This window comes from Hyperoodon ampullatus (genome assembly GCF_949752795.1).
Source record: "Hyperoodon ampullatus genome assembly, chromosome: 1".
NCBI lineage: Eukaryota > Metazoa > Chordata > Mammalia > Artiodactyla > Ziphiidae > Hyperoodon > Hyperoodon ampullatus.
The window spans coordinates 105,788,315-105,905,201 of NC_136914.1; the positions used below are offsets into that span (position 1 = coordinate 105,788,315).

At 36.4% G+C, this 116,887-nt stretch overlaps 1 protein-coding gene and 1 pseudogene across 3 annotated transcripts; both read right to left on the reverse strand.

Moving 5' to 3' along the window:
* Positions 1-10,681: 10,681 nt before the first annotated feature.
* On the reverse strand, positions 10,682-41,269 carry GNRHR (gonadotropin releasing hormone receptor; the record flags this gene model as incomplete). 2 transcript variants are annotated; one of them, XM_079702347.1, is made up of 3 exons in its annotated part: positions 10,682-10,926; positions 27,200-27,419; positions 40,748-41,269. In XM_079702347.1, 3 exons carry the CDS (start codon positions 41,267-41,269, stop codon positions 10,682-10,684), a joined length of 987 nt encoding a protein of 328 aa, XP_079558473.1. The 2 variants fall into 2 exon arrangements, with proteins under 2 accessions (XP_079558473.1, XP_079558474.1); XM_079702348.1 differs by having other exon boundaries at positions 10,899-10,926; positions 27,200-27,291.
* Positions 41,270-47,841: 6,572 nt separating this feature from the next.
* On the reverse strand, positions 47,842-97,262 carry LOC307057786 (transmembrane protease serine 11C-like; annotated as a pseudogene). Its single transcript has 10 exons — positions 97,220-97,262; positions 89,919-90,037; positions 79,004-79,071; positions 77,257-77,420; positions 60,511-60,579; positions 58,578-58,641; positions 56,823-56,965; positions 55,098-55,361; positions 53,918-54,060; positions 47,842-48,003 (listed from the first exon to the last, which is right to left on the reverse strand). The product of its transcript is annotated as a transmembrane protease serine 11C-like (transcript).
* Between the last annotated feature and the right edge of the window lie 19,625 nt (positions 97,263-116,887).

Sequence of the window (116,887 nt, forward strand, 5' to 3'; positions counted from 1 at the left end):
AGACTTCAGATACAGCTAAGAAAAACTAGGAAGCTGGGTAAATGGAGAACTGTTCCTATAATCAACTATCAGCAGGAATGAGAAATAGAAAATGGCTTTACAACCAACCAGCAGGAATCCAAGAAAGCCTGAACCTACACTCAGGTCCGCTAGCTTCTGAATCCTGTCCAACAGTTGCTCACTGATTTCCTTTTCAATGGTGTAGTGCCTAGAGGCACAGCTATTTGCAACATCTTCTTTGCCAGTGATGGCATTCTAGAGAGACCTTCATCACTTACAATTCGTTGTAGGTCTATAAACATTCTTGTGGGGACATACTAGACAACACTGTTCTCACTGAAGAAGGTATTGAAAGAGTCATCTCTCACAATCCTCTTATCACTGGGCTTTGGGTGGGACGCTGGATTTTATATTCCAGGAAATAGAGCTCCCAGCAGCTATTTCTATTCTGGACACTAACCTCACCAATGTGATTAAGGTTGTGTTAATGCAGGGTGGTAGAAACAGGAAGCAAAGATGAGGGAATAGATACTGAGTCCAGGTTATCATCTCCAATAAGGTAGGAAGAGAGATATCTAATTTAATAATTAGTAAAATGACAAGTTTAGAATAAACATACTCTAAAGATTCTTTATTGTCAATTAAGATAATATTAAGTAACAATGGCAGCAACAACAAATTACCTGCATGAATCCTCAGCCCTCTGCTGGTGAGATTTCATGTTTAGTTCCAAATGTTGAGCAATTCTGGATGAAAGGAATAGGCAAGAAATAGATTTGCCTACCACCAAGTTTCGTGGATAGATCTGGTGATTGCTTCAAAATGGGAGATGCTCCCATCACTTTTAATACTTCTACTGAACAGAAATGATGGTCATTGATGACATCTAATCACAGCTTCTCTTTAGTCATTCAAATTGAAAGACAGGTTGACAGACATCATACTCCTTCTTTCTTGGTAAGAGATCTCTCTTCTTTCTTGTTAAGAGAATATCAATTTTGTTCAGACATAAGGCTGCCATGAGCTTCATGGGAGGCTAGATTTCTCCCTAACCCTAGATATTGAGTTATGATTGGTCTAAAATAGTCAAAATCCCAATCTCCTTAAAGTTGACTGGTTTAGGCATTGACATGTTAGGCAGCTCAGGATAATAAGTGAGAGGTAGTCCTATGGATGGGTTTCTGAAGAAAATTCTCCTTGTTGATAAGAATAGACACATCATGGAAATATTCCCTTTTGTGTCTTTGGACTCACTCTGTGAGGATATGCCTCCTGCAGCCGTTTCAGGTTTTTCCTGGCCAAAATGGACAAGCCTGAGATCAAAAAACTGATATAGTGCATATGCCAAAATCCTAAATTTCCTGGAACTCTGAGTCAGCTAATCTCTGGAATGCTTGTTATGTGAAATAGTTTCTTTTTGTTTAAGCCATTTTTAATTGGGTTTCTCATTCTTCTAGCTTAAAGCATCCTAATTGATAAAGGTAGTATTTCTCACCATTACTGAATAGAAACATGAAGGCAGCAAACTTGTATTACATCTGCACTCTGAAATATCTCAAAGAATTTTACAGAGTTTTACATATTTCATTTTTCTTAGCATATACATGTAAATATATATACAAAATTATAAATATTTAAAATATATATTACACACACACACACATATATTTTCTTGAACCACAGTGTGGGTCTTGCTGTGTCACTCTTTAGGGACGATGATGATAAACTAAATCCATCCTTTTACTGAAGAAGGAAAAGAGTTAACATTGGCAATGTCCCACAGCCTCTCAGCCTGAAGTCAGAATTGATCATTCAGAGTTGCTCAAGAACACCAAGATAAGAAATTTGGATTTTGTTTTAAATGAGATGTGGAGTCATTAGAGAGTAATCAGAGGAGTGACGTTTTAATTATATTTATAACGAGCATTCTGGCTGCATTGTGGAGAATGGATTATAGCAGAGCAAGAGGAATTTGGTGAGAAGTTTGTGGCTCTAATCAGGTTGAGAGAGATGATGCTGGATTAGACTAGGTCAATGACAAGAGAAATAGAGAAATAGACAGATTTGGAAAATATTTTGAAGACTGAACTTATTGATGGATTAGATATAAGATACTATGGAGAGATAAATTAAGAATAAATCCTGGATTTTGGCTTGAACAAGTTAGGCATATTTTGGTGCCAGCATTGAGATGGAAAGAATAAATGAGAAAGTAATTTAGGGAAGAAACAAAGAGTTCATTATAACATAATAAGGATATATTGAGTTTAAAATGTTCATGTAGAGGAATCAAGTACAAATTTGGACCTATGAACTTGTAGCTTAGAGAAGTCTGAGCTAAATATATAAATTTAATAATATATAATATATAAATATGTGTGTGTACATGTGCATGTGTTTGTATGTGTGTATATATATACATATACATACAAACATATATATACACATATACATACAAACATATATATGTATATATACATACAAACATATATGTATATATACATATACATACAAACATGTATATGTATATATACATATACATACAGACACACATATATGCATATATACATATACATACAAACATATATATGTATATATACATATACATACAAACATATATATGTATATATACATATACATACAAACATATATATACACACATACACAAACACATGCACATGTACACACATATTTATATATTATATATTATTAAATTTATATATTTAGCTCAGACTTCTCTAATCTACAAGTTCATAGATCCAAATTTATACTTGATTCCTCTACATGCACATCTTAAACTCAATATATCTTAAACTCAATATATATATATATATATATATATATATAAACTCTCTCTCTATATATATATATATAAACTATATATATATATATACACACACACACACACACACACACAGAGGACTGGGTGATATCCCCAAGGGGGAGAGGGTAGACAGATAAACCAAGAATCCCTAGATCTGAGCCCATATAAATATTAGGTAGAATAGAAGGAGGAAAAAATGAAACTGAGAAAGAACTCCTAGTGAGATAGGAGAAAAACTGGGAGGGGATGGTTTCACAGAGCTAAGAGGAGTGTCTCAAGTGGGAAGCGAATTGGTATAGGAATTCATCACTGTCCAGTTCCACTCAAGTATTGATGCTGCGCTTTGTTCTCAATTTGTTAAGGAATTACCACCCCCTGTTTTCAGTGGAATTAAAAATATACTAGACTGATGAAAATTGGATTTCTACCCAGAATAGTTATTCAGATGGGGGCTCAGCCTTGCTTTAGGATGATTACTGTTTTCATGAATGGCTAAGGGATATTGTGCTGATATCTGAAAATGGAAGGCCATTCACCAGATAGTGATAAGAAAAACAACAATGGGGTTCCTCTCTGACAGCAATATTATTTACTCGAAGAGCGAGGGATGGCCTTCAGATATCAGTTAAGCTTCCATGTAGCTCCCTGGTGCTTGACAATTTCCCAATCCACCTCTGTCTTGTGACCTCTCCCAAATTAAGCTTTCTCTTTCAACTCCTGCCACTCCAGTATTCTCCAAGATATGGCCCAGTCCTCCTTCACCTGAGCTCCTTACAGAGAGAATGAACAATTGTTTGAATGTTGATAAAAATTACAGTAAGTCAAGAACAGAGAAATCACCATTAGTTTTCATAGTAGAGTGATCTTTGGTGACCAGTTTCACTGGAGTAGTAAGGACAGACTACAAGATGATGGGTGTTGAGGATTAAAAGGGAAGTAAGGAAGAGGAGTTATCAGACAACTCTTGAGAAGTTTTCTGGGAGGGAGAGTAGAGAAATGGATTGTGGGAGGTGAAGCTGAAATTGAATATATGGCTGAGGAGGATTTTTTTTAAAGATGCAAGATAAAAAGCATTTTCATACAGCAGTGGGAATTATTTAGTAGAAAGGAGGAGATTGATGGTATAGGAGGACAAGGGGATATCTGAAGAAGTGATGTCCTTGAAAGGTGAGAGAGAATGGTATCCACAACACAAGGGGTGGAACTGGCTTTTAAGAGGAGCAGGGACAAGTCTTCCATTGTAATAGGAGAACACAGAGAACAGGATATAGTTTAGGAAGGTTTAATAGTGGAAAGTTGAGAGAGCGCTCCTCTGATAAATCTTTGTCAGCTTCTGCATTTCTATTTCTTTGGGATCTGTCTTCTATTGAATTTGACAGTGCTATTCTGATAGTGGTTGCATTTTGTCAAATAGCTTGTCATGGGATTGTTATCTGCAATGGACTTGGAGACCTTGTGAAGGTATTCCTGGGAACTACATCTATTGGGGCAAGCAAGTGTAGAGGAACCAGCTATCAGTGAATATGGTAAGTGCATCCTAGAAAGTAGAACACATTCAGCATGTTTAGTGATAGATAGTTACTAGTTCCGGAGATCAACTAGTAATAGAGAAAGCAGTGGATAAGAGTGCAGAAAGATACATCCTATCAGGTGGGTGGAGCATAGTAATTAAAAATCTGTAAAAGTAGGGAGCATTAGAGATTTTGGTACACAGACCAGTATATACTTTGCAGCAGAGATGCCTGAAATAAAATAGCATATACTCCTTAGTTAAAGTTGGTTTAGGAGCAGACTTCAGTCCCATTCTAATGGAGAGGAGGCATTAGAATGGTAGGAATAAGGCAGTACCCCATTCTAGCAAGTCTAGCTTTCTGAAGAGATCACTGGGATAGTGAATTTGGCAAGAAAATAAGATTTGAATCCTTTTACCAGAACTAGTGTATAAGTTTGGAAAGTGGGAAGTGGTCTTAGAAATAATGCAGAGACTTAGTTCCTATCAGAAGGATTCATGTTTTCTGGGGCCTGAAGTTTTTACAAACATCACAAAATCTAAAAAAAAAAAAAAAAAAAAAGTAATAATTTTAAGCATTAACTGCTTAACATAACTCTAAAGTACTTTTTCCCGTAAATTATTTTGGCTGCATACTCCCTAATTATGTCTTAGTATAACAATGTTTTATAATGTAATGTTTTATATAGTGATAGTTTAAAATTTTTTCTTTCAATTTCAAAATTCTTTGTAAGTAATGACATCCTAACATTTAATCGCATACATTGAGATGAATGAAACAGATGTACTCACTGACTTTAGTACTGCTACAGTTTTGTACCCTACAAACACAGGAATTCTGATAAATTTTACATTTCCAGTCAAAAAGAAAAAAATAATGTAGGCATTTATAATTGTATATGCTGAATTGTTGAGTATATTTCTGAAAGGAGAGAATTTCTATTTTAACTAGGATTTGATGAGGACCCAATCTTTTTCTTACAATTTTACATGCTAAGTATATTAGTTTTCTATTGTTGTATAATGAATTACCACAAGCATAGTGATTTGAAACGACACACATTTATCTCACAGTTTCTGAGGGTGTGGAGCCCAGGCATGAGACTGCGTCTTCTGTTTCGGGTGTCAGCAGGCTGTAATCAAGATATTGGCCAGGCTGTGCTCTTCTCTGTAGGCTTGACTAAGGACAAATCCACTTGCAGGCTATCAGGTTGTTGGCAGAGTTCGTTTCCTTGCATCTGTATGACTGAGGGTCCCAGCTTCTCATTGGCTGTCCACCAGAGGCTACCCTCAGGTTCTAGAGGCTGCCCACAATTCTGTGCCACGTACTCTCTGCAAAAGTAGTTCACAGCGTGGCTGTTTGCTTCTTCAAGGGCAGCAGGAGAATTTCGGGCTCAGTCAGCTAAGATAATCATATATAATGTAACAAGAGTCATGGGAGGAACATCCTATCACCTTTACCTTATAGCTTAATCAAAGAAATGATATCCCATTACCTTTTCCATAGGTAAAGCATGGTTGGAAGCAAGAGTAGTTTACACAGGGGTGTGATTTATTGGGAATCACTTTAGGGTGGACATGCTAAAGAGTGAAATAATTTCTGTAGACCAGTTTCTGTACGTTTTATACCCTACTTCTCCTCCACTACTCAAATAGTTCTGGTGCCATACTCTAACCTCCATATCATGATATGACCTCTGGCCCTACACTTTCCTGTCTCTATGCCAGGTAAGTCAGTATGAGGGTAACAATATTTTATCTAGTACTATGCCTAGATGCTTACTGTGATGGTTAGCAGTGACTTAACTACACGTGAAAGTGACCAAGAACCACAAAATATCCCTCTAGATTCAATGTAAATATATACCTAATTCAAGTTCCCCTTGGCTGGATCCCAAAGCTATCCATGGCCATTCCAACACCACCTCATCTGAGGGGTGAGTGTGACAGAGGGGAAGTAAAAGTGAAAAGAGATAGTCTTAATTATTGCAATTATAATATCTTATTTTTATGAATTTTATAAAAACATGTACCCATGGGAAGACTTCTTTTCCAGGGCTTATGAGGGGGCTAAACGAGGAGCTTTGAAATTAAGTTTCATTAGCTTCATGGGAAATCCACTTCAGGTTGCCACATTTTTTTTTTTTTTTTAGTTTTAATCACATTTTTAAATTATTAATTTATTTGACAATTATTCTCTTGATCTGAAGTGATAGTTAGAATTTTTAAAACTTATGCAAATTTCTTATCCAATGGACTAGTTATAAAAAAGAAAGTCAATAATTGGGTGGAAGTTACCCTCTATGCATCAGATGAAGATTCCAACCACAGGAGTTTAAATATTTGGATTTAGATAGTGAAAAACAATAAAGTTTGTTCTTTTCCCTTAGGGCTACATTTATTGTGTAATTACAATGTACCAAGACTATATTTAGCCTTTATTCTTTGTGTTTAAATTGTGTGCTATTTAAATTTTGTGATATACATAGTCCTGATTTTATTTTGAGAAGGTAATTGGTGATTGTAGCAGGTACTTCTGTCTTCTGATCCCCAAAACATTCCCCACTTGCTCTCACAAAAAAAGAAAAAAAAGAGAGAGGAAAAAAAGAACTAAATATTTTTTAAAAGTTATCAGGTGACTAAACGTTCAGGGAAATTGAGTGCTGCTCTCCATAAGATAAAACATACCCTTAAGGTGTTTAGGGTAATCCCTTTCTCCTTTGCTAGTGATAGTATAGAGTTGGTCCTGTGCTCTAGTTCTAGCCAATCTAAGAGGAAGTGCTGAGGGTTCTGGGAAAGAGAGATGTATAGTGAGAAGCCACCCTTTCTTTGTGCCTTTGAGACTTCTAGTTGGTGACAAGTAGTTTCTGATCACTAAAGCCTAGAGGAAGCAGAGAAAATGACTCAAAGCTCTGAACTAACCAACTCTGCATGCTTTCTTCTGGACTTCCTGTAATGTGAAATGAAAACATGCCACATCTAGTCTGACATTTCTATTGCTTACAGCAGAAAGCACTCTAACAGAAACAGCACGAAAGTCATACAAACACACATATAATATTGTACCTTTTTCTCATTAGAAAAGCAATATATGTTCGTTCTGGAAATTTGGGATACAGGTATTCACAAGAAATTTAAAAAATCATCCAGAGATAACTATATCAACACTTTTTGCACATATTCTATTTTTCCTATGCATGCACTTTGTATATTATATAATTTTAAAAATTAGACTTATTGTTTTATACCTAATTTTTAAACTTAATAACCAAAAGAATTAAATTGAAGATTTAAATCAATTAATCTTAGAAATTAAATTGAATCTGATTCTATTTAGTCTCCTATGGACACAATTTATAGTAATTAGACAACAGGAATTGGTTCAACATTTGAAACTAGGCTAAAGGTAAAATAGATGAAATTCCAATGTATTTTAGCTGCTCATAAATATTATCTCTTTGTGACTACCAAGTAAGTTCTGAGATCAGAGCACTTAAAATTTTTTTCTAACTCATTTACACTGATTTATGCTGCTGGGAAGATTATGTTTGTAGTACTCCAACATTTTGGTTTGTTTGTTTTAAGCTATGATATCTCTGTTTTGTAGGCTGAAATTGAATTTGCACAATCTTTTAATTCATTGTTGTTTGTTCATGTCATGTATTACTAAATTGAATTTAGCAAGAGGAAATCCATTTTTTAACCAGTTTTATATGCCAAATAGAAGAGGAGATATCCAAGATAGAATCTTAATTATCTGATATATTGGATTAACTCTGCAGAACATATCCTTTTTTACAAGGAATCCTCATCTTTTATTATGACTGAAAATAGAGTAAATGACTGTAATACCAAATATGAAATACTCTATGTTGAGTGATGTATCTTTAACTTAAAAGCCACATTTACCTTTTGCACTATTAATTTTAGTATAAATCCATATCCACATTATAATTTTCAGACCACAGCATTTATATAATATACTTATTTCTGCCAAGTTTTTCATTACATGTTGAGCCTTAAGAGAGTTTTTAAGGTTGAAAATGGTGAGTGATCAAATTGAATCAATCCAGTACAGTTTCAATATTAACATTATTATGATTATATATATATATATTTATAAATATATCAGGTGAATACATTCTGATACATCTTTATTGTAATAAACTTCTTTATGAATATACAGAATCAGTTGGGAATTCCTAACCTTTTTTGTGACATTGGCTCCTTTGGCAGTCTGGTATGGCCAAAAACGCTTCTCAGGATAATGTTTTTAAATGCATAAAATACTACAAATAGGAATAAAAATAAAGCAGTTGCATTGTAATACAGTTTTGTGCATGGCCCACAGTTTAAAAACACCTGCATCAAGATTTTGAATAGCCCTTTAGTTAATGTATTAAAAAATGCCTGAGAGTGTATCTAAGTAGAACAGTTTCTTGAATGTGTAAAAGCCAAACTGACATATGTTCAATAAACACATATCTAACAAAGCCCTTAGATTGTATCTTGTATATTTTTGCCTTTAAATTCATATGTAAGAATTGTTATCAGTTTGGGAATAAGAATACGTATGATAAAGAGATGGTAGAGAAGAATGGTTTTGTTGTGACTTATCTATATTCCTGTGTCATCTAGTGGAACTTTAAATTCTTGGTATCAGTATACACACCTTTAAAGTTAACTTTGAGCATTTTAGCACATTACAAATTTGAGTCCAGCCCAATTCAACTGTAGAGTTGGGGGATTGATTGGCTAATTAAAGGTATGAGTTTAGTAAAATGAAGATATGAATGAAAGAGTAGAAGGAAGGAGTTCAATAGTGACAGAAATAGGACCAATGGAGACAGAATTGGAAAATAACCTAGAATGTGGAAAAATAACTACTACACACTACAACACTAAAAGACAAAGTATGAGAAGAGAAAAATAAGGAAAGGAAAGACCTACCATTAGTTTAATTACTAGTTTACTTACCACAGTTCCACAAGGCCTGGAATGTGTGGAAATGACATTTCATCTTTTGTGTGACACTACATACCTCATGTGAATATAATATTTTACCTATTTCTTTTAAAAAATAAGTTAAAGAGTGGTTGAATTTCTTTTAATTCCCTTATATGGTTTTCTTATTTAATGGATATTATAGAACCCTTTCATCTTATCCCCTTTTTCATGGAATGGGTGGAAACAGGCCTGAATTAAAAGAGGTATTGTGCTGACATATTTTGGAAACCATACCACTCAATGTGAACATCAGCAGGTATTAGTTATACATTTACAGAGAGTTTTTCTTTTCCCTTTTCTAATACCCTTCTGTCTCCTTTGACCTATATATAGTGAAACTGAGGCTTTCAGAGTTAATTTTACATATCAAATAACTTTTTGCTTGTGCATTTGCTTGATTTCTTATTTTTTTTTTTAGTGATTTGTGGATTATGGATTTAGAAAGATCAGAAGATAGAAAAAAATCCCTGATACTAAAAGAGAAGGTATGTTATTTATAAAACATAATCAGTATATATCTTTTCATGATTGTATTTTAAAACAGTGTTATTATTACTACACTTACTTACCACAAACTCCATAGATTACACAGCCCAAGAGGAATGTTCTAACCCCCTATCCAAATATGAGTCCCTCTGAAACTCCCTTTTATATGGAGGTACTTCACAACCTGTACCAAGTGAAGAATGGGATGAAAGAGAACTATTTATAAGTCTTGTCAGGTTGGAGCAGTGGATGGTGGGTTGGTTGCTGAATACTCCAAACATCAGAATGCTTTTGAAACCAAGGAAAAAATTTGATTCATTGCATTTTGTTTTTTTAAACCATAGAAGGGAAAACTGATCACATGGGCAGGGGAAATACTATCTCTCTGCTCTATGTATTTATTGTTTTTAGCATAAGATTTTAATTGCTGCTAAGCCCCTTTGGAGAAAAACTCTCCAAGGCATGCTGAGGTTAGGACTGTGTTTCTCAGCATTACTTTTTGGCATCTCTGCCTTAGGCCATGGCTATTTTAAATATTTATATATTATTATACAAGAAAAAAGTGATTTAAAAACCCATATAATGTGTTGTAGGAGCTCAGAAAGTGAAGAGATTAATATAGAAGCTAATGGTTAAGAGGAAATATTTAATTATTTTTCCTGAAAAAAATTTTCCTAGTATTTGAGTTTCTGACAATGTGATTTCCAAAGGGATAAGTATAATACCATAATCTGAAACCCAGCTTTGTTTGTATGTAAATGTGCTGGAATATGCTTTGTGTTTATCATTCCCAAAAGAGGAAATTCATTACCTTGTCCTACATAGTTTGTGTGACTTCCTATGTAATCTAACAATTACAGAGAGAAATATCCATATATAAGTGGATCAAAGCATGGATTTAAAAAAGCAAAGAGAAAGAAGAAGTGATTTACTGGATCTGACACCCTGTTTACCATTTCAGGATCAAACCAATACCAAATTCCAAGGACATAGTAGGGAGTCCAGCAGACAGTAAATGAAGTGGCAAATGCAACCGTCATCTTTAGGGTCCTCAGTCGAGCTTGTGGTATATTATTCTTGGATTGATTCAGTTGTAGTTCTTTTAGATAGAGAAAAGAGAAGGTGTTTAACAACCAGTTTTATTACAAAACCAAAACAGACAAAAAGGAAGAGAAAATCATAATTCAACCTGATGAATATAATGGAAGCAAATTTCTAATATTTTTAATAAGGACAATTTGTTTGAAAACCTTGTTTATATTTCAAGTTTTCTACTATGTTACATAATAAATAGAAAATATTAAAGATAGTAGTGCTCTTAAAACAAATTTTCCATCAAACTAAAATGGATTTGAAATAAGGGGCTACTCAAATTCTTAAAATATAAAATTAAGAGAGCAGACTGAGGTTGAGCTGAGTTGAATTCCCTACCTTTTGGTTGTCATGCCAACATAACCATGTTTACTTTATAAATTTATAAATTCCCCCTTTCCCGACTGGCCCCACAGGAGGTGCCATCGCCACTGTGGGAGGCAATGTAAGCTTGGCACATGGAAGAAACACATGCATTGGAACTAGTGTCAGAATCCTAGTTGGCATTAAGGACATTGAAGGATGAGGACAAGATGGTGGAGCTCACCTCTTCTTACAGAAACACCAAAATCACAACTAACTGCTGAACAAAGCATGCTGGGACCTACCCCAAAAGATAGCCTACATCCAAAGACAAAGAAGAAGACTCAATGAGATGGTAGGAGGGGCTCAGTCATGATAAAAACAAATCCCATACATTCTGGGTTGGCAGCCCAGAAATTGAAAAGTAATTATACCACAGAAGTTCTCCCGTAGGAGTGAACGTTTTGAGCCCCATGTATGGCTCCCCAGCCTGGGGGTCAGGCAATGGAAAGAGGAGCTCCCAGAGGGTCTGGCTTTGAAGGCCAGGGGTTTGATCACAGGAATTCCGCAGGCCGGGGGGAAACAGAAACTCCACTGTTGGAGGGTGCACACAGGGTCTTGTGCACACCAGGACTCAGGGAAAAAAACAGTGACCTCATAAGAGACTGAGCCAGAATTACCTGCTAGTAGGGGAGGGTCTCTTGTGGAGATGCATGGTTGCTGTGGCTCACTGTGGGAGCAAGGACACTGGCGGTGGTAGTTCTGGGGAGTACTCACTGGCATGAGCCCTCTTGGAGGCTGCCATTTTCTCACCAAGACCTGGCCCCACCCAACAGCCTGTAGGCTCCAGTGCTGGGATGCCTCAGGCCAAACAACCAGTAGGGCAGGGACACAGTTCTACCCATCAACAGACAGGCTGCTTAAAGTTTTCCTGAGCACACTGCTGCCTGCTAAGCGCACCCCGTGACACAGCCCTGCCCACCAGAAGGACAAGACCCAGCTCCACCCATCAGCAGACAGGTACCAGTCCCTTTCACCAGGAAGCCTGCACAAGCCTCTTAGACAGCTTCATCCACCAGGGGACAGACAGCAGAAGCAAGAAGAACTACAACCCTGCAGCCTGTGGAACAGAAACCACAATCACAGAAAGTTAGACAAAATGAGATGGCAGAGGAATATGTCCCAGATGAACGATCAAGATGGAACCTCAGAATAACAATTAAGTGAAGTGAAGATAGGCAGTCTACCTGAAAAAGAATTCAGAGTAATGGTAGTAAAGATGATCCAAGATCTTGGAAAAAGAATAGAGGCACAGATCAGGATGATACAAAAAATGTTTAACAAAGACCTAAAGAACTACAGAACAGTGAAACAGAGATGAACAATACAATAACTAAAAAGAAAGATACTCTAGAAGGAATCAATAGCAGAATAACTAAGGCAGAAGAATGGATTAGTGAGCTGGAAGACAGAATGGTGGAAATCATGGCTACAGATCAGAATAAAGAAAAAGGAATGAAAAGAAATGAGGACAGTCTAAGAGACCTCTGGGACAACATTAAATGCGCCAACATTCAAATTAGGAGAGGAGAGAGAGAGAGAGAAAGGACCTGAGAAAGATTTGAAGAGGTAATATCTGAAAACTTCCCTAACACGGGAAAGGAAACAGTCACCCAAGTCCAGGAAGCACAGAGTTGCAGGATAAGCCCAAGAAGGAATAAGCTGATACACATAGTAATCAAACTGACAAAAAATTAAAGACAAAGAGTAAATATTAAAAGGAACAAGGGAAAAGCAACAAATCACATACAAGGGAATCCACATAAGGTTATCAGCTGTTTTTTTCAGCAGAAACTCTGCAGGCCAGAGGAGAGTGGCATGATATATTTAAAGTGATGAAAGGAAAGAACCTACAACCAAGAATACTCTACCCAGCAAGGCTCTCATTCAGATTCAACAGAGAAATCAAAAGCTTCACAGACAAGCAAAAGCTAAGAGAATTCAGCACCACCAGACTGGATTTGCAACAACGCTAAAGGAACTTCTCTAGGCAGAAAAGAAAAGGCCACAAGTAGAATCAAGAAAATTATGAATGGAAAAGCTCACCAGTAAAGGCAAACATACAGTAAAGGTAGGAAATCATCTGCACACAAATATGATATCAAACCCAGCAATCGTGAGGAGAGCACAAATGCAGGATATTGGAAGTGCATTTGAAATTAAAAGATCAGCAACTTAAAACAATCTTGTTTATATATGAATGCTATAGCAAAAGCTCATGGAAACTGAAAATTGAAAATATGCAATAGATACACAAAAAAGAAAAAGGAATCCAAATACAACACTAAAGTTAGTCATCAAATCACAAGAGAAGTGAACAAAAGAGGAAGGGAAGAAAAGACCCACAAAAACAAATCCAAAACAATTAACAAAATGGCAATAAGAACATGCCTATTGAAAATTACCTTAAACATGAATGGATTAAATGCTCCAACAAAAAAGACAGAGTGGCTGAAGGGATACAAAAACAAGACCCATATATATGCTGTCTACAGGAGACCCACTTCACATCTAGGGACACATACAGACTGAAAGTGAGGGGATGGAAAAAGGTATTCCATGCAAATGGAAATCAAAAGAAAGCTGGAGTAGCAATACTCATATCAGACAAAATAGACTTTAAAATAAGGACTGTTACAAGAGACAAAGAAGAACACTACATAATGATCAAGGGATCAATCCAAAAAGAAAATATAACAATTGTAAATGTATATGCACCCAACGTAGGAGCACCTCAATATATAAGGCAAATACTAACAGCCATCAAAGGGGAAACTGACAGTAACACAATAATAATGGAGGACTATAACACCCCATTTTCATCAATAGACAGATCATCCAGACAGCAAATCAATATGGAAACACAGGCCTTAAGTGACACATTAGACCAGATACACTTAATTGATATTTATAGAGCATTCCATCCAGAAGCAGCAGAATACATATTCTTCTCAAGTGCACATGGATCATTCTCCAGAATTTATCACATGCTGGGCCACAAAGTGGCCTTGGTAAATTAAAGAAAATTGAAATCATATCAAGCATCTTTTCCGACCACAATGCTATGAGATTAGAAATCAACTACAAGAAAAAATAAAACTGTAAAAAATACAAGCACTTGGAGGTTAACCAACATGTTATTAAACAACCAATGGATCACTGCAGAAATCAAAGAGTAAATAAAAAAATTCCTAGAGACAAATGAAAATGAAAGCATGATGATCCAAAATCTATGGGATGCAGCAAAAGCAGTTCTAAGAGGGAAGTTTATAGCAATGCAATCTTACCTCAGGAAATAAGAAAAATCTCAAATAAACAACCTAACTTACACCTAAAACAACTAGGGAAAGAACAAACAAAACCCAAAATTAGTATAAGGAAACAAATCATAAAGATCAGAACAGAAATAAATGAAATAAAGATGAAGAAAACAGAAAAGATCAATGACACTAAAAACTGGTTCTTTGAAAAGATAAACAAAATACCTTTAGCTAGGGCTTCCCTGGTGGCACAGTGGTTGAGAGTCCGCCTGCCGATGCAGGGGCCATGAGTTCGTGACCCGGTCTGGGAAGATCCCACATGCCGTGGAGTGGCTGGGCCCGTGAGCCATGACCACTGAGCCTGCGTGTCCAGAGCCTGTGCTCTGCAACGGGAGAGGCCACAACAGTGAGAGGCCCGCCTATCGCAAAAAAAAAAAAAAAAAAAAAAAAAAAAACTTTAGCTAGACTCATCAGGAAAAAGAGGTAGAGGGCTCAAATCAATAAAATTAGAAATGGAAGAGGAGAAAGTTATTATACAATGGACACCACAGAAATACAAAGGATCTTAAGAGACTACTACAGGCAACTATATGCCAATAAAATAAACACCTAGAAGAAAAAGACAAATTCTTAGAAAGGTACAATCTCCCAAGACTGAACCAGGAAGAAATAGAAAATATGAACAGACCAATCACAAGTATTAAAATTGAAACTGTAATTTAAAAACTCCCAACAAACAAAAGTCTGGGACTGGATGGCTTCACAGGCGAATTCTATCAAACATTTAGAGAAGACTTAACACCTATCCTTCTGAAACTCTTCCAAAAAATTGCAGAGGTAGAAACACTCCCAAACTCATTCTATGAGGCCAGCATCACCCTGATACCAAAACCAGACAAAGATACCACACAAAAAAGGAAAATTACAGGCCAATATCACTGATGAGCATAGACGCAAAAATCCTCAGCAAAATACTAGCAAACAGAATCCAATAACACACTAAAAGGATCACACACGATGATCAAGTGCGATTTATCCCAGGGATGCAAGGATTTTTCAATACCTGCAAATCAATCTGTGTGATACATCATATCAACAAATTGAAGAATGAAATCCATATGATCATCTCAATAGATGCAGAAAAAGGTTTTGACAAAATTCAACACCCTTTTATGATAAAAACTCTCCAGAAAGTCAGATAGAGGGAACATACCTCAACATAATAAAGGCCATATATGACAAACCTACAACTAACATCATGCTTAATGGTGAAAAGCTGAAAACATTTCCTCTAAGATCAAGAAAAAACAAAGATGTCCACTCTCGCCACTGTTTTCAACATATTTTTGGAAGTCCTAGCCATGGCAATCAGAGAAGAAAAAGAAATAAAGGGAATCCACATTGGAAAAAAGGAAGTAGGGCTGTCACTGTTTGCAGATGACATGATATTATACATAGAAAAACCTAAAGATGCTAACAGAAAACTATGAGAGCTCATCAATTAATTGGGTAAAGTTGCAGGGTACAAAATTAATACACAGAGACCTTCAAGATGGTGGAGGAGTAAGACGTGGAGATCACAAATACATCAGAAATATATGTACATGTGGAACAGCTCCTACAGAACACCTACTGAATGCAGGCAGAAGACCTCAGACTTCCCAAAAGGCAAGAAACTCCACACGTACCTGGGTAGGGCAGAAGAGAAAAGAAAAAACAGAGACAAAAGAATAGGGACAGGACCTGAACCTCTGGGAGGGAGCTGTGAAGGAGGAAAAGTTTCCACACACTAGGAAGCCCCTTCACTGGCGGAGACAGGGGGTGAAGAGGGGGAGGATTCGGAGCCACAGAGGAGAGTGCAGCAACAGGGTGCAGAGGGCAAAGTGGAGAGATTCCCGCACAGAGGATCAGTGCTACCAGCACTCACCAGCCTGAGAGGCTTGTCTGCTCACCTGCCAGGGCGGGTTGGGCCTGGGAGCTGAGGCTCCGGCTTCCCGAGGTCAGATCCCAGGGAGAGGACTGGGGTTGGCTGCGTGAACACAGCCTGAAGGGGGCTAGTGCACCACAGCTAGCTGGGATGGAGTCTGGGGAAAAGTCTGGAGCTGCCTAAGAGGCAAGAGACAATTGATTCTGGGTGTGTGAGGAGACGGGATTCCGAGCACCGCCTAAACGAGCTCCAGAGACGGGCACAAGCCACGGCTATCGGCACAGATACCAGAGACGGGCATGAAACGCTAAGGCTGCTGCTGCAGCCACCAAGAAGCCTGTGTGCAAGCACAGGTCACTATGCACACCTCCCCTCCCAGGAGCCCGTGCAGCCCGCCAACTGCCAGGTTCCCATTATCCAGGGACAACTTCCCCAGGAGAACGCATGGCGCACCTCAGGCTGGTGCAACATCCCGCTGGCCTCTGCTGCTGCAGGCTCGCCCCGCATTCTGTACCCCTCCCTCCCCCCGGCCTGAGTGAGCCAGAGTCCCCTAATCGGCTGCTTCTCTAACCCCCTCCTGTCTGAGCAAAGAACAAATGCTCTCAGGCAACCTATGTGCAGAGGCAGGGCCAAATCCAAAGCTGAACCCCAGGAGCTGTGTGAACAAAGAAGAGAAAGGGAAATCTCTCCCAGCAGCCACAGGAGCAGCAAATTAAAACTCCGCAATCAACTTGATGTACCCTGTATCTCTGGAATACCTGAATAGAGAATGAATCATCCCAAAATTGAGACGGTGGACTTCGGGAGAAACTGTAGACTTGGGGTTTGCGTTCTGCATCTAATTTGTTTCTGGTCTTATGTTTATCTTAGTTTAGTATTTAAAGTTTATCATCATTGATAGATTTGTTTATTGATTTAGTTGCTCTCTTCCATTTTTAATATATATATATCTTCCTTTTTCTCTTTTTGTGGGTGTGTTTGTGTATGCTTCTTTATGATTTTGTCTGTATAGCTTTGCTTTTACCATTTGTCCTACAGTTCTGTCTGTCCATTATTATTATTATTTTTTTGGATAGTTTTTAGTGCTTGTAATCATTGGTGGATTTGTTTTTTGGTTTAGTTGCTCTCTTCTTTCTTTCTCTCTCTTTTTAAATTTTTAATGATTTTTTTAAATTTTAAAAATTTTATTTTATTTTATTTTATTTAGTTTTCCTCCCTCCTTCCTTCCTTCGTTCCTTCATTCCTTCCTTCCTTCCTTCCTTCCTTTTCTCCCATTTCTTCTGAGGTGTGTGGCTGACAGGGTCTTGGTGCTCTGGCCAGGTATCAGGCCTGTGCCTCTGAGGTGGGAGAGCTGAGTTCAGGACATGGGTTCTCCAGAGAATTCCTGGCTCCATGTAATATCAAATGGTGAAAGCTCTGCCAGAGACCTCTTCTCAATGCTAGGACCCAGCTCCACTCAACAACCAGCAGGCTACAGTGCTGGACACCCCATGTCAAACAACTAGCAAGAAAGGAACACAACCCCACCCATTAGCAGAGAGGCTGCCTAAAATCTTAATAAGGTCACAGACACCACAAAACACAGCACCGGACATGGTTCTGCCCACCAGAAAGACAAAATCCAGCCTCACCCACCAGAACACAGGCATGAGTCCCCTCCACCAGGAAGCCTACACAACCCACTGAACCAACCTTAGCCACTGGGGGGAGACACCAAAAGCAACAGGAACTACGAACCTGCAGCCTGTGAAAAGGAGACCCCAAACACAGTAACGTAAGCAAAATGAGAAGACAGAAATATGCAGCAGATGAAGTACAAAGGTAAAAACCCACCAGACCAAATAAACAAGGAGGAAATAGGCAGTCTACCTGAAAAAGATTTCAGAGTAATGATAGTACAGATTATCCAAAATCTTGGAAATAGAATGGAAAAGATACAAGAAATGTTTAACAAGGACCTAGAAGAACTAAAGAACAAACAAACAATGATGAAAAACACAATAGATGAAATTAAAAATTATCTAGAAGGAATCAATAGCAGAATAACTGAGGCAGAAGAATGGATAAGTGACCTGGAAGATAAAATAGTGGAAATAACTACTGCAGAGCAGAATAAAGAAAAAAGAATGAAAAGAATTGAGGACAGTCTCAGAGCCCTCTGGGACTACATTAAACGCACCAACATTTGAATTATAAGGGTCGCATTCGAAGAGGAGAAAGAGAAAAGGACTGAGAAAATATTGGAAGAGACTATAGTTGAAAACTTCCCTAATATGGGAAAGGAAATAGTCAATCAAGTCCAGGAAGCACAGAGAGTCTCATACAGGATAAATCCAAGGAGAAACACGCAAGACACATATTAATCAGACTATCAAAAATTAAATACAAAGAAAAAATATGAAAAGCAGCAAGGAAAAAAATAATAACATACAAGGGAATCCCCATAAGGTTAACAGCTGATTTTTCAGCAGAAACTCTGCAAGCCAGAAGGGAGTGGCAGAACATATTTAAAGTGATGAAAGGGAAAAACCTAAAACCAAGATTACTCTCCCTAGCAAGGATCTCATTCAGTTTCAAAGGAGAAATTAAAACTTTTATAGAGAAGCAAAATCTAAGAGAATACAGCTCCACCAAACCAGCTTTACCACAAATGCTAAAGGAACTTCTCTAGGCAGGAAACACAAGAGAAGGAAAAGACCTACAATAACAAACACAAAACAATTAAGAAAATGGCAATAGGAACATACATATCGATAACTACCTTACATGTAAACAGATGAAATGCTCCAACCAAAAGATAAAGGCTGCCTGAATGGATACAAAAACAAGACCCATATATATGCTGACTACAAGAGACCAACTTCAGACCTAGGGACACACACAGACTGAAAGTGAGGGGATGGAATAAGGTATTCCATGCAAATGGAATTCAAAAGAAAGCGGGAGTAGCAATTCTCATATCCACAAAATAGACTTGAAAATAAAGACTATTACAAGAGACAAAGAAAGATACTACATAATGATCAAGGGATCAATCCAAGAAGAAGATATAACAATTGTAAATATTTATGCACCCAACATAGGAGCACCTCAATACATAAGCCAAATGCTAACAGCCATAAAAGGGGAAATCAACAGTATCACAATCATAGTAGGGGACATTTACACCCCACTTTCATGAATGGACAGATCATCCAAAATGAAAATAAATAAGGAAGCACAAGCTTCAAATGATACATTAAACAAGATGGACTTAATAGATATTTATAGGACATTCCATCCAAAAACAACAGAATACACTTTCTTCTCAAGTGCTCATGGAACATTCTCCAGGATAGATCATATCTTGGGTCATAAAGCCTTGGTAACTTTAAGAAAACTGAAATTGTATCAAGTATCTTTTCCAAACACAACACTATGAGACTAGATATCAATTACAGGAAGAAATCTGTAAAAAATACAAACACATGGAGGCTAAATAATACATTACTAAATAACCAAGAGATCACTGAACAAATCGAAGAGGAAATCAAAAAATACCTACAGACAAATGACAATGAAAACATGATGATCCAATACCTCTGGGATGCAGCAAAAGCAGTTCTAAGAGGAACGTTTATAGAAATACAATCCTACCTCAAGAAACAGGAAACATCTCAAATAAACAACCTAACCTTACACCTAAAGCAATTAGAGAACAAAGAACAAAAAAACCCCAAAGTTAGCAGAAGGAAGGAAATCATAAAGATCAAGTCAGAAATAAATGAAAAAGAAATGAAGGAAACAGCAGCAAAAATCAGTAAAACTAAAAGCTGGTTCTTTGAGAAGATAAACAAAATTGATAAACCATTAGCCAGACTGATCAAGAAAAAAATGGAGAAGACTCAAATCAATAGAGTTAGAAATGAAAAAGGAGAAGTAACAACTGAAACTACAGAAATACAAAGGATCATGAGAGATTCCTACAAGCAACTATATGCCAATAAAATGGACAACCTGGAAGAAATGGACAAATGCGTAGAAAAGCAAAACCTTCCGAGACTGCTACAGGAAGAAATAGAAAATATAAACAGACCAATCACAAGCCTGGAAATTGAGACTGTGATTAAAAATCTACCAAACAAAAGTCCAGGACCAGATGGCTTCACAGGAGAATTCTATAAACATTTAGAGAAGAGCTAACACCTATCCTTCTCAAACTCTTCCAAAATATAGCAGATGGAGGAACACTCCCAAACTCATTCTACAAGGCCACTATCACCCTGATGCTAAAACCAGACGAAGATGTCACAAAGAAAGAAAACTACAGGCCAATATCCCTGATGAACATAGAGCAAAGATCCTTAACAAAATACTAGCAAACAGAATCCAACAGCACATTATAAGGATCATACACCATGATCAAGTGGGGTTTATCCCAGGAATGCAAGGATTCTTCAATATATGCAAATCAATCAATGTGATACACCATATTAACAAATTGAAGGAGGAAAACCATATGATCATCTCAGTAGATGCAGAAAAAACTTTCAACAAAATTCAACACCCATTTATGATAAAAACCCTCCAGAAAGTAGGCATCGAGGGTACTTACCTCAACATAATAAAGGCCATATATGAAAAACCCACAGCCAACATCCTTCTCAATGGTGAAAAACTGAAACCATTTCCTCTAAGATCAGGAACAAAACAAGGTGGTCCACTCTCACCACTTTATTCAACATAGTTTTGGAAGTTTTAGCCACAGCAATTAGAGAAGAAAAAGAAATAGAAGTAATCCAAATTGGAAAAGAAGAAGTAAAGGTGTAACTGTTTGCAGATGACATGATACTTTACATAAAGAATCCTAAAGATGCTACCAGAAAACTACTAGAGCTAATCAATGAACTTGGTAAAGTAGCAGGATACCAATTTAATGCACAGAAGTATCTTGCATTCCTATACTTTAATGATGAAAAATCTGAGAGAAATTAAGGAAACACTTCTCTTTACCATTGCAACAAAAATAATAAAATACCTAGGAATAAGCCTACCTAAGGAGACAGAAGACCTTTATGCAGAAAACTATAAGATACTGATGAAAGAAATTACAGATGATAGAAACAGATGGAGAGATATACCATGTTCTTGGATTAGAAGAATCAATATTGTGAAACTGACTATACCATCCAAAGCAATCTACAGATTCAATGCCATCCCTATGAAACTACCAATGGCATTTTTCACAGAACGAGAACAAAAAACTTCACAATTTGTATGGAGACACAAAAGACCCCGAATAGCCAAAGCAGTCTTGAGGGAAAAAAGCGGAGGTGGAGGAATCAGACTCCCTGACTTCAGACTTTACTACAAAGCTACGGTAATCAAGACAGTATGGCATTGGCACAAAAACAGAAATATAGATCAATGGAAAAGGATAGAAAGCCCAGAGATAAACCCACACACCTATGGTCACCTAATCTATGACAAAGGAGGCAAGGATATACAATGGAGAAAAGACAGTCTCTTCGATAAGTGATGCTGGGAGAACTGGACAGCTATATGTAAAAGAATAACATTAGAACACTCCTTAACACCATACACAAAAATAAACTCAAAATGGATTAGAGACCTAAATGTAAGACCTGACACTGTAAAACTCTTAGAGGAAAACATAGGAAGAACACTGTTTGACATAAATCACAGCAAGATCTTTTTGGATCCAACTCCTAGAGTAATGGAAATAAAAACAAAAATAAACTAATGGGACCTAATGAAACTTAAAAGCTTTTGCCCAGCAAAGGAAACCATAAACAATACGAAAAGACAACCCTCAGAATTGGAGAAAATATTTACAAATGAAGCAACTGACAAAGGATTAATCTCCAAAATTTACAAGCAGCTCAATCAGCTCTATATCAATGAAACAAACAACCCAATCCAAAAATGGGCAGAAGACCTAAATAGACATTTCTTCAAAGAAGATATACGGATTGCCAACAAACACATGAAAGGATGCTCAACATCACCAATCATTAGAGAAATGTAAATCAAAACTACAATGAGGTATCACCTCACAGCAGTCAGAATGGCCATCATCAAAAAATCTACAAACAATAAATGCTGGAGAGGGTGTGGAGAAAAGGGAAACTTCTTGCATTGTTGTTCAGAATGTAAATTGATACAGCCACTATGTAGAACACTATGGAGGTTCCTTAAAAAACTAAAAATAGAACTACCGTGTGCCCCAGCAATCCCACTACTGGGCATATACCCTGAGAAAACTGTAATTCAAAAAGAGTCATGTACCACAATGTTCATTGCAGCTCTATTTACAATAGCCAGGATATGGATACAACCTCAGTGTCCATCAACAGATGAATGGATAAAGAAGATGTGGCACATATATACAACGGAATATTACTCAGCCATAAGGAGAAACGAAATAAAGGTTTTTGTAGTGAGGTGGATGGACCTAGAGTCTGTCATACAGAGTGAAGTAAGTCAGAAAGAGAAAAACAAATACTGTATGCTAACACATATATATGGAATCTAAGAAAAAAATGATCCTGATGAACCTAAGTGTAGGACAGGAATAAAGATGAAGATGTAGAGAATGGACTTCAGGACATGGGGTGTGGGAAGTGTAAGCTGGGATGAAGTGAGAGAGTGGCATGGACATATACATGCTACCAAATGTAAAATAGTTAGCTAGTGGGAAGCAGCTGCATAGCACAGGGATATCTGCTCGGTGCTTTTTGACCACCTAGAGTGGTGGGATTGGGAGGGTGGGAGGGAGATGCAAGAGGGAGGAAATATGGGGAGACGTGTATATGTATAACTGATTCACTTTGTTATACAGCAGAAACACACCAATGTAAAGCAATTATACTCTAATAAAGATGTTAAAAAAATTAATACACGGAAATCTGTTGCATTTCTATCAACGAACAATGAAATTTCAGAAAGAAATTAAAGAAACACTCCCATTTACCATAGCATAAAAAAGAATAAAATACCTAGGAATAAACCTACCTAAAGAGGCAAAAAAACTGTACTCTGAAAGCTAGTAGATGCTGCTGAAACGAATCAAAGATGACACAAATAGATGGACAGATATACTTTGTTCTTGGACTGGAAGAATCAGTATTGTCAAAATGACTATACTACCCAAGGCAATCTACAGATTCAGTGCAATCCCTATCAATTTACCAATGGCATTTTTCACAGAACTAGAACAAAAAAATTTTTAATTTGTATGGAAAACAAAAATACCCTGAATAACCAAAGCAATCTTGAGAAAGAAAAACAGAGCTGGAGGAATCAGGCTCCCTGACTACAGGCTATACTACAAAGGTTCAGTAATCAAAACCTGGTACGGAAACAAAAACAGACATATAGATCAATGGAACAGGATAGAAAGGCCAAAAATAAACCCACACACCTTTGGTCAGTTAATCTATGACAAAGGAGGCAAGAGTATACAGTGGAGAAAAGTTAGTCTCTTCAGTAAGTGGTGCTGGGAAAATTGGACAGCCACATGTAAAAGAATGAACTCAGAACATTCTCTAACACTATACACAAAAATAAACTAAAAATGGATTACATACCTAAATGTAAGACCAGATACTATAAAACTCCTAGAGGAAAACATAGGCAGAACACTCTTTTACGTAAATCACAGCAATATCTTTTTCTGTCCATCTCCTAGAGTAATGTAAATAAAAACAAAATAACCAAATGGGACCTAAATAACTCAAAAGCCTTTGCATAGGAAAGGAAACCATAAACAAAACGAAAAGACACCCCTCAGAATGAGAGAAAATATTTGCAAATGATGCAACCGACAAGGGATTAATCTCTAAAATTTACAAGCAGCTCATGTGGCTCAACATCAAAAAACCAAATGACCCCTCAAAAAATTGTCAGAATATGTAAATAAACATTTCTCCAAAGAGGACATACAGATGGCCATGATGCACATGAGAAGATGCTCAACATGGCTAATTATTAGAGAACTGCAAATCAGAACTACAATGAGATATCACCTCACAGCAGTCAGAATGGCCATCATCAAACAGTCTACAAATAATAAATGCTGGAGAGGGTGTAGAGAAAAGGGAACCCTCCTACACTGTTAGTGGGAATGTAAATTGGTATAGCCACTATGGAGAACAGTATGGAGGTTCCTTAAGAAACTAAAAATATAGCTACCATATGATCCAGCAATCCCATTCCTGGGCATATATCCAGGGAAAAACATGGTTCAAAAGGATACATGCCTGCCGATATTCATTGCAGCGCTGTTTACAATAGCCAAGACATGGAAGCTACCTAAATGTCCATCAACAGATGAATGGATAAAGAAGATGTGGTACATATGTACAATGGAATATTAGCCATTAAAAAAATAAAATAATGCCATTTGCAGCAACATGGATGGATGTGGAGATTATCATACTAAGTGAAGTAAGTCAGACAGAGAAAGACAAATATCATATGATATCACTTATATGTGGATTCTAAAAAAACCTGAAACAATTGAAGTTATTTACAAAACAGAAACAGACTCACAAACTTAGAGAACAACCTTATGGTTATCATAGTGGAAGGGTAGGGGGAAGGGATAGATTGGGAGTTTGGGATTGACATGTACACACTGCTATATTTAAAATAGATATTCCCTAACACCATACACAAAAATAAACTCAAATGGATTAAAGACCTAAATGTGACTGAACAATATAAAACTCTTAGAGGAAAATTAGGAAGAACACTCTTTGACATAAATTACAGCAAGATCTTTTTTGGCTCACCTCCTAGAGTAATGAAAATAAAAACACAAATATACAAATGGGACCTAATGAAACTTAAAAGCTTTTGCCCAGCAAAGGAAACCATAGACAAGACCAAAAGACAACCCTCAGAATGGGAAAAAATATTTGCAAATGAAGCAACTGACAAGGGATTAATCTCCAAAATATACAAACAGCTCATGCAGCTCAATATAAAAAAACACACAACCCAATCCAAAAATAAGAGGAAGACCCAAACAGACACTTCTCCAAAGAAGACATACAGATGACCAAGAGGCACATGAAAAAGATGCTCAATATCACTAATTATTAGAGAAATGCTAATCAAAACTACAATGAGGTATCACCTCACATTGGTCAGAATTGCCATCATCAAAAAAATCTACAAACAATAAGTGCTGGAGAGCGTGTGGAGAAAAGGGACCCCCCTTGCACTATTGGTGGGAATGCAAATTGATAGAGCCACTATGGAGAACAGTGGAGGTTCCTTAAAAATTAAAAATAGAACTACCATGCAACCCAGCAATCCCACTACTGGGCATATACCCTGAGAAAGCCATAATATAAAAAGACGCAAGCACCCCAATGTTTATTGCAGCACTATTTATAATAGCCAGGACATGAAAGCAACCTAAATGTCCATTGATAGATGAATGGATAAAGAAGATGTAGTATATATATATATATATATATATATATATATATATATATATATATACAATGGAATATTACTCAGCCATAAAAAGGAATGAAATTGGGTCATTTGCAGACATGTGGATGGACCTAGAGACTGTCATACAGAGTGAAGTAAGTCAGGAAAAGAAAAACAAATATTGTATATTAATGCATATATGTGGAATCTAGAAAGATGGTGCAGATGAACCTATTTGCAAAGCAGAAATAGAGACCCAGCTGTACAGAAGAAATGTATGGACACCAAGGTGAAATGAATTGGGAGACTGGGATTGACATATATACACTAATATGTATAAAATAGATAACTAATGAGAACCTGCTGTGTAACACAGGGAACTCTACTCAATGCTTTGTGGTATCCTAAATGGGAAGGAAATCCAAAAAAGAGAGGATATATGTATACATATCAGTGATTCACTTCACTGTACAGCAGAAATTAACACAACATTGTAAAGCAACTATACCCCATTAAAAAAAAAAAAGATAACCAACAAGGACCTGCTATATAGCACAGGGAACTGTGCTCAATACTCTGTAATAACCTAAATGGGAAAAGAATTTGAAAAAGAATAGATACATGTATATGTATAACTGAATCACTTTGCTGTACATCTGAAACTAACACAGCATTGTTAATCAACTATACTACAATATAAAATTTTAAAAATTCATAAATTTTAGTATTTGAGAATGCACCAGATTCTTAAAGCAAAAAGGCACAACTGCATCTGTGACGTTAAAGATGAAATAGTCAATTACACGTTCAAGTTCGCATACTCAACACACAAATGTGCATAGTGTGTGGATACATTTTGTGGGTACAGGAGATTTGAATGTGATACAGAAAAGCTTAACTTTAACAAGTCTATTGGCTACCACTTAATGAGTTGTACTTTGCTACATTCTAGACATTAGGTGTTTGATAGAGCTTTGTGAAGGACCAGCAGGAACAAGTTGCTAATGCTTCTATTGGGTTGTTGGAGTAACTGTCCTTTCATTTTTAATTTCATGCTGTGAATTTATAATATTGGGAGTATTAAATTACCTCATCTCTAAATTGGGGATAATAAAAGTATTGCCTCATGGGTTGATTCTGAATATTAAAAGAGTGAATTAATATATGTAAACTGCTTAGAACAGTATCTAGCGCATCGTAAGTGCCACTCTGCTTCTGTGCTTTGAGTATTGCTGTTAGAAGCTGTCTACCCCCAATTAACACCAAATCTAAGGAATACATACTGTGGGGATCCTGATGAAGGACGCTTGTCAGGGTGAAGATGATTTTTGCATTGCAGATCAACATGATGAGAAGAGGGATGATGAAGAGGCAGGTGAAGGTGAAAAAGTTATAAAAGGCTTGATGCCACCATTGTGGAAAACTGCAGTGTGTTACACATTGAGAGAAACCTTCTGTCTGTCCAGAGTCATCTGCTAAATGGATCATCCTGAAGATGTATAACTGTATGAGAAAATTAAAAAAAAAAGTGATGTTACTTATTTTCAAACAGTATTTGCAAGTTTTCTTGAAAGTTTTCTCTTCTGTATTCTGCTAGCCTTCTAACATGTTGTTGCCCAAAGCAACTGCTAAGCATCTTGATATTCTTTTGGCATTTCTATAAAAAGTTATAAGTGGATTTTTACTTAAAATATGTTTGGGTAATGTGAATGGATCTGTAGGATTTTGGATTTCTTTTGCAATTATTTCAACCTTGCAGCACAATCATCAACCAAAGATTTAAACCTTGTTTGTATTTCAATTTCAGATCCTATTATGCTGAGTAAACTGTTTGCAAGTGATTTTGCAAGTGATTTTATTGTTATATCCTCAGCACATAAAACTGTGTCTGGTATTTAGAATATGCCCTCAAAATACAAATTTAAATTTTATTTTTGAGACACAAAATCTCATTAAAATAGTCATAAAACATGAACAGACAGTTCACAGAAAAGATATAACAGTGGCCCTTAATCATATGAAAAGACGTTCAACCTCACTTATGAGAGCAGTGCCAACCAATTAAGGCTACAATGATATGCCATCTTCTACTATCAAGATTGGCAAAATTTTAAAAAAAATAGCACACTTTCATGGCAAGGCTGTAGGGAAACAGGGACTCATACATTGCTAATGGACATGCAAATTGGTACAACCATTACGGAGGGGAATTTGGCAATAACTAGCATAACTATATATGCATTTACCTTTGACTTAGCAGTCTGACATTCAGGAATTTACCCCAATGATACACCCCTACTTCCATTATATGAAAATACATATGCACAAGATTATCCATTGATGCATTGCTTATAATTGAAAAACATTGAAAATAATCTAAATAACAATTCATTGAAGAGTAACTGAATAAACTACAGTTGGCCACACAATGAGGTGCTGTACAATTGTAAAAAAAGAGTAAGGGTAATTTATGCGTGTGTGTGTGTGTGTGCGCGTGTGTACACATAAATACATTTATTCCAGCTCTGCCTGTGGAGAGAGCCTAGGAATCATGACATCCGAGTAGCAATGAGCACACCCAGCACTCCAGCACCCAGATCTTGTTTTCTAAGTATCATTCTCTACCAAAAGGAACCAGACCTAAGTGGAGAAATTGGTGAGCTCAAGGCTGGGGAAAGCAAAGTACAATATGTCCTTGGAACAGCTGTTGTGCTCAAAAGTCAGGAAATGCCCAGAGAATGATGGAGCATGTGAAAAATGTTCAGGCACCAGGTTGAAAGAGCTTCAGTTGGCCAAATCTGGGATAGTTTAGCATGAAAACAAACAAACACTGATAGAAAAGAATGATAAACTATCTAATAAAGAAAGAAACCATGACTCCATGCTGATATAAATTACAAACCAACAACTACAAATAAATGGGGAGAGGAAAAAGCTCTTTACTGTAGAAAGTCAATTAATAAATGTAAAAGGTATAGTGGAAGTAGTGATTACCATTTTGTAATCACTATAATAATAATTGATTCAGGCAAGAATCACCAATGGATGGTAAAAATATAGGTGTAAGTTTGAGGAGAGTATTTATATCATCTCAAAGTATCTACCTGCAGGACACATGTCATTATAACGTTATTATAAAATAATAACTTTACTAGTCGAGAAATAACCAAATAATTAACATTGCCAATAATGGGACCAATCGACAGCTTCTGCTTCCTTCTATAATGTGCTGCGAAGAAAGTGTCACCTCTTAGGTATTTTTTGCTAAAAGTGTGTGGATTAAGAATGTCACCTACCATACCAGTAAATAAAGGATGTTGTGGCCATCAAGCCATAGCCCCTGCAGCCACCCCTGACTGTGCACACTGAGGGCATTCAGGATGGAAAAAGGCAGGATACTGGCTCTAGATAGTTAAGGTGCATTTCAAAGGGATTATTTCAATAAGTCTGGACTCTTGCACCTTCCCATACTTAGAAAAGTGCTAAATTCATTAACTTGAGATGTATCATTTTTCTTTAATTAACAATAATCTTTTGACGTTCTTTAATTAACAATAATCTACCTGGTTTTTGTTGCCAAAAAACCTATACATACTGGCTCCTCCCTTGCTTCTTGGAACAGTCCCTCCGAGTTATCTGAGAGGCTGTCTTCTGGGCTTACGTCCTCAGAAAATCTACTGAATAAAACATAATTCTCAGCTTTTAGGTTGTACATTTTTTTTCAGTCGACAAGTGCATAACCTGAATCTACCCACGAGCAAACATCAGACAAACTCAAATTGAGGGGCATTCTACAAAATAATTGGCCTGCACTCTTCAAAAATGTCAGCATCATGAAATTCAAAGGAAGACCAAGGAATGGTTTCAGTTTAAAGGAGACTAAAAAGACATGGCAACTGAATCCCTCGCATAATCTTGGATTTTCTTTTGCTGAAAGGGATATTATTAAGACAGCGAGTGAGATATGGATAAGGTATATAGATAAAAAATAGCACTGTATTAGTGATAATTTCCTGATTAGTACTGTGGTTATGTGCTAGAAAAAACACAATGAAGTATTGAAAGGGAGGTCATGTCTGAACTTACTTTTAAACAATCCAGAAAAAAAATGCATACAAGAGAGAGAATAAGGCAAATAAACAAATGTACTAAAATGTTAATATTTGGGGAATCCAAGGGAAAGGTATCCTAGAAATCTTTGTATGATTCTTGCAACCTTTCTCTAAGTGTGAAATTATGTTAAAAAAAGAACAAGTTGAGTTAACTATTAAGGAAACGTTGCAAGTGGTTTTCAAAAACAAGTTCTAGTGGACATTTATTTATCCTTTCCCCATCCGTCAAGCACATTTCTTACTTCGTCATTTCCAAGATTTTCTCCTGAAAAACTTCATTTTACCATGAAACATTAAAATGAAAAGAGTGCCAAGCACTTTAAAACTGATAGCAAGTTAATTCAAGTAAAAATGTTACAGGATTTTTTCTTTTAAGCAAATGAGGGAGAGTATACATTTTCATTAGTTTTGATTAAATTAGTAAATTTAAATTACATTTAATTAACTTAATAGGCCCAGAATTTCTTTCCTTTTTGGGAGGGGTGGAGTGAGAGTAGATGATGCCTTAAAAAAATACTGTTTTTCCTCTTTGCTTGTAGAGTAGAAAAATTTTACTAAATGTAAAATATAAATATAATAAAATATATACAAATGTAATAAAATGTAAGTAAGTATAATACAAAATATAAACCTATTTTATTTGTAGTTAAAATGTTGATTTTCAGTTTCAGATCTTTTCAGCGTCTAAGGCAAAAAAGAATTTTAAAATCAATCCACTAGAGGGCGCCAATGATCATATTATCTATCTTAAAGTCGAAAAGACATACATTCAGCTAATTCTATTTTATGATCCAGACCAACTTTTTCCACATCACAAAGTGACCCTTTCAGTTTTTCCATACTTCTTTGCAAACTGACCTTATTTAAGGTTCAGTTTGAATTTGACTCAACAGGTGTTGTGAGTTGAAATCCTTGGAAGGGTTCCTTTGCATAGAATCCGGGAGTCCTATATTTCTTAAAAATCTTTTTCTCTCTACCTCCCCAATCAGCCTTGGAACAGATGACCCGAATTTGATTTTCTGCTCTGCACTGGGTCACATTTTCACTTTAATATTTCATGTTTTTAAGTTATAACGATGAAACTTTCAATAAAATTGACTTTATAGTACTATGATTTGAATTTGGTTGTCATCTTTATTTATGTAACAAATGCTAGTTTTTAAAGCAACTCCTTGGTCAAAAAACTATACTAGGCACACTCTGTTGTAAAAGATGACCTACATATATCCTGCCATCAGGGAATTAAATTTTTGGAAGGGGAGATATAGCATGTATGTGACACCTGTAATACAAGATAGACTGTGATAAGTTTCAAAGGAGAGGTATAGTGTTATGAAAATTCAGAATCTTACTTGTCCATAAATTAATTTGTTTTAGGCTTGGTTCCGTTTATTTTCAGCTCTAAGGCCATGTTCATTTGAATGATTAATATAAGGATCCACTTTACTTCCTGTGGTTCTTTTGTCCTTGGATCATATTTTTAAAATTTCTTTATGTTTTTTTACTCTCATGCCTGGCCCCAGTTCTCATCAATGTTTGTTTTATTTTGCCCTCAACAATAGCAATCTGTGTTCCATATTTACAGTCCTTGCAGATGCTATTCCTCATAGCATATTATTTTTAACCTTCACCTTACCCACACTAGTGACAACATGACCTAATCTTTTCCAAAGGTGATTAACATTAGAAGATGTGCTCAGGTTCCTCTCATCTATAAAAGGGAGATATTAATAGTATCTACCTCTAGGACAGATGACATGACAATTAACAAGTGAATACTTGCACTTAGAGTAGTGCCTGGCACACAACACTATGTAAATTATAATCATTATTAAAATAAAAATTTAGAGGCACACAACATAAATATGTATCATATATATATGATAAATGTGTGTGTGTGTGTGTGTGTCTGTGTTTTTTTGGCTGTGCCATGGGTGGGGCATGCGAGATCTTAGTTCCCTGACCAGGGATTGAAACTGTGCCCCCTGCATTGGGAGCACAGAGTCTTAACTGCTGGACTGCCAGGGAAGTCCCTCTGATGTCTCTCTCTCTCTTCTTTTTTTTATAATTTGTAAGAGTGTTTTTTTAAAGGTAATTAATTTATTTATTATTGTCTGCTTTGGGTTTTCATTGCTGCACACAGGCTTTTCTCTAGCTGTGGGGAGCAGGGGCTACTCTTTGTTGTGGTGTGCGGGCTTCTCATTGCGGTGGCTTCTCCTGTTGCAGAGCATGGGCTCTAGGTGCACAGGCTTCAGTAGTTGTGGCACATAGGCTTAGTTGCTCCGCGGCATGTAGCATCTTCCTGGACCAGGGATCGAACCTTGTGCCCTGCATCGACAGGCGGATTCTTAACCACTGCGCCACCAGGGAAGTCCGTCCCTCTGATATCACTTAACTATCTATTCTCACCTTAAGATTTTCCTGTCTTTTTCTTCTTCAGCCTCCTACAGGAAGAAAGAAAATAGACAATATTGCATAGTGCTATATATTGTAGTCATTAAAAACTCTGGGTATGGAGCTAACTGGATGTACTGACACCTCCACTTAATAGATGGTAATCTTGGCCATGTTACATAGCATTCATAATCTTAGTTTATTCATGAATAAAATAAAGATAATAATTGTATCTAATTTATACAGTTATTGGGAGCCTTACATGAAGTAATGAACACAGAAGGGAGTTCCCTGGTGGCCTAGTGGTTAGGATTCTGGGCTTTCACTGCTGTGGCCTGGGTTCAATCCATGCTCGGGGAGCTGAGACCCCTCAAGCCCTGCAGCATTGTTGAAAAAAACAAAACAAGACAAAACAAAAACACAATACAGAAGAGGGACTTTCCTGGTGGTCCAGTGGTTAAGACTCTGCACTCCCAATGCAGGGAGCCCATGTTCGAACTAGATTCCGCATGCTGCAACTAAAGATCCCGCAGGCGGCAAAGAAGATCCCTCGTGCCTCAACTAAGACCTGGTGCAGCTAAATAAATAAATGAATGAATGAATAAATAAATAAATATTTAACCCCCCCCCCCACAGAAGCATTTAGCACAATTCCTGGCACATATTTATGTACTGAATAACTGTTATTTATCAAAATCATCATCATTATTGTTATTTTTGCTATTAGCATGCTATTACTATGTTTCAGTACTGTTTTGGGCATATTGTACACATGTAACGAGTATTTATTGAATGTAAACTGCTTGTCAAGTTCAGAAGTGCATTCTAGCCCTGTAAATTCTGTGTGTAACAGGCAAGCCTTCACATTTATTCAGACCACATGTCTTCACACCAAAGAATAAAGGATTGCTCATATACAACAGACCCTCCAAATCTGTGGGTTCCACATCTGCAGATTCAACCAACTGCAGATGGAAAAATATTTGGAAAAAAATTTTCAGAAAGTTCCAAAAAGCAAAACTTGAATTTGCCAAGCTCCAGCAGCTAGTTACATAACACTTACATTATATTTACAATTATTTACCTAGCATTTACACTGTATTAGGTATTATAAGTAATCTAGATTTAAAGTATACGGGAGGATGTGCGTAGGTTACATGAAAATACTATATGCCATTTTATATAAGGGACTTGAGCATCTGGGAAATTTATTATCTGCAGCCACGGGGTGGGGTGGGGGGAGAGGGAGGGTATCCAGGAACCAATTCCCCAGGACACTGAGGGATGACCATGTCTTCCCTGCAGGCCTGGGTTACCTATAGAATTAAAAAGCTGTCAACATGTAATTCACCCTAGTAACACAGATAAACTAATGATGTGAACTCTATCTGCAAATAATTTGCTGCTCTGGAGTTCTTGTGGTCTTAGGTGACTGTCATTGGAAATCTTATTATTTTTAATTAGATATGGACGCATCTAATTCAGGAAATATTTTCTTCTTAACATGCACTTACTAGCCTAACCACAACCAGTTTTAAATCAGATATCCTTTCAGGTTCTGTTTGTTGCCTTGCCTCCCCTCCACTCCTCTCCTCTCCCCTGCCCTTCCCTTCCCTTTCTTTTCCCTTCCTTTTCTTCCTCACCCTTCCTCCCTTTCTTCATTTCTTATCCTGCTTTTAGACATGATACTTCCAAGACTTGAATCATTATGCTCTGGCATATAGAGCTTTCAGAGTGAGTAGGACAGGTTGGTGACTAGGGAGTATATTGGCCAAATTTACTTATTAGTCAGAATAAATGTCATAATTTGAGAAATATAAAGTAATCTTTGTATAAGCAATTTTCTTTGCTGTTTCTTAAATAATTGTTTAATTTTCATACTCATATTTCCCTATTATTTTTTTCTCCTGATTTCAAAAACCCTGTTATGAAGGAAGTAATGAAGATAGGAAAAGAGGAAGGAATGAGCGCTGAGTGTTTAGGTGTAAAGTCTTGTACTGGATGGTTTTATATATCTTACTCATTACAATTGAAAGTTACAAAGGAATTGTAATTCTTTACAGTTACCCTTTTAAACTTAGTTAACTAATTTACTCAGATAGCTGGTAAGAGACAGCATCGAGATCTGAAACCAGCTTTGTTTAAATCCAGTATCCATGCTATTTTGACTATCCCATTGACTTTCAGACTTGCAATGGGATCTGAGGTCTTCAGAGACTATGACCAAGCAGAGGACTGGGGCTCCTTTATCCCTATTTGACCAGAGCAAGTCCACTTATATCTGTTTCATTTACTGAAGCTCCACACAGAATTCCATTTTAAAAGAAAATTCCATTACTAGCAAAAAGTATGACATGTTGGCCACACTATGTTAAAACTTTTGAAAATATATCCCCAAATCATCACAGAACTCTGAGGTTATTAGAAAGGTGGAAAAGCAAGGTGGTCAGTTTGAAATTTGGTCATTCTGAGCTCTAGCAAAATGTCATAAATTCTTAGATTCTTAGCAATGTGACAACTAGCTCGTTAGTTTATTTCTTCATTCAACTTAGGTATGAATTACTCAAGTGATAGAATATCAATATATGCACCAAAAGATGAACATAAAAGTCATCCTTTCAATGTAAATTAGCCACGACAGGATGCGCCTTTGTCAGTGGGCTTCTCCGTGGAGCGTGGTGAAGCTTGAGGTGTACTCACTGTGTATCCCATGGTCTGGAAATAAAAAGCACCCCCTACCTCTTGTCTTCCCCATCAAATACACATAACATTAGTCACAGGGTTGAAACCTCTTTTATTCAGAGAGAGAGCAGAGAGATATAATAAAAAGATAAACTGGACTTAGTGAAATGACAGGAGTCCAACAGGCCAAGTGGCATTGGGCAAACAATGAATCCCTTTAAACCAGTGCTTTTCAAACTGCGGGTTGTACGCATCAGTTGGTTGTAATCAGCATTAAAGAATGAAGTGGAACAGGGTAGAATATTTATTTTATGAAAACTTTTCTCAGTTATAAGTGTGTGAGAGAGACAAAGTCTTTATGTAGTATGTATATCTTTCTGTTACTGTCAAAAAAGTTTGAAGGACATTGCTTTCCAAGGTTCTCTTTGTATGTTCTTTTATATGTGAAATGGGGACAATAACACAGCTTTTATGTACCTCACAGAGTCAATGTAAATACCAAATAAGATTATGACTTTGCGGTTTTTCAGGAAACTTCAGCAAAGTGCTTTATAAATTTAAAGTGTTGCTGAAATCAAAAATGGGTCATTTGTTTTACAAAATGAAGAATACTACCATTTTCTGTGGCCCATATTCACACAAATCTCTCAGGTAGAGTAATGTATTTGAGCTCAGGCTATTACATGAAATTCCTAAACAATTCGAAATTAAGTTCATATTTTCTTTTCATTACATCAAGACAGATAAATATTTGGCATTTTCTTTCTGTTATTGCTGTGATAGACTTAGATGAAAATAATTGAATTAATACATCAATATTTTATTTAGAGTCACTGGGAGAGTCCTTTAAAAGAAAGTGAAATTGTGGGTTTGTGTTTGTTATTATCACAAATTGACTTATTTAGACTTTTGTTTAGACTTCCATCTGCATCAATATCCCAAATTACCAAATGCTTTCCAAATAGCTCTTTTACTACTAGCCTGCCTTCTCTCCCCCTTCAAACAAATAGACAGGCAGACAAACAAACAAACCCTTCTGTTCCCAACCTACCTGTCTATTCCAATGGTTTTAAAACTCCTTGGCTAAAAATATTGGAACTTTATTTTACTTTGGTCTATTACTAACCCCCCTAAATCCAATTTGTTGCCAAGCTTTGTTTTTCTGGTTGAAACGTCCCTCATAAATACTATCAACCTCCTCTAACACCATCCTAGCCTCCAACCTAATCACCTCATCACCAGATGACCCGAAAAGTCTTCTTTGCCTCTCTCGACTCTATTTGGTTTATGTAATTTTCTCAAAACATTTTTGTTAAACATCATTTTAATAATGTACAACATGATGGCTACAGTTAACACTGATGTATGATGTATAGAAAAGTTGTTGAGAGTAAATCCTAAGCATTCTCATCACAAGGAGAAAAATTTTCTTTTTTCTTTTCTTTTTACTGTATCAATATGAGATGATGGATGTTAGCAGAACCTATTGTGGTAATCATTTCACAATATATGTAAATCAAACTATCATGCTGTACCCCTTAAACTTATACAGTGATGTATAGCAATTATTTCTCAATAAAGCTGGAAATAAGAAAAAAAAAAAAACCCAAAAAAGTATTTTACTCCTTGCACATGACTCATGAAGGCTATATGGCTTCCACATTATTTTCAGAATTTCCCCTGGATATTGGTGTCTTCTGTTATATACATCCATTCCACCCGCAATGATTGATTCATTTATCCAAACTTTTTTTTCTTTCTTTCTTTTTTTTTTTTTTTTGTAAAAGGTGAAAGGTCTACTTGATCTGGAGAGAAACGGGAGTATCCAAACATTTAAAATTTCTATTTTTGTTGGGTATCTCATTGTGTACTGTGAATATTAAGTTGAACATAACAGTCTTCACTGTTGTAAGAGCAAATACCATAATGGCAATGACAAACAAATACATAATCATAATGTTTTCTGACAAAGAAATAATGTGCCATGACGTCAAAGGAAAAACAGCAACCACCAAATCTAATTTCCTGCTATTTCTCAACTCTCAGTCTTTCACTTCAGCCAAACAAGTCTCCTATGAAAATTAATCACTTTTCAACCTTTGCTGAGAAATATATGTGATCCTTGGCTTACTTTTTCCATCCAAAAATCATTCATCTTTAAAAACTCAGTTCATCCTTCTTTTACCCTAAAACCTTCCTTCACCATTTCAACTTTGTTCATGTTTCTCTCTCTTCTTACACTTCTAGTATGTTTAAAAACTTTTTGGTACATAGTTATATTCGTTTTATGTAAGTTTTGTCTCTATAACTGAATGACACTTTTTTGAGGGCTGTTTCTTTGTTCCATCAGTACCCGGCTCAGTGTTAGGAACCTAACTTGTGTTTATCTTTTCTAAGAAAACTGAACAATACACAGCACTCCTACTTTAAAGAAGTAAAATGGAAAATTTCAGAGCATAAGCCTTTGCTAAGCAACCTCATTTTAAGTGACATATTTGCTAAACTAATTCTTGTATATGCAGTCACTGTGAGAATAATTGTAATATACTTTTTTCCAGGGAAATGAAAGCATTTTGATTTTTCCCATTTCTTCTTCAATAAAACACACACTGATATACAAAAAATGTTAAGTGAGGAATTGGTGGGAGAATTTAGATATGTAGCTTTCTAGTGCAAGAAAATGCACTAGAAGGAAAGAAAAAAAATTTTGTTACAAATATACAGATTTTATTATAAATAAAATACTATTTTTTTAAACATAAAAAAATGCCAAGTGTTGCATTTTATTTACTACCCTGGAGAACAAGACTGTAGATTTTAAGGCAAACAGCTAAAGTGAAGGCACATGGAAAAAGGCAAAGGGAAAATTTCAGGGAATAGCTATGTATGTTCCCTGTGACACCCAGCATTCTGCCGCAGCCACCTTGTCAATTTTATTAATAAAATACAGATAACTAGAACTATACAATAAAATAATGGCTATATTGCAGGAGTGTAATTAAGGTATCGTCTTATAAATAACTTTTATTTTAAAAATAAAATTCTGCTTATGTGTCCTAGATATTGTAAATTGAGCTGCAGTGAACATTGTGGTACATGACTCTTTTTGAATTATGGTTTTCTCAGGGTATATGCCCAGTAGTGGGATTGCTGGGTCATATGGTAGTTCTATTTGTAGTTTTTTTTTTTTTTCCGGACGCGCAGGCTCAGCGGCCATGGCTCACGGGCCCAGCTGCTCTGCGGCATGTGGGATCTTCCTGGACCGGGGCACGAACCCATGTCCCCTGCATCGGCAGGTGGACTCCCAACCACTGCGCCACCAGGGAAGCCCCTATTTGTAGTTTTTTAAGGAACCTCCATACTGTTCTCCATAGTGGCTGTATCAATTTACATTCCCACGAACAGTGCAAGAGGGTTCCCTTTTCTCCACACCCTCTCCAGCATTTATTGTTTCTAGATTTTTGATCATGGCCATTCTGACCGGTGTGAGGTGATATCTCATTGTAGTTTTGAGTTGCATTTCTCTAATGATTAGTGATGGGAGCATTCTTTCATGTGTTTGTTGGCAATCTGTATATCTTCTTTGAAGAAATGTCTATTTAGGTCTTCTGCCCATTTTTTGGATTGAGTTGTTTGTTTTACTGATATTGAGCTGCATGAGCTGCTCATAAAGTTTGGAGATTAATCCTTTGTCAGTTGCTTCATTTGCAAATATTTTCTCCCATTCTGAGTGTTGTCTTTTGGTCTTGTTTATGGTTTCCTTTGCTGTGCAAAAGCTTTTAAGTTTCATTAGGTCCCATTTGTTTATTTTTGTTTTTATTTCCATTTCTCTAGTGTATATGGACATATGTACACTACCAAATATAAAATAGATAGCTAGTGGGAAGCAGACGCATAGCACAGGGAGATCAGCTTGGTGCTTTTTGACCACCTAGAGGGGTTGGATAGGGAGGGTGGGAGGGAGGGAGACACAAGAGGGAGGAGACATGGAGTTATATGTATATGTGTAACTGATTCACTTTGTTATAAAGCAGAAACTAATACACCATTGTAAAGCAATTATACTCCAATAAAAATGTTAAAAAAATAAAATTCTGTTTAAAAATATACCACACAGATGGAAAAGGAGAAAGGAAACAACAACAACAACAACGAATCCCCAAAATTTCACTGTGGCCTAAGACTTACTGGAGTGAACCTGATCCATAGGCTAGATGAAAAACTACCTTAACAGTCTATCTTCAGTCCTTTTCCTGCAACCTTGACAAAAACGTCTGTTAGGATGTGGCCACTTAACAAGAGGAACTAGCTAGGAAACACTGATGTGAACACTTGGCAAGAAAGAGCCGCGCTTCCTGTTATATAAGAGGCCTGAGAGGAGGAACGGAGTGGAAGCTTAGGAGGATGCCAGGTCAAAACACTGGTGAGTCAAATCTGGGATGCAAGGAGGAGATGGAAAGGGGAAGAGCTAGGTTAGACCACCTCTCCCTCTCTGCCTTTCTGCAGCACAATCCCTGATGCCCTAGAAGTACTCAGTAATTATGCAGCCCCTCATCAAAATGATCCATCCAGCTCAAACAATTGCCAGAAGGTTTTAATGTCTTGCACTATTTAGTGAGTCCTGTGTGACAGTTTTTATTTGTTTGTTTTTTCTTTTTATGCCACCTGGCCAGCTTAGAATGTCTAGATAAATTTCCATTTGTAGTGACAAGTTTTTGGAGAATCACAGTAAACTCTGACTTTACTTCTTGACACATCCTTGTACCCTGGGTTCACCATAGAGTACATTTACAAGCATAGAGACAACTTGTTCATCTGTTATTAAAGGATCTTTGCCATTTTCAAGAATGTGTCCTTTTCTTCAGAGATCTGACTGTTGAAGAGGCAGATTCTGCAGGTCAATCAACCAGGTTGCCTCTGATGAAGACAGTCTGGAGAGATATCTGCTTTCTATAGGAGAGGGCCTTGACTGAACCAACAGTCTTATAGTTTTGCTAACAGCCTGTTACAGTCTAGCCTACCTCCAGAAAAGCTCAAGTCAACCTCAGGGAAATGTTCAAATTTCCAAAAGTCTGAGATTTCCCACATTTCCTCTTTATTCAATTGCACATAGCTGCAAACTGCAGAAAAAACATACTAATCAAGTATAGTTCTCTCTAAGCTGCAGTGACAGAAGACTCAAGAAGCCCCAAATAAAACAAGTTATACATACTTTCTACCTATGCAAATTTCATTGTTCCTAAAGATTCTCTCAATTTACCATGTCAACCTGAGTGAAAGGAAAAGTAGATGGAAGAATAGAATGGGGATGAGGTCAAATTTGAGAATAGCTACATTTTCAGGGAGCATTTACTAGGTACCAGAGATTATGATAGACACTTTAACACACTGTTCATTTAATCATCACAAAAGGTGCATAAAGTAGGCATTACCTCCATTTTATAAATGAAGGAATGAAACCCAGAGGGGTTAAGACATTTGCCCAAGGTAACAGAGCAGAGCCAGGATTAAATTCCATACTCTGACTTCCAGAGCCCAAGCTCTTAGAGATAATACAATACTGCCTTTGACAAGACCTTCATTCAAATTTATATAGGAAATCTGTGATCTCCATGTCCTAAAAAGTTTATGATACTGGTTTACCTGTGGTGCAGCAAAGATGCTACTGAGGAGCCAGGCCAAGCCAATCATGAGCTGTCCGAGCTTGTTGTTCCTTTTCGCAGCTAGGGGCCTCGTGATGGCCAGGGAGCGGTCCAGGCTGATCACCACCATCACGAAGGCGGGGGCGTACATGGAGAAAAGCTTCAGATAGCTGAGGACTTTGCAGAGGAGTTCTCCAGCATACCATTGCACAGTAATGTTCCACATTCCGTCCAGTGGCATGACAATCAGAGTCTCCAACAGGTTGGCTAAGGTCAAATGTTTTAAAAGCACTTTCATTCTTGAGAGTTTTTTCCCTTTCTCTTTCCTTTGAGTCCACTTCTGAAGTTTCAACAAGAAAGAAGCATTGAAAGTTGTGGAGAGTAGAAAAAGGAAGAAAGTAACTGTCACTCGAATCTTTCCAGATAAGGTCAGTGTGGGGAGGTTGCCCTGTGTCAGCAGGATGCTGCTGTTGATTGCTGAGCAGTGATTTTGATTCTGTTCAGGGGAGGCACTGTTTGCCATCCTTCACGGCTGATATAGCTTCAAAACTTCTGTTTCTGGCACTTCTGATGTTTTAATTGTAATTGCACTCAAAGTCCTGTTTTATTTCAGCCTTCTTTGAAGAGAAACGTTATGGGTTTATATTTATGTCAAATTTTGTCCCTGAGATACTTTATATTTAAAGTGAAAGATCAAGGTGAACTTGTTTTGTGGGCTTATAATCCAACAGAGTGCTAAAGCGAGCAAACATTTTCTGAGGGCCAAATGTAACTGTAGTATCTCAGCAGATGGCCTGGTTTCCACAACATTTTTCTTAAGTGAAGAAGGACGTTTGAAACTTAATTTTATATTTAAAATTCACTTAGGATACGGTTCAAATAACTCTAATGAAGAGATTTTCTAAAAACTATTACATGTCAACAGATGCAAAATGAAAAAGAAGAAAAATACTAAAAAAAGAACTTGATCCAGTTAAAATTTGTTGTTTTAAGAAACCAATATATTTCTCAAAAACATTTGTTTTCTTTTCAATCACACACTGCTGAGCATTCAAACACTAGATAAACAGATTTATTTAAAACCATCCTCCACAAAACACCAAATTAATACCTTAACAGTTAGAATCAATTTGATCTGATATAAATTGGGCTACATTCAAATTTACCAATCAGTCTTAACAGTCAGATTATCCATGCTTAAGTTAGAGTAAAATCATTAACTATTTTTTCTGTTATTGCCTTGATTTCATAATTGTCTAAATATTGTACCTACCATTATTGTGCATATTGCATAAGGTGACTAGGTATTGGAGAGAATACTGTATAAATGCTGTAACCACATCTATGTATGTTTATATATAATATGAATATTTGTTTATATCCCTTTATATGCAATCTGATTGTTTCACATTAGGGTCACTTAGAAACTTTCTCTGTGTTGTTGCTTTAACTTTCATGATGAGTGCTTGATGATGTTTACTAATACTGGTATGACTTAGATTGGAATTTATTAAATCACCAGCTTGATTTGTCGTATGTCAACTAGTTTGCTTCTGTGACAGCCAAAGAAGGAATAATGTTAAGAATAAAGGTGGCTATTTTAATTTATATGGTCCATTCTTGTTGGTTCATTTATTTGTTTGTTCTGTCTTATATTCATTTATTTAATAAATAATTACTAAATACCTGCTATATATATACTCTCTTGGCCTTAGCAGGTGATTAAAACGTGAATATGGGTGGCCTTACCTGGTGGCGTAGTGGTTGAGAGTCCGCCTGCCGATGCAGGGGACATGGGTTCATGCCCCGGTCCAGGAAGATCCCACGTGCCACAGAGCGGCTGGGCCCGTGAGCCATGGCCGATGAGCCTGCACGTCCGGAGCCAAAACGTGAATATGGCATCACCCAGGCCCAGAAGGAACCTATTTGGTACTATAGAAGATTAGACAAGAGGACTGGATTTACCTTATGTGCCTCCTCAGTTCCTGCTGTGGTGGCTCCTGGGTCTTGAGCAGCTTAGACCAGTTGCTTACCTGGGTTCCCCTTTGGTTGTTACCACATGCCCAGAAATACTGGCTTTTCTCACTACTTCTAGACTTGGATGAACTATTATACTGCAGGACATGAAATCTGGCTTAAGTGCCTTTCTGAAGGATCTAGAAATACTTTCGAATGGATTATTTTGGTCCTGAAATAAACTACTTTAGAAAAATTAGTGGGAGGAATAGATGAGTCAGAAATCAAGAGGCATGTGTTTTCTAGAAAAATGAAACAATTCATTTTAAAGCAGAAATATAGCATAAGTATACAGTTCATGCTACTCATTATTTGTGGTAATTCTGTTCTACAGAGTTGCCATGAATTCTGAGTTAGTGAAAACTGAACCGTTGCTCCTAGTGAAGATACAGGGTTAGGTTTCTCCAAGCCAAAAACATCATTTGCATCATACAGATTCATTTGCCAGTGTCTTTGTAAAACAAGCCCAAGCTCATCAGTGTTGAACACCTGCTCCTCCACATAACGCTTTTCCTGTATAACACAGAGCAGATATTTAAAACATTCTGTAATATAATATTGTAAATCAACTATACTTCATTAAAAAATTCTTCCCAAGATGCGATGCCTGATTTGCAGAAATTGCCTCACCTGCAAGTGTGAAATTTTTCACACTATATCACCTTTCATAATGTGCAAACTGGTAACCATAAATTTCTTTGGCTTTCAGTCTCATAACAGTGCTGTCCACTCTACTTTAAAAAATCAGCCCTCATCTCATGAATCCACAAATTTCACCACTTGTGCAGGTTTTCTGTGGTTTCATCACAGACTATAGATTTCACCTTAGCACTCTCTGAAGCAGCCTCATGTACAGATCAGAAATTTTCCTCTTCCTTTTTCTGGGTATACCATGGTTTTGAGTCATTGACATTGAACTCATGGGCTGAGCACTATAACTTTTGCCTGACAAGGCCCATATAACACATCCATTTTCTCCATAAGGCACATCAGAGCCTTCTTGTGCTTAGGAACACTGGACAGGACTTCAGCACTATGCTTGGGGGGCCATTTTAACAGTGAAATCACCAAAAGAAGCACAAGCATGGTACTATATATCCCATGAAAAACGTGGTACTAAATATACCATGAAAAGGATGCTAGCTTGGTATATGAGAGCTGAAACAAGGAGGCAGAGCATTGCCTTTTTCATCCTTGGCTGGGAAATTGCACCATGGGCAACTCAAGTATTTCCCTATTCTGTGCATGTACATGCCTGGGAATAATCACAAAATCACTATAAATATGTTTTTGGGGTTTGAAAGAAATTTTAGCAAATAGATATATTTGCAAATAATAAAGATCAACCATAAATAAGAATTGATGTCAAATAGAATAAAGAAAAATTAAAATTCCCACTAGAACTTCCAAATAATTTAAACTGTATTACAAATGAAAATGTTCAGAATATTAAAAATAATAGTGTTTTAATCTAGAAGTTCACAATACATTAAAATATATTTGTTGAATTTGCAGCTATTTTGATTTTATATAGAACATTGAAGAAAGACTTTTTTTCACATCTGATACTTGTGAACATAAATTTTGTACCTACTGCATTAGCTATAGTAGGTTCCTTAAAATCAAACAGTCTTGATTATAACAGTTTATTATTCTGAAAAACTCAAAAGACTTTGCATATATATCATGCCAGTTAATCTGATCAAGGCCATATGCTTGAGACAAAACAAGGTAACCACTGGATAGATTTTATAAATCTGAAAAGCTATTATATGTGGGTCAGCAACCTAAAGAATAAAGGAAAAAATGTTCATGGTAAAATCTGATTACACTGAGGTATATTTTGCCCTTGCCTTCTACATTTAAGGAAAGAAAAACTGGTGCATAAAAGCTTCATTGTATCTTTCCTTTCTATTTCTTTCCCTTTTTCTTTCCAAGATTCAGCTTGGTTGAAACTTCTTCCAATATGTATTATTCCATCAAGTAAGAAAAAGGAAGTAAAGGAAGATAACAAAAGAAAGAAAGAAAGGAAGAAAAGAGAAAGAGAAAGAAAGAAAAAAGAAAGGAAGAAAGAAAGGAAGAAAAAGAAATGAAGGCAGGAAGGAAAGGAGAAAGAAAGAGAAAGAGAACTTATGACAAAGGCAAAAAGGTGACTAGGGGATGAAGTAGATGGATGGGGAGGGCATTCTCAGAAGCTGGAACAACATGCTCAAATACAATGTTAATATATTCAATGTGGCTGAAAAAGGGAATCTGAGAACAGAAGTGGAAAAGATGAAGCAGCCATCAGATCAGGAAAATCTATATTACATATCAAGAAGTCTGAGCTTTACCTATGCACAGTGTATTGAAAGATGGATTAATACGGTGTAGATATGGCCAGAAAGAAAAAGTGCACTTCAACAAACAGTACTTACTTGTAGTGTTATCTGTGTAATATTGAACTTACTTATTTAATAAACTTGGTAATAATTTATTTATATTCAGTGTATTGAGTTTTCACTATTATTTCAAAGTTCTCATCATGAACTCTTGCCAGATACTATTTATAGAAGAAATGCCTGAATCTGAAGAGACTCAGTAGTTAAGACACTGGTGTCAGATGGGGAGGCACCATTATCATTGACATTACCTGTTGTTTTGTCTCTCCTGTAGAGAGGGAAGGAGAGTCTATGATCACATAGTATGCTATCATGCAGATTAGTTCACTTAAACCATCCCTATTTGGAACTGGCATACTTCTTAAATGTGCTAACAATGTAGCTGTTTTCATGTCAAATTATTTTCAAAACATAAATATTAAGTGTTTTGTACGTTTTTCCCCCCACAGGAATTTTATATACCTGCTATACACAAGGAAATTAGATAAAGAGGAGTACTATGCCTTAAGGTATTAGTCCATCTTACTTTTTTCCAAGATATCAAGATATGCATAGTGTGACATTGTTTTATGGAAAATCTGATTAAGACAATAAACACACGAAAACATAGAATCTATGTTGTGAAGTAATATGCATTTTGAATAACATTATATTGATTCAGAAGATAGTACATTTTCCATTGGATAATAAACTTTTTTTTTTTTTTTTTTTTGGTCTACCAGCATTCTTTTTCTGGAAAAGCCCTTCCCTGACCTGAGAGGCTATCAGTAAAAGGCCCCACCTCCTCCACCATGGGTGGTTCCCTGGGCCAATCATAGGCATCTCAGGACTTTTTTCTTTACTCAAGGCAATGGGTAGGAGGGCTCTATTTTTGAGGGACTGTTAGCCTACCACTAAGGAAAATCTAAGTCTAGAGCCAATAAGCCTGTCTTTACCACCTTAGTGGGTAGTATCTGGCCATGAATAAAGACAGAGGAGAGGAAAGTTAAGATGTGGCTAGAGATCAAGACATTGTTTAAGCTCCTGGATCTAGCCTCAACTCTGCCATTTGTAGATCCTTATATTTTTAATTAGGTGAGTCAATATATTTCTTCTTTTCACTTAAGCTACTGTTAATTGATTTTCTGTCACTTGCAACCAAAGAATTCTGGCCAAAATACATACAGTTTTTTGTTTATTCTTAATTTCTAGACAATAAAAATATAGAAATATTAATTCTGATAAATTTATAACTCAAGATATATCAAAATATTTTAAAACCAATCAAATAATAAACCTAATCTATTAACTCATCCCAAAATTTTATGAAAAACATTTCATTTTAGAATACTATGCTAGGCAGATACTTAGTTACAACCATATCACACAACATAGCATAGTTGTTATAAGTGTGGGCTCTGGAATTCAGTTGTCTGATTTTGAATCCCAGCTCCACTAATTATAAACTCTCTGATCTTGACTTCTCCTTACCTCAGTTTCCTTATTTATAAATTAAGTTTACAAGGGGACAATCCTCACAGAGCTATGGTGAGAGTTCAATGTAATAATACATGTAAATTGTGCCTGGCACGTAGTAAGTGGTCTATGAATATTAGCTACTATTATTAATACAATTATTCTTTGAGTCCTTGAAAAAAATTATATCATAATGAAGGCTATTAGTGGTAGCTGTAGGAATGTCAGTGATGAAAAGAGAAGGGAAAACTGCTATAGAGATACTGGTGGACTGCAGTCTTGGAAAGCAACCTGATGAAATAGTATTCCAGATAAAAGCCAACTGATCTGCTTATTTGGCAAGTTGGCATGAGGCATAACAGTGCATTTTATAGATATATATGCCATCATCTAGAATCATTCTATATGGGCAAAAGGAAAGTAAAGTAGAAGCAACATTTTCATATTATTTATTCTGTTTGATAATTTGTATTGTTGAGGAATTTTAAGAGATTGGAGACATGTAATATGGTGTTATTGACATAGTGTATTTAAGCCTAATAATGAAATATAGCCCATGTGTCTGAGGATAATTTTACTATTGTATGTGTATATGTGAGAACTGTCTTCTACCTCACTTTCACATGAAAGAGAAATAGGGACAAATCTACAGTCATCAGCATACGTCAAGGGATCTATCAACGATTATCATGCTGATGTGCGTCACTCAAGGTGAGGAAGCCATAAATAGAGAGGGGATTAGCGTTGGTACAAAGACTAGAAAGAAAACAGGTAGATAGATTTTCCTGAAAAATTTTTATAGTCAGTATTATTGCAACTCACTAGCTAAAAACCCACCAATATTGGGATCTTGTGGAGTCCATGTGATTCAGCAGGGGATTGTTTATACACTCGGAAGGTAGTTTATTGCTAACACCTAGTCTGTGATTTCTCAAGGGACCTGGATCTGCAAATCAATAGAGAAGAACTCCTTAGTAAAGTGTAATCCACCTTTACTCATACGATTCCTTTCAATCTAGAAAGGGTAAAATGGGAATTATATGGCCTGGTCCATCACTATCACTAAACCCTTGTCAAAGTCTAATACACAAAAATTTTTCATAATTCTAAAATTATATATGTTTAAATTTGCGACATTACATGTACATAAAGAGAGGTGATTCTAAGTTAATGTGGTTTGAAATTACAAACATATTTAATAAAGGTATAATTTTTGAACTTTAATCGACAAAGTACTTATGCACTAGAGACCAGTTTTGGACATGATCCAGTCTCTATAGTATATCACTCGAGTGTAGACTCCAGGTTTGTTTGGAAGGGCACACTCATCTCCTCAGCTTACAATACCAGCAAGGAACCAACTGCCTTTATAATCTGTACCAACCAGAGGTCCACCAGAGTCACCCTAGAGAGAAAAAGGAAATATACAATTAATATAAAGATGAATAGTGCTTACTTTTCTCTTCTGTAGCAAAGACAAGGAGAAACAGAAGAAAAAAAACCTAGATATTTCAATATTAAAATGATTCTAGTCAAGAACAATTTTGTTTTGTTTTGTTTTGTTGCTGTGCCATGCAGCATATGGGATCTTAGTTCCCCGAGGGATTGAAACTGTGCCTCTTGCAGTGGAAGTGTGGAGTCAACCACTGGACCTCTAGGGAACTCCCCAAGAACATTTTTGGATTCTATAATCATTTATTTAAATCAAAGACATCAGTACATGTCTTTGGATATAACAATATAATAAGAAGAAATATGTCTGAAAAATTTCAACTCAATTATTACCTAAAAGAGATATTTAAGGTATTGTTGCCTATGGCATCATCAGTATGCTGAGGAATTCTCTGATTATCTCCCCAAACTCTTCTATTTTCACTCAGATGTTGAAAAAAGAAGTAGTTTATATTTACTCACCACCAGCACTGGGCTACTTCTCTTCCAATCTTGTGGAAACATCGCTCCCGTTCTCAGAATTGTGTAATTTGGCTAAACTACCCTCTATACTCCTTTATGGTTTTCATTTACTGATGTTTAGGCCATTCTTCCAGAAAGATGGGACACCTTAACATCTGGATTTTCCTTTGCTCTAATCTTTCCCATCATCCTGGATAACTTCAACACCCATTGGATGAAAGCATAGTCTTTTGGTTTCTTTGATTCTAATCATCTTCATATTTATTAAACATTTCTGTGTCTCTCTTTGTCATCACCTGGATCAGCTCCACCTCTGAAATGCTACTAATAGCATTACAATTGCAGTGTTTTCACTCCACTACTTTTTAACTCTACTTCTGCCCTTCAACCTCTCAACCATTAAGAATGCTAATTTTTGACTCCTCCGTTCTCTCCTAGTGTATTAACTTACCTCTTACTTTCCATCTTTCTTTATGTGACGATATTCCATAATTTATCCATACCACTACTCTTTCAACAACATTCTTAGCTTCTTAGCTTCCTCCCTACTGTAATCTGGGCCAACCATACACTGTGAAAGAAAACCATGTTACAAATTTACATCCTCAAACCAACACCTCTACCCAGTAGTTATGTGTCCCAAGCCATATTCCTTTCTCATTAAAAAAAAAATCATTATTTATTTTTTTATTGTATAAAATGCACATAACATAAAAATTACCATTTAACCATTTTAAGTATGCAATTCAATGGCATTACATACATTCATATTGTGCTATCATCACCACCATCCATCTTCAGAACTTTTTTCCAGCTTGCAAAACTGAAACTCTATACCCATTGAAAATTATTCCCCATTGTCCCCTTCCCCCAGCTCCTGGCAAACACCATTCTACTTTTGGTCTCTATGAATCTGACTACTTTAAGTACCTCATCTGAGTGAAGTTGTACAGTATTTGTACTTTTGTGACTGGCTTATTTCACTTAGCATAATATCTTCAAGTTCATCCACGTTGTAGCATGTCTCAGAATTTCCTTCTTTTTAAGGCTGAATAATATTTAATTTTATGCATATATCACATTTTGCTTATCCATTTACCCATCAATGGAAAGTTGTGTTGCTTCAATCTTTTGGCTATTATGAATAATGCTGCTATGAATATGAATGTAAAAATATCTGTGTCCCTGCTTTTAATTCTTTTGGGTAAATACCTAGAAGTGGAAATGCTGGATCATATGGTAATCTATTTTTATTTTTTTTGAAAAATTGCCATGCTGCTTTTTATATAGGCTCACCATGTTATGCTTCCACCAGCAACATACAAGGCTCATTTCATAATTTTTAAATTTCTCACTCTGAACCTAGTGCCTTAATTCGTTTTAAATTCATAGAATAAGTAGAGAGTAACAGGTAGCAATCTCTACATTTCTTGTCCTTGCCCCTTTTGATTTCCCAGTTCAACTACATCAGCCTACATCTGTATTTACTCTCCTTTTCAGACAAATGGATGTATTTGGTTCTTTCCAAGGTTAATCCCCCCATCTGTTCTTTGAATCAAGGACCTTGTTCTATCAATAATTGTTCTGTGTATTTGTTTTTTCCTAATATGCCTTCATTTCCTCCACTGTCATTTCTCTCCAGGCATATACATTTGTTTGTTTGTTTGGTTTTGGTCTTGCCTGCCTGAAAAATGACAAACTTTCTGGATTTTAAGACCTCCTCTATTGCCCTAATTATCTTTCTCTCATAGCTAAGTGACTTGAAGTAGTAGTCTATACTGAAGTTTCCAGTTTCTCATTCCATTCTCCACTTCTTTTTTTATTTTAAAATTGAGTTATGATTAACATACAATATTATGTTTCAGGTGTATAACATAGTGATTTGATTTTTTATACATTATGAAATGATCACTACGGTAAATCCAGGTACCATCTGTCACCGTACAAAGTTGTTACAATATTATTGACTACATTTCCTATGTGTACGTTACAACCTTATTTATTTTATAGTTGGAATTTTGTATCTCTTAATCCCCTTCACCTATTTCATCTGTCTCCCCACCGCCTCCCCTCTGGTAACCACCAGATTGTTCTCTGTTCCTATAAGTCTGCTTCTGTTTTGTTTTTCAGATTCCACATATAAGTGAAATCATATGGTAATTGTTGTTCTGTCTGGCTTATTACACTTAGCACAATACCCTTCAGGTCCATCCATGTTTCTACAAATGGCAAGATTTCATTCTTTTTTTTATTGCTGAATAATATTCCAGTGTGTGTGTGTGTGTGTGTGTGTGTGTGTGTATACACCACATCTTCTTTATCCATTCACCTATTGATGGACACTTACGTTGCTTCCATAGCATACGGTAGTTCTATTTTTAATTTTTTGAGGAAACTCCATATTGTTTTCCAAAATGGCTGCATCAATTTACATTCCCACCAACAGTGCACAAGGGTTTCCTTGTCTTCACATTCTCTCCATCACTTGTTTCTTGTCTTTTTCATAATTGCCATTATGACAGGTGTGAGGTGATATCTCATTATGGTTTTGATTTGCATTTCCCTAATGATTAGTGATGTTGAGCATCTTTTCATGTGGCAAGAATAGTATGCAATGGGGAAAAGACAGTCTCTTTAAAAGATGGTTCTGCTGAAACTGGACAGCTACATGCAAAAGAATGAAGCTGAACCATTTTCTTACACTATATACAAAAATAAACTCAAAATGGGTTAAAGACTTAAATGTAAGACCTGAAACCATAAAACTCCTAGAAGAAAACATAGGCGGTAACCTCTTTGACATTGATCTTAGCAATATATTTTTGGATATGTCTCCTCAGGCAAGGGCAAGAAAAGCAAACATAAATGAGACTATAGCAAACTAAAAATCTTTTATTCAACTTACTTCTAAATGGTTTTTCCACCAATGCACCTTTCCAAACTTTACCAATAAGCAATTGTTGAATTTGATAGACACTTTCCAGCACTTATCTTACTTGACCTCTTGATGTCATATGTTAACCATCCCCTTTTTTTCTGATCCCTGGACCCCCGTGAGACCAATTTCTTATGCTTTTCTGATCTTTCTTATCTCTTACTGTTAGCCCTTTAAAAGCATGTATACCTGAGTTCTGTTACTTAGCTGCTTCTTATTTTATATACTTTATCTGAGCTATTGTATCCATACTCATGAATTTAACTACCACCCAGATGACAATGACTTTTAGGTATATATCTCTAGCTGAACTTTTTCCTGAGCTCAAGGTTTTTATTTACAATGATATAATGGACATATGTACCTGGATATTCCACAGGCATCTCAAATTTAGCAAACCCCAAACTGAACTTTTACCCTCCTTAAACCTGCTCTTTCTCCTATATACCCTCTCTCTAGTTGCTCAGGGAAAAATATAGAGTTAGCAGGTATAACTCCATTTTCTCCTTCCTCACATCTAATCAGTCTCACAGTCCTGGCCACTCAACTGTCTTATGGTCTTTTCATTCTTACTGTGTCTTAGTTGAAGCCCTTATTACCTTTCACAGGAAAAATATTTTAATAGAGCCCACTATCTCTAGCTTTCTTGCTTCTAGTCCATCTGACACTCTGCGTGTATTGAATCTGGCAGTTAGAAAATCATTAGTAATCTTGGCTAGAATACTTTCAGTGGACTAGTAGGGCAAAAGTCTGCAAGCAGTGGGTCAGAGAGTGAATAAACTGAGAATGTGAAACATTGTTGTAAACTATTCTTTAAAGATTTGACCAAGAAGGGAATAAGAAAGACAGAGTAGGATATATTAAAGGAGAGACCTAATAATGTTTGCAGAATATGTGGAAGAGTGAATTAGAGTGGAAGTTTGGAAAATATGGGAAAAGTTCAAAATTAATGAAAAGTTCAAATACCTGTGTAGATGAAAACAGAGTGGATAAAGAACCCAGATAAGAGATTAGCTTTTCTTTTCTTCCTAATAGATTTATATTTGTACTTATCCTTACCTTCTAAGCTGAGGATGAACAAGTTTCTTCTACTATTCAATCAGGAAGTAAAGAAATTAAAGGAGTAGTTGCTGTCATTTTTTTTTTCTAGTTAGTAGGAGGAAATGTCATTTGTTAAGGAATATAAGGGCGTGGTGGGATACATTCAAAGAACATAATAAAAGTTTGACATAGCACCATAAAAGATGCATTAAAGGATTCTACAGTGTGTTAAGGGCCCAGCTGTAACTACATGACACAAGGTTTTAGCTGTGCTCAGGAGATCGCATATAAGAGCAAATAAGGTAAATAGATTGCTATGTGTTTGGAGATTAGGATGGGTGTGGGGGGAATTAGAAGATGGTGAAATCATTGAGGGCGCTGTCAATAGAGCGGTTGAAATAATAAAACATGGGCTCTAGGCTGCACAAAGTTAGAAGAGAGTCATGGGTTTGAGAGTAATGGACTGCGAGAAAATTGAGAGAAACAAGAATTTAAGTTTGTCATGACTTTGAAGAATAGGTTTAATGGGACATTTGCGAAGTTGGGAATCTGTAATAAGAAACTATAATTATGTATTACAAGTGCTTGTTTGCATGCCTTCTAGCTCCTAGAGTACAAGAATAATGAGTAAAGTGAATTGAATGAATAAAATAAGGGTCCTTCTGGATTTATCACTGATTCTGCCTGCCTAGATAACTTACAGTAGTACTTTAGTAGTTCTAGGACTATTGCTTATAAAGCGCATCAGAGGTATTTGAAGTATATTAAACATATGGAGAGGCAACTTAGTGTAGCATTCAGAGTATAGGCTGTGGAGTCTAATTTCCTGAATTTAAATCTCAGTTCTGCCACTTAATACCTGTGTTAGTTTAGACACATTACTTGACCTCTTTGTCTCAGTCTCTTCATTTGAGAAATAGGGTTTATAATAGTATAAACAAACATCACAAGATTGTCATAACTTGACTAAATTATTATTTGTAAAGAGCTCAAAAACAGTGCCTGGCACATGAAGATGCTATATAAGGGTTGTCAAATAAATAAAACATTTAGGATGTGGGAGCCACGCTAAATCAAGAAAGCTCCATGATCCATAGGTTTGTTGTTGGACCCAGTTGTGATTCCCAGTCAAAGAGGGCCAGTTGAACTAAAGTCACCAATATTCAATTTAATCTCTTCATTGCTTATTCCAGATTGAGTCTCATCCCCACTCCCATTCAAAGCTTCTTATAACAATAATGGTGCTTTAACTCAATAGTACTTTAATGAGACCTATCAGATAGCAATATAATTTTAATCAGGTACTTTGACTATGAAACACACATAAGTCTTTAAAAATTGTCAGTCTTTTGAGACAATTGAACAGGTTAATTGGAAATTAAAAAACATATGAAAAAAATCTTTTTGAAAATGGAATAAGCAGATTTACCTGGCAGGCATCCACACTTCCCTTCAGGAACCCGGCACACAACATTCCAGGTTTGATTGCACCACCATATACCACTTTACTGTTGTAGGCCTTATTATCTATAATCTTCACTAATCCTTTTTGGAGTATATTGGGATTTGTTCCTAAAGGAAAAAATATATGTATAACATTTGCTAAAGTCAATATTAATCTCTCTGGTTAGATTATTAGTATCTAACACTATGTAAAATTTCCAAATCAATGTAAAACATGTTTTAATTAAACTTGTATTTGTGTGCTTTCTTAATAACAAAGAAGTATGTTATGAATACACCAAACTATTGTTAAAAATCATCATATTTAGAAATACTTAGTGTGTCCATCAATGTGTGATGGGATAGTTTTTACTTTTGAATTGTTTTGGAAGTTTATATTTATTACCTGTATGGTTTAGAAAACAAAACAAAAAATTCATATTCCAGAAATATACATTTTATGATCATTTTTAGATTTTCTACTGTTTGTTACTACAATTCTGAGTCTTGGAATTTTGTGGTTTATTTTTTTCTGCTTTCAAATGCATTTATGAACGCAAACAGCCACTAAATCTTTAGATTATTAGGGTCATGGTTTCAATGGTCTTTGCTCAAGTATTGCTTTGTCACAGAGAGCTACTCATTTTACCCCATCAAAAATGTCCAAATCCCCTGTAGTTCTTACTTTTGCTATGGTACTTACCTGCCTAAAATATGCTATGTAGTCTATTATTTATTGTATCTCGTGATTATTGTCTGTCTTTCTTTGCTAAGAATGTAAGCTTTGTAAGGGCAGGAATATTTGCCTATTTTATTCATTAATATATCCAAACGACCTAGGACAATGCTTGGAATAAAGGTCGTAATCAAAATAAATATTTATTGAATGAGTGAATGAATAAATGAAATGGAGGAAAATGAATTACTTATTCAAATAATCACTTCTGTAAAAACCACCATTCTTAAGGGAAATCAAGGTAAACAGCTCTATGAAATTGTGGTTTCTATATGAATGTTGTTGAGGATGATTTTTCAACCCATTGCACATTACCTCCTTTAAGATGACCCAGAGAAAGAGAGTATTTCTCAGGTTTAATTGTGATTCTGAGTATTTTTTTTGACTCCTAAAACTCAAACCATGTAATGATGGAAGGTTAGGAACTCACCATCAGACTTTAATGTTCCCTATCCAGTGACCACCACATCGGAACTGGGTGGGAATGCATAAGAAGCTTCTGGAAGACATGCTTTTCGGATGTTGCTTGTATAGAATACTGGTGAAGACAGATGCACAAGAGCAATGTCATTATCGTGTGCTGCTGGTGTAGTGGTAGTTTTCATGAATTATAATATCCTTGACACTTTGCTGTATTTGTGGATCACTTAAAAGAAGCCTCAAACTAACATTCCATTCTTTGGGATCCCTGGCACTAAAGAACATAAATTTATTTATTAAAAGTCCTGTATATTGGAGTTGTAGGAATTAATATCTTATACTTTTTTAAAGAACTAGATAAGTTTTGAATTCCCATAGTGCATATAAGCATACAAAAGCAAAGCTATATGTAAGAAAAAAATTAAAATAATGATAAAATGAATAGACTTCGAATAACTCAATAAGCTCTGTTTTAAAGGATAACTCAAGTAAACTACATATTATTCTTTTTTGTACAGAAAAGACTCAAGGGAATTTAGAAAGATAAATATAATAACACAAGATAATAAGACTAAATAAAAAGTGGGCAAGGATATGGGACAGAGTGAACTTGTGGAAATTAAGGAAATAGTCTAAATCCTCTTTTATATGCATTAAAAACTATAAATAGAAAATATTTCTGACTTTTACTATTACTTGTTAATCAAGGGTTGTACATTAAGCACTGAAAGTAGTACTGTCAGAACAATTTAAAACTCTCAAGTTTGAGAGGGATTTTTGTTTACATATAAAAACAATAAGTGCTATATAGAACCAACAGAAATTAGTGAAATGAACCATCAAACAAAAGGGTAAAAAACTTTTAGGTATAAAAAAGTAAACTTTTGGGCTTCCCTGGAGGCGCAGTGGTTGAGAGTCCGCCTGCCAATGCAGGGGACACGGGTTCGTGCCCCGGTCCGGGAGGATCCCACATGCCGCGGAGCAGCTGGGCCCGTGAGCCATGGCCGCTGAGCCTGCGCGTCCGGAGCCTGTGCTCCGCAATGGGAGAAGCCACAACAGTGAGAGGCCCGCGTACCACAAAAAAACAAAAAACAAAAAACAAAACAAAAAGTAAACTTTTGGTGTAATAATATATCCTTTAAAGAAATAATCATTTCAAGCAGAGGTATAACATATATGGGAGGATGCAGGATGGATTCAAATACTTATGATTAAGTAAATGTGACCAAATGTAATAATGATGAGAAAGGAATAGAAGACCCATATTCAATTTGGGATTTATAATTTCCTTATAAAATTGATTAAGTAGATTTAGCTTAGTGATTCTCAACTGAGAGCTATTTTGTCTTCCAAGAGACATTTGCTAATGTCTAGAGACATTTTTGGTTGTCAGTCTTGTCCTCCAGACACTGACATTTGGTGTTTAGAGGACAAGGATGCTCCTAAACATGCTATAATGCACAGGCTAGTCCTCCCACAAAGAATTATTTGGTCCAAAATGTCAGTAGTGCCACTGTTGACAACCCTGTTCTAGTCTGAATATATATATATATATATATATATATATATATATATATATATATATATTACTGATAATTCATTGAGTAATTATGAGCTATACCTCACAATATTGTACAGCTGGAAGCATAGTTGTATGACTATATTCCTGAAAGATATGTATCAGACTTTTAGGTACTTGAGTGAATTTGAGGACTTTAAGTGGTCCAGAGCTTACTTTAAGGAACAGTGAGCAGCAGTGACAAGCCAGCTGTTTATAATCAGAGTGGCTCCACATTGGTGGACATTGTTCTGTTCTGTTGAAGGCTAGCTTGCCAGGACCATTCCCATTCCTCGGCATCCATGCCTCCAGCTATCTTGCTTCCAGAGGGAGTTATTGTGTGCTCGATTTTCAAAATCGAGTCATTAGCATATAATATTGATACCACTTATGCATGCATTCCTATAGTAAACAACCTTCCTATAATATGGGTCACTGTTAACTTTTAACTGAGAAAAAACACAGTCTTGGAAAAGTCAGGACTACTTTACTAATGACATGAGATTTCCTGAGAATTCATTCAAAGTAGGTTGACATCTTTCTCCCCCATCCTCATCACTCACATACATCTTTTTGTGCATGGTTCGGCCTTGCTATGACTTGTTGAAAGAGGTAGGTGGAATTAAATGTTTAAATTTGGAAGATAATTGTATAACAAATTACAAAGTTGCATGGGGAAATGTGTGGTTTTTAATTTTGTGAACAGTTGTTTAAAGCAATAATTGCTATTAAACATTCATAAGAAAGTGTGAATGAATGTCAATGTGAATGAGATACTGATGAGAAACAGAGTAGACAGAAATGTATTTGCATTCAAGTTACAACAAACAATACTTGGATAAAAGGAAAAGCACATGAAGATAGCCAACACTTTCCCCAAAGTTATATGCTTCTCTGTATCAGGACTGTGCTTTAGTGTCAATTTAGATGCAGAGAAACTGCTAGACTCTTAAGTCTTTAAAGCAAATTTGCAGTAATAGTGTAACTTCATTATTATTCTACCCATCTGACCCTCTCTCTGATTCTCGTGATTATCTCGTCTTATTCCAACTAAAGCACTGAGCTTGTCCCTTAACAGTTTATGGTACTTTTTGCTAGAGATCGTCAACCTCACTAATAAATATTTTTATAGGGCAAGAATCGTATCTTTAAATAAAAATGTATCTCCAGAACCTACTAGAGATAACCCATCACATAAAAGGAGCGCAAACAAGTTCTCAAATGTTTGTAGAAATGAAGTCTATATAGCGTAATCCATGAGACATCTTAAAGTAAAAAATATTTGACTGCAAAACCCTCTTCTGTATTAGGTTTGTTCCTAAGAATTTGGAGAGTGAATAAAATTTGCCAAAATCAATGCAGTGGGCGTAGATTAAGGTAGTGGTCTCAGTCAGTGTCAATTTTGCATACCACCTCCCATCCCCAGGAGTAATTTGGCAATATCTGGAGGCATTTTTGGTTGTCATAACTGGGAGGGGGGCAGTGTTGGGCTACTGGTATCTAGTGGGTAGAGGCCAGTAATCCTGCTAAAAATTCTATAATGCATGGGACTGTCCTTGAAACAAAGAATTATCTGGCCCAAAGCATTAGTAGTTAGGGTTGAGAAACTCTGAATTAAAGAAAGATGTTTGTATCAAGAATGAGAATATTTAAATTAATTGGAAAGGTTAGATGGTCAATTGCTTCACAGAGATGTTGTTTGTTATATGTGACAAGATGTATCTTGAGGTATTCTCTCCTGAGGGTGGAAAGGATTAGAAGCACAGGGGAGGGACATGTAGACTTTTAAAAAACCTTCACTAGCCCTTTGAAATCCTTAAGTTTGTATATTGCTTCTGATTCTAGACTGTTCTCTTTGATGAAACCCAAACTTCAGGTTGTTAAGGCATCCTCTTGATAAACATCACTGAATTTGAATGAGACTGCACTCACACTGACTCACTAAGTGTGACTCCCTTTTCTTTCCCTCTTTCTATCCACTCCCTTATCATGGACGCTACAGAGGATAAAGAAAATAATGCAGACCTGAAGATATAAGGGTTCCTCCTGATCTTCCTTTCTGTTTGGACAACTCCTAAAGGAAGTTGGCTTTTACTCAACTTCCTTCAGAGGTATGTAAAAACAAAGATAATAATCTGTGGGCTAGGAGAACCTCCCCTGGGTGACTCTACTTCTCCGTTTCTGCTCTTACTCAGAATTTTAATCTAATTTATATCCACTCACCAATTTTTATTCTGAGTTTTTATTTACTCATGATTGTTTTGTCTGTTAAGCTTTTAGCCACCACCTCTGCAGTACTACCTTGTTATTACCTCTGCCAAAATCTTACCTGGCACCTTAGAGCTTTTGTTATGTCAAAAGAGGTCATTTGACAAATTTCAAGGATTTAAGGAATATAATGAAGACTCTCTGGGTGATATTTTCAGAAAAATCAGATAATCTACCAAGCTCTTACAGTCTCGTTACACTTCTAACTTCTACTCCATCAGCTATTACTGCATTAAAAAATTTTTTTTATCAAAGTATAGTTGATTTACAAGTTGTGTTAATTTCTGCTGTACAGCAAAGTGACTCAGTTATATATATATATATATATATATATATATATATATATATATACTCTTTTTCATATTCTTTTCCATTATGGTTTATCACACGATATTGAATATAGTTCCTTGTGCTATACAGTAGGACTTTGTTGTTTATCCTATTACTGCACTTTAATATAATTTACGTCACATGCCAAACTCTATTCTCTTCAACCCTGTTCAATTTTTCTTGCCTACCTCTCCCTTCTCCCTTCTTATTTAAAGTACAATTAAAATCTCAGATAAACCAAGGCAAATTCAGGATACTGGTCTGGATGGTTGTTTAGTGTCCCAGATGGGGGGATGGACAAATTGGCTAATCTCTTTCTTACCACTGCTTTTATTCCTGTGTTGACTACCTCTCTCTACCAACCTGACAAATTCCTAATTGTGGATTTTGATCATATCAGTACTGAAGTTTTTAACTGGAATAATTGACTTAAAAATGTCTTATTAGTTGCTTAAGCATTGTTCAGTCAAAATATATCACAGAGAAAAACAATCTAATACAGATTTGTGTTTAAGTTTTGCCCAGGTTGCTCAGAAATAACTGTGATGTGACTGAAGGATAGCAAGAGCCATTGGAGTTGGTGTCACCTGGCTCTGGAGGGCAATTCCTCTAATCCAGTTGCTCCAATCAACCTCAGATAAGAGGAGTGCTTCTCCTGACAGAGTGCTCCAGGTTCTAGCAACCTTGGGGATCACATTTCCCAAAGTGGGAGAGTAGAAACAGAATGCCTTGCCCAACAAGCAGCTGCTTGCATGTAAGGCAGCTGACTTCTTAGCACACTAAACTTGGCTTCTAGGATCAGAATTCCACAGTGAGTTCCTAGGCCTGAAGTTTTCATCGGCAGAGTAGAAAATGCAAAGGGCTAACATCTTTTGAATGCTTATCATGAGCATATATTCTTTTAAGTACTTTACTTGTACCTTCTTTTGTCATCACAATAGCTTGGAATAGAAGATTTGAGAAGTTAAATAACCTGTGTAAATTCATCCAGTTAGAAAGTGCTAGATCTGGGGCTCAAAACTAATGTGTAGCTAGTTTTAGAGTCTAAGTTCTTAATTATCACTGCTGTGCTTAGATCCCTTCTGCCATCATGGCATGAGATAATGTGTTCCTCATTTTAAATCCATGATATCAGTCAAAGACCATCTACAGTCACCTTCATACAAGTTTCCAGAAGAAAGGTTCCCATTACACCTTTACGGATACCACATTGATTCTCAAGTGGATGGTTGGTTGTTTTTTTTTTTCCATCTAAGGAATTTCTTACTAGAAAATAACTCTTTATTAGCGAACGCACAGGTATTGAGAAGATTTTCTGCTGTTGGCATTGCAATGTCTAAAAGTCAAGGGGGAAGAAAATGGAAATAGTTACACTTATGAACACATTTTGTTTTAATATTAATTCATATTAATTATTTTGTTTTGGAGAACACATTATTCTGTAGGCATAATCATTTTATTCAATCCTGACTATGTAATTTCTATGTTCATAGATTAGCATAGAGAGTAATGCAATCTTAGTATTTATTATTCTGTTTCTAAAAAGACTCTCAAGTTCCCCATCACAAGATATTTGAAAAAGAGGTCTGGGTTCTAGAAAGTACTAAAATATATGAAAAATGGTAATCTTTCACCACATCTTGAATACAAACTACCAGATACTAAATGCATTTGACACTTTTTAATGCCATTTTAAATACTCTTGGCCCATCTTATCCCAGCCACAGTATGGTGACCTATTCCACACAGATTTGTATCTTCTCTACTCAGGAGTAACAAATGCCTTTCTCAGGTCAGCACCTAAGACTTCTCACTTTCTGCTAGAAGGAACCCACTGGACATTCCAAGATGAACAACAGGAGATGTGGGAGGTAGCTCTTGGAGCCAGAATTGGCTGAGAGCTGATGGACAAATGCTTCCCCCTTTAGTCACAGGGGAACACAGTTCTGAAATACAATTAGTAAGGTCCTACCAGATGGAGCTAGAGTTGCCACTAGTGATGACCAACTTCCTCTCCCCATTTTACTCTTTCTGTCCTTTACTCTTTCTCAAATCAACTACTGAATGCAAGTCTCTGTCTCAGGCTCTGCTTTTGAGGAACCAGATTAAGACACTCAAATAACTACATACCAGAACAAATAATGCTTGTAAATAGGAGAGAGTACATAAATTGTTATAGTTAGTGTATTTTTCGGTGTTGTGTGCATTTTACTCACTTAAAAATAAATATATTTTGTACAGTAAATTTCAATTATTCAGAACATTCAATTAAGCATGCCATTCCATTTCTCATTCATTTTGGATAAAAATATATTTTAAGAAGAGGGTACACTTCAACATTGTCTACTCATTCCTAGACATCTAGGGAATATTATAGAGTGAGATTTACTCCTGATAATTTTGGTATGGGCCCCACATCTATGGAGAATGGCAAACCTGTTCAATTCATGTGCAAAATGTGTGAGGAGAGGGTAAGTGAATTACAATTATGTCCCAAGTTTCAGATGCAGAGAACTGTAAATCCAGTAGCCATTTCAACTTATGAGTTTCTCTTCAAAAAGAAATCACCAGTTACTCTATAAGTTAAATACTGTAAATGTCAAAGTAGGTTCATTTTTATTATGTTCTTGGATTTCTATAAATCCGGGGGGAGTATCCAGTTATGTATGCCAATTACAATTACACACTCTTGTATTAGGTTGCACAACAAATCAGAGAGACAAAAGAATCCTTTACCAGAAAGTCAACCTGTCTGAACAAAAATGCAGGAGCAATTCAGCAGTCAGAGGGACCAGGAGTAAATGTGTGCCACACCTACTTAAACCGATGGCATATTTCTGTCTAATTCTTTATGTCTGCTTTCCAGAGGCGAATTTTTATTCAACATGATACCAGTAGAGTTTGATTTTGAGCTTTGTGTGGTTGGTAAAATATATCAAACCATATCAAGATTTTGGAAAATAACTAAACTACTATAACTCTACTGGAAAAATGTTAATTCCTATATCTTAAGAACTAATTATTTAGAAACCCTACTTTGTTCACAGACTTTCTTCTTCCTTTGAGGTTTTCCTTACTAATGCATGACTTTTTTTTTAAGGTATGATTAACACTACAAAAGTTACAGCTTTATTCTGATATGGCCTGAGTACGTAATTCATTTTTGAATATATCTTTATTGGAGTATAATTGCTTTACAATGTTGTGTTAGTTTCTGCTGTACAACACAGTGAATCAGCTATATGTATACATATATCCCCTTATACCCTCCCTCTTCAGCCACCCTCTCACCCTCCCTATCCCACCCCTCTAGGTGGTCACAAAACATCGAGCTGATCTCCCTGTGTTATGCGGCTGCTTCCCACTAGCTATCTATTTCACATTTGGTAGAGTACATATGTCAATGCTACTCTCTTACTTCGTCCCAGCTTCCCCTTCCCACCCGGTGTCCTCAATTCTGTTCTCTACATCTACGTCTTTATTCCTGCCCTGCCACTAGGTTCATCAGTACCGTTTTTTTAGATTCTATATATGTGCATTAGCAATGCATGACATTCTAAAGAGAAGAAATGTTTTTGAGCTAGAACTTACATTTAATACTTGTATTATTTCAAAGCTTAATACAGTAACTATCACTTGGTTAGGTGAAAGACAGGTACCACGAATAAGGAAATGACTTAAGCTGTCATTGTTTTCGACTGAGTCACTGCTCTGGCAGTCTGTGTGTCCTTCCTTTTTTAAATTATTTTTAATTTAACATCTTTATTGGAGTATAATTGTTTTACAGTGGTGTGTTAGTTTCTGCTGTATAATGAAGTGAATCAGCTATACATACACATATATCCCCATATCTCCTCCCTCTTGCATCTCCCTCCCACCCTCCCTATCCCACCCCTCTAGGTGGTCACAAAGCACCAAGCTGATCACCCTGTTCTGTGCGGCTGCTTCCCACTAGCTAGCTATTTTACATTTGGTAGTGTATATATGTCCATGCCACTCTCTCACTTCGTCTCAGCTTACCCTTCCCCATCCCGTGTCCTCAAGTCCATTCTCTACGTCTATATCTTTTTTTATTTTATTTTACTTTATTATTATTATTTTTTAAAACATCTTTATTGGAGTATAATTGCTTTAGAATGGTGTGTTAGTTTTCTGCTTTATAACAAAGTGAATCTGTTATACGTAAACATATGTTCTCATATCTCTTCCCTCTTGCATCTCCCTCCCTCCCACCCCCCCCATGCCACCCCTCAAGGTGGTCACAAAGCACCGAGCTGATCTCCCTGTGCTATCTGGCTGCTTCCCACTAGCTATCTATTTTACGTTTGGTAGTGTATATATGTCCATACCACTCTCTCACTCTGTCACAGCTTAACCTTCCCCCTCCCCATATCCTCAAGTCCATTCTCCAGTAGGTCTGTGCCTTTATTCCCGTCTTGCCCCTAGGTTCTTCATGACCTTATTTTTTTTCTTAGATTCCATATATATGTGTTAGCATATGGTATTTGTTTTTCTCTTTCTGACTTACTTCACTCTGTATGGCAGATTCTAGGTCCATCCACCTCACTACAAATAACTCAATTTCAGTTCTTTTTAAAGCTGAGTAATATTCCATTGTATATATGTGCCACATCTTCTTTATCCATTCATCTGTTGATGGACACTTGGGTTGCTTCCATGTCCTGGCTATTGTAAATAGAGCTGCAATGAACATTGGGGTACATGACTCTTTTAGAATTATGGTTTTCTCAGGGTATATGCCCAGTAGTGGGATTCGTGGGTCACATGGCAGTTCTATTTTTAGTTTTTTAAGGAACCTCCATACTGTTCTCTATAGTGGTTGTATCAATTTACATTCCCAGCAACAGTGCAAGAGTGTTCCCTTTTCTCCACACCCTCTCCAGCATTTATTGTTTCTAGATTTTTTGATGATGGACATTCTGATCAGTGTGAAATGATATCTCATTGTAGGTTTTAGTTGCATTTCTCTAATGATTAATGATGGTGAGCATTCTTTCATGTGTTTGTTGGCAATCTGTATATCTTCTTTGGAGAAATGTCTATTTAAGTCTGCTGCCCATTTTTGGATTGGGTTGTTTGTTTTGTTGAATTGAGCTACATGAGCTGCCTGTAAATTTTAGAGATTAATTCTTTGTCATTTTTTTCATTTGCACATATTTTCTCCCATTCTGAGAGTTGTCTTTTGGTCTTATTTATAGTTTCCTTTGCTGTGCAAAAGTTTTTAAGTTTCATTAGGTCCCATTTGTTTATTTTTGTTTTTATTTCCATTTCTCTAAGAGGTGGGTCAAAAAGGATCTTGCTGTGATTTATGTTATAGAATGTTCTGCCTATGTTTTCCTCTAAGAGTTTGATAGTGTCTGGCCTTACATTTAGGTCTTTAATCATTTTGAGCCTACTTTTGTGTGTGGGGTTAAGGAGTGTTCTAATTTCATACTTTTACATGTACATGTCCAGTTTTCCCAGCACCACTTATTCAAGAGGCTGTCTTTTCTCCACTGTATATTCTTGCCTCCTTTATCAAAGATAAGGTGACCCTATGTGCATGGGTTTATCTCTGGGCTTCCTATCCTGTTCCATTGATCTATATTTCTGTTTCTGTGTCAGTACCATACTGTCTTGATTACTGTAGCTTTGTAGTATAGTCTAAAGTCAGGGAGTCTGATTCCTCCAGCTCTATTTGTCGTTCTCAAGATTGCTTTGGCTATTAGGGGTCTTTTGTGTTTCCATACAAATTGTGAAATTTTTTTGTTCTAGTTCTGTGAAAAATGCCAGTGGTAGTTTGATAGGGATTGCATTCTATATGTAGATTGCTTTGGGTAGTAGAGTCATTTTCACAATGTTGATTCTTCCAATCCAAGAACACGGTATATCTCTCCATCTATTTGTATCATCTTTAATTTCTTTCATCAGTATCTTATAACTTTCTGTATACAAGTCTATTGTCTCCCTAGGTAGGTTTATTCCTAGATATTTTATTCTCTTTGTTGCAATGGTAAATGGGAGTGTTTTCTTAATTTCACTTTCAGATTTTTCATCATTAGTGTATAGGAATGCCAGAGATTTCTGTGCATTAATTTTGTATCCTGCCACTTTACCAAATTCACTGATTAGCTCTACTAGTTTTCTGGTAGCATATTTAGGATTCTGTATGTATAGTATCATGTCATCTGCAAACAGTGACAGCTTTACTTCTTCTTTTCCAATTTGGATTCCTTTTATTTCTTTTTCTTCTCTGATTGCTGAGTCTAAGACTTCCAAAACTATGTTGAATAATAGTGGTGAGAGTGGGCAACCTTGTCTTGTTCCTGATCTTAGTGGAAATGCTTTCAGTTTTTCATGATTGAGGGTGATGTTGGCTGTGGGTTTGTCATATATGGCCTTTATTACGTTGAGGAAAGTTCCCTCTATGCCTACTTTCTGGAGGGTTCTTATCATAAATGGGTGTTGAATTTTGTTGAAAGCTTTCTCTGCATCTATTGAGATGATCATATGGTTTTTCTCCTTCCATTTGTTAATATGGTGTATCACATTGATTGATTTGTGTATATTGAAGAATGCTAGCATTCCGGGAATAAACCCCACTTGATCATGGTGTCTGATCCTTTTAATGTGCTGTTGGATTCTGTTTGCCAGTAGTTTGTTGAGGATTTCTGCATCTATGTTCATCAGTGATATTGGCCTGTAGTTTTCTTTCTTTGTGACATCTTTGTCTGGCTTTGGTATCAAGGTGATGGTGGCCTCATAGAATGAGTTTGGGAGTGTCCCTCCCTCTGCTATATTTTGGAAGAGTTTGAGAAGTATAGGTGTTAGCTCTTCTCTAAATGTTTGATAGAATTCGCCTGTGAAGCCATCTGGTCCTGGGTTTTTGTTTTTTGGAAGATTTTTAATCACAGTTTCAATTTCAGTGCTTGGGATTGGTCTGTTCATATTTTCTCTTTCTTCCTGGTTCAGTCTCGGCAGGTTTTGCATTTCTAAGAATTTGTCCATTTCTTCCAGGTTGTCCATTTTATTGGCATAGAGTTGCTTTTAGTAATCTCTTATGATCCTTTGTATTTCTGCAGTGTCAGTTGTTACTTCTCCTTTTTCATTTCTAATTCTATTGTTTTGAGTCTTCTCCCTTTTTTTCTTGATGAGTCTGGATAATGGTTTATCAATTTGGTTTATCTTCTCAAAGAACCAGGTTTTAGTTTTATTGATCTTTGCTATCATTTCCTTCATTTATTTTTCACTTATTTCTGCTCTGATCTTTATGATTTCTTTCCTTCTGTTAACTTCTGTTTAACTTTTGTTTTTTTGTTCTTCTTTCTCTAATTGCTTTAGGTGCAAGGTTAGGTTGTTTATTTGAGATGTTTCCTGTTTATTAAGGTAGGATTGTATTGCTATAAACTTCCCTCTTAGAACTGCTTTTGCTGCATCCCATATGGTTTGGGTCATCATATCTCCATTGTCATTTGTTTCTAGGTATTTTTTGACTTCCTCTTTCATTTCTTCAGTGGTCACTTGGTTATTAAGTAGTGTATTGTTTAGCCTCCATGTGTTTGTATTTTTTACAGATCTTTTACTGTAATTGATATCTAGTCTAATAGCATTGTGGTCAGAAAAGATACTTGATATGATTTCATTTTTCATAAACTTACCAAGGCTTGATTTGTGACCCAAGATATGATCTATCCTGGAGAATATTCCTTGAGCACTTGAGAAGAATGTATATTCTGTTTCTTTAGAAGGAATGTCTTATAAATATCAATTAAGTCCATCTTGTTTAATGTATCATTTAAAGCTTGTGTTTCCTTATTTATCTTCATTTTGGATGATTTGTCCTTTGGTGAAAGTGAGGTGTTAAAGTCCCGTACTATGATTGTGTTACTGTAGATTTCCCCTTTCATTTATTGTTAGTATTTGCCTTATGTATTGAGGTGCTCCTATGTTGGGTGCATAAATGTTTATAATTGTTATATCTTCTTCTTGGATCAATCCCTTAATCATTCTGTAGTGTCCTTCTTTGTCTCTTGTAACAGTCTTTTTTAAACTCTCTTTTGTCTGATATGAGAATTGCTACTTCAGCTTTCTTTTGATTTCCATTTGCGTGGAATATCTTTTTCCATCCCCTCACTTTCAGTCTGTATGTGTCCCTAGGTCTGAAGTGGGTCTCTTGTAGACAGCATATATACAGGCCTTGTTTTTGTATCCATTCAGCCAGTCTGTGTCTTTTGGTGGGAGCATTTAATCCATTTACATTTAAGGTTACTGTTGGTATGTATGTTCCTATTCCCATTTTCTTAATTGTTTTGGGTTTATTATTGTAGGTATTTTCCTTCTCTTCTGTTTCTTGCCTAGAGAAGTTCCTTTAACATTTGTTTTAAAGCTGGTTTGGTGGTGCTGAACTCTCTCAGCTTTTGCTTGTCTGTAATGGTTTTAATTTCTCCATCAAGTCTGAATGAGATCCTTGCTGGGTAGAGTAATCTTGGCTGTATGTTTTTTTCCTTCATCACTTTAAATATGCCCTGCCACTCCCTTCTGGCTTGCAGAGTTTCTGCTGAAAGATCAGCTGTTAATCTTATGGGGATTCCCTTGTGTGTTATTTGTTGTTTTTCCCTTGCTGCTTTTAATATGTTTTCTTTGTATTTAATTTTTGATAGTTTGATTAATATGTGTCTTGACGTGTTTCTCCTTGGATTTATCCTGTATGGGACTCTCTGTGCTTTCTGGACTTGATTAACTATTTCCTTTCCCATATTAGGGAAGTGTTCAACTATAATCTCTTCAAGAGTTTTCTCAGTCCCTTTCTTTTTCTCTTCTTCTGGGACACCTATAATTCGAATGTTGGCACATTTAATGTTGTCCCAGATGTCCCTGAGACTGTCCTCAGTTCTTTTCATTCTTTTTTCTTTATTCTGCTCTTCAGTAGTTATTTCCACTATTTTATCTTCCAGGTCACTTATCCGTTCTTCTGCCTCAGTTATTCTGCTATTTATTCCTTCTAGAGAATTTTTGATTTCATTTATTGTGTTGTTCATCATTGTTTGTTTGCTCTTGAGTTCTTCTAGGTACTTGTTAAACATTTTCTGTATTTCCTCTATTCTGTTTCCAAGATTATGGATCATCTTTACTGTCATTATTCTGAATTCTTCTTCAGGCAGACTGCCTATTTTCTCTTCATTTATTGGGTCTGGGTTTTTTTTACCTTGCTCCTTCATCTGCTGTGTGTTTTTCTTTCTTCTCATTTTGCTTAACTTACTGTGTTTGGGGTCTCCTTTTCACAGGCTGCAGGTTCGTAGTTGCCGTTGTTTTTGCTGTCTGTCCCCAGTGGCTAAGGTTGGTTTAGGGGGTTGTGTAGACTTCCTGGTGGAGGGGACTAGTGCCTGTGTTCTGGTGGATGAGGCTAGATCTTGTCTTTCTGGTGAGCAGGTCCACGTTTGGTGGTGCATTTGGGCGTGTCTGTGGCATTATTATGATTTTAGGCAGCCTCTCTGCTAATGGATGGACTTGTGTTCTTGTCTTGTTAGTTGTTTGGCATAGGGTGTCCAGCACTGTAGCTTGCTGGTCGTTGAGTGAAGCTGGGTCTTGGTGTTGAAATGGAGATCTGTGGGAGATTTTTGCCTTTTAATATTATGTGGAGTTGAGAGGTTTCTTGTGGACCAGTGTCCTGAAGTTGGCTCTCCCACCTCAGAGGCACAGCACTGACTCCTGGCTGGAGCACCAAGAGACTTTCAACCACACAGCTCAGAATAAAAGGGAGAAAAAATAGAAAGAAAGAGGATAAAATAAACTAAATTAAAATAAAGTAAATTAAATTATTAAAATAAAAAATAATTATTAAGAAAAAAACTTTTAAAAAGTAAAAAAACAAAAAAGAAAGAAAGAAATCAAAGAAACAAACAAACAAAAAAACGGACGGACAGAACCCTAGGACAAATGGTGAAAGCAAAGCTATATAGACAAAATCACACACAGAAGCATACACATACACACTCACAAAAAGAGAAAAAGGGGAAAAAATAATATATCTTTGCTCCCAAATGTCCACCTCCTCATTTTGGGATGATCCGTTGTCTATTCAGGTATTCCACAGATGCAGGGTTCATGAAGTTGATTGTGGAGCTTTAATCCACTGCTCCTGAGGCTCCTGGGAGAGTTTTCCCTTCTCTTCTTTGTTTGCACAGCTCCTGGGGCTCAGCTTTGGAATTGGCCCCGTCTCTGTGTGTAGGTCACCTGAGGGAATCTGTTATTTGCTCAGACAGATGGGGTTAAAGGAGCAGTTGATTCGGGGGTTCTGGCTCACTCATGCCAGGGGAGGGAGGGGTACGGATGCAGGGAGAGTCTGCAGCAGCAGAGGCCAGCTAACGTTGCACCAGTCTGAGGCATGCCGTGCGTTCTCCCGGGGAAGTTGTCCCTGGATCATGGGACACTGGCAGTGGTGGGCTACACAGGCTCCTGGGAGGGGCAGTGTGGATAGTGACCTGTGCTGGCACACAGGCTTCTTGGTGGCTGCAGCACCAGACTTAGCGTCTCATGCCCGTCTCTTGGGTCCGCGCTGATAGCCACGACTCACGCCCCTCTCTGGAGCTCCTTTAAGCGGCGCTCTTAATCCCCTCTCCTTGCGCACCAGGAAAAAAAGAGAGAAGAAAAAGTCTCTTGCCTCTTCCGCAGTTCCAGACCTTTTCCCGGACTCCCTTCTGGCTACCGTGGCGCATTAGCCCCCTTCAGGCTGTGTTCATGCCGCCAACCGCAGTCCTCTCCCTGGGATCCGACCGAAGCCTGAGCCTCAGCTCCCAGCCCATGCCCACCCTGGCGGGTGAGCAGGCAAGCCTCTCGGGCTGGTGAGCGCTGGTCAGCACTGATCCTCTGTGAAGGAATCTCTCCGCTTTGCCCTGCACACCCCTGTTGTTGTGCTATCCTCTGTGGCTCCGAAGCTTCCTCCCTCTGCCACCTGCAGTCTCCCCCCACAAAGGGGCTTCCTAGTGTGTGGAAACCTTTCCTCCTTCACAGCTCCCTCTCAGTGGTGCAGGTCCCATCCCTATTCTTTTGTCTCTGTTTTTTCTTTTTTCTTTTGCCCTACCCAAGTACGTGGGGAGTTTCTTGCCTTTTGGGAGGTCTGAGGTCTTCTGGCAGTGTTCAGTAGGTGTTCTGTAGGAGCAGTTCCACGTGTAGATGTATTTCTGATGTATCTGTGGAGAAGAAGGTGATCTCTGCATCTTACTCTTCCACCATCTTGAAGCTCTGGTAATTCTATTTTTAGTTTTTAAAGGAACCTCCATACTGTTCTACATAGTGGCTGTATCAATTTACATTCCCACCAACAGTGCAAGAGGGTTCCCTTTTCTCCACACCCTCTACAGCTTTTGTTGTTTGTAGATTTTCTGATGATGCCCATTCTAACTGGTGCGAGGTGATACCTCATTGTAGTTTTGATTTGCATTTCTCTAATAATTAGTGATGTTGAGCAACTTTTCATGTGCTTCTTGGCCATGTGTATGTCTTCTATGGAGAAATGTCTATTTAGGTCTTCTGGCCATTTTTGGATTGGGTTGTGTTTGTTTTTTTAATATAGAGCTGCATGAGCTGTTTATATATTTTGGAGATTAATCATTTGTTCATTGATTCACTTGCAAATATTTTCTCCCATTCTGAGGGTTGTCTTTTTGTCTTGTTTATGGTTTCCTTTGCTATGCAAAAACTTTGAAATTTCATTAGGTCCCATTTGTTCATTTTTGTTTTTATTTCCATTACTCTAGGAGGTGGATCATAAAAGATCTTGCTGTGATTTATGTCAGAGTGTTCTTCCTATGTTATCCTCTAAGAGTTTTATAGTGTCCAGTCTTACATTTAGGTCTCTAATCCATTTTGAGTTTATTTTTGTGTATGGTGTTAGGGAGTGTTCTAATTTCATTCTTTTACATGTAGCCATCCAGTTCTCCCAGCACCACTTAGTGAAGAGACTGTCTTTTCTCCATTGTATATCTTTGCCTCCTTTGTCATAGATTAGTTGACCATAAGTGAGTGGGTTTATCTCTGGGCTTTCTATCTTGTTCCATTGATCTATGTTTCTGTTTTTGTGCCAGTACCATATTGTCTTGATTACTGTACCTTTGTTGTATAGTCTGAAGTCAGGGAGCCTGATTCCTCCAGCTCCGCTTTTTCCCCTCAATACTGCTTTCGTTATTCGGGGTCTTTTGTGTCTCCATACAAATTTTAAGATTTTTTGTTCTGGTTCCATAAAAAATGTCATTGGTAATTTGATAGGGATTGCATTGAATCTGTAGATTGCTTTGGGTAGTATAGTCATTTTCACAATATTGATTCTTCCAATCCAAGAACATGGTATCTGTTTGTATCATCTTTAATTTCTTTCATCAGTGTCTTAAAGTTTTCTGCATACAGGTCTTTTTTCTCCCTAGGTAGGTTTATTCCTACATATTTTATTCTTTTTGTTGCAATGGTAAATAGGAGTGTTTTCTTAATTTCACTTTCAGATTTTTCTTCATTAGTGTATAGGATGCAAGAGATTTCTGTGCATTAATTTTGTATCCTGCAACCTTACCAAATTTATTGATTAGCTCTAGTAGTTTTCTGGTGGCATCTTTAGGATTCTCTATGTATAATATCATGTCATCAGCAAACAGTGACAGTTTTACTTCTTCTTTTCCAATTTGTATTCCTTTTATTTCTTTTTCTTCTCTGATTGCCATGGCTAGGACTTCCAAAACTATGTTGAATAATAGTGGTGAGAGTGGACATCCTTGTCTTGTTCCTGATCTTAGAGGAAATCATAGGCAGAACATTCTATGACATAAATCACAGCAAGATCCTTTTTGACCCACCTCCTAGAGAAATGGAAATAAAACCAAAAGTAAACAAATGGGACCTAATGAAACTTAAAAGCTTTTACACAGCAAAGAAAACCATAAACAAGATGAAAAGACAACCCTCAGAATGGGAGAAAATATTTGTAAATGAAGCAACTGACCAAGGATTAATCTCCAAAATTTACAAGCAGCTCATGCAGCTCATTATCAAAAAAAAAAAAAAAAAAAAAAAACCAACTTAATCCAGATATGGGCAGAAGACCTAAATAGATATTTCTCCAAAGAAGATATACAGATTGCCAACAAACACATGAAAGCATTCTCAACATCATTAATCATTAGAGAAATGCAAATCAAAACTACAATGAGATATTATCTCACAGTGGTAAGAAGAACGTTCATCAAAAAATCTACAAAAAATAAATCCTTTAGAGGGTGTGGAGAAAAGAGAACCCTCTTGCACTGTTGGTGGGAATGCAAATTGATACAGCCACTATGGAGAACAGTATGGTGGTTCCTTAAAAAACTAAAAATAGAACTACCATACAACCCAGCTATTGCACTACTTGGCGTATACTCTGAGAAAACCATAATTCAAAACGAGTCATGTACCCCAATGTTCATTGCAGCACTACTTACAATAGCCAGGACATGGAAGCAACCTAAGTGTCCATCAGTAGATGAATGGATAAAGAAGATTTGGCACATATATACAATGGAATATTATTACTCAGCCAGAAAAAGAAATGAAATTGAGTTTTTTGTAATCAGGTACATGGACCTAGAGTTTGTTATACAGAGTGAAGTCAGTCAGATAGAGAAAAATAAATACCGTATGCTAACACATATATATGGAATCTAAAAAAATAAAATAAAATAAAAGGTTCTGAAGAACCTAAGGCCAGGACAGGAATAAAGACGCACACGTTGAGAATGGACTTCAGGGAACGGGGAGTGGGAAGGGTAAGGTAGGACAAAGTGAGAGTGTGACATGGACATATATACACTACCAAATGTAAAATAGCTAGTGGGAAGCAGCTGCATAGCACAGGGAGATCAACTCTGTGCTTTGTGACCACCTAGAGGGGTGGGATAGGGAGGGTGAGAGGGAGATGCAAGAGGGAGGAGATATGGGGATATATGTATATGTGTAGCTGATTCACTTTGTTATAAAGCAGAAACTAACACACCATTGTAAAGCAATTATACTCCAATAAAGATGTTAAAAAAAATTTCAAGATTCATTTCAGGTATCCTGGATCTAAATTGGCAAGATGAATCTAGAACTCCTCTAAATAAAATCTGTTGGGGTCTGGTCTACTAACAGCCTCTTTTGATCGAGTCTCAGTCATTCTACATGGATCTGGCAGGTAGTCCAGGCAAGTAACTGAATTGGCCCACTGGATGGAGTGTCTTAGTGTTAAGCATTTAAAATTAGTGCCTGACTATCAAAAATAAGCAATATAAATTATTATGTTTTTCCTTTTATAGTGATGAGAAAATAAGGATGATTCATTTGGAAGAACATTCTTGTTTCACAGATAATTCTGTGACAGTATGTGTTGTGTGCCCTATTGATAGCAAGTCCTTTAATGCAATGACTATTAATAATCTTTAAATTATCTTAAAGTATCTGGACTGGGCTTCCGTGGTGGCGCAGTGGTTGAGAGTCCGCCTGCCGATGCAGGGGACATGGGTTCGTGCCCCGGTCCGGGAGGATCCCACATGCCGCGGAGCAGCTGGGCCTGTGAGCCATGGCCACTGAGCCTGCGCGTCCGGAGCCTGTGCTCTGCAACGGGAGAGGCCACAACAGTGAGAGGCCCACATACCGTAAAAAAAAATAATAATAATAAAAAATAATAAAGTATCTGGACTGTGTCTAATAGTTTTATCATTCAATAATATATATATTTCAAGCTTGCATTTGAAAAATACTTAAAGAAAGAGAACATGTCTCTGGTATACAGTAGACTTAAAAAAAATGTCCTCTAGAAGTTATCAAAGAATGATTGGTTAAAGTTGGTTAAAACATGGTACGAATGAAGCCATGCAGTGTCTCAGGATCAAGCCACATGAAAAAGCTGTGTTCTACTAACATCATTTATATCTCAGTGTTGCCCAGCTACACACAAATGAATGCTAGGCCAGAGCTTCATTCCTCTTCTTGTAAAACCCTTAACAGTGTGTCAGGACCTTCATCCTTGTGTATGAATTTCTATTACTGTCACATAATTTGAGTTTTTACTTTAACCAGTTATGATTTAGCATAAGTATTTAAAATATTTTTCATGCTTAATCAGTAAATGGTTAAGTGTAGCAGTAGGTACAAGGCATTTTTCTGTAGGAAATAATAAATATTTTTTTAAAACAAGGTAAGTCATATCCTTAAGTATGCACATTAAAGTTATGAGCATTCGACTTTATAAGGCATTTCATTAAAATCATCACTTCAGCTTATGAGGCATTTCTTTGTTTTTACAAAGAATGACTTAGATTTTTCCTTCCAAAGCTTCCAGGAGAGAAACACCATGTGGTCATCCTTGCAGTTTTGTAGTTGGTAGATCTAGTCTAGCGTTACATTTTCTTCTTAGCTGTTGGCTTGATAGTTTATGGCAGTGACACTCAAGTGCATCATGCTGTGAGGTCAACTTGTTTGGTGAGATAGCACTTGCATTGCTTTACTTGTTCTTTTCTTTCTTTCTTTCTTTCTTTTTTTTGCATTAAAGTTTGCAAAGCATTAAGTATCACATGTATGTTCTGGGGTTTTTTGCATTAAAGTTTGCATAAACATTAAGTATCACATGTATGTTCTGCCTGTTAAGCTATAAAATAACAAGATCATGTAAGCATGATCTTATAATTTATAAAGGAAATAATTTATAAAGTACTGATTGTGTTAACTAATCTTAACTATTGAGGTTATCATCTCTATTTTTAAAATAATGTGATATTGTTTAAGGATAAAGCATAAGTGAATATAAATTCAGGGGTTTGGGAATGCATAAAAACTTTCACCACTGAAGTCAATAGTATTAGGTTAAGAAATTTGTCATTTGAGAGATTTTTCTGGAAACTATTCTATCATGGGCAGGGGAAAACTATTCCATCAAAGTTTTTTCTAGGCTTTATGCCTGGTAGTCAATTTGAAAATTCTCTGATCTAGTAAGTTTAGAATTGATGGAGAAAATACTTATTTCTCACTGAAGAATACACTGTAAATACTGATTGCTAGTACCTAGGAAGATAGTAGCAGTGTCATTTCCCTGGAATTCAAGAGTGAGTGGAAAATTAAATTGCATATTATGTTCACAGGTCTTAATAATTGAAGCACTCTTTGCATCTTAAATCTGGGGATAGCAGTCCCTACTAGCAGCATACATGTGCCAAACTTGCCATCAGCCTTCCTCAGTTGGGGTTCTGTTGGGGAATTAAGCTCTAAAGTCCTAAGTGGCTTTTGTTTTAATGAAACTTCTATTCTATGCATCTGGAACATCTCTATTATGCAACGATGATACACAGTTTATGCATATCATTATTCTATATGCCCTCTTTCTAGGCATAATCATACGGGAACACTGGTATTGTATTCAGGCATTCATTGTAACTAATAGCACTGGCCAGTGATGTCTTTTTCCTCTATGTTAGCAGCTTGTATGAAAATGAAATCCACAACATTGACATACTTAGGAGCAGGCGCTAAGCAACCAAACTAACCAGGCAGCATAAGAAGGTCAGGCTATTCAATAAGATGCTATGACAGCAAACTTGGCTACCTAAATAAGCTTTCATAAATCCCTAAGCCAGAGACCCATTTATGTGGTGACTAACGAAGGTTCATAATCTCTTTAAGAGCTGTCTTAAATGTGAGCTTTGTGTTAACTCACTTCATTGTGGTTTTGGAGGCCTGGCCCAGTCGGCTTCTGAGTTTGATCTTGCACATGTGAAAGCCCAGTCAGTTTCAAGAGACGTCTAGCTTCTGATGAGAAGTGAAGGAGGAGAGATAGGTAGTTTCTAGGGAACAGGTAGAGGCTAAGACAGTACCAAAGCACTGCATGTACTTAAGAGTATTACACTTATCAGTCACTGCTCTCCATAAACTTGTCGGATGGCATTGTAATAAATAAAACTACTGAGGAAAACCATAAAGCTAGGAAATACCTCCCAGAAAGTCTGTTTTCCTGGGATCCTACATAATGTTCTTAAATTTTGGAGAAATACCAGGAATATAATGCTGTTTCTTTACTATGTGAGTTCATGTCTTTAGCAGATGAGTTTCCAAAAATATATCTTTGGTGGTTGATTCTCTGTTAATCAGAGAACTGCTTTATTTCTCCGTGATTAAAGTAGCTGTGTGAGAAGGAAGGTTCTAAGACAAAGCATCTAATATAACCCGAGGAGAATCACATTTCAACAACATGATGGATTTTTATCCAGGAGAAGCATGTTCAGGTTTTGCTTTTTGATCCTTTTGATGTTCCAGACAAACGAACACTTGGACTACATTTTTTTTTCCACAAACCTTTAGTCCTTCCTGTAGGGATAGGATACTTTTCTGCCCTTGATCAAATTTGTTGTAACAGAGAACTGATAGCTTAGCTTAGATGTGCCAGTCATTGCCTATACATTTATCAAGATCAGGGAGACACTGATTATCCTGGGAATGGAGGACATGTGTTACTATCTTTTAGAAGCCATCTTTCACAATATTGTTATGTGACCAAGAATAAGAATTAGATTAGATATAAGAGAGAGATGAAATCCATTAAAGGCCTATCAAGAAATAAGTTTGATGTCAAAGATATTCAAACTCAGTTGTTGAATTTGGGAGTCTAGATTCTTAAGACATCCAAAAGAACTGAGAGAGAAATCATGACCCACAGAACAAGCCATAAGTGTTTGAGCTTAAGGCTGCCTTGTTTTGCAAAGAAATGTTATTTGCAACCATGATTGCTTTTTTTGAAAAAAATCTATCATTAAATAAAGTTTAATTTCAAGAATACAAGGATGATTCTATATCAAAAACTTGATTAACAGAGACCTTGATTACTTTAACAGTGGTTAAAAATAATTACCATTATCTATGAAATGATATTTAAAGAGAGAAGTATTGTTTTCATTTGCACAGCAAAACACCATATTCAAATTAAAAGATGAAAATCATTCTGTACCATACATAAAAATCTTACCTGAAAATCTAAATGAAGAAGAATCTATACATAAAGACCCAGTTTTGCCCTTTAGCTTCTGATGTAAAATGGTTTCGATCCTATACCAAAATTTTGCTGCGTTATTCATATAACAGGATTTAAACTTAAGCACAGCATGTGTTATCACTTTTCCTTTGGCTCGGCTGCAGAACAGAAACAGACAAAGAAATTATGCTTTTATTACTGAGCCTCTATCATTCTTAGTGGAGTCATTCTATCCTTTGTTAAGCAGAACTCCTGGCAGTTTTCTAGTTCCTCCAAAGGGAGTGGAAATGGCACTTTATTGACATGGTGAACAGCAAAGAGAGTGGGATTTAGACTCACAGGAACTGAGTTTGTACTCTAGATTCACCATTTCACATTCATATTCAACCATCTACCCTGTTGCAAAAGGCTTGAACAATATCTTCCTTGTCTGTTCAATTTTGTATGGTGCAATTTGTGCTTTGACAGCCTGGTGGTGGGAACAATTTTGACATGTTTATTGGGGGAATAATAGCAATCTGTATGGATATAAGTGTTGAATGAGGATGAGGGTATGAGATGAGGTCAGAGAGAAGCAAGGCCATTCCAGGTAAGGTTATGTGCACTATGTAAGAAGTGTGGAATTTGTGGGAAACTGCCAGAGGATATTAAGGAAGGGGATGATGGCCTCTTCTAATTCATTTTGATTGCTGCATGCAGTTTGTATAATAGTGGAGCAAGTGTGAAAGCTGAAGATTAGACAAGTTGATGCAATAATCTAGATGTGATTGCTTGGGTTCAGACTACAGTTTTTTACTTATTAAATATGTGACCTTGGCAAGTCACTTAACCTAACTTTGCTTCAATCTCCTCCTCTGCAAAAGGAGAAACTAATATGTACATACCATATAGGGTTGTTATCAGGTTAAATGAGTTAATATAAGTTCTCTGGGGGTTCTGGTTGAGAGCATGGATTATTTAAAAAGGAACCAAGAAAATTAAATAGCACAAGTTCTAGTTTTAGGAAGAGGTATATTCCAAAGCATATTAGCTTTTCTATTTGAGATTGTGGTTATTATTTTTCCATATCTATTGCAGGTTACATCTTCCTCACCAGTGTTTGGATAAACATCTTTGCTGATAGAAAATAACTGTAGAATTAGGAAGGTAAGGTAAAAGAGTGAAGCTGGTTGGGTGTAAATACATATGTATACATTTGTGTGAGTGTTAGGGCCTGCTGCAAACAGTGCAACTTCAGTGTCAGCATATTGTTACTGTGTGGGAATGTGGGTCACATGTTGTTAGATCTTTTGATTTTTTTTAACACATTCTGAGAATCCTGCTTTTATGTGAAATTTTCAAACTTTTACATTTAATCCACAATTCTAAGCAAGATTTGGCACATTATCTACTAGTGTGCCACTCCTGGGTCAGACATTTTATATGTGGCTCTCCTATCTTATCCATTCTTACGTTGAAATGATCTGATTTTAGATTTGCTTTTTGACTTTGTGCCTTCAAATAAAAAACAACCCCATTTAACCTTTACCTGATACTCACCATCAGCTGGAACTCTTGGTTCTGGTTTAATAATTTTCCAACAGACCTTGAATACCTGTTTTCACATTTGAAAATGCTAGTGGTTTTGAAGCCCCAAATTTAACCTTTCGATTATATACTATGCAAAGATATTCTGTTGAATATGAGATATGAAGGCAAAGGAAAATTTTATTCTCTGTGCCTCTCAGTCTGTTTTACATACCTTACTTGGGCAACATGAGATTTGACATACTGTCTTCTCAGTCTGGATCCATGAAATGTTTCATTTATCTGTTAAACAATAAAATGAATAACTTATGCTTTTAATTTTTTAATTTTAAAGTTTTCATTGTGAAGAACTTCAAATATACATGAAAATAAATAGAATAGTATAACGTACCCCATGTACCCATCATTCATCTTCACCAGTTATCAATCAAGGAACAAACAGTTTCATTTTACTACTATCCACATCCTAGGGATCAAATAACTCCTTAATATCATCAAATACATAGTGTTAAAATTTCCCCATATCTCATTTAAGAAAGAGATACAATGTGTGTTAAACATGTAGGGTTTTTTTGAAAATTACCTTTATACTAGCTCAATTAATTCACAAATATCCTTAAATCAGTAAATTGTGTGGCAAGGTGAGGCAAAAATATTTGCTTCCTAACAGCGTGATAGGTAAGAATATTCATTTTGGAGAGATAAATTCAAAAGTCCAACGGATAGAGTTTGTCTTCCATGTTCAGCCTCCACTGAACATCAATGCCATAAAACTAAACAGAAGTGTCCCGAGAAGGAGGAAATATTTCTCTCTCCATTTTTTTTCTTTTGTAATATGGAAGCCTGCTTTTCACCTCTGGACTGCAAACCATTTCCCCTGATCTTTCAGTTATGTGCTACCGACGGGTTCAAAGCAGGATATGTAGAAATCTCTCAGAGAAATCTCACATAAGAGTCATTTTCTCAGCTGTTCTTGATCTTAACCTAATGATGATTTCTCACAGCAGGACCTTCACAGAGGAAAAGATAAAACGTTGCACTGTCCATGGCTTTTACTTCGGCAAAGATAGTCCTTCAGAAACAGTGACTCATTTTTGGCATCGCAAAGATTTAATTTATATTTTCCCTCTTGCTCCAAAGCAATTAGAATATGTTAATTTATTCAATAAATATCTATTGAAATAAAACTACTAACAAATTAGATGGATCCATACTTTCTTGGAGATTCAATGAAGGAGACAGATAATAAGCAGACCAAGAAATAAATATATAAATATGATAATTTGAGATAGTGTTAGGTGATGTAAAATATGTAAAATGATGTGATGGAGTGATTCAGGGAATATTACTTGAATGATAAAATAAGATCTCTTTCAAGAGGTGACATTTGATTGAGACCTGAAAGATGTAAAGTTGACTATCAAGGGGAGAAGAATATTCTATAAGGACTGAACAGCAAGTGATATAATCCTAGGTAAAAATGAGATTAGTATATTTGAGGGATAGAAACAAAGTTTCTGTGACTCAAGTAAAGTGAGCAAGGGAGAGTGTATAAGCTGAGGTTGCCCAGGTAGATAGAAATGTGATTACAGAGAGCCTATTTGGCCATGGTAATAAGTTTGGATGTTATTCCTAAATATAGTGAATGGAGGAATCCTGACAAGATGGTAACTTAACTATACTGTATTTTTCTTCTATTCTCTATTCCAATCTGCCACTCCTGGGGCCAGGTGGAATTGGGTTTTATGGGAGTCCTAGAAAAAGGAAGGTGATGAGGAATTTATTTTCCACAGGTCAAGGAAGAACCTAGAGAATAGTATGAGTCCTGTGCAAGGATAGAATCAAAACAGGTCCTGGGAAGATCTTGGTCAACAGAGGTGCTTGAACACCCAGGGATAAGGTCGACATCGGACTATGTGAGTGTGTTTCCATGGCTCCACAGAAGCCAAGAAGGAACTGAAAAGGGGGCTGAAGCCTCCTTTCTCCTGATGCTAGGGTAGTACTGGGCAGAACATGGGGAGCTGGAAGACTTCTCCTGGGTCCTTGGTTTGGAGACGCAGAAGGCCTGCTGCCCACATTTAGACTACAGGATTTAAGAATAGCTCATGCTCTATCTTGTAGGATTGTCTCCAGTAACAAGACAGTGGCCCGAATAAACCAACAAGGAAAAATGATAATACAAATAAAGAAACCCAGCAGCCAGAGAAAGTAAATAACAGATTAGGTGCTCATCAAAAGGGAACTTCTGGAGAAAACAGCAACCTAACAACAATGGCAAAAAAGCACACATAAGAACATTCAGGTACATCAAAAAAAGACTATGTAGTACTAAAAAACACAATTTTCACGTTAAAAAATTTAGTGAGTCAATTTAAAAAGATGAGTGTCATTCTTGAGATCCAAATTTGTGACCTGTAAGGCCAAAAAGAATAAATACTTTAAATAGTAAAATTTAAAAAGAAGAAAACAATGAGGGAAGAGAAACAAAACTCTTAGATCATGATTCCAGAAGTGGCTGTAAATAATAGGATCTTGAAGAGAGAAAGAGATAGAGGGAAAAAAATAATAATAATAGTAAAATAAGTAGTAGGAGGAGATGGTTCTGAATTAAATAAAGATCAAAATCTACAGATTCATAGGGATAGACTGAGTTTTAGGAAGATTTGATGCATCAGGGGAACATTTTTGAATTTTAGCTACAAACTTTAATACTGAAGTAAAAATATGTTGACAGAAGAAATAGAATCATTTCATCTGTAACATTTGAAGGTGGAAGCTGGTGGAATAATATTCTCATACTCTGAGAGAAAAAGCTGACAATTTAACAATCTTATTCTCAGTCAAGGTATAATTTCTCGTTAGAGTAAAAGAAAGTTATTTATGGATATTCAAGAATTCAGTAATATAGCATTCACATATCACAACTGAGGAGAATACATGATTAAGGATTCTAGGAAGGCAAGATATAAAACAGAATTGAGGTCTCAATAGAGGGGGAGGTGAAGAGGAGAGGGAACAAATGTTGAAGAATGAAACCTGAGGGGTGTGTGTACAATACAATGAATGTATAATAGAAATGCTTGCAGCAGGAGCAACAAACTTTAAGAAACAGCCTAACAATAGAACTTGAGGTGCTATTTCAACTATTAGGAATAGGAAAGGAGTGTAGGAGAGGGAGGGGAAACAAGTGCTAAAAAGACTTATCAGGAGTGGGGAATGGGGATGTGAGGAGAGGATACAAATGAAAGTATGTTAAAGGCTTCTCGTCCTTGGGTTGGCGTTTAGGTGAGGAAAATAATGTTTTGATAGGGCTAATAATTTTTTTAATAAAGAAAAATATTCATCTAACTTTGAGTTTCAGGATGGATGTTAACTATTAACTAAGTACATTGAAATTTTCAGGAGAAAAAAATAGAATGAAAAACAGTGAAAATCAGCAAGAATAAGGATAAGAAAGTAAAAAAATAAAATGTTATTTACTTAAAGCAAGATGGAGAAATAAAATCAAGTATATTACCTGCCACAATTAATGAGAATAGATAAAACTTTGTCATTAAAGAATCTATGAACTTGCATTCAAAACCAAAACCTAGTTATCTATTATTTAAAAGAATCATACTTGCAAATAAAGGGATGAAAGACTGTTGACTATTTTGCTCCTGACTGCAGTGTGCATGTATTTTTTCCCCCTCTTCCATGTTTTCTAAACTTACACTAAAAGGATTCATCAAATCATCTTGTTCAGATAGCTCAGGATTATTTTTCTTTTGCTTACCCTGTGCTATTGGGTTCTATGGTATTTCTGTAATTACGTAACAATGGTGTTGCACAGTAATCTATCATATAGAGCTATATGTATGGAAAATTTTGATCAGTTTTTTAAAGAAAATTATCCTGTTTGCAAAGGCACAATAAAGTTGCATCTTATAGACTATAGGCAATAAAGCTAACACTAAACTTTATTTAGCACAAACCATATTCACATTCCCTGTTCATTTGATCTTGAGAAAAGTTTAGCATATCCAGTAGTTTCATGGATATCATTTTAATGTAAAAGGTTCTGATATATTTAATTTATAAATCTCAGACTGATAGAGTTTTGGAAAATGATAAGAAATGCTTTGTTATTGTGTGTATTCTTATATGGCTTCTCATGGCTTCTCCTGTGTATATTTTTAAAAATTAATGGAATGCACATTTGACAAAAAAAGACCATTGATTATGAAGCTATGAGAAAGAAATGCTATACAGTTAATGTGGAACACAATATAGAATCAAAAAATAGATCCTAGATTATACACGGACTTAGAATACAACAAGGATGGCATTGTATTTTATCTATTTTTCAAATTAACATTAAAATTTTATTTGGAAAAATGTAATTTAGGGAAGATCTAGGCTTATTTCATGTATGAACATGTGTACTAACTGTTTAAGTACCATAGGTTTGAGTCCTAAAACACAGAAATTCTGATATATTTTAATTTGTATGATTTTCATTATAAAGAGAAAAAATGTAATGGTATATTTATGATTTTACATACTGCCTTATCAAATATGTTCCTAGTACAAGGGAACTTCCATTTGATCATGTACTGAAATAATGTGTACTGATGGATGTTAACCAGACCTATTGTGGTCATTTCACAGTACACATGTAGATGGAATCATTATGTTGTATACCTGGAACCAACACAATGTTGACAATGTTAATGTCAATTATACCTAAAAAAACAAAAACAAAAACTGAAGCCTTTAAAAAATTTTACATATCTGATGACTGGAAGAATTTTCCACACACTGGATTCTAGCTCCTTAATACCAAGATTCATTAATCCCCCTCTACCACAAACTTCCACTGTTGATGCTCATGATGCATTCATCATCATTCTAGGGCCCCAACCCTCTTCTTCATATAACAATGCTAATTTTCTTGTGAGATGCATAAGTTCTAGAAGCTGTCTGTGTAGTAAAGAGTTAACTCAGTAGGCTTAGGGTGTTCAATCCCTGTATATTCCAAAGGAAGGAGTGACCCTTGACCAGCTTCTGAGGGATAACATTTAAGCCCTTGGAGTGTCCTGCCTGAGAAGAGTGTTTGTATACCTGGGCCTTTGGGCCACACCAGATGGTTTATGTTAACACTGTGCTGGATGCCTGTGGGGGATGCCTGCTTTTTATTTGCCTGGGGCCCTGGGTCATGGCATAACAGTTTCACCTTTGGAGGGGCTGCAGACTAAGTAGCTAAGGACAGTCATGTGGACACTCCATGCTTATGTGACTGTCCCCCAGAAATTACCCTGGATGCCCTAAGGCTTGGATGAGATTCACTGGTTGGCAATATTTCATATGGTTGTCAAACCTTTTGTGAATGGGGACAATAATTATATGCTGCTTATGAGCTGTTACGATGATTAAGTGAGATAATATGTCATATGTTTAGAACAGTGACAGACACTGTTCTAATAAATAAAAGCTATATAAGGGCTTGTTAAATAATTCTAAGGGGTGCGTACAGGAAAGCCAGAGTTTAGAATCTGAAAACATATATCAAGTAACAGATTTGGGATGATGAAGTTTGAGCAAGCAACCAAAGGGTCAAAAGACAAAGAAATCTGGAGCAAAAAATAAATAAACACACACACACACACACACACACATATACACATACAAAGTATGAAGTAGAGGGAGTACAAATAGAGAAGAGAGGAGAAGATAAAAGGAGGGGGAAGATGGAGAAAGAAGGGAGACTCTGGACAATGCAGAGGGGACCACCTATATTTAGAGATCTACAGATGATAAGGAACCAGCAAAGGCAGCTGGGAAAAGCAATTAGTGAAGAAGAAAATATGGAGAAGGAGGTATCTTGTAAACCAAAAAAAGAAAAGTTTCAGGAAGGAGCATAAGTAATGGTGAGAAGTTCAAGTAAGAAGTGACCATCGGATTTGGCAACAGTGAGGTATTTGGTGACCTCTATAAGGGTAGTTGAATGCGTGGGGGAGAGAAAGAAATTCCAGCTGGACTGGGTTAAAGTGAGAACAGGTGACAAAGGAGGTGGAAACAGCAAGCATATCTAACTTTTTCAACAAAATTTTACTGAGAAGGAGAGCAGGAAAATGATGCTGGAGGAGACCATAGAGTCAAGAGCAACATTTTTAGATGAGAGTGTGTGAGCTAGCTACTGATATCTCTGAAGACCATGAAATACTGTACTGCACTCTAGAAGAGCAATAGTATTACAGTATCTTGTTTCCTGTGGAAAAGAAAATCCTATGAAAAGAGAGAAAAATATAGCTACTTATATGCTCAGAATAATTCAACTGTTGTCAACTGTTTTAGGCTGCAGAAATTTTCTGCTGATCCATAAATGTACCTTTTCCTCTTTAAGCTGTTTCATCGTTTTTCTTTCTCACTCCTTCCTAACTCCATTCCCCCTGACTTTTTCTTCTCCTTTTTTTCAAATATTATTTGAATATAAGGAGATGACTGGGGCAAGAGGTACAGGGAGCATACCCATAGCTACAAAGAGAAGACACAGTAAGTGACAAAATTAGTACTATAGATTGTGTTTTCTGCAGGTATTCAGAGATGGGAGACAACATTTTGAGTTGGAGTGGTTAGATAATAGCATCCTAGAATTGATAGTAATAAATCCACAGATTCATGGAATTTAAATCTATAAACCACCTTATAAATAATCCTAACCAGTCCTATTCTTCAGATAAGTAAACAGAATCTTGCACAAGCTAACTACTTATGTAATTGAGTGATTACACCAGAAACACAAATAATATCACTTTCTATATTTTCTAGATGGCTAGTTGACTGGCCCAACACTATTGAATTTGAAATTGCATCTTTATCATAAACTAAAGGATTGTACTGGATTTATTATTAATTTGAACAGAATTGATATAATTAAAATAATGAGTCTTCTGTACAATTTATGTTAGTTTTATTCATGTATATCTTATAGTTTTTGTTGCTATTAAATGGAATTTTAAAATAATGTTTATATTTTGTTATTTTTGCTGATTAAGAAAACTATTACTTTTTGTGTGTTGGGGTCTGGTATTTGGCCACCTTGCAAAACTGTTATTATTTCTAGTAATTTTTCAACTAAGTCTTTTGAATATTTTAAGTATCTAGTAATATTGTCAGTATATAATGACATTTTCCTCTCATTCTTTTCAATGTACACATATTACTCCCTTTTCTTTTTGTAATTGCATTGGTATAGACTTCCAGTAGAATGTTTGATTCAGTCATTTAATTAATTTACAATATATTACTTCCTGTTGGAATAATTAATACCTTATGTTAATTAATTAGTTACCCACTATGACTTCCTTTCAACCTTTGCTTTCTCTGATCTTGAGTTTATTTGAAGCTTCTTTTGGGAAGACTCACTTTCTTGGAGGCTGGTATTTTACCTCCAGGGCTCTGGAGTTTGTCAGCAACTGTGCTGCTGAGATTTTACTCTTAGTGGAGCTCTAGTTTTTATCTTCCAGAAACTCCTCACTCTTTTAGTCTTTTGGGTGGCAACATTTCCACCATTGTAAGACACATTGTATTGTTTTTATTTGTCTTCTGTCATTTCAGTGAGATTTGAGGAGAAAGAGAGGGATAAATGCTTGCTTTTAGTCAGCAATCTTGCTTTGGAAGTCAGGCTAGAAATACTTTGAAAATAATTAATAAAATTTGGTGAATGGTTAGATAATGGAGATAATGGTTAGATAATGGAGAAGGAGGGGTCAAAATTGACTTTAAGATATGGTGACTAGGTGAGTGGGAGAATGGGAATACTATGAACCAAAACCAGGGAAAGAGAATGACTGAAGACCAAAAATGATGCCTGCTAAATGATACTTGAAAAAAATAAGCTTCAAAATGAACTCAGACACCCAGCTTTAGCATATAATATTTGTTTAATAAGGTGTTGATATATGGAAGATGTAGAACCATCCTTAGAGTGAACAGTAACTTCAGGCTTAGGGTGTTCCAAGAAGCTGTAAGGTGGATTTATAGAATTTTCCCCAGTAGCACTCATGCAATCCCTGTTTTTAAGAATCTCGGTCTCTTGGTACACCCTGTAGGAAAAGGGTTGTTAGGTATTTGACTTGAAAATAAGTGCCAAGTTTCAGAAACTCACTTAGAATTATGTTAGTGTTCATTATTACCATTCCCACCCTCCATAACCATGTCTGCAGACATCCTGTCCTGAGTATCTAATATTTATTTCTTCTCTCCTTATTTTCCAATTGTAGAAAACTAGCGCATCAGTAATTTTTGTAAGTTTTCTTCATACCATTTGAAATATGAATAATATCTCCATAATGCTGGTTGCATTTTTTTGATAAACCTGGGATATTCTCAATTCCTTCATGGTTAAAAATTTAACGCACAATGATTTTCATTTAATATGTCAGATCAGCATTTTTTCCAAAGCCTATATTGGAGAGTACAGTAATCTTGAATTTAGTTTTCTTATAAGTTTTGAAGGACATGAAACTGAATGAACGCTGGCATAATTTTTACTCATATTAGATAGGACAGGAATCCTGCATATTATCCTTCACTTTGTTACCTTTTAAAAATTACATACTTCTAATCCTGATGAATTCCATAGATAATCTGTCATTTGGTAGGCTGCACAGACAGACATAAGTATAAAGGTGCATATGCCCATACCAGGTTTAGGTTGGCTCAGCAGAAAATTTGTTACTTGATGAATACCCTGGTTATATAATGACCAAAGATGCAATATGAAAAGTATCCTTGCCCTTGGATACTCTGGTAAGTGGTATGATGTATAAGCTTGGCTGACCTGTTTTTTATGGGTAATCTTAGATATCTCACACATATCAGGTATCATTTTGGTCATCTATAATCCACTGCATTTATATGTGAAAACCACATAGTATTTGGTTAAACATTTTGGAATATTTGACCTGTCATGTGAAAATTGATGTAATTGGAAATGTGCTTGAGATTTTATAATGTTTCCATGCTCATTAATTATAGGACAATAAATCATAAAGTAGAAGGAAGCATACTTGCAATATGACTTTGGGTAAATTAACCTTTTCATGCCTCAGTTTCCTCATATGGAAAATGGGGATATCAGGAGAATCAAATAAGTTAATATATAAAGTGCTTAGACCAGTCCTGACAATTAGTAAAGCTAATTTTTGTTGTTAAGGTACTACTTCACTCCTAAATTTTAGAATTTATATTCACTGTAGTTGGACATCATATCTGTTGGAGAGCTACAAAAAAAAAAAAAAAAGAAATAACAGAGATTTCTTTTTGAGTTTCCCACTAGAAAACCATATATCTAAAACATGAAAATGTTCCCTATGAAGGCTTCTTCTCTGTAGTGAAAAAAAAACTATGATTCATAGTAAAGCAGCATCTCTCTTTATTTAATTCCCTTTCTCCTTTTAGACTGAATCATCACAAGAATTATTTAATGGAAATCAGAAGAAAAACAGGCTGTGTGCATTATAATAATGACTAATAGGTAAGTTTGATGAATGATTCACAAGTCCATTTGGTACATGCTATCATCACCAGTGTTGCACTTTTGAATGTTGTGTATATGGTAATAATTATAATACAAGGAGCATTGAATTAAATGAAAATAGAAGGAAAGGCATGTAAAAGCAGGCATTCTGACCCATGTAAATGAAAAAGTATGGGAAATATTTGGTGATTGTTTTAATACAGGTGACTTACAAATTGGGAATTAGGACTGCTAAAGGAGCCTGAAGGAAGATGTCAGGATGGGTGGTTGACTGACAAAGATGATATGATAATAGATCAGACTGATAGTTTTGGAATATTCATTTGTGAAGTAAACATAGGTTAATTGGTTTGAACGTGTTGATTTGAATTTATAGCAGAAAAGGTGAATTTCTTAGTGTGGGCATATTTGGAGTTATTTTAAATTTACATATTAGCTTTGTTATATACTTATAATTTATTAAGTCTATTGGCACTCTTATTTTAGGTAATTGTTTTAGACCATCCTTATTTTAAGGGTTTACAGAATAATAAGACTTCTGCTAAGATTATGACATATTTAACCTTATGTCATGCCAAGAACATTTCCATGGTATAGGTATTTGTCATCTCATTTTTAGTTGAAGAAACTGAGGTGTGGGAAGATTAAATAACTTGTCTGAAGTCATACAGGTAGTAAATGGCTACACACAGAATTGAACAAGGACTCTGAGTCCAAAGTCTACTATTTATTAATCAGTGTGTTATACTGCTTCCTTGTCATTTCCTTCTTTATCATAAAGCTAAACTAAAAGTGGGAATTTTCTTTCTTCATTTTCTATATGCTAACTCTTAGTCTAATGGTAAAAGCACGCCAAAACTTTTAAAGTCTTTGGGTTTATTAGAAACTGGAGGTAGTGGAATGCTGTGGAAAAACTACAAGCTTTACTCAGAGACAGTTAGGTCTGAAAATGTCTGGTCAGGAATCTGCTCAGGGAAATGGGAGATGAATGATGACACCATTGCTCTTGGCAGAATTTGGTTTGATTGATAGAATTATTTGAGTTAGTTAGAGTGGTATCTATGATAAAGGAAGCTTATGTCCAAGGGGCAGTCAAGACTTTTCATTAGGTCTCTAGTCAAGTAAAGTTTAACTTATAACAAGCATATTCTTAAGTAGACATTTAAAATTTTTTACATACACCGAGGATCAACAAGAAGAGTTTTATATTGGGCTGTATGTTCTCTTCTACACTGGCCATTTCTCTTCCTTGAAGGACTGTTTAAGTTAGGAGCAGAAACAGCATAGCCTTGGTCAGGTATCTTGGAGGTAGAGTAAGTTTTATTCATTTAATTTATTAATACATTAGAAATATTCTTTGACTGTCTATAACATGTCAGGCATTTCTTAGATGTTTCAAAATGTGTCCCTCTTACATTTTTCCTCCCATACATGTATTCTAACTGACTTTCTGAAAGGACTCACTATCCTCATCTAGAACTGAGGTAGTGGTAAGAAATAATATCAAATTATCAATCATTTCCAACTTGGAAGGTGAGTGCTAGGATTCTGGCATTTTAAAGAGCATAGTATTAAAAAAAATGCTAAGAAAAGAATTTCATCTTACCAAAGATACTATCTTTTTAGTTAGGTCCATATATTCTTGTGAATATGGTTTTTTGAACTTGCTGTCATAGTCAATATTACTGACTTTAAAGCTCATGTGATAGTAAAAAGGTGTTTTTCCTGAGAAGGAGAAAAAAGAAAAAATAGTTCTGACTTTGCTTATTGTGTAACTGCTTTCATTCTTAAGGAATCATGTGAAATAGAATACTCTAATGAAATTTCAAGTAACTTAATATTTAAATAGTCTGAATTACTAGCAATTGTGGAAATAACTTTGACATGCCTATTAAATTATAACCTTACCCAAGAATGTAAACCATTTTGTAACATTCTGATAAAATTCTTCATGTGAGTGGCTGCAGTTAATTATTTAAAAAATCTTTCCTATACAGTCACAAATAATTAAAAAAAACAAACAAAAAAATGACATAGCATTTTTCTTGGATTGTATTGGCAAAGATGACAAAAATAATACTCAGGCTGGAGTAGCTATACATGTATCAGACAAAATAGACTTTAAGCTAAAAATAGTATTAAGAGACAAAGAAGTTCATTATATAATATTATATATACATTAAATAATATAATATGACCTATTATTATGCAATGATAAAGGGGTCAATTCATCAAGAAGACATAACAATCATAAATATACATGTACCCAACATCAGAGCATCTAAATATATTAAGCAAATACTAACAGATCTGAAGGGAGAAATAGGCAAGAATGCAGTAATTGTAGGGGACTTCAATACCTCATTTTCAATAATGGATAGATCATCCAGAGAGAAAGTCAACAAAGAAACATTGAACTTGAATCATACTTTAGAGAAATTGACTTAACAGACTTATGTAGAACATTCTATCCAACAGCAGCAGAATACACATTTTCTCAAGTTTACACAGAATATTCTCCAGGATAGAGCATATGGCAGGTCACAAAACAAGTCTTAGAACATTTAAGAAGATTGAAATCAACTAACTATCTTTTCTTACCATAATGGTATGAAAGTAGAAATCAATAACAGAAATAAAGCTGGAAAATTCACAAATATGTGGGAATTAAACAACACACCCCTGAACAACCAATGGATCAAAGAAGAAATTGAAAAGGAAATTGAAAAATATCTTGAAACAAATTAAAATGGAAATACAACATACCAAAATCTATGGGTTGCTTCAAAAACAGTTCTAGGAGGGAATTTTACAGTGATAAACACTGACATGAAGACTAAAGAAAGATCTCAAATAAAAACTCTAAATTTACACCTCAAGGAACTAGGAAAGAAGAACAAACTAAGCCCAAAGTTACCAGAAGGAAGGAAATAACCAAATCAGAGAAATAAATGAAACAGAGACCAGAAAAACAACAGTGAAGATCAAGATTTTTTGAAAAGATAAACAAGATTAACAAAACTTTAGCTAGACTAATAAAAAAAGAGAGAAGACTCAAAATCAGAAATGAAAGAGGAGACTTTACAACTGATACCACAGGCATGCAAAGGATCATAAGAGATTACTATAAACAATTATACACCAAATAATTGTATAACCTAGAAGAAATGGATAAACTCCTAGAAACATACAACCTGCCAAGACTAAATCATGAAGAAACAGAAAATCTGAACAGACCAACAATGAGTTAGGAGTTTGAACCAATAATCAAAAACCTCCCCAAACAGAAAAGCCCAGGACCAGATGGTTTCCCTGGTGAATTCTACCAAACATTTAAGGAATTAATGTTAATTCTTCTCAAAATCATCTAAAAATTAGAAGTGAAGGGAACACTTTTTTAAAAAGAAAATTTTATTAGGGTATAGTTGATTTACAATGTTGTGTTAGTTACAGGTGTAGAGCAAAGTGAATCTGTTTATATATATATATACCTCCACTCTTTTTTAGATTCTTGTCCCATATAAGCCATTATAGAGTATTGAGCAGAGTTCCCTGTGCTAACCTGTTGGTCCTTATTAGTTATCTATTCTATATATAGTAGTGTGTATGAGTCAAATCCAATCTTCCAATTTATCCCTCCCCCCTCCCTCACCCGTGGGTAACCATAAGTTTATATTCTACATCTGTAACTCTATTTCTGTTTTGTAGATAAGTTCATTTGTAGCCTTTTTTTATATTCCACATATAAGCAATATCATATGATATTTGTCTTTCTCTGTCTGACTTACTTCGCTCAGTATGACAACCTCTAGGTCCATCTGTGTTGCTGCAAATGTCATTATTTTTTTCTTTTATTTTTTTTCTTTTTTTTTGCGGTACACGGGCCTCTCACTGTTGTGGCCTCTCCCGTTGTGAAGCACAGTCTCTGGACGTGCAGGCTCAGTGGCCATGGCTCACGGGTCTAGCCGCTCCGTGGCATGTGGGATCTTCCTGGATCAGGGCACGAACCCGTGTCCCCTGCATTGGCAGGTGGACTCTCAACCACTGAACCACCAGGGAAGCCCTTGTTCTTTTTTATGGCTTAGTAATATTCCACTGTATATATGTACCACATCTTCTTTATCCATTCTTCTGTTGATGGATATTTAGGTTGCTCCCATGTCTTGGCTATTGTAAATAGTGCTGCAATGAACATTGGAGTGCATGTATCTTTTCGAATTATGTTTTTTTCTGGATATATATCCAGGAGTGGGATTGCTGGATCATATGGTAGCTCTACTTTTAGTTTTTTAAGGAACCTTGATACTGTTTTCCATAGTGGCTGTACCAATTCACACTCCCAACAATAGTGTAGGAGGAGAAGGGAACACTTCTAAACTCATTTTACAAGTCCAGTATTACCTTGACCAAAACCAGATAAGGACACTACAATAAAACTATAGATCAATATCCTTGATGAATATGGTACAAAAATCCTCAACAAAATGCTAGCAAACTGAATTTAACAACACATTAAAAGGATCATACACCACAATCGAGATTTATCCCTGGAATCCAAGGATGGGTCAATATATACAAATCAATAAATTTGATATACCATTTAAATAGAATGACAGATAAAAATCATATGATCATCTCAATAGATCAGTAAAACTTTTGACAAAACACAAAACCTTTCATGTTGCAAAAACCTGTTGTGTCTAAAGGGAACAAACTTCAACATAATAAAGACCATATATGACAAACCCACAGTCAACATGATAATCAAGGGTGAAAGGTTGAAAGCTTTTCCTCCAAGGTCAGGAACAAGATAAGGGTGCCCACTCTCACCACTCCTATTCAATATAGTGCTGGAAATCCTAGCTGGAGCAAAGGCAAGAGAAAGAATTAAAAGGCATCCAACCTAGGAAGAAAGAAGGAAAGTTGTTATTTGCACATGGATGACCTTATGTATAGAAAATCTTACAGACTCTACCAAAAATCTGTTAGAACTAATTGAGTCAGTAAAGCTGCTGGACACAAAATTAGTTGTGTTTCTATATACTAGCAGTGAAACATCTGAGATAATATATAAGCATAGTAGTGGGATTGCTGGATCATATGGTAGTTCTATTTTTAGTTTTGTAAGGAACCTCCATACTGTTTTCCATAGTGGTAGTATCAATTTACATTCCCATCAACAATGCAGGAGGGTTCCCTTTTCACCACACTCTTTCCAGCATTTATTGTTTCTAAATTTTTTGATAATGACCATTCTGACCAGCGTGAGGTGATACCTCGAAAACTGTAATTCAAAAAGAGACATGTACCACAATGTTCATTGCAGCACTATTTACAATAGGCAGGACATCAAACTGACCTGAATGTCCATTGACAGATGAATGGATAAAGAAGATGTGGCATACATATACAATGGACTATTACTCAGTCATAAAAAGAAATGAAATTGAGTTATTTGTAGTGAGGTGGATGGACCTAGAGTCTGTCCTACAGAGTGAAGTAAGTCAGAAAGAGAAAAACAAATACTGTATGCTAACGCATATATATGGAATCTAAAAAAAAAAAAAGGTACTGATGAACTTAGTTGCAGGGCAAGAATAAAGAGGTAGACATAGAGAATGGACTTGAGGACATGGAGTGGGAGGGGGAAGCTGAGGCGAAGTGAGAGTAGCATCGACATATATATGCTACCAAATATAAAATAGTTGGCTGGTGGGAAGAATCAACGTAGCACAGGGAGATCAGCTTGGTGCTTTGCAATGACCTAAAGGGGTGGGATAGGGAGGATGGGAGGGAGGCTCAAGAAGAAGTGGATATGGGGACATGTGCATGCATATGGCTGATTCACTTTGTTGTGCAACAGAAACTAACACAGTATTGTTAAGCAATTATACTCCAAAAAATATCTATTAAAAATATACACATAAGCATATTATAATCATTTTGTAATATACAACTGTATGGTGGTAACAATTTTGCAATATATATCAAATCAACTCATTGTATATCTTCAACTTACACAATGTTATATGTCAATTATATCTCAATAAAGCTGGAAGAAGAAAATTCCAAAGGAACATAATATTTTTGTTATTATATATTTTTATTTATAAATACTATATGACCTTAATTTTCTATTAGGATATCAGGGTTGAAAATCTAGGGCAGTAAGACAGTATTAGGCTTTATTAACTTGTTGGACTACTAAACAAATTTTAAACACTAGAAAGGAAAGCAAATCCTTAGCTCTGTTATCCTGTTAGAGCACTGAGTCCTGAATTGGAAGGTGTAGTGATAAATTAGGTGCTACTGTTGGTATTCAGAGGAACTATCAGACTATTATACTAAAGGATTAGTTTCTCTCCTTCAAATGTAACCTGGACCTTAAGCAGAGAAAATGAAAAATTGTGATTTAGGATCTATTCTGAGTGTTATTTTGATTGGTTTTTCCTCCCTAGAAGAGTCATGTTTTTCAAATAATCCAGGTCACATTCTGGGCTAGGGCTAAGAGCTCCAGGGAGGACTAGATCCTGACTAGTTCTTCTCTTTGTATATTTATTGATTTATTTATATTTGCTTTCCAAGTGGTTTTTACAATTGAGATATAATTGACATATAACATTATATTAGTTTCAGGTGTACAGCATAATGATTCAATATATGTACATATTGCAAAATGATCACCACAATAAGTCTAGTTAACATCCATCCAAGCGATTTTTATGCACATTAAAGCTTGAGAAGCAAGGTTTACATAAGTGGCTCTCAGCCTGGGCTTTCAATAAAGATCACACGTGGATTTTTGAGAACTATCAAATCTTGGGTCCTCTCCTACAGATTTTGTTCATTGGTCTGGGTGGGAACATCAATGTTGCTTTAATTAAGTGCTCCAGGTGATTTTAAGTGAGGCCAGGGTTAAGTATGTGAGCTCTCAAGTATATTTATGAGAGTTTAGTCCAGGCTTTTGTCCAAGGGGAGGTAACAGGGTCTGTTCTACATGGGTTTGGTAGAGGCAGGTTGGTGGAGCCCACATTAGCTATTGTGTAGCAAAATTTAAAGGCATCTGTGGGAAGGGAGGGTCCTCGAAGACAAGATAGGAGAAGCTCAAAGTTTGTTCTTCATGTAGGAGCTCATTGTTCCTGAATCTCTCCTGAGACAAGGAAGGGATGACTTTCCTGAGTTTCAAGGCCCTTCTGCCCATGGCCACATTGGTAGCAGGTAAAGGATCTGTGCTGAAGACTTTAAAGGCATATTCTCAAGATGCTGATGTGATTTCTCCACATAATCTCACCTGAGGAAGAAACCTAGAGGAGGAAGCAGAAGAGGAAGAAATGACAGGTTCTCAGGTACAAGTCCTGTCTTGAGTCAGGGGCTACGTCCCCCTTACTTCTTGAAATGCCATGGTTTTAGAGCATGCAAAATTTTACTTCTGTACTTCTGGTGTTTCTGCCTAACAAGTTTTTTTTCAACTACCTTTTTTTTCCTCTTTCCTGTGACATTCAAGGTTAACTCTTTTTTTTTTTTTTTTTTTTTTTTTTTTTTTTTTTTTTTTTTTTTGCAGTACGTGGGCCTCTCACTGTTGTGGCCTCTCCCGTTGCGGAGCACAGGCTCCGGACGCGCAGGCTCAGCGGCCATGGCTCACGGGCCCAGCCGCTCCGCGGCATGTGGGATCTTCCCAGACCGGGGCACGAACCCGCGTCCCCTGCATCGGCAGGCGGACTCTCAACCACTGCGCCACCAGGGAAGGCCCAAGGTTAACTCTTAAGAACACTTCTCCCCTGTATTCCAGGTCCTTCTTTGATTTCTCCATTCAGACTTCTGATGGGCCTTGAGCACTTGCCACCATGAAGTAATGACCTGCAACTACAGATAATGTTCCCTTTGTGACAGATCACTTTGGAAAGTTATTGATAGCTAAGATTCATATGTAGGATGAAGTGGGGACTTGGGATATCAGTGAAGAAGGGAAGTGTAGTGTTTAGTTCCCATATGGATGGTCCGTCAGCTCTATGTAGATCAGGATTAAGAAAATGCACATCTAGGGCTTCCCTGGTGGCACAGTGGTTAAGAATTGCCTGCCAATGCAGGGGACATGGGTTTGAGCCCTGGTCCGGGAAGATACCACATGCCATGGAGGAGGTAAGCCACTGTGCCACAACTACTGAGCCTGCTCTCTAGAGCTTCTGAGCCACAACTACTGAAGCCCGCATGCCTAGAGCTCATGCTCTGCAACAAGAGAAGCCACCACAATGAGAAGCCCGTGCACTGTAATGAAGAGTAGCCCCCACTTGCCGCAACTAGAGAAAGCCCGTGCACAGCAACAAAGACCCAAAGCAGCCAAAAAATAAAAAATAAAAATAAATAAATAAGAAAATGCACATCTAAACAGGATGGCATTTATGGCCCAGAATAATGCAGAAATTCTGAAAGATAAGTGTAATTAGGAGACACTGCCTCTCTAGAATGCTAAAGAAGGATTATTGAAATACACTACTGTATTAGAGATTGTGGAATATGGGTACTCTATGTGGCTTGACAATTGAATAAGACTGATTTTTTCATGACTAGATTTAGATTATGATTTGCTTATTTTTCTGGCCAGTATATATCACAACAGTTATATGTCCTTTGGCAAACATTAGGCACCTGTTATCAGTTTGTCTCATTACAGCTGACGTTAACTTCATTCACTTGGTTCATGCAGCAGATTCCCTCCCCTACTCTTTGTATTTTTTCAAAACTACTGAAAAGTAATCTAAAAATGCTGTTCAAGGAAATGGATTTATGTTGAATTTTCTTTTACAATACCACTTGTCCTGTGAGAATTCTTGCCCCATAGAATTCTTTCTGTAGTCAGGAACATACATATACTGTGGGCTTATAATTAACTGATAACAGTATCAGTACCCTTGTCCCTAGATGTTTCCACACCTAGATCTTTCTCACACATGGTGACTTACTTGCTCAAAACTGCATTCTGGTGGCCACCAATTGCTCTCATTTTTGTCTGCTATTATCTTAGAAGATGAATCACCTTAAATATCCTCAGCTTGGTCCTTGGCTTCTGTTCTCAACATTTAAGACTTGTTGAAAGTAGTTCTGCAGGCCAGGATCTCCCAAATGTGCCTCTAGAGAGTCAAAGAGATGCCTTTTACAAAATCTATTAGTTAACATTAAACTTGGCCCTGAAGAGACAGTCTAGAAAAAGTACCTCACATATTTATCATTTTGGCCATTGGCTAAGAAGCAAGAAAAAAAGAAAATAAATTTGAATTTGAGAAGAAATTATTTTTGCCTTGACTCTGATGCTTTCCCTTTCATTTCCTATTCCTTGAAAGTGAAGTTGCTATTTTGGGATTAACAATTTCCATTTACAGTTGGCCCAGGAGTATTTGAAATATCCTGAACTAGTGGTAGTGAGAAAATCAGGAAGATAGATTAGCTTTCTCCATGCATATCCAGAAACTTTCCTGGATATCTCATCTGTTCATTTCCTCATCAATTACTCACAGCCTAACCTACTGCAAGAGAACTTTAACCTCCTGAGGATGAAATTATGTGCTACTTCTTGATATTTTTTCTTCTCTTTTCCTATAGTGATACAGTTTGTGATTTTTAACTGAGAAGATTCTATCCAAAAATAAAAACTATGTTTTCCTGTCTCTGTTTGTTCCATCTAGGAGTGATGGAGTACATTTAAGTCCTGACAAATGGAATGAAATGGAAAGTGGTATGTGCAATTTATGACATGTTTTCTTAATAGAAGCCACGCTCTTCTTGCTATTCTGCCTTCTGGCTGGCTGGAATGTGAACATGATGGTCAGAACTGGCACAGTCACTTTGAATATTGAGATGATCTGGGCAATAGGTCATGGTAGCATAGCAAGATTGAAGGAGCCTGGGTCCCTGACATCTTGAAGTGACATACTGAACCTGAGTCATTGACTTCTGAACATATTTGTGTCTGAATCTTATAAATATATGTATCTGTTTCCCCCTAGATCAGTGGTTCTCAAATCTTGGCTGAACATTAGAACCACCTGGGGAGCTTTTAAAGTTAAAATTTCCACTCCAGACAGCATCTTTGAGTGGGGCTTTTGTACTAGTATTTTTTGAAAAAAGCTTTCCAGGTGATTCTAAGGTGCAGTCAGGGTTAAATTTTGTTAGTCTAGATCAGGGATCAGCAAACTGTGTAATCTAGCTTGCTGCCTAGTTTTGTATGGCCTGTGCCTAGGAAGGTTTCTACATTTTTTAAAATTTGAAAAAAAGTCAAAATAATAATATTTTGTGACATATGAAAATTACATGAAGTTCAAATTTCAGTGTCCATGAATCAAGTTTTATTGGAAATTAACTACATTCACTTATTTACATATTGGCTACTTTAGCATCACAACATTAGACTCAAGTTGTGATAGAGACTACTATGGCCCACAGAAAGGAAAATGTATACTGTCTGATACTTTACAGGAAAAGTGTGCTGACCCTGCTCTAGATGCTGAGCACTTTAAGGCAAGGACTGGTGTGATGTTCTAGAAACTCTCCTTCATTACTCCATTACTCTCATTATAGCACCTAGCCTACTACCTGCCATTAAGTACACAGTAGTCACCCAATGAAAGGCTTCTTGGGTTAAATCTGTATGCAGTTTCAGATAGAATGGGAGAAAGAGGAAGGCTATCTATCTATTTATCTATCTTCTCTTAAAAAGTTAACCAAATAGATAACACAACATTATTATTACATAGAGTCATGTGAAGTAGAAAAAGGTAGGTTTTGTGGAGTGAATATCTGTGCTGTGCTTTGATTGTCCAGCTGGCTTTGTTTAACTAGTTACTGGCCCAAGTGAAAGAGTAGTTATTTTGAGGATATGGCTAGTAGCTTCCAGGTTTTCTGTCTAGAATAGTGAACTAGAAAATCTTAAAATGGTAATGGTATGGGCAGAGCTGGAACACCCGGCTCGGAGTCTCTTCCCTCCGCCGACACGGAGCTGCCCCAGAGCCCGAGGGGAGGGCGGCCTCACTGAGGCTGCCAGCTCTGGAGGGGCCCCGGCGGCTGAAGCCGCGACAGTCGTGGAGACGGCGGGCCGTGAGAAGATGGTGGAAGAGTAAGACGCGGAGATCACCTTCCTCCGCACAGATACATCAGAAATACATCTATACGTGGAACTGCTCCTATAGAACACCTACTGAATGCTGGCAGAAGACCTCAGACTTCCCAAAAGGCAAGAAACACCCACGTACCTGGGTAGGGCAAAAGAAAAAAGAATAAACAGAGACAAAAGAATAAGGACGGGACCTGCACCAGTGGGAGGGAGCCGTGAAGGAGGAAAAGGTTCCACACAGAAGAAGCCCCTTCACGGGCGGAGACTGCGGGTGGCAGAGGGAGGAAGCTTCAGAGCCATGGAGGAGAGTTCAGCAATAGGGGTGCGCAGGGCAAAGCGGAGAGATTCCCGCACAGAGGGTCGGCGCCAACTGGCACTCACCAGCCTGAGAGGCTTATCTGCTCACCCGCCAGGGCGGGCAGGGGCTGGGAGCTGAGGCTCGGGCTTCCGTCAGATCCCAGGGAGAGGACTGGGGTTGGCGGCATGAACACAGCCTGAAGGGGCTAGTGCACCATGGTTAGCTGGAGGGAGTCCGGGAAAAAGTCTGGACCTGCCAAAAAGGCAAGAGACCATTGTTTCGGGGTGCGTGAGGAGAGGGGATTAAGAGCGCTGCTTAAAGGAGCTCCAGAGAGGGGCGCGAGCCACGGCTGAATGCGCGGACCCCAGAGACAGGCATGAGATGCTAAGGTTGGTGCTGCAGCCACCAAGAAGCCTGTGTGCAAGCACAGGTCACTATCCACACCTCCCCTGACAGGAGCCTGTGCAGCCCTCCACTGCCAGGGTCCCGTGATCCAGGGACAACTTACCCGGAAGAACACACGGCGCACATCAGGCTGGTGCAACGTCACACCGGCCTCTGCCGCCCCAGGCTCACCCAGCATCTGTATCCCTACCTCCCCCTGGCCTGAGTGAGTCAGAGCCCCCAAAGTAGCTGCTCCTTTAACCCCGTCCTGTCAGAGCAAAGAACAGATGCCCTCAGGTGACCTACATGCAGACGTGGGGCCAAATCCAAAGCTGAACCCCAGGAGCTGTGCGAACAAAGAAGAGAAAGGGAAATCTCTCCCAGCAGCCTCAGAAGCAGCGGATTAAAGCTCCACAAACAACTTGATGTACCCTGCATCTGTGGAAAACCTGAATAGAAAATGAATCATCCCAAATTGAGGAGGTGGACTTTGGGAGCAAAGATGTATTATTTTTTCCCCTTTTCCTCTTTTTGTGAGTGTGTATGTGTATGCTTCTGTGGGTGTTTTTGTCTGTATAGCTTTGCTTTCACCATTTGTCCTAGGGTTCTGTCCATCAGTTTTTTGCTTTGTTTGTTTGTTTTGTTTACTTTTTAAAATTTTTTCTTAATAATTTTTTATATTTTATTTTAATAACTTTATTTTATTTTACTTTAATTTATTTGATTTTATCCTCTTTCTTTCTTTCTATTTTTTTCTCCCTTTTATTCTGAGCCATGTGGCTGACTGGGTCTTGGTGCTCTGGCCAGGTATCAGGCCTGTGCCTCTGATTTGGGAGAGCCGAGTTCAGGACACTGGTCCACAAGAGACCTCCCAGCTCCACGTAATATCAAATGGCAAAAATCTCCCAGAGGTCTCCACTTCAATGCTAAGACCCAGCTTCACTCAACGACCAGCAAGCTACAGTGCTGGACACCCTATGCCAAACAACTAGCAAGACAGGAACATAGCCACATCAATTAGCAGAGAGGCTGCCTAAAATTAGAATAAAGCCACAGGCACCCCAAAACACACCACCAGACATGGACCTGTCCACCAGAAAGACAAGATCCATCCTCATCCACAAGAACACAGGCACTAGTCCCCTCCAACAGGAAGCCTACACAACCCAATTAACAAACCTTAGCCACTGGGGACAGACACCAAAACAACAGGAAATACGAACCTGCAGCCTGCGAAAAGGAGACTGCAAACACAGTAAGATAAGCAAAATGAGAAGACAGAAAAACACACAGCAGATGAAGGAGTAAGGTAAAAACCTCCCAGAACTAATAAATGAAGAGGAAATAGGCAGTGTACCTGAAAAAGAATTTAGAATAATGATAGTAAAGATATCCAAAATCTTGGAAATAGAATAGAGAAAATGCAAGAAACATTTAACAAGGACCTAGGAAAACTAAAGAGGAAGCAAGCAATGATGAAAAACAAAATAAATGAAATTAAAAATACTCCAGAAGGGATCAATAGCAGAATAACTGAGGAAGAAGAACGGATAAGTTACCTGGAAGATAAAATAGTGGAAATAACTACTGAAGAGCAGAATAAAGAAAAAAGAATGAAAAGAGCTGAGGACAGTCTCAGAGACCTCTGGGACAACATTAAATGCACCAACATCGAATTATAGGGGTCCCAGAAGAAGAAGAGAAAAAGAAAGGGACTGAGAAAATATTTGAAGAGATTATAGTTGGAAACTTCCCTAATATGGGAAAGGAAATACTTAATCAAGCCCAGGAAGCACAGAGAGTCCCATACAGGAGAAATGCAAGGAGAAACACACCAAGACACATATTAATCAAACTATCAAAAATTAAATACAAAGAAAACATATTAAAAGCAGCAAGGGAAAAACAACAAGTAACACAAAAGGGAATCCCTATAAGGTTAACAGCTGATCTCTCAGCAGAAACTCTGCAAGCCAGAAGGGAGTGGCAGGACATATTTAAAGTGATTAAGGAGAAAAACATACAACCGAGATTACTCTACCCAGCAAGGACCTCATTCAGATTTGATGGGGAAATTAAAACCTTTACAGACAAGCAAAAGCTGAGAGAGTTCAGCACCACCAAACCAGCTTTACAACAAATGCTAAAGGAACTTCTCTAGGCAAGAAACAGAAGAGAAGGAAAATACCTACAATAATAAACTCAAAACAATTAAGAAAATGGGAATAGGAACATACATATTGATAATTACCTTAAATGCTTCCAGCAAAAGACACAGACTGGCTGAATGGATACAAAAACACGACCCGTATACATGCTGTCTACAAGAGACCCACTTCAGACCTAGGGACGCATACAGACTGAAAGTGAGGGGATGGAAAAAGATATTCCATGCAAATGGAAATCAAAAGAAAGCTGGAGTAGCAATTCTCATATCAGACAAAATAGACTTTAAAATAAAGACTATTACAATAGACAAAGAAGGACACTACATAATGATCAAGGGATCGATCCAAGAAGAAGATATAACAATTATAAATATTTATGCACCCAACATAGGAGCACCTCAATACATAAGGCAAATACTAACAGCCATAAAAGGCGAATTCAACAGTAACACAATCATAGTAGGGGACTTTAAGACCCCACTTTCACCAATGGACAGATCATCCAAAATGAAAGTAAATAAGGAAACAGAAGCTTTAAATGATACATTAAACAAGATGGATTTAATTGATATTTATAGGACATTCCATCCAAAAACTACAGAATACACCTTTTTCTCAATTGCTCATGGAACATTCTCCAGGATAGATCATATCTTGGGTCACAAATCAAGCCTTGGTAAATTTAAGGGAATTGAAGTCATATCAAGTACCTTTTCTGACCACTACACTATGAGACTAGAGGTCAATTACAGGAAAAGATCTGTAAAAAAATACAAACATATGGAGGCTAAACAATACACTACTTAATAACCAAGAGATCACTGAAGAAATCAAAGAGGAAATAAAAAAAATATCTAGAAAGGAATGACAATGAAAACACGATGAACCAAAATCTATGGGATGCAGCAAAAGCAGTTCTAAGAGGGAAGATTATAGCAATACAATCCTACCTTAAGAAACAGGAAACATCTAAAATAAATAACCTAAACTTGCAAAGCAATTAGAGAAAGAAGAACAAAAAACCCCCAAAGTTAGCAGAAGGAAAGAAATCATAAACATCAGATCAGAAATATATGAAAAAGAAATGAAGGAAATGATAACAAAGATCAATAAAACAAAAAGCTGGTTCCTTGAGAAGATAAAGAAAATTGATAAACCATTAGCCAGGCTCATCAAGAAAAAATGGAGAAGACTCAAATCAACAGAATTAGAAATGAAAGAGAAGTAACAACTAACAATGCAAAAATACAAAGGATGGGCTTCCCTGGTGGCGCAGTGGCTGAGAGTCCGCCTGCCGGTGCAGGGGAAACGGGTTCGTGCCCCGGTCTGGGAGGATCCCACATGCCGCGGAGCGGCTGGGCCCGTGAGCCATGGCCGCTGGGCCTGTGCGTCCGGAGCCTGTGCTCCACAACGGGAGAGGCCACAACAGTGAGAGGCCCACATACCGCAAAAAAAAAAAAAAAAAAAAAAAAAAAATACAAAGGATCATGAGAGATTACTACAAGCAACTCTATGCCAATAAAATGGACAACCTGGAAGAAATGGACAAATTCTTAGAAAAGCACAACCTTCCAAGACTGAACCAGGGAGAAATAGAAAATATAAACAGACCAATCACAAGCACTGAAATTGAAACTGTGATTTAAAATCTTCCAACAAACAAAAGCCCAGGATGAGATGGATTCACAGGCGAATTCTATCAAACATTTGGAGAAGAGTTAACACCTATTGTTCTCAAACTCTTCTAAAATATAGCAGAGGGAGGAACAATCCAAAACTTATTATATGAGGCCACCATCACCCTGAATCCAAAACCAGACAAAGATGTTACAAAAAAAGAAAACTACAGGCCAATATCACTGATGAACATAGATGTAGAAATCCTTAAGAAAATACTAGGAAAGATAATCCAGCAGCACATTAAATGGATCATACACCATGATCAAGTGGAGTTTATTCCTGGAATGAAAGGATTCTTCAATATACGCAAATCAATCAATGTGATACACCATATTAAATTGAAGGATAAAAATCATATGATCATCTCAATAGGTGCAGAGAAAGCTTTCAACAAATTTCAACACCCATTTATGATAAAAACCCTCCAGAAAGTAGGCATAGAGGGAACTTTCCTCAACGTAATAAAGGCCATATATGACAAACCCACAGCCAACATCGTTCTCAATGGTGAAAAACTGAAAGCATTTCCACTAAGATCAGGAACAAGACAAGGTTGCCCACTCTCACCACTATTATTCAACATAGTTTTGGAAGTTTTAGCCACAGCAGTCAAAGAATAAAAAGAAATAAAAGGAATCCAAATCAGAAAAGAAGAAGTAAAACTGTCACTGTTTTCAGATGACCTGATACTATACATAGGGAATCCCAAAGATGCTACCAGAAAACTACTAGAGCTAATCAATGAATTTGTTAAAGTAGCAGGATACAAAATTAATGCACAGAAATCTTTTCCATTCATATATAGTAATAATGAAAAATCTGAAAGAGAAATTAAGGAAACACTCCCATTTACCACTGCAACAAAAAGAATAAAATACCTTGGAATAAACCTACCTAAGGAAACAAAAGACCTATATGCAGAAAAGTATAAGATGCTGATGAAATAAATTAAGGATGATACATACAGATGGAGAGATATACCATGTTCTTGGATTGGAAGAATCAACATTGTGAAAATGACTATACTACCCAAAGCAATCTACAGATTCAGTGCCATCCCTATGAAACTACCAATGGCATTTTTCACAGAACTGGAACAAAAAATTTCACAATTTGTATGGAAACACAAAAGACCCTGAATAGCCAAAGAAATATTGAGAAAGAAAAAGGGAGCTAGAGGAATTCAGCTGCCAGAGTTTAGACTATACTACAAAGCTACAGTAATCAAGACAGTGTGGTACTGGCACCAAAACAGAAAAATAGATCATTGGAGCAGGATAGAAAACCCAGAGATAAACCCATGCACATATGGTCACCTTGTCTTTGATAAAGGAGGCAAGAATATACAATGGAGAAAAGACAGCCTCTTCAATAAGTGGTGCTGGGAAACCTGGATGTCTACATGTAAAAAAATGACATTAGAACACTCCCTAACACCGTACACAAAAATAAATTCAAAATGGATTAAAGACCTAAATGCCAGAAAGTATAAAACTCTTAGAGGAAAATATAGGCAGAACACTCTATGACATAAATCACAGCAAGATCCTTTTTTACCCACCTCCTAGAGAAATGGAAATAAAAACAAAAATAAACAAATGGGGTCTAATGAAACTTAAAAGCTTTTGTACAGCAAAGGAAACCATAAACAAGATGAAAAGACAGCCCTCAGAATGGGAGAAAATATTTGCAAATGAAGCAACTGACAAAGGATTAATATTCAAAATATACAAGCAGCTTACGCAGCTCAATTTAAAAACAAACAACCCAATCAAAAAATGGGCAGAAGACTTAAATAGACATTTCTCCAAAGAAGACATACTGATTGCCAACAAACACATGAAACGATGCTCAACATCACTAATCATTAGAGAAATGCAAATCAAAACTACAATGAGAAAAACAAACAAAGCTACAATGAGGTATCACCTCACACTGGTCAGAATTGCCATCATCAAAATATCTACAAACAATAAATGCTGGACAGGGTGTGATGAAAAGGGAACCCTCTTGCTCTGTTGCTGGGAATGTAAATTGATACAGCCACTATGGAAAACAGTATGGCGGTTCCTTAAAAAACTAAAAATAGAGCCACCACATGACCCCGCAATCTCACTACTGGGCATACACGCTGAGAAAACCATAATTTGAAAAGTGTCATGTACCACAATGTTCACCGAAGCACTGTTTACAATAGCCAGGACATAGAAGCAATCTGAATGTTCATTGACAGATGAATGGATAAAGAAGATGTGGCACATATATACAATGAAATATTACTCAGCCATAAAAAGAAACGAAATTGAGTTATTTGTAGTGAGGTGGATGGACCTAGACTCTGTCACACAGAGTGAAGTTAGTGAGAAAGAGAAAAACAAATACCATATGCTAACACATATATATGGAATTAAAAAAAAAAATTGGTCTTGAAGAACCTAGGGTTAGGACAGGAATAAAGAAGCAGATGTAGAGAATGGACTTGAGGACATGGGGAAGGGTAAGTGTAAGCTGAGATGAAGCGAGAGAGTGGCATGGACATATATACATTACCAAATGTAAAATAGATAGCTAGTGGGAAGCAGCAGCATAGCACAGGGAAAGAGCTCTGTGCTTTGTGCCCACCTAGAGGGGTGGGGATAAGAAGAGTAGGAGGGAGATGCAAGAGGGAGGGCATATGGGGATATATGTGTATGTATAGCTGATTCACTTTCTTATACAGCAGGAACTAACACAACAAAGTAAAGCAATTAGACCTCAATAAAGATTAAAAAAAGATAGTAAGAAGAATAGGACAGAGAACTTGGCATATACAGCTCTTTTTAAGAAAAATCAATCTGAGAACCCCAGAATTTTTCTATTGTATGGAAAAAATATATAAAAGTTTTTACTGACCTTTTAAATTTTATTTCTCAATAATAGGGAATATTCTACATTTTAATAAGAATTTTATCAGAAGAAAACTTTGTATAGAGAAAAAATTATAGGCTTTGGAAGAAGAAAGCTTAGAATCCCATATTATAGACTTTTAATGTTTGTTAACTCATTGATTATCTCTTCAGATAGTTATAAGTTTATCTAAGGTAGGGAGAATGACTACTTGCTTCACTAATATTTTCCAAGAACCTAAATCTTTACCAGGAATTTAAAAAAGAGCACACTAAATCTTTGGGTTTAGAGTGCCCTAAACCAAAGTTTGCTAAAGAACAATCTTGTTAAATGTTATTAACCGTAAGAAATTTTCTCTGCCTAATAATATTGTCTGACTGCTTCTCTTCCCTCATTCTCAAAATTCCTAATTTTCCCAATAATGGAACCAATATTTCTGTGTGATTAGAAAGACATATTGAGTACTCAGCATAAGTGACAAAATAAACAATGAGTCTGAAGACTACTATGGTGATGACCATCATTAAGATACACAGGGTAATCTTTCCACAACTTGTGATTTTCATTTTTGTGTTTGAATCTTTTCTTTTGAGCAGAAAGGACAGGGATGCAAGTGTTAATATGACCAAAATATAGGATACTCTCAGAAATACATATGGACTTGATGTTAAGTGTAGAAGTATATTTTGTTTTACATTAATTATGGACTCAGTGGACTGCTTAGCTTGTAGAACAACATGCAGAAGTAGTGAATTAATATTTGACCTGCTTATTTTTCAGCATGTATGAATAATATAATACTAAAATCAAACTTCATTCATTCAACAAATTTTTATAGATGACCTACTAGGCATAGTTGTGGAATAAAAATCTCTTTTGTTATGGAGATTACATTTTACTGAGGGGAGATAGACAACAAATGAAGTATAATAAATAAAATACATAACTGGTAAAAAGGTAATAAGTGCTGTAGGAAAAGTAGAGCTAGGTAAAGAAGATCAGGAATGTGGGGTGTGTGTGAGAGATGGTGGTGGTGGTGGCAGGATGCAATATTAAACAGAGTGGTCAGATTAGACCTATTGAGAAGGTAAAATCTGAGCAGACTTGAAACAGGCAATGGTGTTAGCCATACAGGTATCTGGGATGTTCCAGGCAGAGTGAATGACCCTACGAAGGCCCTGAAGGAGGGGCATATTAGGAGGGCAGTGTGAATGAGGAGTAATGTAGTAAGAGTACTTCTTGGTGTTATGAGGGCCCAGATCATATAGGGACGTGTGGGTCATTGTAATAACTTTGTTTTTTTCCCTCTGAGTTAAATGTGAGCTTTGGAAGTCTTTGAGTGTAAGACTATGATGATTTGACTTAATTTCTTAATGGGATCCCTCTGACTGCTTTTTGGAAAGTAAATTATACAGTACAAGGGTGGAAGCAGAGTGACAAGATAAGAATTGATTCTAATCATTGAAGCACAAGGTGATGTTGGCTTGAACCAGAGCGGTGAAGGTGGAGGAAATGAAAAGTGTTTGAAGTTTGGATATATTTGAATACAGAGTTGATAGGAGTTCCTGATGAATTGGTGGAATGTGAATGGAAATGAGGTGTCAAAGATGGTTTCCAGTTCTTTAGCTTGAGAACTTGAGGGAGGGAGTTGTCTTCATTTGAGATGGGAAGGTTGCTGATACAGCAGGTTTTGAGGGGATGATTACTATTTCAGTTTTATGTTTTAGATGTTCACTAGTCATCCAAGTGAAGATGCAGATTGGATATACAAGTTTGGAATTTTGGATAGAGGTCTGGGCTGGTGATGTACATTTGGCATTCTTCAACATAGAGATTATGCTCTGGGACTAGATGAGATTACCAAGGGAGTAAGTGTAGCTAGAGAAGAAGACAAAGAGATGATCACTGGAACACTCCCATATTAAGAGATCAGGGAGAAGAGGAAGACCAAGCAACGGACACTGAGAGGAAGCAACCAGTGAGGGCAGGAGGAAAACCAAGAAAAAGTAGTGTCCTGGGAGCCCATAGATGTGTACCAAGATCAGATGTGTCAGATGTTGCTGATGGCTCATAAACAAGATGAGCAAATGAGCACTGAAAATTGATCATTGGATCAGCATTTTGGAGGTAACTGGTGACCTTGATGCAAGAAATTTTAGGAGTGGAAGGGGCATGAGAATGGTTAGAGATGGTTTGAAAGAGAATGGAAGTAGAGGAGCTAGAGACAGTGACCACTGACCACTCCTTCAAAGATTTTGCTGAAAAGGGGTGTAAAGAAATGGGAATATATACATGGTGAAGGAAATGGGATCAAGAGAAATTTTATTTTATTATGGAAAGTTTTAAATATACATAAAAGTAGAGAAAATAGCATAATAAACTTTTGTTTATCAATCACATAGATTTAAAAGTTGAACATTTTGCAAGATTTCATCTATTTTTCTGAAGCATTTAAAAATAGTTACAGGAAAATAATTGCCTTACGATATTCACAATGGAAAAATCATTTTAGATTTTTTCCATCTAAAAAATAAGGACATTTAAAAAATGATCATCTCTAATGAAATTAGCAATAATTCTTTAATATACTCTAATACCAAGTTCATATTCAAACATCTCTTTTTGTCCTTAAAATGTCCTCAAAATGTCTTTTACAATTTGTTGTTGTTGTTGTTGAACACAAATCAGATCAAAACCCTCACATTGCATTTGGTTATTATTTCTCTTATGTCTCTTTTAATCTAGAATACCTTTCATACTCTGCTTTCCTTTATAAATTTTTTGTGACATTGACTTATTGAAAGTACTGGGTCAGTTGTGTTATAGAATGTTCTACTAAGAGAAGTTTGTATATTTTTCAAATATTTTAAATTAAAATGTTGTGGACTTCCCTGGTGGCGCAGTGGTTAAGAATCCGCCTGCCATTGCAGGGGACACCGGTTCGATCCCTGGTCTGGGAAGATCCCACATGCTGCGAAGCAACTAAGCCTGTGTGCCACAACTACTGAGCCTGCACGCTAGAGCCTGCAAGCCACAGCTACTGAGCCTGCGTGCCACAACTACTGAAGCCCGCGTGCCTAGAGCCCATGCTCTGCAACAAGAGAGGCGACCGCAACAAGCCCTCACACTGCAATGAAGAGTAGCCCCTGCTTGCTGCACCTAGAGAAAGCCTGTGTGCAACAGCGAAGACCCAACACAGCCAAAAATAAATAAATTAATTTAAAAAATAAATTAACATTTTGTGACAATTAGACTCTCATGCAGTTTTAAGAAATAATACAGAGAGATCCTTCATATATTTTACCCAGTTTCCCCCAATGGTAACAAATTGCAAAACTATATACAATATCATAACCAGGATATTTACATTGATACAGCCAAGAAAACTAACCAAGAAACTAAGATACCAAGATTTCCATCACAAGCGTTCTTCATGTTGCCCTTTTTTATAGTCACACTCACTTACCTCCAGTACCATTGCCCTCCTTAACCCTGGTAACCACTAATTTATTCTCCTTTTTTATAATTTCATTTCAAGAATGTTATATAAATATGAAACCTTTTTGGATTTTGCTTTTTCACTCAGCAAAATTCTTTGTCAATTCATTCAGGTTGTTGCATGTATCAATAGTTCTTTTTTAAAACAGTTATATTAAGAAGTAAGTCATAGTATAGACGTACTATAGTTTGTTTAATCATTTACTCACTGAAGGACATCTGGACTATCTCCACTTCTTGGCTGTTAGGAATAAAGTTGCAATATACATAGATGTTTTTGCACAAACATGTCATAATTTGTTTGGAATAAATGTCTGGAGGTGTAATTGCTGAGACATATGGTAGTTGTATGTTTGAATTTTAAGAAACTGCCAAACTGTTTTCCAGAGTGGATGCAACATTTTATATTTCCACCAGCAATGCATAAGTGATCCAGTTCCTCTGCATCCATGTCAACATTTATCATGATTTTTATTTTAACAATTTTGATAGGTATAGAGAGGTACCCCGTAGTTTTAATTTGCATTGATTAATGGTGTTGGACATCTTTACATGTGTGCTAATTTGTTATATGTCTGTCCTCTGAAATGTCTGTTTATATCTTTTGTCTGTTTAATAATTGGATTTTCTTTTTAACTGTTGAGTTTTGAGAATTCTTTATATATTCTAGATACTAGTCCTTTGTAGAATTTGTGTTTTGCAAATAATTTTCCCCCAGTTTGTAGCTTGTCTTTTCACCTTCCTAACAGTCTTTTCACAAAGCAAAAGTGTTTAATTTTGATGAAGGCCAATTTCTCAAATTTTTCTCTCATGGACCACACTTTTGGTGTCAAATCTATGAGCTCTGCCTTGACCTAGATTGTCTTATATTTTTTAATAAAAATTTTGTACATTTTATGCTATGATCCATTTAGAATTAATTTTTCCATGAGGTAAGAAACTTAGGTTGAGGTTAATTTGTTCCTTTGGATTGCTAGTTGCTCCAGCCCCATTAGCTGAAAAGTCTATCTTTCCTCCATTGAATTGCTTTTGTATTCTTGTCAAAAAATCAGTTGGGCATATTTATATGGGGCTATTTCTGAGTTCTCTTCTGTTCCATTGATCTATGTGTCTTTTTTTCCTCCAATACCACACAATCTCCATTACTGTAGTTATATAGTAAGTCTTAACATCAGGTAGAACTATTCCTCCCACACTATCTTCTTTGTGAATTTTTTTTTTAGCTTTCTAGTTTCTTTGCTTTTCCACATAAATCTAATCTTGTGTATATCTAAATAAAAATCTTGCTTTGATTTTGATAGGCTTTGCTGTAAAACACTATATCAATTTGGAGATAATTAACATCTTTACTATGCTGAGTCTTCTAATCCACATAGCATGTCTTTCCATTTAATTAGCTCGTCTTTGATTTCTTTCATCAGTGTTGTGCAGTTTTAAGCATACAAATCCTGTAAGTATTTTGTTAGATTTACACTTATGTTCTTTCTCTCTCTTTTTTTTTAGCAATTGTAAACAGTATTATGTTTTGATTTAGAAGTCCATTGTTCATTGCTATTATATAGAAATATAATTAATTTTTGCAGTTTATCTTGCATCCTGTGACTTGTTGGGCTCACTTTTTAGTTCTAGGAAGTTGCTTTTTATTTTTTTTTCAGATTCCCTGGGATTTTCTATGTAGACAATCATGACCTATTGGTCCTATTGGCAAATAGGCTCAGTTTTATTTCTTACTATCCAATCTGTAAGCTTTTTATTTTCTTTACTTATCTGATTGCTCTGACCAGAACTTCACCACTATGTTAAATAAGAGTCATGGGCTTCCCTGGTGGCGCAGTGGTTGAGAGTCTGCCTGCCGATGCAGGGGACATGGGTTCGTGCCCCGGTCCGGGAAGATCCCACATGCCACGGAGCGTCTGGGCCTGTGAGCCATGGCCGCTGAGGCTGTGCATCCGGAGCCTGTGCTCCGCAATGGGAGACGCCACAGCAGTGAGAGGCCTGTGTACCGCAAAAAAAAAAAAAAGAGTCAGGAGAGTGGACACTTTTGTCTTGTGCCTGATATTAGTGGGATAGCATTTAGTCTTTCATCATTAAGTTTTTTGTAGATTTTTTTTCAAGTTGAGAGTTTCTCTCTATTCCTATTTTCCCTAGAGTTTTTGTCATGAAACGGTGTTGAATCTCGTCAAATACCTTTTTACATCCAATGATATGTAACGTTTCTACTTTAGTTAGTTAATATGGTGGATTATATTGTTTTTTAAAAAAATATTGAACCAGCCTTGCACCTCTGGCATAAACCTCACTGGATTTTTTTTGTGTGTGTGTGTTTAAATTGCAACTGCAATTTCCTTAATAACTATGAGTCTATTCCAAATATTTATTTCATATTGAGTTGGGATAGTTTGTGTTTTTCAAAGAATTGGTCCATTTTGTCTAAATTGTCAAATTTATGTGTGTAGAGTTGTTGGTAGTATTCCCTTATCCTTTTGATGTCTACATGTACCTATATCCCCTGTTTCATTCCTGATATTGGTCATTTGTGTTTTTTCTCTTTTTTTCCTTTGCTAGTTTTCCAGAGACTTGCTAATTTTATTGATTATTTTCTAAGAACCATTGTTTTTTTTTTCTTTTTCTTTTTTCATCTCATTAATTTCTGTGCTTATCTTTGTTATTTCCATCTTTCTGCTTGCTTTGGGTTTCTTTACTCTTCTTTTTCTAAGTTCTTGCAGTGGGAGCTTAAATTATTATTATTAAAAAATTATTTATTTTGTTTATTTTTGGCTGTGTTGGGTCTTCATTGCTGCACACGGGCTTTCTCTAGTTGCGGTGTGTGGGCTTCTCATTGTGGTGGCTTCTCTTGTGGAGCATGGGCTCTAGGCGTGCAGGCTTCAGTAGCTGCAGCATGTGGGCTCAGTAGTTGTGGCTCATGGGCTCTAGAGCGCAGGCTCAGTAGTTGTGGTGCACGGGCTTAGTTGCTCTGTGGCATGTGGGATCTTCCTGGACAAGGGCTCAGACCCGTGTCCCCTGCATTGGCAGGTGGATTGTTAAACAATGCATCACCAGGGAAGCTCCCTGGGAGCCTAAATTATTCATTTGAGACTTTTTCTCTTTTCTAATGCATGATTTCAATGCTATAAATTTCCATCTCACCACTGTTTTAGCTGTGTCTTACAAATTTCATGTGTTTTATTTTCATTTTCATTCCATGTATTTTTAAAACACCCTTTGAGAATTTCTCTTTGAGTTCTGGATTACTTAGAAATGTGTTGTTGAGTTTCCAAGTGTTTTGAGATACTCTTTTTCCTTATTGACTTCTAATTGAACTCCACTGTGGTTGAAAGACACACTATATATGAGTCTTTAATTCTTTTAAATTTGTTGAGGTTTGTTTTATGGCACTGAATATATCTTGGCATATGTTCTATGGGTCCTTAAAAAGAATGTGTCCTGCTGTTGTTGGAGTTTTCTATGAACATTGACTAGGTCCTGTTGATGTTGGCATTGTTTATTCTATATCTTGTTTTTCTGCATAGATATTCAACAGTTGAGAGAGAGGTGTTGAAGTCTATAACTGTAATTTTGACTTTTGAATTTCTCCTTTCAGTTTCTTTTCTTCACATATTTTGCTTCTCTGTTTGGTACATACACTTTTAGGGTTGGTATGTCGTCTTGGTTGATTGACTCTTTTATCATTATACAATGTCCCATTCTGGTAATTTTCTTTGCTCTGAAGTCTACTTCTTTATCTGATATTAATTTAGCCACTCCTGCTTTCCTTTGAGTAATGTTTTAAATAATATTATATGATAGGTCTTTTGCCATTCTTTTACAGTTAATCTGCCTATGTTGTTATATTTGAAGTAAGTTTCTTGTAGACAACATATGACTGGATTATGTTTTTCAATCCATTCTGTTAATATATGTCTTTTACTGGTATATTTAGGCTATTTAGCTTTAAAGTAACTGAGTATTTTAGGACTCGTCTGTCTTTTTAATGCCTTAATCAAAACTGCCTTCAGAAGTCATCTGGAGGCTAGAAGTCTGAGATCAAGGTTTCAGCAGGTTCGGTTTCTTCTGAGGTCTCTCTCTTTGGCTTATAGATGAATTTTTCTCCTTGCGTCTACACATAGTCTTCTCTTTATACATATCTGTGTCCTAATTTCCTCTTCTTATAAAGACAACAGTCACATTGGATTAGGGCCCACCTAATGACCTCCTAATAACCTAAGGTCTCTTAGGAGACCCTATCTCCAAATACAATCACATTTTGAAGTATTAGGCCAGGACTTCAATATATGAATTTTGAGGGGACACAGTTCAGTCCAGTACATATTTTTGTATTTTATGTTTGGTTTATATATATTAATATAAATATTTCATATTTCATATTTATATTACTAACATAATATACATATTTTATTTATATTATATATTTTATATAGTATATACCCATACATACAATTTTCCAGGTATGCTTGTATGTTTGTGTGTGTGAAAAATGTATCTATCAACATTCATTGAAATGACTATGCTAAATGTTGATTGGTTTAAAAACACTTATGTTTGTTTGATTTTTATTTGCAAACAGAGTGAAATATCTATCAGAAAATTTATTTTTTAGTTAACAGTCATTCCCTGAAAGGTAATATTCCCTGAAGAAATATTTACTAGATCCCCAGAGCAGATACATTTCCAAATCTTAAGCTTTTTGGAAATTTCCTTTTACTTAAAAATAAAACTGACTTTGACTATTTAAATATTGTTTGTCAAAGTTATATTTTCATCCTGCACATAAAAATTAATATTTCAATATTTCCATAGAAGTATGATGTTCATGAACTCTTTTGATCTATAATAAAATAAAACCCCCTAAAGGACACCTCACTATGTAAAAGTTTAGAGGAAAACAGTTTTCAATTGGACCAATTCACCTACTGAATCTAGAACAATGTATAACATAAAGTTTTTGGAAAAAGAAAAGACTAGATGATATGGTAAGACCCTCATAACTTAAATTCTTGTTGATTAGTATATTATACTAAAGCATCCTCTTCCATATCCAAAGGTATATGTCTCTATGTTTTCTTCAATACAGCTTGCCATGGAATAAGCTTCAATGAAAATGTGATAAATGGGGTGTGAAATTTGATGTGGCAAATACTTGGAGTATATTTTCTATTTATCTCAACTGTGTTTTTCTAACAGATTGAGCTATATAAAGATGCTGCTTTTGTCGATCAAAAAAATTGAATATTGTCAATTTTACAACAGTTTAACCTATAGATTCAGATACATTTAATTTATTGTTTCTCCTTATTTGTCTATAAGGTGACAAAAAAGTGATTCTTGTAAACAACAACTTGTTTACTAGGGAGATTGTTTGACTTCAAACTTCTCTTCAGTGTAAATTTCCTAAAATGAGAGATGCATGGCCTTTTGGAGATGGCAGGGATTTTGCAAATCACCCATTCCTGTTTCCTTATTTTAAAAAAGTGGAAATTGTAGGACAATACTTTCTCTTTAGAACCTTTCAAATCTAGGGAAGACAAACATTCTAGGTAGAGATTTTGGTTATCAGCAGCATATTTAGGGTTAGGGTTTGAATTTGGATTAGGATTCTTTCCTGATCTCCTGAAGGAAAAGTAAATCATATAGGGCACTCTAACTTGCAAGTCTTACTTATCTTACAGCCAAAATCTAAGATCACTACAGTGACTTAACTATCTTGATTCACAAATGCAAAATTATGGTTAGTGAATAAAAATTAATTCTAAAGGCAAATGAACTAAGTGTGTATTTCTGTCATTTTCACCTGAGTTTTCAAAGATGCAGATGTTCTTCCTACTTACAAAGGATTTTATTGATTTGGAAAGTAGTTATCCTCTGTGTGAGTGTGGTGTGTGTGTGTATGTGTGTGTGTGTGTATCCCTAAATTCAAAAGAAAAATTAAACTTTGTAAACATCCAGATTCTTTATTCTCTAAGAACAATGCGAGACATTTAAATTCCACTTTCTCAAAGTGTTATTATGTGAATTGTCAGTTGAAAAATAGACTACTTATTCAACAGAAATTGGGTCTTAGGTGGGAGTTGACATGAGGAATAGAAAAACTTGTTTTGATTTCTGCAACATGCCTTAATTTTCCAAAGTTTTATTTATTCACCAAGTGTATCTTGAAGCCATTCAGGTGTGATAAAGGTAAGATGTAATATTGGTAAGGTGTAATAATGATATTGAGATTGATTTAGCAGTTTTAGAAAGTGTGGCTTGCTGATGGGTTTTACATAAAAATTATTTCCTTGAAAGTATGAAATCAGGGTCTGTCTATACATTATTTCTCATATATCATTTATGAAGCCTAATGAACTGAGCAAGTTGACGTGGAAATAAAACACATTAATTAGAGACAAGGCCAAACATTTTTTACTAGAGTTTTTGTTAATTAAATCATAAGGATTAACAGTCACTATTTAATGGAAAAGATTTCAGGGGTACTCTTATAGTTAAGTTAAATACTTATGTGAATGTATAAAGTGACTGATTATTGAATAAGTTATATT